Here is a 143,397-nt window from a genome sequence, read left to right on the forward strand (position 1 = left end):
GTATGGCCTGCTGCCTCAGATTATAGAAGCTCATGAGATTACATTATTCACCCTCACTGCTGAGGACCTGGATCATGAAGTCATGACTGAGAGGTGAGCCCTTGCAGGTTTTATCTTGTCTGGTGTCTCTTTAATGTACCCCTCAATTACACAACCACCCCTTGCACCCCTTTAGTTGTGAGGAGGCTGGTCCCCACACTGTAGTAGTCCTGTGTGAAGACTTTAGTGCCTCGCTGGGGCCTCTTCTGTTGGATCCCTTGTTATCCCAAGTCATGTGTTTACTGGCGTCTGGTTGCTCATCTGGGTCCGTTAGCTGCTGTTATACCAGATTCCTCTGCCATCCGTAGCTATGTCTTGGTTAGAAGCCTGTGATTAAGGGCCTCAAAGTTCTCAGGTTGAAGGATTTCACATAATGGTCCAACCATTGCCCTTGCTTTTTAGACAGGCCCTCAGCCATACCTAGCTTGAATTTGGCCTCTTCTCCGTATTTATTCAAAAAGCTTTCTCTTCTTGAAAGCCTAGTGCACATGCTACTCTCTTCAAGGACCTCCCTCCCTCCCTCCATGATTTCTCCATCATCAGAAGCTCTTAGCAGCTATTCACACCAGCTAGCCACTCATCACCCAGGGCGGACAATTGTCTACCCTTCTCTTTCAGGGGTACCCCTTCTCATCTTCTACTGAAAATGTCCTTCTCCCCATGTTAGGTCAAGCAGGGCCCTTCTCAGGGGAGTTTGCTTTTTAAAAATGTCTCGAGAGTACCGTAGTCAATCTCTCTCCAGAGTGGAAGGAGCATCAGGAGCCAACAGTCCTTCCAGCAGGAGGCGCTATTCTGCACTGGAAGTAACTAAAACCCCAGAGAGGCAGAGGAGGCCCTGTTCATGAGGTCCCGAGGCTTAGTTACCCCCAAACATGCCCATGGGGGGATCCAACCCTGCTTTGGATTTCAGGAAGCAATTTTTTCCATTTTTTCCGCAAGCCGGTTTGAATTGAGTTTCTATCATTTCCTGACAGAAAGCAAAGTATATTCAAATGGATTTTTCTTATCTTCCTAAAAACAATGCATTATAGGAAATATTTATCTAAGCAGCATGGCCCTATGAGAAACACACTCTGAAGAGAAATTGGACACTATTTGTAATGCCATCTCCAGTCACATACCTACTCTTAGAGAGGCTATTTAACTCTGTAAAGAAGGGGGTAATGCCTACAAGTAAGAGAATGAGGATTTAAATTATTAAGTAAGAATGTAAATGAAAAAAAAAAAAGAATGTAAATGAAAGTACCCGGCAGGTCGTAAGCATGTAGGAAATAGCCGTTTCCTTCGTTTCTTCTTAAAGGCAAGTCTCTGTCTTTCAGTGTCTCCATTCTGTGTCTAACAGTGAACTCAGGAGTAGGAAATGAATTTTACCAGCTATAAACATTTTGGAGCCAAGAGGAGGAATAAGCAAAATGTCAGGTGAATTCACAATTATATGAGCAGTAGGTTGAAATGTGAATGGCCCCTTGCAGTGCAGTAAATTACTTAATAAGGCCCTTCAAGCTGTAGTTTTTTGTGTCACTTATCAAATGACTGGTTTGACTCATGCAAATGAGGTGTTTGTGGTTCACCAAGGGAACTGGGTAGCTTGCTAATGTAAATAAGATGCATGGCATCTATTCGGGGGGTGGGAGTGGGAACCATACAAATATGGTATATGAAACCCTAACGAGGGGATTGGTCAGTTTTGTCATCCCACATGAGGAAAGGGAGACCTCATGATCACCAAGAAAGAAGAACCAGGAGGGGCATGTGTCCTTTGGACCCAGAATCCCTGTGCTCAGAACCTCTAGATCAAGGAGGCAGAGCTGTAACATTAGAGACAGGGAGGGCTAAGGAGACATAGCAGCAGGACCAAGAGACTAGCAGGAGAGAAGGCGTTGGGTTTCCCAGCTTATGAAGCAAGAAAGCCGAGTGCCTGCACTGTGTGATGCTCACCTCCCCAACAAGAAGACAGAATGGGTCCATAAGCAAATGTGGCAAAGAAAGCAGGTGGTGGGAGTCGGAGTGGAGCCCCAAAGCCCAACTGTAGACAACTGGACACCCCCTCACAGATGGGTCACAGGGAAAGAATGAGACAGCCAGGGGGCAGTAGAGCACCGACGGGACACACGTTCCTCTAGCTCCTTAATGCTTCCTCCCCCACTATCATGACCCCAGCTCTACCTTCCAAATCCGGCTAGACCAGAGCATGAACACTGGTACAGATACACGGAATCCTCGACAGATAACCCCCTCAAGAACAGTAATGGGAGTAGTGATACCATGAGGGTAGGGGGAAAGTAGGAGAAAACGGGTAACAGAAACGTGGGCAAAGGGAGACAGCAGATGGTGTAAGATATGAAAATAACAATAATTTATAACTTATCGGGGGTCCATGAGGGTAGGAGGGTGGTGGGGGGAAGGAAAGAAAGAGGAGCTGATGGATACCAAGGGCTCAAGCTGAAAGAAAATGTTTTGCAAATGATGATGACAACATACGTACAAATTTGTTTGATACAATTGATTTATGGGTTGTTACAAGAGCTATAGTAGCCTCCAATAAAATGACTTATTTTATTTTTTAAATGATTATTTTTTTTAAAAAGCCGATGGTGTCCAGCTATTAGAAGACATAGCATCTGGGTGGGGTCTTAAAGGATTGAAGGTAAACAAGTGGCCAACTAGCAGGGAAGCAACAAAGTCCACGTGGAAGAAGCACACCAGCCTGTGTGCTCATGAGGTGTCGACGGGATCAGGTATCAGAAGTTAAAAAACAAGCAATCAAATAGACCTGAAGGAGCGTAGACAAAGTGGAGAGCCAGACCCATCTGTGAGATTCATAATTGGATAATTCCTCACAGACGGGTCACATGGAAGGGATATATCTAGGCTGCTGTATAGCCCTGAAGAAACACTGCGGTCCTCTAGTTCTTTAACATCTCCTCCCCTTACTACTGCTGTCTTAGTTTTACCTCATTAATCTCGTGAGACTTGCTTATGTTCATTTGTACAACAGAGCTATTTCGATGCATGAAATCCAAGATAAAACCTTTCAGAAACAGTAATGGGAGTAATGATTCCATAAGGGTATGGGAGGAGGAAAAGAGGAAATGGGAACTGATAGCAATGACGACTGTACAACCCCACTGGAGGGGAACGGATAACAGAATGGAGGTGAACAGATGCACTGGATGGTGTAAGACACAGTCAAAATAAGAAAGCCGAGTTCCTTCAAGCAGGCGGCGTGCAGACTGTGCAGGGTGCCTCTGCACACTCCCTGGTGGAGCTAAGGATCTGTGTAGCAGTTGCCTGAGCAGGCCAGGGCGGGGGAGCTGTTGGAGCCGAGAGAGGCTGCCAGCAGCTGAAAAGATGCCGTCCTGACCAAACAACTATCTTTTCCTGATCCTGAATGGCAATCCGTTACTTCCCTAATAAACCCCAGCATCAGGAGCATGGCCTGCACTGAGCAGAGGGGCGAGTGCTCAGGAGGCACAGGTAGGGTCGGAACTGGTTAAAAGGTTGGAGAGATGACGTCAGCCTGTCCTCTACCTCTTAGGAATCAGCCTTGGGTTGATGCTGATGATGGTTCTCTCTGCCCCTCGTGGTTCTCTCTGCCCCTCGTGGAGTCAGAGGTCAGATGCCTCCATCACGTCGTTGTTGTTGTCGTCATTCTGAAACCTCTGGATATACATCTCCTTTTCTCCTTTCACTATTAAGGAAAATGTACCTCCTGAAGGTTTATAATGTTACAAACAAACCAGCAGGAGATTTCAGTGGGAACAAAGCAGTGACGTTGTGCTTTATTTACGAACAAGAGGCATGCTGTGCTGCCCCATGGTCCGACACTGCGGGGTCAGGGTGAGGATCGCCGACTTCCTAAAACAAAATTAGCAACAAAGGTCGAAAGACACGCTAAAGGTGAGTCTTTAAGATGGAAAGTGAGCTGGTTTTCCCCTTGTTCCTTTTGAAGTCCCATGAGAAACATGCTCGGTTTCTGAGAACACTGCACACAGCAGCGCCACAAAGGCCACGCACAGCGGTTTCCTTCTGCAGGACCCACCGAGTGCTTTCGGGAAGTGCATCTTCGCAAAGAGTGGTTTACTACGGGGCAGGGCCCTCCGTCCACGGGCCCAACCGGATGTGCAAATCTAGCAACAGAGAAAGCACCCCTCGCTTTGCCTCATGGGAAAGTGATGGTGGTCAGCGGGGCCAGTTCCAAGGGCTGGTCCAGGGGGGGCCGCTGGTCTTGATACTCTGCTACATGCCCATTGCGGTGGTGACCATACTCAAACTTGATCCGCAGCTCGCCAATCTTGGACTGGGGAAGGATATCTGGGATCCACTCAATGATGAAGGGTGTTGGCTCCTTCTGATCCGGGGATGTGTTGCCTCAAGGAAAAGGGAGAAAAGCACACCTTAGTAGAATGCCGCGTGACTCAGAGTGGATTGAACTAACTATGCCCCCCCCCCAATATCTGCTGTAAATTCTGTCTTCTTCGACTGTGGTTATCATCTCATTTAGGAATGGGGTGTCTTGTTTGGGTTAATGAGACAGGATTAGAGGTAGGCACAGTGTAGGGTATATTTTGAGTCAAACTCTAATAATGCATAAGGCGTTATGGTCAGCATTTCCTTTAAAGCTTGCTTTTCAATCAGCAGCTAACAGTTCTGGTTGGTACTTTACTGTCTTATTCTCCCTGTATTTCGCCTCAGACAGCCACTTTGTCCAATTTTATTTCCTCCTCTACTTTTGTGACCTTTGGAAACAAAGCCTCCTTCCACCCCAACTAATGGCCTGTAGACGGGGGTTTCCGGTCTGTGGGGTTTCTCCTACTTGGAGACCAGAAACACGGGGCCTCGGCAGGCTCGTCTGCTCAATGAGCTTTGGCTGAGAGCCCGCCCATGACGCCACTGCCAACTTAGGTTTGAAAACTCAGACCATGGCCAACAACAGAGGGAACGGATGGCGAGAAGCCGGCCTGCCTTCTGCCCAGGTGCATCCCAGCTTGCCTTCCCAGAGGGAGGCTGCCTGGGGAGAGGATGGAAGGTGCTTGGTCCCTCCCACCATTTGTCCCCCGGCCCCAACTTGTATAAACAGAGTCATACAGTCCATTGCTACCCACCGGAAGGCCTGGATCCCCCCATTGTGCCCGCATTCCTGATGGCTGCGAAAGGGACTCGGAGGGCACGTATTTTGGATGTGTTATCAGTGGACACCAGTGCCTGGAAAAGGGCACCATGCTTGGTAAAGCAGAGAGGAAGCGGAGAAGAGGGAGACACCTGACAAGGTGGATTGACACAGTGGCTGCAAGCACAGGCTTGAAAATAAGAACACTTGGGAGGCTGGCAAAGGAGCGTCCGGGTGTTTGGTTCTGGTGTCCGTCGGTCGGGCCGACAGAACTCACACGAAGCTACTGAGCAGTGACCGTGTGTACGCTCGGAGGGGCAAGCTGCACACACACAGCAAGGCAGGCCGGGAAAGCTACATGCTGAACTTTTTAGTTCTGTGCCGTTTCCCCACCACTCCCCTTATGGCACATGGATCCAAATTAGCAGAGGGATTGATAAGAATCCACTGTGATGAATGATAAGTGAATATTATATCAAGAAAACTGCTAAAAAGGAAAGCAAACTTGAGCAGTGGTTACCCTGGGTGAAAGAGAAAGGGTTGCTCAGGAGGCAGGAGTGTATGTGAACGGCGGTAACGCTGGAAAAGGGATCCGTAAGGGTCGCACAGCATGAAGAGGGCATCGATGGCACTCAGTTATACATGTAGAAGTTGTGGAGTCGGAGAGCGCTTTGTTGTGTATATTTTGACCACAATTAGTAAAAAGAATGCATGGATAACAAATGAGTACAAGGAAGAAGAACATGTTTTAGAATTGAATGAGGTGATAATTGTACAACTCTTCTTGATTGAACTATTGAATTGTTTGACATGTGGCTGAAGTGCTAATAAAACTTTTAAAAAATTCTACCATGAGAGCAATCGCAGGAACGGGCAGCTGTGAGGTGGGGTCAGGACGGGCCCATAGCAAGTCTGCTACCCAAAGGAGTCCACAAAGAGCTTTACTTGGGGCAAGAACAGAACGAGAAGTAAAAAGGCAAAAAAAAAAAAAGCTGGAAAACTGTCTCTGACAAACAGAAGAATCTCGGGAAGGGAAAGGATTACTGCTGCCAACAAGAGCAGAGTTCAGGGAGTAAACTAAAAGACGCCCTAGCCTGTGTGGCAGGGGGCCAGATCCAGTCCCAGGGAGAGCCCCACGGGAGAGGACAGCAGGGCCAGGGAGGGGCGGCCGGCTGGCGAGAGAAGGGCACGCTTCTAGAAGGCCAGAGAGAGAGTAGAAGTAAAACCAACACGCTTTGAAACTACGAATTCATAGCAGCAAGAGTATGATACTGTCACATATCTAGAGAGATTAGAGAGAACAACAGAAAGACTAGTTCCACCAAGTTTAAAATTAAAATTTGGTATGAAACAAACAAGGCCCACAAAGGCTGACATGGACCGAAGACTCCAGCACTTGGTAAAGAGGGGGTGTTCAGTGAGTAGAAGCAATAGAACCATGTCGGCATGAATGGCGTGTATCCAGAGAGACGGCCATCGACAAGGAAATTGGAATCCGAATACATTCCAGAAGACGCAAAAGTTAAACACGAGAAACGCAGGCTAAAGAATGCTTCTGAACAGTCTCAAACAGCACTGCTGTTGCGTTGAGACGTCGCTCCCTGGGTGCTCCACACAGAGCACTGCCTGCTCCTGAGCCAGCCCCACGCTGCTGTCACAGGGGAGCCTGTCAAAGACTGCAGCAGGGCATGGGCCTTCTTCAAAACTAAAGGAAATGAAACAAAAAACCAGAAAACAAAGCAAAATGAAAATTAAACAAAATCGCACACACAGAACAAGCAGACGAAAGATCAACTGTAGCAATTAGAAAACGAATCGGGGACAGATTAGTTTCAGATAATTACAATGGCAGTTCATGGTCCATAACGGAGGAGATGCCAGTCAGTATTGCGGTAAAAACGTGGGCTCTCAGGGACAGAAGAAGCCGTTTACAGAGACAGTTGTCACAGGAATTGTATCCTGACCTTCCAAGCTCTAGGTGGCAAATAAGATACCACAGATTGCTAAGAAAAACTGGAAAAAAATTACATCTTTTGTACTTTTAATACAACTAGGAATTGATAACTTCAGAATATAAAAATCAAGTTGGCAAATGTTCTTTTTACAATATAAAAAAAGACGAATAATTAAAAAAACCTATTAGTAAAGAGAATCTAAGTACAACGTTTAAAAAATTGTGAAAAAATCTATTATCTTTTTTATAAAGGGAAAAATTCTTTATATTGTTTGAATCACAAAAAAGTGAAAAATTAAAAAAAAAATCGGTATGCCATTTCATAAAAATACAATGTGACTTAGTCTTTATAAGCTCTTAAACATGTCTAAAAATTCACTTTGATACAAAAAGGCACAACACATAAGGATACGTTCACATAACCCACCTCAGCCAGGATTGAAATTGCTGTGAAAAGTTTCTAAATGTAGATTCACACACATAGTACTTTGATTTTTTCTTTTTATCCATGGATAGCATGTCCCTCTAGTTACCCATAGACAGCATAAATGTGGATTGGTTTCTAGCATTTTCTCTGTTCTTGACGGCATTTAAAAGAAATGCAAGCTAAAACGAATTTGCCTGTTTTTTTGTCAAGTTGATCTTATTTTAAAACAAGATCCTTAATTTGTAACCAAGATCTTTTAGGATTTCTAACTTATTTTCACATTGTCTTAAACCACAGTTCAGTTTTAAAAGGGAAGACAGCAGGTGCAAACAGTATTTTTTTCAAGTGCTTGCCCAGCTCACCCTAAGCAGCAACAGACCCACGCGTGTGCGTACTAGACAGTATCATTGCTCTGTCACTCTGGCTGTTGCACATGCTGACATCACGCAAACATAATCTCACTGAGCCACGATCACAGAATTGGATACAACCCGAATCACTCAGTACATTCACCTGTTAATAACAAGATACATCGGCTTAAGTTTTAACTCATTTTCCTTCCGGTTGGCCAAAGGATACAATGGTGTGCACCATAAACTAAGTTTAACCCTACAAATCTACGTCACGCAGCACTGTTTCTAACGAAAGCAAGTGTATTCTTGCCACGGAAATTGTGTGGCTTTGGAATTTTTAAAAGAACATCATTTTAAGAAATGATCAATATATGTAAAAACATATTTTTCTTTATAGATCAAATAACTCATTCTCTGCATACAGATTGCTATTTTAGAGTTTAAACAATTCTTTGATAGGAGGGGTGTTGTTCACTGAAGAAAAACCGTAACCTCTTAAAGGAATTGCCTCCAAATAGTCAATCAGAAAGTATTCAGCAATGAAACCCAGAGGGGTTTTGTTCGTTTCTTGGTAAGATTTGGACTAGAACTGAGAACTGACATCTGAAATAATCTAGGGGTAAATACAGTCACTTGAATGCTTATCACTTGATTACTCTAACTATAGATGGTATTGAAAATTAGTCCTCGTCATTATCTTTTAATTCTGTAATTCCTTGATTTAAAAAAATGAAAACCCCTCCTTAAAAAATGAAAAGTCTCCCCCCCCAAAAAAAGGCCAGGTAGAACTTATTCCAGAATATGAGATTATTTCAATATTAATTAATGGGGGGAACAGGGAGAAAGGGGGTTATAACGAGGAGCTGATGCCAGGGGCTTATGTGGAGAGCAAAGGTTTTGAGAATGATGAGGGTAACAAATGTGCTTTACACAATTGATGTGTGTATGGATTGTGATAAGAGTTGTATGAGCCCCCAATAAAATGATTTTCACAATCTATTAATAAAATTCATTTGCACTAATAGGTCAAATGATAAACCTGAAAAGATGATGGTAAGAAGGCATTTAATAAAATTGATTAGTCTCTAATAAGAGTATATATCCTTATAATAATAAAAAATTTACTTGAAATCAATTTAACAAAATAACCAATAGTAAAACAGGAGAGCAGGTTTCTCCATAAGAAATACTATCAAAAAAAAAAAAGGAAATAAATTCTATCAAGTGTTAATAATATCTCTCTGAAATATGTTCAGTTGGTCATATATGAGAAACCTCAGGTTAAATACATTTTAACATGTCTTTTTACTTCAGGGTACTTTTAAAACATAAATTTATGGAATAAATCCCTAACAGGGAGACAATTCCTATTCTGAGACACTAATCCCTACTGTCTCTGCACCCAACTTCAGCCTCTTCTTAGAGCTGAATGTGTTTTACACCCAGAGCAGTTCTCAGATGGCAGTGTCTCTTCCCACCAGAAAAGCCCTCCCCAAATCAACTGAGAACCTGATAGTCGAGGGTCTTAGCGTCAAAGAATATTCTAAATCAGAACACATCCTAAATTAATTAGGAAATAATTCAGGATATAAAAGATTTATTTAAAAGGAAGTTAATGCTAGTATTTACAATAGCAAAAAATTGTAAACAACCTAATAGGGGATTGACTTGGAGTGTGGTACATGCACATGAATGGATTTTATACAGCAGTTAAAAAAAAAATTGGAAGCTAGACATGGACAGTTGTTCATGATACACTATCATGTGAAAAAGCGGGTGAGGTATGATTCATGTTTTAGAAACTTTTTTCCTACACATAGAAGCGAGCCTATGAGGGACAGCCAGGTCAGTTGGCACGGTGCAGTCCACAAAGACCACGTCCGACTTCCAGCTGTGGTGAGTAAGGACCGAGGTCCTAAGAGCTCGTGAGTGAACAGCTATGGCGCGTACAGCAGTCTTTCCTCATTCACAGAAAAGACAAGTGAGGAAAAGCAAAGACCTATGGGAACAATTTGTCTACAGGACCGATGGGCCAAGTGAACCACAGCCTCCACGGCCCTGCGAAGAGAGAAGCTAGTGGGACCAGCCACTGTGTATTCGACAGGGATGGCAGCAGATGGTCCTGAGTAGAGGAGGACAAACATGTAGGGCATAACTCAAAAATCATAAAAATACAGTTTACGGTCTGATGGAAGCCCAAGGACTATGGCCCTCAGTCACCTTTCAGGTCTGGAAATCACCCCCATCCAACTTTTAGCCCAACAGAGCACCAACAATCGACCATTTGATACCCCAAAGGCAACCTTTTCCCAGGGAAAATTCTGAAGGTGGAAAGCACAAGTGACAAAGGAAGCACTGGACCAGGAAATTGGGATGAGTGCTGCCACCGTGTGGTGATTGCACCCAATGTCCTGAAACAAAACGTGTATGAATGCTGAAGGGAAAACTATGCTGCTCTGAAAACTTTTCACCCAAATCACAATAAAAAGTTTTTGTGTTTTTTTTTGAAAAGAGAAGGGTGTTGTAAAGTTATAAACCAAAATCTTAACAGAGGTAGGATGAGAGGCATATTTATTTTTCTCCTCTATACTTTCTGATATTTATACAATGAACTGGCATAACATCTGTAATTTTATTTTTAAAGTGCTGGTTCAAATTAAACAAAGCATCTTCTTCCAAGATTGTCGGACTGTTACTCAGATGGCTTTTCCCCCAGCTGAGGGTTTATTGGCATTAACTGCCACCATGTAAAAACATAAGTTATGAAAACACAGTCATGTGGCCCCCACCACATGGGCTTTACAGTAGGACAAATGAACATGCCTGTCTTCTTCGTCCAGGTCAGACCCAAAGCCTAGGACAGGGCGATGCACACAGTTACCTTGCAAAGGAAGGTGTACCCCTGAGAGCACCGATTGGACTTACCGACTTTGAGAAACGTTTTCAGCTCCAAGGGCCGCAGCAAGGGCTGCTTTTCGACCCGGCCGTAGGTTTCTGCTATGCTCTCCACTTCCACTTTGGGGCACTTGAACAGCTCGTAAGTGCCATCCCGGTTCTGGATAAAGCTCCGGGTGATTTCCAAGGGCATCTGGACATCCAAGAAGGGGGAGGGGGGAAATGGTCAAAGCAGACAACTTCCTGGATGACAACAGATCTTTCACTCTGAGGTACTTAGCTTATTGTGCCAACCCGGCCGATAAACACACATGGGATTAACTGAAGGGCGGAGAGATAAATGGCTCAGCGAGCCTCACCTTTCTTGTCTCTTGCTCTTTGATCATGCTTGTTCTGTGCCTCAGTTTGCAAGCTACACTACCTGTGGGACACCTAACCCGTGGACTGTGTCGCTGTAATTGCTGTAATTTGAGGTTCCTTCAAGACCTGCTTCGCCACACCATTGGAATTTACATCTCTTGAGCTGGGACTGTCAGACTTGTCATCTGGCCGACAGTTGGTGACCTGCCTTGCTGTTTGCTGCCTGTGCCCGGATAGCCTGAATTGCTCTACAGAGGACTACCCAGTGGCCCTAAAGACTTGAAGGACTGCCAGTGTCTCACAACTCTCTCACAGGAGTGAGTTGCACTGAGCCATTTGTACTGCTGTAAATTTAATTAACTGTTTATTTCTTATGTTATATATCTAGCTATCTGTATTATATATGTATATATATAATTATTAACATTCTGGTTTTGTTTCTCTAGAGAACCCTGTCTAACACACACTTACTCTTCCTTTTTGTTTTTTTAAAGTACACTCAGATATTCAGTAAAGATTCCGTGTGCAGGACCTAAGCCAAACGCTCTGCCAACCTTACCTGTCAGGCCTCCTTGGACAGGGATCTGCTCTACAGTCAGTGTTAGTCCCATAAATAGACTCCCAGGGCAGTGAGTTTGGAACTGTTCTGTTCACATTACTCATTACCATCCCGTTCACTCCAACTCATGGTGAGTCAGTCTAAAAGGCAGTGTAGAACTAACTGCCCCTGTGGGTTTCTTCCGAGGAAGGGCTGGTGGTTTTGAACTGTTGACCTTGTGATTTGCAGCCCAACAAGCAACCCACTATGCCACTAGGGCTCCTAGTGTTCCGTTAGCAACATTCTTTTCCTAAAAACTCTGTTGACAGCACCTACAGTCTACTCACAGCCCATGTACTTCCACTGTCCTTGGTGTGGACACAGGCAGGACTTAAGTGAAATTCTGTCTTTGCCTCTGAGCAGCAGGGTGACACCGACAAAGTTAACTGACGTTTCTGAACCTGTGTCCTGATCTTAAGAATGCACTAATCCCTGCCAAGCATGGCTGTGAAACTGAACGCGGGGAGGTGCAGACAATGATCACCAGCTCTCCTTCCTCGCGTGACTGTCTGCCTGAGCTGCTTCAGTCCTTCCCTGAATGTTGCTTGTTGCAGGCCCGAAGCTGCCTCTGAGACATCTTGCATTTTACACAGTTCCTCAACATGCTAAGGCAGGCCATTCTAGGGTTCACATGTTCTTATTCTTGGGCTAATAAGCAGTTCCTTTCTGCAGAAGTAGGTACTCTTTCTCAGAACATGACAATGTTGTATGAGTCCCTAATAAAATGTAAAATAAATTTAAAAAAAGAAGAAAAAAAGAACATGACAATGTCTTACAACTAAATCAACTTTAATATATAATGTGTTGAACTTCACTACCCTAAGACTTTTAGAACATAACTGAAAATCCTTCTAAAAAATTCAGGCTCTACTTGGTGTAAATAAAAAACCCTTCCGGGAGGGTGGAGGAAAAGTGAGGGAGAAAGGGGGAACAGACAGCGAAGAAGTGGGTGAAGGGAGACGTTGGACGGTGTACAACATGACAAAATAATAATTTATAAATTATCAAGGGTTCTTGGGGGAGGGAGAGGAAATAATGCGGAGCTGATACCAAGGGCTCAAGCAGAAAGCAAATATTTGAGAATGATGAGGGAAACAAATGTACAAATGTGCTTGACACAATGGATGGATAGATGAATTGTGATAAGAGTTGTTTAAACCCCCAATAAAATGACTTAATTATTAAAAAAACAACAAAACTCTTATAGATGTCTAAAGACATCTTTTTTTAAAAGACATTATTTAGGAAAGAGACCATAAACTGATAAGTGGTTCTTTCTCTCAGGAGAAGGGGCCCAGAAGCTTCGGTGTTTGGCTGCCAATAGAAGGCTGGCAGTTCAACCCACCAGGTGTTTTATGGAAGGAGGAGGCAGCAGTCTGCATTCCTGAAGAGTTCGTTAGTCCCAGAAATCCTATGGAGCAATTCTGCTCTTTCTCTGGGGTCACAATGAGTTGGAATCAACTTGACAGCAAGTTGGTTCTCAAACAAGAATACACTGTCCTTTGGGGAGCAGAGTTACGGCACACTGACTTCCCATTTGCACCCTGACAGCTGCCGGCCAACCCAACCCAGCACAATGCCATCTGACTGACCGTGAAATGACTCCGCCTCACAATGATCCCATTCAGGGTTCCCAAGGGTATAGATCTTTATGGGAGATCATGGCCTCATCTTCTCCCCAAGAGCAGCCGGTGGGTTTGAACCACTACCCTTGAGGTTAGCAGCCCAATGCTTATCCAACAGTGCCACGAGGGCTTCTTTCATAATGACTGAAAACCAAGGTCATTGCCACTGAGTCAACTCCGACTCATGGAGACCCTACAGGACAGGGCCGAGCTGCCCCTGTGGGTTTCTGAGACAGTACATCTCTGTGGGAATAGAAAGTTTCATCTTTCTCCCACAGAGCCAGCTGGTGGTTCCAAACTGCTGACCTTGTGGTTAGTAGCCCACTGTATAACCCACTATGGTTCCTTCATAATGACTAGGGGGAATCTTCATTTAATTTACAAGAAAAATCCTGGGATTTTACAAGGGACCCTGAATCTGCTGCCTGGAAATAACTTTTGAACCTTAAGCCAATTTGTCTGAAGTATGGCACCCTACTGAAGAGTTCCTGAAATGACAACAGTAACTCAGAGGCACAGATGAGACTTTTCAGGGGCAGAGAGTAGACACTCATGGCAGTGAAACGGGAGGGGCCAACATAGTGAGAGTGGGTAAAATGTCACCAGTCAGTCAAATGTATACAGAAAAGTGTTGATCAGACATTGTGTCATGTACACACACACACACACACATGCACACACACACACACACACACCCGCCCCTCCGACAGAGGAAACAGGACAATCCCATTTTGAGCTGTGAGGAATACCCAGCGTCAGAACTGCAAAAACGTAGGCATTCCTTAGCAGGAAGCACAGGAGCGCTGGGTTCTGTAACTCAAGGAGCTTATGCCAACGCACTTCCCATACTCCCTTTCTTCCCCTCTCCCACCTCCTACTATTAGGGGGAAAACTCTTACCTCTGGGGTATCTAAAATTTGTTTAACTTGGAGAATATTCGTGATATGCCAGGTGTACTTGGAAAAGGTCCCCAGTGGCAAGGCATCTTTCCGAACAAAAGCTACAATGAAAAAGTGGGACAAAATTAGAGAAGCAAAAAATAACTTTCTTTCAGTCTGCCTGGTCCTTATTTTCTAGAGAGGTTAGTGTAAGGCTTGTCTTTCTTTATAGAAACATAACACTTTAAAAAAGAAATTATTTTAGAAAATAAAATTATGTTTGTTTTTTGAAAAATCATTTTATTGGGGGCTCTTATAACCTTCCACACATCAACTGTATCAAGTATATTTGTACATCTGTGGCCATCATCATTTCCATAACATTTTCTACTTGAGCCCTTGGTATAAGCTTCTCTTTTTTCCCCTTCCTGCTCCACCCCAAGAAATACATCCTAAGGGCAAATACACAATAGGGTTTGACTGATAGGTGACAAAGCCAATTATATGGATTTCTGCTATTTTAAGCCTTTGTTTTACGTTTGACGCCCTTTTAGAGGCTACTCATTTTGTTCCTTTAGGAACTTCTTTGGAAAAATTAGGACTCCTTTAAAAGCACTTATAGCTTTAGTTATATCAGAGGTCCAATCACAGCTTTCAAAACAATGACAAGGAGTTGAAGTCTGCTGACATGATTGCCAAACTGCTGCCTCACCTGCAGGATTATATATATGACGGGCTTCCGCTGAAGGGTCTGTAAAAACAGCTAAAGACCCAGCACTGCCTCGGAAGGCAGACTGATGAACTGTGAAGACAGAGCGCTCCAGCACACGGAGTCACAGCTTCTGGTTCAAGAGCAGGTTTAACTCTCAAGAAGTCACTGGTAGAACCCCAAATAGCAGTTTCCTGGAGGAAGAACCCTGACTCATGGCTACAGGGCTATGAAGCAATTCTTTCTCTTCCTCATGCCCAGCTCCCTAATAAAACCCCTTGAGGCCTCCCATAGAGAGACGCTACGCAAACCAAGAAACGAGTATCAGGATAATGTAATTATAAAGTGCCTCCAGCCTAAGTTACCCTAAAATAAAATATCCTTTCATGAAAAAGTGGGAATCATGACATTCCCACGTTAAAAAAAAAAAAGCTCAATTGTTTTTGGTGCATCGAATCATGAGCTTCAAAAAGTCAACCTGCTATTGGTGAACGTGATGCTTTTGTGGAAATTGGATTATTTCTCAAAAATACCAAGCTTCTTGGTGGGTACCTTTTCACTAATTGCATTGTTCCTCATTTTTCAAGTTTGTACTTTCTGAAAATTTCCAAAAAGTCTTCCTAGAAAAAATGGGGCCTTAGAGTAAATAGTTGTCATTCTTAGAACTGTGTGAGAATGTAAGAAGTAAGGCTTCACAAGGCACGCGACTGACAGTCTAAGCAGGAAAATCCCAGGGCCAGGAACTCTGCTCTTCCTGCGGGGAGCCCATACCTGTGGTGGAGTTGGGGAGCCGCTTTTTTGCACTTCCCATAGAGATCCTCTGTTGCAGGGCTTCAAAGAAGGACTGGGGAATGTGGAACACCAAGGGCTCAGGTTTGCCTGCAGGACATAAGTGGCAGCTCAGGAGGGTTCTGATGGGTGGGAGAGGTGAACAAATGACGCGCAATGGAGGGCGGAAATAATGCAGGCTTACTGAGGCTTCTTGATACTGAAGAAAAAAAATCCACGTTCATCATGGTGCATCAAGCACTGGTATCAGCCCTACTCTTTTTCCCTTAGGAAGATAAAATATACACATATGTTCAGCACATCCTTGTCATCCCAAACTATCACTTTTCAAATGCCCAATTTTGTACACACCACCATGGCACAGGGTTTGTGAGAATGAGACCAGGTGAGAGTGACGAGGCAGAGGGGTGGAGAGGGTACCCACTCGCCCCTGCTCACGATCCCCGCCACTTGCTGGCACAGCCACGACGTAGCAAAGCAACCACATACATTCATTCAGAGGATCGGACCAGGAATGCAGAGACCACAAAGTTGGGTGATCAGCTAGTCAATTAGCATCAGCCTTCCTCTGAACTCAGGCCAAGGGTCAAATGAGTACAGAGTTGTCCTCAAACATCACCACCTAAGGGATTAGTTACGGCAGAGGGGGAAACCGAGAACCAGGTGAATAACACTTAATTTCTATCAGCCAAGTGCGACTCAGGAGCTCCGGTGGCATAGTAGGTCACACACCGGGTTGTCAACTTCAAGGTCAGCAGTTTGAAACCACCAGACTGCCAGAGAAGGATGAGGCTTTCTACTCTTTAAAGGGCTACAGTCTCATAAACGGATTGTGCTCGCAATTGTCCGATATGGCTCGATGTGATCAAACTATGGAATGATATATGTATTAACTCCCAGTTAATAATAATTAATCAAGCGATATGAATAAACAATAAACGTTAATTATATAATGCAGTGATGGGGGGGGGTTTACAGACTCAGAAAGCCACGGCCGCTGTTCCACTGTCCTCGAGGGCTGCTGTGAGTCAGAATCAAGCAAACGGCGGTGAGGTCGGAGGGGTTTTTTGGGATACAACTGAAACCATCTTTAAAAAAATTAGTTTACTTTTAGCAGTTTCACAGACCTGCACGTCACGGGTCATCCATTTCCACAGTTCAGTCACACTCATACGAGCTGTGCCACCATCACCACGAGCAAGTCCAGGGCATTCCTTCCTCCCGGTCCCTGTCGTTGCTCGCTCCCCCTCTCCTGCCAGCCTCCCCTGTCACGTCCCTTTGAGCCTAGCGATCCAAAGCTGTCGTTTCTATAGGTTTACCTGCTCTGGTTTCACATACAGAAAAACAGGAAATCAAGACAAAATATAAGCAAACTACCCAACGAGGACAGAATGGAGAAAAGCTTCAATCGAAAACAAAGCAGAAAAGATTGAAGGCTGGAGTAATCAATTATGCATTGGATTACGAGGGAAATCAATACCAAGGTGTCAGATTTTGACCTAACGACATTTGCGGTCATCAGCCCCGCAGTGTGCACTGCCTGACCAGGCCTTTCCCATCTCGGGCCCGTAGTCTGAGGGAGTTCATCTGAGGCTTAAGTCACATAGAGGACCCTGTGAATGGGTTTGGGACTTAAAAACCATCTCTTCAAGACCTAAAGGTAGAGGCTTCTTAAGGAAAGACCTGAGGAGCCGATCCCAAGGGCTCAAGCAGAAAGCAAATGTTTGGAGAATGACGATGGCAACACATGTACAAATATGCCTGACACAATGGATGGATGGATGGATTGCGATAAGAGTTGTACAAGCCCCCAATAAAATGACTAAAAAGTCAGAGTTAAGGAGGTCAACGGCCTTTTAAAACAAAGGTTAAGCTAGGAAAATAAAAGTTAAGCTTTCTAAAATTTCTTGGAAAAATTACCTTTTTTTCAACTGACATATGTGTGCAATGCAGAACATCAGTGACAAAACTCAATACTTTTGAGTCTCTAAAAGATTCACGTCTGGGCACGTCAGAGGAATCACCCCACACAGAAGTGAGAAATTCTTTTATTCTGAAATTAGATGATGCGGGACATACAAGGATCAGCACAACGCTACAAGAAGGGCTGACTAACGTACGAGTCCCTCCGGCAGCGCTGGGGGAGACAGACTTGCAGTGCAGGGGGCCTGAAGGTGGGGGACAGACTTGCAGTGCAGGGGGGCTGAAGGTGGGGAGACAGACTTGCAGTGCAGGGGGCCTGAAGGTGGGGGGACAGACTTGCAGTGCAGGGGGCCTGAAGGTGGGGAGACAGACTTGCAGTGCAGGGGGGCTGAAGGTGGGGAGACAGACTTGCAGTGCAGGGGGACTGAAGGTGGGGGGACAGACTTGCAGTGCCAGGGGACTGAAGGTGGGGGACAGACTTGCAGTGCCGGGGGCCTGAAGGTGGGGAGTCAGACTTGCAGTGCAGGGGGGCTGAAGGTGGGGAGACAGACTTGCAGTGCAGGGGGGCTGAAGGTGGGGAGACAGACTTGCAGTGCAGGGGGCCTGAAGGTGGGGGGACAGACTTGCAGTGCCGGGGGACTGAAGGTGGGGGACAGACTTGCAGTGCAGGGGGGCTGAAGGTGGGGAGACAGACTTGCAGTGCAGGGGGGCTGAAGGTGGGGAGACAGACTTGCAGTGCAGGGGGCCGGAAGGTGGGGAGTCAGACTTGCAGTGCAGGGGGGCTGAAGGTGGGGGACAGACTTGCAGTGCAGGGGGGCTGAAGGTGGGGGACAGACTTGCAGTGCAGGGGGGCTGAAGGTGGGGGACAGACTTGCAGTGCCGGGGGCCTGAAGGTGGGGAGTCAGACTTGCAGTGCAGGGGGCCTGAAGGTGGGGAGACAGACTTGCAGTGCAGGGGGCCTGAAGGTGGGGGGACAGACTTGCAGTGCAGGGGGACTGAAGGTGGGGGACAGACTTGCAGTGCCGGGGGACTGAAGGTGGGGAACAGACTTGCAGTGCAGGGGGACTGAAGGTGGGGGACAGACTTGCAGTGCATGGGGACTGAAGGTGGGGGACAGACTTGCAGTGCAGGGGGCCTGAAGGTGGGGGGACAGACTTGCAGTGCCGGGGGACTGAAGGTGGGGGGACAGCGGTGACGCTATCATGTTGGAAAAGGCGAGAAGACTTAGCTCAGCAGCAGGGGCAGGGCAGGGATGGGATGCTGGGGGATCACAGAATGTGCCTTACATTCTTATTCGTGTCCTATTTTCTTCTTCTTTTTTTTTTTTAACATTTTATTAGGGACTCATACAACTCTTATCACAATCCATACATCAATTGTATAAAGCACATCCGTACATTCTTTACCCTGATCATTTTCAAAGCATTTGCTCTCCACTTAAGCCCTTTGCACCAGGTCCTCTTTTTCCCCTCTCTCCCCGCTCCCCCCTCCCTCATGTGCCCTTGATAATTTATAGATTGTTATTTTGTCATATCTTGCCCTATCCGGAGTCTCCCATCACCCCTTCTCTGCCATCCATCTCCCAAGGAGGAGGTCACATGTGGATCCTTGTAATCGGTTCCCCCTTTCCAACCCACTCACCCTCTACTCTCCCAGTATCACCCCTCAGACCCTGGTCCTAAAGGTATCATCCACCCTGGATTCCCTGTGCCTCCAGCTCCCATATGCACCAGTGTACAACCTCTGCCTTATCCAGTCCTGCAAGGTAGAATTCAGATAATGGTAGCTGGGGGGAGGAAGCATCCAGGATCTGGGGGAAAGCTGTGTTCTTCATCGGTACTACATCGCACCCTGACTGACCCATCTCCTCCCCTAAACCCCTCTGTGAGGGAATCTCCAGTGGCTGACAAATGGGCTTTGGGTCTCCACTTTGCACTTCCCTCTTCATTCACTATGGTATATATATATATATATATATATATTTTTTTTTTTGCATGATGCCTTATACCTGGTCCCTTTGGCACCTCGTGATCGCACAGGCTGGTGTGCTTCTTCCATGTGGGCTTTGTAGCTTCTGAGCTAGATGGTCGCTTGTTCACCTTCAAGCCTTTAAGACCTCAGACACTCTCTCTCTCTTTTTTTTTTTTAAATTTTAACAATTTATTAAGGGCTCATACAATTCTTATCACAGTTCATACATATACATACATCAATTGTATAAAGCACATCTGTACAGTCTTTGCCCTAATCATTTTTTTCTCTTTTCTTTTTTTACATTTTATTAGGGACCCATACTACTCTTATCACCATCCATACTTATACATACATCAATTGTATAAAGCACATCCATACATTCCCTGCCCCAATCATTCTCAAGGCATTTGCTCTCCACTTAAGCCCCTTGCATCAGGTCCTCTTTTTTTTTCCCCTCCCTCCCCTTTCCCCCCTCCCTCATGTGCCCTTGGTAATTTATACATCGTTATTTTGTCATATCTTGCCCTATCCGGAGTCTCCCTTCCCCCCTTCTCTGCTGTCCCTCTCCCAGGGAAGAGGTCACATGTGGATCCTTGTAATCAGTTCCCCCTTTCCAACCCACTCACCCTCCACTCTCCCAGCATCGTCCCTCACACCCTTGGTCCTGAAGGTATCATCCACCCTGGATTCCCTGTACCTCCAGCCCTCATATGTACCAGTGTACAGCCTCTGTCCTATCCAGCCCTGCAAGGTAGAATTCGGATCATGGTAGTTGGGGGGAGGAAGCATCCAGGATCTGGGGGAAAGCTGTGTTCTTCATTGGTACTACCTCGCACCCTAATTAACCCATCTCCTCTCCTAAACGCCTCTATGCGGGGATCTCCATTGGCCGACACTTGGGCCTTGGGTCTCCACTCTGCACTTCCCCCTTCATTTAATATGGTATATATATACATATACATATACACATATATACACACACTTATACGTTGTTTTTTTTTTGCATGATGCCTTATACCTGGTCCCTTGGCACCTCGTGATCGCACTGGCCGGTGTGCTTCGTCCATGTGGGCTTTTTTGCTTCTGAGCTAGATGGCCGCTTGTTCACCTTCAAGCCTTTAAGACCCCAGACACTATCTCTTTTGATAGCCAGGCACCATCAGCTTTCTTCACCACATTTGCTTATGCACCCATTTGTCTTCAGCGATCCTATCATGGAGGTGTGCAGTCAATGATATGATTTTTTGTTCTTTGATGCCTGGTAACTGATCCCTTTGGGACCACTCGATCACACAGGCTGGTGTGTTCTTCCATGTGGACTTCGTTGCTTCTGAGCTAGATGGCCGCTTGTTTATTTTCAAGCCTTTAAGACCCCAGTCACTATCTCTTTTGATAGCCGGGCACCATCAGCTTTCTTCACCACATTTACTTGTTCACACACTTTGGCTCCAGCCGTTGTGTCGGGAGAGTGAGCATCATAGAGTTCCAATTTAATAAAAGAAGGTATTCATGCATTGAGGGAGTGTTTGAGTAGAGGCCCAAGGTCCTTCCGCCACCTTAATACTTGACCTATAAATATAGACACATAGATCTATTTCCCCATCCTCCTATATATATTTGCATGTACATGTCTTTGTCTAGACCTCCATGAATGCCCTTTGACTCCTAGCTCTTTCCTCCATCTCCCTTGACTTTGCTCCTGCCCTACTACCATGCTTCATCGCCACCTGGGCTAGAGTATACCTCTTCTCTAAGCAACCTTACCCTTGGATCATTTCCCACCAGGCCTGCCACTCCCCCTTCTCTACCATTTGGGGTCCCATGTTTTTCCCTTGTCCCTGGGTTTGTTAACACCACTTCCTTACCCCCCTACCCCCCCACCCCAAGTCCCCCCGGAACTGTCGGTCCCGTTGTTTTTCCTCCAGATAGTTCATCCAGCCTGTCCTATTCAGACAGACCTGTGGAGTCACTAACATGCACGAAAACAAGACAGAGGAAAACAAAGCAACAGTATACAACCAGACAACAAAACAACAAAAACAAACCACTGACAAAGAACAGAACAAAACAGTTCACAAGAGAAAAGCTTGTAGTTAGTTCAGGGATCGTTTGCTGGCCCTTAGGAGCGTTTTCCAGTCCAGTCTGTTGGGGCACCACGCCCTGGCCCCAAAGTCCACTTTCAGCATTCCCTGGGGACCTTGCCACTCCATTCCCTTGCTGTTCCGCTGCACTCCCCCAGTGATTTGCCTCGGTGTGGTGGGATCAGATCAGGTGCTATTCCCACACTGTGTCTCCGGTGCTGTCCCCTGTATTGCCCTTAGTCACTGAGGGACATCATGTCTCATAGTAGGGCCGACACTATCTCTTTTGATAGCCGGGCACCATCAGCTTTCTTTGCCACATTTGCTTATGCACCCGTTTGTCTTCGGCGATCGTATCATGGAGGTGTGCAGCCAATGATATGATTTTTTGTTCTTTGATGCCCGTGTCCTATTTTCTGTATCATATTATTTTACACAATAAATACATACATTTTAAAAGAAAAACAAGAAAAGACTCTTTGTAACCCTGAGGAGCCCTGCTGCTATCCTCGGTCACATGCTGAACGACTACTTTCTGCAGGGTTGTCAGTTCAAGCCTTTCAACGGGTCCACAGGAAAAGCGGAAGCTTTCTGCTCCTATAAAGATGGATACCCTTTGGGGCATAGCTCAGTTAGAAGAAAAAGGGCCCAGGATGGAGGGGGGGAGGGTGTGATAAACAAACAAACAAAAAATGTATACCCTTTGGAATCTGCAGGGACAGTTCTGCACCCTCCTCGAGGCTTGCTAAGAGTTGGAACTGACTCAATGGCAGTGAGTTTAGTTTTTACAACCCTAAAAGGTTTCCTAAAACAGTAATTTCTGAAGTCTTCCTTATTCTGGATTAAAAATTCAACTAAGCTGTATTTCAAGGCCCTCCGTTCGTGAGCTTCTTCTATTCGCCATAAATGATACTCATTCTAGTCCTTCAAGATGCATCCCCTCCTGGGGTGTTTTTTTGTTTTGTCTTCCTTTTCCCAATGATATCCATAAACTGGAACATATTCAGCAAAGAATATCAAGATTCTATGAGGTCTTTAAATATGCCAGGAAGAATGTTCAAAAAACCTGGGGTGTTCTCTGAACCAGAGAGGGCCTATTAGGTGGGGCAACGGAAATGAGAGTGTGTGCGCGCGCGTGTGCACGTGTTCAGGACACTGGCACTGTAGGCTAGGCATTGAACTGCTAACCCAAAGGTTGGTGGTTCAAACCCACCACTACACCAGAGAAAGATGGTGTGGTCTCCCCCCATGGAGATGTAGTCTTGGGAGTCCTACACAGGGTCCCGTGACTCAAAAGAGCCTTGAAGTCAGTGGGTACGGGAGGTTTGATGTGAGTGTCAGGAATTATTATTTGGAAACAAGATTATGCCCCGGTGGTTCCACAGCACAGACTAGAGTCAACAGGAAAATGTGACAAGGAAACATGGGCACTTGGCATGAGAAAGACCTTCCGTACAACAATGACTGTCCTGAAAATGTATCACTCGTTATATTCAGTTGCCTCAAAAATCAGTGAGAGCTTCCCCATCCCTGGGCAGAGCCTGGGGAACTGCCCACCACGCTGGACTGGAGTGTACTTACAGCATCTGGGAAGCCCAGAGGTTTCAGAGCTGGACCCCTGGCCAGTTTTCACTCTAATCTTCTAGTCTCTCCTGCTTTCCTCTACACTTCCCCTCCCTATCTTCACTTTCACTCATCAGTCAGTCTGCCATACTGTGATGGCCAGCATGTTACTGTGATGCTGACAGGGTTTCAAATCCTAGCAGGGTTCCTCACAGCAAACAGGTTTCCCTGAAGCTTCCAGCCTAAACCAGACTGGGACAAGAAAGAAGCAAAGCTGGAGGACACTATGCTGAGTGAAATGAGTCAAAATAAAAGGACAAACATTGTAGGAGACCACTATCAAGAAAATCAAGAATAGGCATTCACACTAAAAGAAGCATCCTTTGATGGCTAGCAGAAATGGGAGGGGAAAGGAAGGAGGGAAATCACAGGCGAGAGCACGGACAAGTGACACAGTAAGTGCAGGGGAAGGCAATCCACAGCAGGAGAGAGGACGATAAACAGGATGGAGACAGGAGAAAGCACTGGGAGGTTTCCAAGAGTTAAAGGGCAACAGAGGCAAATACTACAGTATACACAACTCTGCAATTGTGGTGTCCTACCAGTAGATGACTGGATAGATATTCAACCAAGCTGAACAGGTGGGAGAGGAACAGTGGGGATGTACTAACTAATCTATATAGCTTAGCAGAGAATATCTGTATATGTATACATATATTTTTTCTGTATATGTACATTTATTTTTGCTGCAAATATATACGTGAATGTGCTAGAGCATACAAGGGGCAAAGTTATGAAAATGTCTTAGACGTAACCAAGCACCTTGAAGGAATGAGTCACGTGGCCTGAGACCAGGATCATAGTCTCAGGGATCAGAAGTGGCAGAGCCTAGGCCACAGAGACAGTCCTCTGCACCCCACGTGGGTGAGGAGTGACTGGAGTCCTGAAAGCTCGGGAGGAGTGTCTAAGGGTCGACTCTGGGTCTCTCCCCATCCAAAGGAGAAAAGAGGAACGAAAATCCAGACACATGGAAACAATTAGTACAATGGACAAATGGACCAAGTCAACATGAAGACAATGGTTGGAGCAAATGGAGTAAAAAAGCTTAACAAAAGATTCCAAAGGGCTGCTCTAGAAGACAAAAACAGCATTATAATGAAATGTGGACGGACCTGGAGTTAGAAAACCCAAAGGGAAGAGCACTCTCAGCATTTCTCAACCTGAACAACTGAAGGAAAACATTCAAGTCTTCAGTTTCACCATACTGTGCATACTCAAGGATAAGCCGACCCGAATATCAGCCGAGACACCCGGTGTTACCACAAAAACTGCATTAAAATGTGCTAAAAAACTTGACTCATACACGAGTATATACAGTAGAAGGAGTGTCCAGGCAAAATAGTTAACGATGCAGGAAACGTCAGAAGAAAGTGTTAGGAATACACACAGCCATTATTCTGAAAAACAAAAATTGTACGTGTTTAACCACTTCAGAAGGTAGTAGGATATACCACATTACTCGCGCATAAGCCGAGTTGTTCACCACATTGCTAATGCCGTTTTGTGGTAAAATTAGGTGCCTCGGCTTATATTTGGGTTGGCTTATACTCGAGCGTAAACGGTAATAAAGGGCTGGCGCTGTACTGGAGGCATCAGTGAAAAATAAGCCTCCCAAATGAGAGAATGACAATTGAAATGTTTGAACAAATTGTCAGCACTCACTCATCTATGCCAAGAAACGTGGAAGACATCCATATTTGTGCCTATGAAAGGTGACCCAACAGAACGAGGAATTATCAAACATCATTTATTATTATTATTATTAATCATTTTATTGGGGGGGCTCTTACAAATGTTACAACAATCCTTCATTCAATTGTATCAAGCACACTTGTACATACGTTGCCATCAGCATTTTCAAAACATGTTCTTTCTACTTGAGCCCTTAGTATCAGCTCCTCTTTTTACCCCGTTCTCCCTCACCCTCCCACCCTCATGAATCCTTGATCAATTATATATTATTATTGTTATTTCATGTCTTACACTGTCCGTTGTCTCTCTTCACCCACATTTGTCCTCCGGCAGTGGGGGGCTATATATCCAACCTTGTGATGGGCTCCCCCTTTCTCCCCACCCCCACCATCTCCCTACCCTCATGATATCACTGCTCCCACTACTATTCCTGAGGGTTTTGTCTGTCCTGAATTCCATGTGTCGAGAGCGCTTGTCTAAAAAATGAGGAGCTGATGCCAGGGACTTATGTGGAGAGCAAATGTTTTGAGGATGATGAGGGTAACGAATGTACAAATGTGCTTTACACAATTGATGTATGTATGGATTGTGATAAGAGTTGTATGAGCCCCCAATACAATGATTAAAAAAAAGAACTCCTATCTGTACTAATGTGTGCTCTCTGGCTTAGCGGGATTTGTCAGGAAGCACCGAGTCGGTGAAGTGGGCGAGGAAGCGTTCAGGAACTGGGGGAATGGGGTGTGCTGCAGCGGCGCGATACAGTTCCCGTTACTGCACCCTTCCTTGTGACCCTTCTGTGGGGGGATGTCTAGTTGTCTACAGATGGACTTTGGGTCTCCACTCCAACCCCGCCAAACAACATCATTAATCATGCAAATAAAATTTTGCTAAAGATAATTCAAACACAGTTACAGCAGTACATCAACAAGAAGCTGCCAGAAATTCAAGCTGGATTCAGAAAAGGATGTGAAATAAGGGATATCACTGCTGACATCAGATGGCTTTTGGCTGAAAATGCCGAATACCAGAAAGATGTTTTCTTGATTATACAAAAGCATTAAAAAAAAAAAGAATTTGACTGTGTGGATCATAACATTATGGATAACACTGGAAAGAATGGAAATTCCTGAACACGTAACTGTGCACATGCAGAACCTGTGCAGACCAACAGGCAGCCCTTCACACAGAGAAAGGAGACACTGCATGGCTTTAAGTCGAGAAAGGCGTGCATCAGGGTTGCGTCCATTCGCCACACTTTGTCCATCCGTACACTGGACAAATATGACAAGCTGGACTAGGTGAAGAACTCAGAGTTGGAGAAGAACTCAGAGTTGGAGAAAGGCTCATGAACAACTTTCTGATATGCAGCTAACACAGCCTTGCCCCATGAAAAAGAAGAGAACTTGAAGCCCTTCCTGTTTGCTTTTGGAAGCACCTCCCGGTGAAGGTCAATGACCACGGCCATAGTACATCTCAACATAAAGGAAACAAACATTTTCACAGCTGGACCAACAGATGGCGTCATGATAAATACAGAAAAGACTGGATTTGTCAAGGGTTTCATTTGAGTTGGATACACAATCAATGCTCATGGAAGCAGCAGTCAAGAAGTTAAATGATGTCTTCTTTGGGCAAGTCTGCCGTACACAACTTATTCAAAATGGTTAGTGCAATGATGTCCATCTGAGGACCAGGTGCACCTGGAGCTAAGCTCCACGTGCATGCCCAAGCTGGACAATAAGGGGGACCAGAGAAGAGTCGGTGTATCTGGATCATGGCGCTAGCAAACAATATTGTGAACCGCCATGAAAACAAATACATCTTTCTTGGAAGAAGGACAAACTAGAATGATCCTAGAAGGGAGGATGGCAGGAGTTTGCCTCACAGCCTGTGGGTATGCTGTCAGAGGCAGCAGTCCCTGATGTCTTGAGAACGTCGTACTTGGTGGAGGGTCGGAGCAAAGAAGACCCCAAACGAGACGGAGTGACTCGGTGGTTACGACAAGGCCTCAGTTAACAGGCACTGTGCAGAGAGCACGTGACCAGGCATTAGATTAGTTTGTATGTGGGACTGCTACTAATCCACACTGGTTCCACAGCACCTACCAACAACAGCTTCAATGGAAGGGCAGAATGCGTCCAAGGTTTGACGTCATCCTAACCAGACACAGAGACAAACACACACACCCAGCTTCAGAGCTACCTCACTTTACTTATTTATTCTTATCTCACTTTACTCATATGCTCTTTTGTCTCTTCCTCTCCAAATTCCTTTTGCTGCGCCTGCCTTTTCATTAGATTCCACTCTGAATTTTACTTTTTGGAAAAATAATTTATTTGGCTGCAGTTATGGAGATTATTAGATTTCTACTTTCCTAAAAACGTGGTGCCTTGTGGACTAAAGTCCAGTAACTTTTCCTTCCTTTAAAAACACAGTACAATTATAGCATGATAACTTTCGTTTTGTTTACTGCCGCCCACTTCCCAGCAGGTAGCCCACACTTACCATCAAACTGATAGTGCATGGTCTGATGGATGCGCTCCGTGACACTGGCCAGCCACTCCTGGAAGGACAAGGTCACTTGTGCCTCATCCAACAGCTGGCTGCAGGCTAAGGAAAACAAACAAAACCAAAACCTTGTCAGTGACTTTCATCTTTCTTATAGAACATATAGTCAATTAAAGTTTGAAAAAGTTAAAGAGCTTGGACATAAAAAAAATGGAACAAAAATATTCAATGTATAGAAATTGAAGACACTACCTGAAATGGAGGATTCAGGAGTTGCTATGTTGTTGTTAAGTGCTATGGAATCAGTTCTGACTCATAGCAACCCTATATGCAACAAAACAAAATACTCTCTGGTCTGTTTTCTTTTAGAATTCATATATATATGAATACATGTATTCAGCAGCAGCACACACACACACACACACACACACACACACACACACGAACTGCTAAAATGTCAGCAGTTCAAAACCACCAGTTGTTCCTCTGGAGAAAGACGGGACTTTCGACTCTCATGAACAACTGTGGTACGGGAAACTCACAGTGCAGTTCTACCCTGTCGTATAGGGTCACTGTGAGCCGGCATCAACTTGATGGCAGTGAGAGTTCACACACGCACACACACACACACAATTCTAAGCTCTGGAAGAATAAAGATTATTAACCACAAAACGCCAGCATCTTTTCACACTATATTGCAGATTTAATCATGGCCCTATATAATAGCTCTTTTAAAAAAATCTATCCTATTCCTGATGGATACTTTTTTATATGCCTCAGACCCTCTGAATAATGAAGCTACCTGTTTTGCATCAAGGTTAAGTACAGACTGAGTGAAGTATTATAAATGGGGTCACACAATACTTGTCAATTTGATTAATGTCACTCAGATAATGTCTTCAAAGTTCATCCATGTTGTAATTCTAGAATGCACCAAGAGTTCATTTCTCTTTGTGGTTGAATAATATCCCTTTGTTTATATCCATTTGTTGATGGACCCTTGGGTTATTCCCACAATTTGGGTCTTATGAATAATGCTACGACGCATAATTTGTGTGTTTTTTTCTTTCATAATTTACTATCGAGCATGATGTCAGACCAGTGAGACAGGAAAGAGCTCAGTCCCTCTGCCTGGCAGGGCTTATCTTAAGCAGCGCAGTGACACAATATATAACTTTTCACTTGATTACACTGCTGTTGGCTTCTTCAAATGAGTTTTCACATACATATGAGGTGACTGAAAACAACAGAGTTTGAGTCAGGTGTACCTTAGTCCTCAAAGAGACGTCTTTTCTCTCACACTCACAAGAAGTCTTGTGCACATTTGTCCAATGCAAGATGTTTGATTCTTGACTGCTACTTCCATGACCGCTAATTATGGGTCCAAATAAATTGAAATCCTCAATAGCTTCATTTTTTAAAATAGCTTCATTTTGTTCACTGTCATGCTATTGTTTATTGGCCCAGTGTGAGGATTTGAGTTTTCTTTCCATCGAGTTGTGATCCATACTGAAGGCTGTAGTCTTTCCATCAGTTAAGTGTTTCAAGTTCTCTTCACTTTCAGAAAATCATGTCATCTGTACACTGCGGGTTGTTCACATGTTTCCCTTCGATCTCGATGCTGCATTCTTCTCCAGAGTCCGGTTTCTTGGATCATTTGCTCAGCATCAGACTGAATAAATATGGCGAAAGGGAACACAATCCTGATGCATATCTTTCCCAAATTTAACCACACAGTATTCCCTTGTTCTGTTCAAATAACTAACTGTCTTTTGGTTAAAGAGTTACGGAATTCCCACAGCTTGCACCTTATCTGTCATTTGTTATGATCCATACAATCAAATGCCTTTGTACAGTCAATAAAATTAGACAATTAGTCAAAAGTTAGATGTAAGTAAACATCTGACTGGTATTCTCTGGATGTTTTTGTTTCGTTTTACAACATAAGGGAAATCTGGGCAGTGAATAAAGAAGACTAAAGGAAAATCAGTGCATTTACTTATGTTATTGGCAAAGTATATTGCCTATACCACAGACTTCTGGAAGAACAACCAAATCTGTCTTAGAAGAGGTACAGTCAGAATTCTCTCTAGAAGTGAGAGCCTTCGTCCCATGTGCTTTGGACGTGTCATCAAGGGCATCAGACCCTGGAGAAGGACATCATGCTTGGTAAAGAATGGATCAGTGAAAAGGAGGAAGACCCTCAATGACATGGACTGCCACAGCGACCGCCACAGTGGGTTCAAACACCGGGTTCAAGCAACGATTGGGAGGATGGCGTAGAAGAGGGCCGGATTGGGTTCTGTTAATCGTAGTGTAGCTGTGAGTCAAGACAAGTTGAGTCAACTCAATTTGATGGCACCTAACAACCAGAGATGAGTGTCCACCGCTCTACCCCAGTCTAGGAAAGGGGTACTTACTTACCCTGCCTTTTGAATGAAGACGCAACCACCGGCTTTTTCAGGCCACTTTTCCTTAGGTTACTGCTTACTGCATCTTGAGGCAACAGTGAACTGTTTGTCTGTATACCTAAGCCAGAAATCATTACAGCATTGACATCTGTGCACAAAGTAAATGACTGAACACCAACTTCCAGACTCTAACACATAGTCTTTGCAAGTTACTCGGTTAGCTTCACAGTTTCTAGATGAAATTAGCATTAGCCTTGAAGCTCCTTATATCCACTGTAGGAAAGCAGGAGGCCCCAAGCCAGAAGCACCACAGTGAAAACACTGGCCCAGTCTTCTCAGACCTCAGACATTCACTACTAGTTTTCTGGGGAGCTGTCTTCTTTTTTTTTCCTCCCATGAGTAATTTTGTTTTGATGGTTTCATTATTTTTTTAATAGCTGTGATCTTACTTACACTGGTTTACAAAAAAAAAAATTCACATTAAAAAACTTAGTGTATGTTCCATAAATTGCATAGGAGATACTCATACTAAAAAATTATCCTTTATCTAAAATTCAAATTTAACGGAACATTTTATATCTTGTTTGGCTGCCCTTGTGATCTAACATTTTCCAAATTTTGTTCCAATTATTATTAACGGCTGCCTGACAAGCTAGCCCGCGGCTTAACCACATGGCTGATCCTTTGATGTTTCTAATTTTTCAATATTACAAGTGACCATAAGATGAACAGCTCTGGACAAAATGCTTTTCCTGTACCAAAGATTATTTTCTTCAAAATAGAAGTCACACTAGTGAGTCAGAAAATAATAATTTTGAGGGGTTTAGTATGTCACATTTTCCTGGAGAACAACAACAAGGAACGTTGAACAACAATCTCTACCGTGCTGCCAGCTTTGCTTTCTAAAGATAGAAATGGGCATGTCACGTTGTTTCTCAAAACCTTTCTCTAACTCCCAAACACCAATACTCTGGTGCATGGCACCTGGAAAGGAGCAGTGGGTTAGAGACGGGGCTGCTAACCGAAGGTCAGCAGTTCAAACCCATCAGCTGTCCCATGGGAGGAAGGAGTGTCAGTTCTTTCCATAAAGATTACTGCCCTGGATACACTAGGAGGCAGTTCCCTTCTGTTCTGTAAGGTCGCTGGGAGTCAGAATCAACTAGATGGCAGTTGATGTTTGTGATCACTTGATCAATACTTCCCAAGGAGAGGAAAACATGTAAGGTGTGTAACAGATACTGCAGAGTTCCTAAGTGATGCAAATACTTAATGTGCTCAGAGACTAACAGCGGTTCTCAACCTTCCTAATGCCGTGGCCCTTTCATACGGTTCCTTATGTTGTGGTGAGCCCTCCAACCATAACATTATTTTCGTTGCTACTTCCTAACTATAATTTTGCTACTGTTATGAATTGGGTGACCCTGTGAAAGGGTCATTTGACCCCCAGGTTAAGGACTGCTGGACTAACAGAAAGGCTGGAGGTTCAAGTCCACCAATGGCACCTTGGAAGAAAGGCCTGGAGATCTACTTCTATAAAAGCAGTCAGCGGGGGTAGAAGGGAGAAAAAAAAAGGGCTGGTACTGAAGGCTCAATAGAAAGTAACTGTCTAGAAAAGAATGAGGGCAACATATATACAAATATGCCTGATTCAACTGATGTGTGGATTGTGGTAAGACTTGTATGAGCCCCCAATAAAATGATTTAAAAAAATTGGAATAGAAAGATGATGGGATTTTTCCGAGGAAATAAATAAATAAAAGCAGTCAATAAAGAGCCCATGAAACACAGTTGTACACTGACACGCATCGGTTCGCCATGACTTTAAATCAATTCTAGTGGTCATGGTGGTGAAGCAGATAGTGTCAATGACTTTTACAAATGGTTACAGTAACTTACACTCCACTGGCAATGCCAGAGAGCCCCGACTTGACATTTGCCTGTGGTCTCAGCATCTTCAAAATCTTTGCTACATTGGTAGTAAAATTTATTGTTTTAATTTTGCATTTCCAAAATATTTGCATTTTAGTGAGTCTAAGAATTTTCCCCTTACATGCACAGACCAAGAAATATTTTCATTTTGGTTAGTCTAGGTCTTTTGACTTTGACTAGGACGCCTTAGCAACTTAATATTGATTTAGATGAGCTATTAACTGAACCTGGAATTTGCCACCAGGGACAAACCGCTCCTCACCAGCTAGGTCATCCTTTTTCCTCTTCTTTGGTTTGCAGGCAGTAGACTCACAAGCTGATACTGTTGATTCTGAATGGCAACCTAACTGGGGCGCGATGATCTCCTTAAGACCTAGAAACAACAAGTTTCCGAATTATGACTACTATACCCAGGAGAACGCCGGGGCTCTAAGTAGACATTTAAGGGAAAAATAATTTACTATCTTCCCTTATTCCCAAAATAAATCAGGGGCTGTCTGCTTTAAAGAAGTTCCTGGGGGCGGGGGGAGTTCCTAGGAACTCCCCTAAACAGGTTTCTTGCTCATAGACTATTAAATGGGACGCTAACATGTCGGGAGCTGCTACCCACTCAAGATAGGTAAGAAATGAAGAGGGAAAATCACCTCCCAGGTACAAACACACCAACCACAAAAGACTGACACAGACATTTTCAGAGTCTCTTTTAAACAAGGTATTGATTTTCCACATCTTCAAAGATAAGCAAGACAGAACATGACAAGATTCTGCTTTGTTCTTTGTTTTCACTAGCACAAGATATCTGAGGAGGAATACACATTTAATTGAAGTAGACTTTGCTAGATTGTCTCAAGGAAAAGAGAACGCGCAAAGACGTACTCTGGGTCATTAACCTCAACCAAGCAGGCTTCATGCAGGTGTGCCGGCTGGACTTAAAGGCAGGAAGGCTTTTCACTTGGATTATCCACCGACTGCTTCTCAAGGCAGCCAAGACAGTGTCAAATGCCACTGGTGGAATCTCCCATTCCCACTTAAACCCCACCCCCGCATACTGATTGTATCAACACTACCACTCACCGCTGGCATCAAAGTTGAGGAAGTCTGAGAATTCCTGAGCCAATGTCTCATCGCTGGCAAAGGCGCAGATGCAAGCAAAGAAATGAATGCATCTCTGCGCCGCCTCGTCCTTGGCAGCGTTGGACTTGTGCGATTTCAGGGTCTGGCAGGAGCAGAAGAAGCGGCGCTCCGGCAAGCTTTTGGCACTGATTTTCTGCACAAAGGATGCGTGCAAATATCCTAGGCTGTGCTTCTGGCTTGCCTTGCATTTCACCACCAAGATGTTTTTCGTGATCCTCTGTACTAGTGGACCCGTGGGCTCCGTGGCCAGCTGCCAGATGGTCTGCTTCGTTTCGGGGGAGGCCTGCATTGCGTTCAGGACAGAACTCTTCAGGGGCAGAGGCGTGGCCTCTGCCTGGCAGTTCACGGCCAGCTTGATGTGCTGGCACTGGTTTTCCACGACAACTTGGGTGGCAGCTTTCAGGCATGAGGGGACGTAACATCGCCCAGAGCTCAGCTGCGTGATGATCGTGCCGTCTACTGTCTGGATGGTCGTCTCGGAAACTCCGAGCTCCACAAAGCAGCGGTAGTCCGGACCCCGGTCCCTTTGCCGCACTGAGTAGACCTGCAGGTCAGAGCCCGTGATGATCTTGACCGCTTCCACACTGGGCTGCTTCCGGGCTCCGTAGCGGAAAATGGTCCCACACGTCTTGTTCTTACAGCTCAGTCCCCGGGTTCCATTGTAGGTGCCACACCGAGGACACTTCCTGATCCCTCTCAGTGTGGCCTTCCCCAGGTCAGATAAGAAGGCTGGGACTTTCGTCCTCAGAGAGCTGTGCTCCATGTCTCACCGGCCCTAGGAGAGGCGATAAGCCCATTAGAAAGAGTACACAGCCAGACCGAGAAAAGTGAAAACCCTGTAGGATACTGAATTCAGAGAGTGAAATGGAAGGATTCTGTCCACACGTTTAAACTGCATCTTCAAGCAGAGCATCAATATAAACCCTCCAAATAAAAGCGGAAGAAACTTTGCCTTTGTTATCTGGGCATTCCTGTTAAGTCCTAAAGCAACAACCAAAGCATGGCTGCAGGGTTGACTCTGCTCTAGCGCCTGGCGCGCTCAGGTGCTTAACCATGGCAAGAACCAGAAGACAAGAAAGATGAGTTGCTTCCCTCCACTGTCCCCAGAGCCCAGCCCAATCCTACCTGTGCCAGCAGCAGGGCATCTGAGAAACAGTGCTGCCGGAACGCACGAGCCCTAAAAGGTGCTTCATTAGTTTGTGGTCATCAGAGCAGAAAGGTGAAGACATAGTTTTTTGCAGAATAAATGATACTACTTTCGAAAATCTTCTGAAGTGGGAAGTCTATGGTGTAATAATGGAGACATTCTACTTCCTCCCAGGGGTCTGAGCATTGGCAGAGCTCGGGTTCCACAGTCCCCAGGGGAGAGCCTGGCCGACTATGGGGAGAACAAGGAAAAACACGGTATCCTTATATGGAGATGGGCACTTGTTATCGAGATCAGCTAGAACAAGAATTTAATTAGTGTTTCACAGCTATTTGAGGAAGAGTTGTCAGAAAATGGTGAGATAAGCAAGCGTTTTGTACTCTCCAACTGCAAGGTGAGGTGGTATGAGTATTGTTACAGAGGAGAAGCCCTGATAGTACAGTGACTGCGAGTTGGGCTGAAATCTGAAAGGTCAACAGTTCAAAAACACCAGCAGCTCCTCAGGAGAAGGTCGGGGCTTTCTACTCCTGTAAAGAGTTCCAGTCCCAGAAACTCACAGGGGCGGTTCTACGTTGTCCTGTAGGGTGGCTATGAGTCGGCATAGGTTCTTTGGCAGCAAGTGTGAGGGTTTTTTTTGCATAACACAGGAAATTATCGAGAACCATAGAGCCCAAACACTCCACAGTCAAACGCTCCTCTCTCTGAATCATAGGGCTTCATGCTTTTCAAAATGCGTGCACATGGTTTCATTTGAATCTCACAGTAGTAGGGTCTCATTTGAGACAAACAATACAACTGAACATCAGCAAAGTAATTTGCCTCAGGCCACCGACAACATACTGCAGCAATGCAGATTCTCTATGAAGAGAGTGAATTTCCCCTTAAGACTTCTTTAGCATTTTATCAGTGTTTTCAAACCTACAGAGAAATGGAAGGAACTCTATAGTGAACACTCATGCACAATCTAGATTTCATAATAGCCTTTTACTGAATCTGCTTTATCACATATATAACATTCCATCCTCTTATCCATCTTAAATTTTGATTCATTTTAAAATAAATGGACTCAGTTCAGCAAGTGTCTTACTAACCCAGACTTACGTCCATCAAGCCATTCCGCTCAGAGTGAGCATACAGGAGAACTGCCTCTGTGGATTTCCAAGACTATAACTCTCTACTGGAGTAGAAAGCCCAGTCTTTCTCCTGCAGAGCGGCTGGTGGTTTTGAATTGCTGACTGCGATTAGCAGCCCAATAAGTTGGGCCACTAGGGATCATGTATGTTATTAATAAAGTTCAATGTTTCTAATGCTTTTTTGGTTGTTGTTGTTGTTGTTGTTGTTGAGGTAATCTGCGTGTGGTTTAGAAACAGGACCAAAAGGGATGGTCCTAATATAGTCTTAGCACATTTCTGTAATCCACTAATTAGCAATCTGGGAAGTACAATAAGACTGTTTTGGAATGCCTATCTTTTCACTGATGCTATAACATTTCGAACGGGAATTTTTGCTGTGTCCATAAATAAAACTTTATGAAGCACAAGCTATAATATGATTTCTCCATCGTAGCACAACTGACATTTAGCACTGGGTAAGTCTTTGTTGGTGGGGGCTGGTTCTGTCACTGTAGGTGTGGCAGTTACACAATCTCCTGTCAACTTGAGCAAAGGGGGATAGTCTAGCCTGTCAATCAGGTCATAGTCAATGATGCCTCTTCCTCCATGGAGGCAGGACACACACTCTCTGCTTCACATTCTGTTGACAAGCCACAAGAAGCTATGCTGATGGCAGTCAGGGCTCTGGAGCTGGAGAAGTCACATGGAGAGCTGCGCCAGCGCTGAGATGCTTCCACAAGACTTTTCATCCACTGGCCTGTGATCTTCCTGCTTTCAGCATCGTTTCATGTGTTGCGTGAGTCTGTAGAAGAATTTATGAACTAGTATTGGACATATGAGCTAATATTGGACTTATGGGCTAATATCAAACTTATGAACTAGACCTGGACTGGGCTGGGGTGTTTTCTTAGTGTACAATTCCTCTTGGATATAAAGCTCTCTCACACACATATGAGTGCCTCTGGATTTGTTTCTCTAGTCAACCCAGACCAACAGTGTAGTTTTAGCCAAACCTGGGCTTTACCCACTAGATGCCAGTAGCAATCCTCTCAGTTGTGTTAGTCAGAGATGCACACTCCCTGCCACAAAAAATAAAACAAAACAAAAACAACCCTCACGAAACAAAACTCACTGCCGAAGGTAAACAAGAGACCATCTAGCTCAGAAGGAACAAAGCCCACATGGAAGAAGCACACCAGCATGCGTGATCATGAGGTACCAAAGGGATCAGTTATCAGGCATCAAAGAATAAAAAATGATATTGTGTGCTCACCTCCCTGATACAATCGCTGAAGACAAATGGGTGCATAAGCAAATGTGGTGAAGAAAGCTGATGGTGTCTGGCTATCACAAGATATAATGTCTGGGGTCCTAAAGACTTGAAGGTAAACAAGTGGCCATCTAGCTCAGAAGCAACAAAGCCCACATGGAAGAAGCACACCAGCCTGTGAGATCACGGGGTGTTGAAGTGATCAGGTATCAGGCATCATCAGAACAAAATATCATATCATTGTGAATGAGGGAGGGAGAGCGGAGTGGAGACCCAAAGCCCATTTGTAGGGCACTGGACATCCCCTTACAGAAGGGTCTCAGGGAGGAGACGAGCCAATCAGGGTGCGATGTAGCAATGATGAAACATACAACTTTCCTCTACTTCCTAAATGTTTCCTTCCCCTCCACTATCATGATCCCAATTCTACCTTGCAAGTCTGGCTAGACCAGAGGATGTACACTGGTAGAGATAGGAACTGGAAACACAAGGAATCCAGGGAGGATGATCGCTTCAGGACCAGTGGTGTGAGTGGTGATACTGGGAGGGTAGAGACAGGGTGGGTTGGAAAGGGGGAACCAATTACAAGGATCTACATATAACCTCCTCCCTGGGGGATGGACAACAGAAAGGTGGGTGAAGGGAGATGTCAGATGGTGCAAGATATGACAAAATAATGATTTATAAATTATCAAGGGTTCATGAGGGAGGGGGAAAAAATAAGGAGCTGATGCCAAGGGGTTAAGTGGAGAGCACAGGTTTTGAGAATGATGAGGGCAACAAATGTGCTTTACACAACTCATGTATGTATAGATTGTGATAAGAGTTGTATGAGCCCCCAATAAAATGATAAAAAAGAAAATACATTCTGCATATCATATATTTACATTATGAGCCATAACAGTAACAAAATTAGTTATGAAATAACAAAAAAAAGTAATTTTATGGTTGGGGATCACGGCTACGTGAGAAATTGTATTAAAGGGTCGCGGCATTAGGAAGGTTGTGAAGCACTGCTCCAACCTGTCTCCTTGCATGTCTATTTCCCGGAGCATCCCTCATTGGTCAGCCTGGAGCCATCTTTCCCTGTACACCCAGGGGAGCTCACACCCACCCACTTCAAATAGCACCTTTGCGGGAGGCCTCTTCATCCACTCAAGTTAAAATGTAACCTCACCCCTACCTGCTGGCACACCTCTTCCCTATCCCTGCTACGGTGGAGTGGTTATGCATTGGGCTGCTACAAGCTCAGCTGTTCAAAACCACCAGCCGCTTCTTAGGAGAAAGATGAGGCCTTCCACTCCAATAAAGACCTCCAGTGGTGGAAACCCACAGGGGCAGATCCACACTGTCCCATGGGGCCTCTCTGAGTGGCAGTGAGTGGGAGCGGCGTTTCTCTCTACTGCGCCTGTCACCACATGGGGCACCGGGCATTTCATTTCTCTACTTGCTGTCTTCACCCCACCTGCATCGGGGTTTGTTTATTGTTGGGTCCTGGGCACCTAGACCTGCTGAGTGCAGCTCTAAGCACACAGTGGGTGTTTTAGGGTGCTCAAAGCACATCGTAAGTGCTGATGGACTGAGTGCATGCATGGAGCTATTCCCAGCTTCTGCTGGGATCTATTTTGAGGGCAGAGTGGGTCAATGTACTTTTTTTAAAAAAAAACGTTGTATTAGGGGCTCTTATCACAATCCATACCGACATCCATTGTGTAAAGCACGTCTGCAACGCACTTCTTTAGAAGCTATTCTCGGAGTTCTTAAGAGAGGTACTTGTTCATTTCCCATAAACCAAGCAACCAGAACCTTTTTAAAAAAAATAAAGACTTAGTACCACCAATGACCTCAGGACCTTATGACCAAGTCCTTTAACTTCTCAGCTGCAGTTTTGTTTGGGGTTGGGTTTGGTTTATAAAATGGAAAAATCACTGTATCTAAAATGGAAAAAAATCACTGTATCTAAAATTGATACATGAAAAAGTTTAGCAAAGAATTTATCAACATTATGAAGCCAGCATAGTTTGAATTTGTGTCAACTCATGACGATGACAAAATATAAATCAATTAAAATTCTGGTGATGATTTAAAATATCATTGAAGTGGAAAAAAGACCACTTTCCCTCATTAAAGGAGGATTTGCTAGCCAATTGTTTGTAGTGGAACCTTAAAGTGTTGTCCTAGTTTTTGACTATGGGGAAATCCCTCTTATGTCTCATTTTTTCTTTTACTATTTTGATTATGTTGTGTAGAGGGAATCTTTCAAAACAACAGATGGGTATTTCCTTTTCAAAAGAACTTTTCCTTTTAGAATCTTAGATTCATAGACAAGCTTCAAAGTAGTAGTGAGATTTCCTGTACACTCTTCACCCACCTTTCATGCCAACATCTTATTTAGTCATGGTGTATTTGTAGACAGATATTTCTTTAAAGACAAGCTGTAAATGGCCATAAGCACATGAAAATATGCTCAACAATAGTCACTAAAGAAATGTAAATCAAAACTGCAGTGAGATATGACTTCACAGAAACAGAAAAGCTAATCTTACTTTTTTTTATGAAGTCAAGAGGAACCCACAAGAATTACTAGGATAAGTAAAAAGGAGACAACAGCAAGCATGAGTGAAGATATGGAGGAACTAGAATCCTTCACACATTGTTGGTGGGAAGGTAAAATGGAACAGCCTCTTTGAAAATCAGTTTGGCAATTCCTTAAAATGCTATCATCTGACTCTTCAGAAAGCACAGCGACAAGAATTGAAAACATAGATCCACACAAGAATTTTCCCGTGAATCATCATACTACCATTCATACAGCCAACAAAGGGAAAACAACTCAAAGGTCCATCAACTGAGGCATGGAGGAATAATATTAAACCCACTGCTATCAAACTGATTCAAACTCATAGTAAACCTACATAGGGCTTCTGAGACTATAAAGATGAGCAGACAAGCTCCTCTTTCTCCAAAGGAACAGCTGGTGGGTTTAAACCACCGACCTTGTGGTCAAGAGGCCAACACCTAACAAATAATATTATTTATCCATAAAAAAGAAAAATGTACAATTTATGCTATAACAGAGATGATCTTTGAAATATTATGCAAAGTGAAGGAGTCCAGAGAGAAAAATCAAGTCGTGTTTGATTCCATTGGGATGATACATCCAGGACAGGTACATATATAGAAACGGATGAATGTTGGTCAGGGTCTAGAGCCAATGGAATGGGAGGGACTAGTAAAGGGCAGGCTTCTTTTTGGAGAGATGAAAGGTTACATGACTCAGTATTTATACTGAGATCTACTGAATAACATATTTTCAAGGCTGAATTCATAGTTTCAAGTTTTATCTTAGTAATGCTAGCTTTTTGTTTTGTTTTAAGAGCAAAAAATGCTTTAAATACAAATGCCAGTACAACCAGGTGTCATTGAATTGATTCTGACCCGTGTGCATCAGAGTAGAACTATGCTCAATGGGTTTACAATGGCTGATCTTTTCCCACAAATACATCTCCAGGGCTTTCTTCCAAGACACCTCTACATGGGTTAGAACCTCTAACTTTCTGGTTAGCAGCTGAGCATGTTAATCATTTGCACCACATAAAGACTCTCTCCTACAGCAAGTATTTTTAGAAATCAGTAAGATAAACCAATTAGAAAAGTGGGCAGAAGTTATGAAAACAATTTGTGGGGAAAGCACATACATCGTTGTAAGCAAATGAAAAGATCGTCAAACAAAAAAAAAAGATCATTAAACTTACAATAAACAAATTCTTAACAACACAAAAAAAGGTGAATGCAATTCCTTTGTTCAAGAGAATGTGAAGAAACAGGTATTCTACATTGATGGGAGTATCCTCCTTCAAAGGATGAAAATAACACCTCCGTTTCTAAGATTTTATGAGCTACATTCTCAGATGTGCACAGATACATTCACTGCAAGGTTGTCCCTAATTCCGCAAGAACAACTACAAGTGCTCACTGGGAGTGAACTGGGTAAAATACGGTAAAACCATACAACTACTTTCTAGCCATTAAAAACAGCCAGACAACTATCAAATGTTTTGATCAGGGTCACAATCTATGGATCCATAGAAAGGGAGAGGGTGGGGAACAAAGTTGTTGTTTTTTTTAAACACACACCATGGACTACAACTTCAAATTCACAACGAATGCACTTAGCTAGATCCCTTGAATCTGAAGGAATGCCCTAAAATACTCATTCAGCCCCCTGCAGAGAAACTACACCTTGAAATCACTGTACCAAAACACTTTAGCTCAAGAACTACAGAATCCCCCCCCCCCACCTCTTGAGAACTCCACTCCTAAAAATCACCCAGATGCGAACAAAGGGACAACAGTTACTTGGAGCACAGAAAAGTTTTTGTTTCTTAGGAGGAGGGATAATGGAACTAACTGGATGGAACCACTAGACAGATGTTGACACAAACTTTAAAAATGTAACCAATATCACTTAACATTATGTATCTCAAAACATTGCCATCTGGTAAGGGTGTAACTGCTGGTGAGTTTTCGTTAATGTAGCTCTCTATAGGAGTAGAAGGTCAGCCTTTCTCAAGACCACCTAGTGGCTATTGGTTTCGAACTGCTGACCTTGAAGCTAGCTGCCCAATGCAAAACTATTACACCACCAGAGCTCCTGAGCATGACATATTGAAACTGTTAAAGGAAGTCTCTATTGCTGTGCTGTGGTGTAGTGATTACACTTTGGGCTGCGAGCCTTATGGGTGCCAGTTCAAAAGCAACAGCAGCTTCTCGGCAGAAAGACTGGGCTTTCTACTCTCAGGAACCACATGGTGGGGTGGGGAGGAGTGTCTACGAGTCTGAATTGTGAGGACAGCGAGTTTCTATTGCTGTGTATTCTCACCAAAACATTTGTCTAATTAGTAAATTTCTCATGGAAAAAAACCACCGGATATTCAAATGGACAAATGTCAAAATATATTACTGAGTAAAAAAATAAGACTGCAATATGCTAATCTTCAACAAGGGTAAAGGCAGGAGATACAAGTGGGCTTCAGAAGGTTCGTGGAAAAATCCCATTATCTTTTAATTTTATTTCTCCACGATGTTTTGAAGACCCTTTGTATATCCAGAGAATTTCTTTATTGTCTTAAAAGTGACTTAGAACTTAGGAAATAGAGGCAGAAGGAGGCTTATATTTCACTTTTTTGTACTACTTGAATGTGTGAAGGATTAGGCAAACAAGTAGTAAGGAGTTTTGGGATAATGTTAAGTGACACTGGTTACATTTTGTAAGTTTGTGTCAACATCTCCCATTTTGTAAGTTTGTGTCAACAGCTGCCTAGTGGTTTCATGAATCTAGTTTCGTTGCCCCTCCTTTTAGCCTGCCTCGGAAGAGGTCATCTGCACAAGTGACAGTCTCTTCTCGCCACCGGCTCCTGAAACCTCACCCGGGCGCTGTACTCTGAGGACCTGCTCCCGGCATTCTCCGCGCACTGCTGCTCCCTTCCGATCCGAAGTAGGCCCCAGCGAAAGCGTCGCCCTGCTCACACCCTGCCCCTTGGCCAGGCTCTCCGCCTGGAGCCCGAGTTCTACTTGCCTGCTCCACCACCGCCCTCGGTCCTCTCTCAACAAGGACCCCTTACCTGCCCCGTCCCACCCCCCACCCCCTCGCCGGTCCCATGCCCCACGCTGGTGACCGCCCTCACCTCCTCTCTCTTCTTCTGCCACGGCCTTTTACAAACGGGGCCAAACTGTCCGCTGTAACGGAGCTGGTGATTGGTCAGCGTCGCTCACGTGTGGCGAGTGCCCGCCCCTTTTCGCGCGCGTTGTCTGATGGAAGTTGTGGTTTCATCGTCTCACAAGTGGCCACCCACTACTGGGGGCCGATGGCTGGTGGTAGAACCGATGCTTGCTTACCTGGCAGCGACTGCAGCACTCAGTTTCTTGTTACAGAAGGCTCCAGCTCATGGCTGCATCAGACCCGAAAGAGTCATATATTTAAGTAGAGTGTCATGAACAATTGATGCAAAAGTCGCCTGTGTTTTTTTTAAAACATATTATCAGATGGACATCCCCCTGCTGCAAAGCGTTTTGTTAAAGGAGGATTTGCACAGGAAGGGGACGAATAACAGAAATGTGGGTGAAGGGAGACAACGGACAGTGTAAGATACGAAATAATAACATATAAAATAATATATAATTAAAGATTCACTATGGGTTGAAGTAGAAAATGTTTTAGAACATTTGGAAGTAAAAAATGTTTTGGAAATTATAACATATGTACAAATATGCTTGATGTATGGAATGTTCTAAGAGCTGTAAGAGCCCCCAATAAAATGATTAAAAAAAAAAAGTATTGTGACAGGGAGGCCCAGGTTACAAACTTCCGAGTTAAACGCAATCTTTACTTAGTAACCAACCCCTGTAAAGCCTATATAGTATTAAAATTTTGAGACATACACAACAATCCAATACAAAACCAAAATGCATCCAGTAACAGACAGGCACAACTTTGCAACAAACAGGCGCTACTTTGAAACTAACTTGCATTAAAACATTACTGTATTTTGATGTTAAAAAATAAAATTTTTTGTATCCAGAAGTGTTACTTAAATGTTTTTTACGCATAGACAAATACACAGTATACTTACTACATACTATATCAAACATTTGAGAAACTGACATGAGATAAAACCTAAGTGACTTTCAATATACCTAAAAATTTGACGTAAAGATAGATTTAGTAACAGAACTTGTTCATTATCCGGGAACCGCCTGTATTTATTTCTATCACATGTGCTTATGACAAAGGATCTTTTGGTCCCTTAATTACTATTTAATGTCTTATTTGGCATATTTACCTTAATAATAAGCTAAAATTGCTTCCTAGAAGTCCTACTTAGGGTCCTTGGAAACTGGAAATCTAACTTCTCTTTGTTCACCACTGGAGGTTGCACAAAGTGTAGGGTGAGGCTTGAGTGGTGAAAACCTGGAATGAAATTTACTGTACCTTTGGCTCTCTGGTCCTACTGCTTGTTAGTGCTGGTGGTGCGGGCAAGCTGCTGTACAACGTAACACAACCATAACAACATCTCGACGCGTTCCACATCAACAGCATGTGAGTGGCCACCGTTTGGCATTTTAGCCATTCTAATAGGTGTAAAAAAACCCAAACTTGACTTGCTGTCACTGAGTCCAACTCACTGTGAACCTTTAGGACAGTCAAACTTTCCCTGTAGGTTTCTGAGACTTTAGATCTTCCTGGGACTAATCAGCATCATCTTTCTAGTGCAGAAAGAGCAACAGCTGGGTCCAAAATGCTAATTCTTGTAGTTAGTAGCTCAGTGCAGTTTACTCTGTCATCAAGATCTTATTATTTTAATGTATAAGTCCTTAATAGCATGATGTTGACCATCTTTTCAGTGTCGTATATTTTCTAAAGTAAATTATCTGTTCAGATCTTTTGTCCACTTTTTAATTGAGTGGTTTTCATATTCTTCTAAGAGTTCTCTATTTTGAATAGGGAGTCCTGGTTGGACAGTGGGTTAATTAGCATCAGTTAGCTAACCGCAAGGTCAGTTCTTCGAAATTGCTCGAAGGGAAAAAAGTAGGCTTCTTGCTGTACGCAGTTAGTTTTACAAACCCCTACAAGTTCTACTCTGCCCTATAGAGTCTCCATCAGTCAAAGTCGACTCAATGGCAGTGAGTCTGGTTTGACCCTTGTATTTTGGATACAAATTCCTTACAGGTGTGTGGTTTGCAACTATTTTCTCCCAGGCTGTGACTTGCTGTTTCATTCTCTTACATTTATTTGCAGAGCAGGTGGTTTTAATTATCCATTTTTTCCTTCACAGGTAGTGCTTTTAAAAGTGTTCATAAAAATTCACCGACATGAACACCCAGTTCAGAGAAGGCTATGGAGGACAGTGAGTGTCCCAAACCCATCCGCTGGCAGTTCTGCTCTAGCCCAAGGCAAGAGTCCTGAGCACCTTTATTATCGTTTGGCAGAGACCATTGTCCTCCTGATTATTTGGGATTTAACTAGTTACCAGGCCAGCTGTCCTCCCTAAAGACATGCCTGAAGTATCTTAATTGCAAGTATGTTAGTTGTCCCATGACAAAAAAAGTTCTTCCTTTTTGAACGCTGATGGGGGTCTTCTTCTTTAACATCATTTGTATTTTTGCCTTTATCCTAATATGAGCTTATCTTTACCACCTTAGTGCAATTTGCCTTGCACTGTTTTCTGTTGTTTCACAGCTGTGAAGCACAGGAGGAATAGATTTGGAATGATAACTGATACAAGGTGTTACAGGGATTGAAGGGATGGGGATGGGCAATGAGGGAAAGGAGATTGCAGGAGTAAACAATGAAGGCCGGAGGGAGCGCAAGAACTGATCATGATTCACAATTCAGTCTAAAGGCAATAAAAACATTGGGGGTGGGGGTGGAGAAGGCTCTAATATAGATGTGGTGATTGTACAACTCCTCTTGAAGTGACTGAATCAAACTCTTTAATTGCATGGTATGTGAAGTATGTGCCAATAAAACTGTTTTAGAGAAAACAAAATTAAAGCCCTGGATCACAATGGGCAGAGAAAGAAAAAAATCACTGACAAGATCAAGGTCACTTACATATCTATTTTCCTGTATACCCTTCTAGTTTTATGGTTTTGCTTTTTATATTTATTCTATAGGTTAATAGTTAATTTTGTGAAAGATGTAAGCTTTGTGTCGATTAATTTTTTGCAAACTTCCCTGCCATAACTCTAAGGAACATTTTTTTTGGTATTGAAAAGGTTCATATTTAGCTTTATCCAGCTGGACTCAGTGTAGATTATTTCAATTTTGTTGGCAAACCTAAACGATCATAGTCATGAGCCAGTAAACATGGGACCGATGATCTTCACTAGGCCTGATCCAGGTGTTGACTTGGCCACGTCAATGCCAGAGCTTCTTCACAACCTGTTTGATCTGGTGCTTGTTGGCCTTGACATCCACAATGAATTCACAAGTGGGTTGTTATCTTCAATGATTGCAGACTCAGTCAGTAGCCAGGGAGAACTTGATAATGGCATAGTGGCCAAGCTTCTTTCTCCTGGAGCACTCTGCTAAGGATATTTGTGCTTCTTGGCCGCAGTGTCCTGGACCTTGGAAGGTGGGTAACGTGGATATTCTTTCTTGTGTGGCTGTGGTTGCCTTTAAGCACTGCCTTCTGGGTTGTCCTTTAATGCCTTTATTTTAGCTTCTGCGGCACCTTCGTAAAGGCTCACTGCCATGGACTCCATGCTGACTCTCAGTGCCCGGCCTTTGGTTTCTGAGTCTTTCTCCCATGGAGCTGCTGGTGGTTTTGATCTGCTGACCATGTGGATCGCAGCCCAAGATGTAACCATGACACCACCAGGGGGCCATAACCCCCCCCCCCAGAAATTATTAATCTAGTTATGTCTGGATAGATTTACCTATCCTATATTTCATATGCAGAAAATCATACCCTCATTCACCCCAAACACACAGAAAAAAATTAAATTGTATGGTATGTGAATTATATGCCAATAAAATTGCTGGAAAAAAACTAGAACAAATTAAAAATGGATCAAGAACAAGTGGTAAGGTGGTAAACTTTAACCTAACCACATCTACCTTAATCCACTTTCCAATGCATTGTCTTGATAAGGCTATTCACATACCTGGTGAGTGGTCAGAAGAGATTCAATGGATGCTTAAGCAGTGTGGGGCTCTGCAAATGAGTTTTCAATGTTCATTATCATCCATAACCTCTACAAACTAGCACTTAGAATTCAAGCTCTAGTAAAAGTCCCTCTTCAGATGTTGGACTTTATTGTTTACAATTCTTGGACACACAAGTTCCTGTGCTACCTTGTGGATTTAGCTGACACCTTTACTACTCTAGATGCGGTTTTGTTTTTCTTTCTGATAGCAGGGCACCATCTGATCTTTTTTGCCCTACTTTGGTATGCAGTCATCTCATCAGTGATTTCTTCATGAAAGCAAGTAGGACCATGGTCTAAGAACTAAGTGTTCTTAGATTAGGCCTTACCATGAAGTGAGTCGCAAATTCATTCATATACCCATGGTCTACATTCCATGAACTTTTTGAAGCTCACTTGAATCTCGATTTTAAAAATTCAATCAGATGATTTCTTTTGATTACTTTAACCTATTTACATATATTAAGCTTAAAAATCTATTTTGAAATATTTCTAGTATCTAATTTTGTGATGTTTGTTCAGTTTTCTTTATTTTCTACTTTGAATTTTTCTCATCACCTTTTCACTTTTGGAAATTGCTTGCTCTATTTCTTTCTATTATTTAAGAATTTAAGATGAACACCAACCCATAATTCTACCATTTTGAATAATACAGGATCTTAGAACATTTTAATCCATCTTCTTGTTCTATACTATTACTGTCCAGTATTTTAGTTTTTTCCTGGGAAAAAAACCACAAAACAAACTCACTGCTGACTCGTAGTGCCCTCTGTGGGCGTCTGGGATTGAAGTTGTTGACCTGAGTAGAAAGCCCAGTCTTTCTCCAGCAGAGCTGCTGGGGGTTTCAAACTGCCCACCAGGTGGATGGCAGCCACACTCCTAACTACTACACCACTAGGGTTTTTCTCTTAGGAAGAAACACTATTACTCTTTCTTTATACAATCAGTGTTGATTTAAATTTTATTGCTCATCATTTCTTTGGGAGCTCAGACCTTTTGGGAGGTGGGCGTTCGTTTTCCTGAAGTACATGATTTTACAAGTTTTGTTAGTAAAAGATTTCCTGGTAAATTATCTTATACTGAAAGTGTTTTTAATTCACCCTTAATATTTTAGGTAGGTTGATTCAGTACACTGAAGATCGTATTCTATTACATTCGTTTTTTTTTTTTTACATCTGTTGCTGGTCTATCATATCATTGTAATACCTTCCCCCCCTACTGTTTTTATGCAGTTGGATTATGTATTTAAGTGTGGATTTTATTTTCCCTTCTGGATTCATTGTGATTCTTGAATCAGTTCTTTCCATTCTAGGGAACTGTTGACCCATTTTCTCTTTGAGTATAGCCCATCCCAATTTCTTTTTTTCTCCTTATGGAACATCAAGTTAAATGTATTTTGGAATTTACCTCCTATTCCCATATGTTCTACTCTTTTGCATCTTGTACTGTTTTTGAATTGACAAGTTCTGTTCTTCAGCATTGCCTGGATTAGTCTGGGTTGACTAGAGAAACAAATCCAGAGAGACTCATGTGTTTAAGAGCGAGCTTTATACAGAGTAACTGTATATTCAGAAACCATCTCAGCCCAGTCCTGATCAAGTCCCTAAGTCTAATATTAGCCCTTATGTCCGAGAACTGTCTGTAAATTCCTCCTCAGACACACAACACAGGAAATGATGCTGAATACAGGAAGATCACAGGCCACTCGGTGGAAACTCCTGTGGATCCAGTGGTGGTGGTAGAATCTCGGCACTGGTGTGGGGTCTCCATGTGGCTCCTCCGGCTCCAGGGCTCTGGTTCTACCAGTGCAACTCCATGTGGCTTGTCAACAGGAATGTCTAGCAGAGACAGTGTGTTCCACCTCCCAGGAGGAAGACAGGTGTTCCCTGAATCCTCCGCAGGCGGCCATGCCCACAGAGGCATTATTGGCTCTGACCTGATTGACAGGCCAGACACTCCACCTCTTCACAGGTTGAGATTATGTAACTGCAACATTGACTTTTTAATTTCTAGAGATTCTATTAGTTTCTAATCATTTTACAAATGTACCTCTTCCTTGCTCATATATTTGAAATTTGTACATATAAACTTACCAGTTGTCTCTAACACTTGTACTCCCTCCCAATATCTTTGGCGTGAAAATATTGACTGACCTTCCCTTTAGTGCCTTCCCCCGCATCTAAGCTAATGCGTCCATTCCTAGTGGTGTTCCCTTCCTTTCAGTCCTGCCCGTGGTAACCATCAGCGTTTCTTTCTGTGTGAAAATCATTTCTTGCATTTACTTTTAAAGGCATGACATAGCTGATATCCAGTATATGATTATTATAATGTCTAAAGTCATTGATCTAATTCTGCTGTTTGTTGTTTCTTTTGAATCTCTCATAGGGTCATGTTTCTGATCGTAAGGTCACAACTGATTTTCATTTGAAGTAATCCCGAGAAGCCGAACTAGAATATATACCGTACATACTCGAGTATAAGCCAACTGAATATCAGCTGAGGCACCCAATTTTACCACAAAAACAGCATTAAAAATGTGCTGAAAAACTTGGCTTATACACGAGTATATGTTATTCTTTCAGAGAATTTGTTAATGTCTAAACTACATAAAGGATTAAGACCAATTTGATAAAAGCAGTGAAAGAATCCAATCAAGAAATGAACAAAGGATATGAGTAGACAAGTCACAGAAAAAGAAATATAAATGATAATTAACAAATGAAAAAGATACCTTTACTTGGGATCAGGAAAATATAATTAAAGAGACAATTTTACACTCATCAGATGGGCAAAATAAAACTTTAGTAACACACAGAATATTGGTGAAGGGGAGGGGAAATGGGTACTCTCTGGCACTGGCACTGTAATTGGACAATATGTAATACAATTAATGAAAGTCACGTTTCTTTACCCCACCACTCAGTTTCTAAGTCAGTATGCCACAAAAACAGTATATGCACATCCTCTGAAAATGCATTCCTTTACTTGAGTTGTTATATACATACAGTTAACATTTCTTTCTTTGTGTTTCCAAAGGGCTGAAGGGTGAAACTGGTTTTTGAAATAAGGTCCTGGGTGGCACAAGTGATCTGTGCTTGACTACCCCACCCCTAAAGCTGGTCACACAGACCCACTCAACAGTGCTTTGCCATGGAGCCTGGGGAGCGGTCAACTTCGTCACCCAGTGGGTTGTGCCAGGAGTCAGAATCAACTGGACAGTAATGATGTGCTTTAAAATAAGCTTTCACTGCTCAATAGAAAGCACATGTCTAAAAAAGAATGATGGCAACATATGTCCAAATGTGCTTGATACGACTGATTTACGGATTGTTACAAGTTGTAAGTGCTCCCACTAAAATGATCTTTTAATAAAAACAAGCTTTTATTAAACTAATGCATCACTTAGCATTCACAATATGCTCTGTGAAACGGAACATTGTGAGATTTGGACATTGTACAAACACAGTATTCTAACTAGGTGCTATTTCGTTAATTAACTTCAAGTGTCGTACCTTGGATTAACTTGTTTGGCTCTCACCCGGCGTCATTAGGAATTTCTCCATGCCTGGTATTGCTCCTTCCTCCACGTTCTGTAGCCTTGTAGCTTTCAATGGAACTTATCCTTAATACCTTGGAAAATTGTTTTATGGAAGATCACAGTGATTGTTAAGTACAGAATATCTAAATCAGTAACATTCACTGATTTTCTCTTTCAGTGTGGTTTAGTCACCCTTTGTTTCACTGCCAATGTGCCCTCCTCCCCTGCCTCCTGCTGTTCCCACTAGTCCTGGTTTGCGGCATTTGAGAGCCACGACGCAGTTCACGCCAAAGAACTTAAGACTTCAGGTGTGGGATATGTAAGACTGGATACTGCCGAATTGAAGCACACCCCATTTTACGATAAACTTTCCAGACAGAAGGGCAATACATACTGAAGTCAGTAACTGTTTATTGTGACTATAAAGCTCTATGAGGGAGACGTAAAAAGTTTGTGGAAAAAAGTTAATGTGGGATTATTGAAAAATTTCCACAATACTTTTGAAGCCTCCATGTATATATACTGTACCAGTCTACACCTGGAAACTCAATCACTTTACACACAGGTCATGATGTACACATGTGCAGAAGAATGTTCATTATGTACTATTCTCCAACTGGAATTTTGGAATCCAGTACTGATGCATATATGTGGTGGAATGTTGCCTGAATGGCTTGACACATGGCCATATTCTCAGTCTTGAGAACTTGAGTGTGGCAGTTTGATTTCACATCAGCTTGACTTTGCATGGATGTGCAAAGGTGGAGTCCAACATGTCAATCAGGTCACAGCTTGGTGGGGCAGTGGCCTTCCTGTGAGAAACTGGGAACCCCACCGCAACCTCCCAACTCTCTAGCTTCTTCCTCCCTGTTCGTGAGGCCTCTGCCTGCCTCTGGGGCAGCCGTATGTACGCGCTGGTGTCCCGCCATGTTTTCATGGGCTGTGGACCTACATGACTCTGCACTTTTGGCCTGTGATTGTCCCACATCCAGCTTGACTCATCAGCACCATCAACCCGCACTTATGTGTGTCTGAAGATGGCTCCAGATTACATCAAATTTCCAGACTTGAATGGGACTGGGCTGGATGCTGTTTCATTGTAACATTTCTTTATATATCTATATACACAGTGCCACTGCTTTTGTTTCTCTAGATAACAACCCAAACCAACACAATGATCCCCAGCCCCTTTTGCTGCCCATCTAGAATTTCACAGCTGTGCACCCGTTTTCCAATAGTGAGACTCATCATTTCACCAGATAAAATTTTGCTTTCCAAATAGACTTAATCTTTCCTATTTTCTGTTCTATTAGTTAGCTGTTACCTCTCCCAAACGGACCCTCCCCACAGACACGGATTTGCTGGTATAGACCACCTTCCTTTTTTTAGTCTCACTGACTTTTAAATTTTTGCAATATCTTAACTAACATATCCGACTACATGTAATATTTTATCTGTGGCAATTAGTTTGGGCTGCCAGTTGTATTCTGTTTAGATCTACTTTTCATGATCAGAGTTTTCTGCAACAAGTTCAGTGAGCTTAAGTTTGTTCGTATTTAAAACGAAGCATTAAAACCTCATTTTGAACAGTTGCGTACATGGCAGGGCTTATTAACTAGTGAACTCCACTGTAGACAGGTTGGTGGCCCAATTTTTTTGCAGGGGCCCATAAATGTAGTTTCTTCTTTTGGCAGTGGTTTACTTTTTTGAGGAGAGGATCCTCTACCAGGACTCTGCCTGGCTGATGTAAGACTAGCTGTTGGTTTTCTAGAACTGATTAAAGACAAAGATCTATCGATTATTCAGTATGCAAAATTCTGTGTAATTCCCATACGTACAGGTACTTGTGTTGGCTGAGTACCCTGAGTCAAGAAATTATTTTCACCTTTTTAGCTAAATTATTCATAGAATAAATTCAGCTACTAAATTGAGACATATCTGCTATAGTGTCTTTCCTAGTAAATCTTGGAAAAAATATTTTCTTTGGCCCTGGGATTTAGAAAATTATTTGAAAAGGAAAATTCTATTGGCAGAATGTCACTCAAGACATACTACTGTTAATACCTGTAAGTTTCAAGTTTGGCTCTCCCTAATTACATATTCCAGATAAATTAAAGTCTCCCACAATCAGGGGAAGAAAATGCTATTCAATTGATATTTAATCACATACATTTACTAAAGTGATTAAAAAGCATTGTTTTGGAGGTATGTTTAACTAGTTTCTAAACATAACAGTGAAACACAGTGACAGAGATAAAATGCAATAGATCGCAACAAATAATTTTTAGAAATCTTTGCTCACTATTAAGGTCTGCATTTCTTACAGACACATTTTATTTTCAAACTCAACTGTAGCCTTGAGCATTTTAGAGCAGTTCATAAAACAAATTCCTTTCGTCAATGCAGTCTATTTCTTAACTGCATTTCCCAAGGGAATAAAACGTAACCTATAAACTGAAGAGCAAAAGGAATAAGACGAGTATCTGAGCCTCACTGTCACCAAGGAGAGCACAAGAAAAATGAGACCCTTCTTTCACCATTAGCTACACTGTACACAGGGCCAATTACCGGTGGTATTAGACAGCAACCCAACAGAAACTATGGCTTCTTGACCAAGATTTAAAAAGGAAGAGTAAACAAACCCCCCAAAAAACCAGTTAATGTGACAATAGAGCTAGAGCAAAAAGAATAAATCCCCAAAACTTCTCACACACAATAATCACTGCAAGAAGATCCCACAGGCTATAGAAAACATAAAGGAACTTTAATATCCAAACAGTCAGGATAAAAGATACTGGATTAACGACTCGTTGAGTGTGAATTACTTTAGGTTCTTTACAGTACCAGATGTATCTTAAAGAAAAATCTGAAAGCATACTGCAGAGAATGAAACAATTATAGAAAAAAATAATTTCCTTACCTGATACTAACACCAGTATGAGTTTTGAAAAAATCTTTAGGTGAATTGCCTTAACACTAAGAGTAAAGTTCAAACAGAAGTTAGCTCTGTTCCTGAAATGTGAATTTGTTCAGTAGTAACCTTTCCATCATGAGTAATGACATTACAATCTTCTCAAGTAGTTAATGTACATTTTCAGATTTGTGCATTATGAAAATATACTGGCTAATAAAAAGTGTTATTTCTTGATAGCCAAAATAAAAGAAAAATTATACTTCTGCTTAAATTATTTATACCCAAATAATTTACCCTGCAGTCTATAAGATACTCAGGAAATAAAAATACTTTTGAGTAACAGAAAATAGTGAGGGGCCTAAAATATAAACATAAGTTGGCTAAAAATAGCTTCCTGATATTTAATTTTTAAAGAGTATTTTATTTAAGCTGCTTTTGGTTGCATGCCCTGATTTGTGAAAGTTAATAAGGAAATAAAATTTCCAAGTATTAAAAAAATTTACTTAACTTCCATAAAACAACTTTTAATGTACCAACACTTAAAATACACAGTGACTTAATGAAACATCAGCACAACTGCATAGAATTGAGCTCCAGAGAATTACACACTTGTGAGCTGTCTTTCCTGGGCTCTGGTTTAGAAGTAAGTGTATTTATTGGCTTAGAGGCCAGGTTAGAGTCCTTTGTTCCCACCTGGAAGATACCGGTGAGGAAACTCTAAAATTCCACAGGCATTTTTCTTTTCCTAAATAAAATGATGGGAGTTATTTGAAGGTCTTAACAACAACAACAACAACAGCAACAAGAAATCATCTAAGTATGTATACTGGAGATTAAAGGAAGCTAGTTTGTGACCTTCACTGACAACACAAAACAAAACTTTCCACAACTCTTCTAAAAAGACTGAAATGTCAAAACTTGAACAACGCCATCAAAGATTAGACCTCTTCATGCTCGGAGCCACCCCAAAATGATAACTGGGAACTCCAGGAAAACAGGTACCAAAAAATAAAAGTTAAAATTGCACTGAGGATTCTCTCCTCTTTGAAGGCTCTGCAAGGAGGTAGGATTTAAGTACTTTTGTTTGGTTTTGGCCTCTGAACATTTTTCAATGCTTTGCTCGGCGGTCCTTTAGGCTAATATTAAATAAGAGTTCACAAAGAACCCCAAGTCTGATACACGGATAGTCTACAGTTTCACAGCAACCATTTGTACATAGTATAATTAAGTTGATCTGCTCTTTTTGAGTAAATCTAACTAGAAAATGGCAAATTAATATATTCTTTTACATATAATTTTATGTCTCAAAATTCTTGAAAAACAAGAGCAGATGACTTTGTATTCAAAGACTACCAAAGTGTGTATTTGATATTCACATGCAAACAACTTAAAACCTTATAAATCTCATGTCAACTCTGCATGATACCTTTAAGAAGGAAACAACATACAAAGTTCGCTAATTGTGCAAAATATTAAATTGCTAAAACATTTTACATAATGAAATAATACACATGAATGTAGACGTTGACACGTGAAATTAACATGGGTTCATAAGAACTTATCACATTTCAGAGATATTCTTTAGTAACAAGTTTCTGTTTTTAGATTTCCTGGAACACAGCAAAGTTTATCACAGAAGATAAAAATCCTTTCAACAAATCCAACAGGGAATTCTTGAGGCACCTTCTCATATAAAACACAAAATGAATGCAATTATCAATCCATCTGAGAAAAGTTTTCAATTTATGCGAACATCATCTTTTAAGTGTATTTTATAGAATAAGGCAAGACAAATCTGTGAAAAAATGTAGATACAAAAATGATGTAAACTAATACTTTACATTAAAAAACCCCAAAGGGATCAAAAGTAGAGATGAGACAGTTCAAACAATGCCTTTTTCTTTAAACCTCCAACACAATGGTGCACAGCTGAGGGTAACAAACCACTTCCAGACTCGGCACACGGTTTTGGTTCTTTTTTTTTTAACATCTGTATCTTACATGTTTTAAATCATATCAGAAATGCAAACTAGAAATGCACACTACTTCAGTGGAAAAAAGTTCAACATTGTGCAATTTTCTGCCTCTTAATTTTTAAAAGTGGCAGCAATCCCTGCATTTTTTTGAAACAAGGATCTGAGAAACTTTATCAAAAAAGGTAATGAAGGCAAAAGTTGGCAGACATCCAGCATCTTGTTTCTTTTTAAAACAATGTGGATACATAATTTCATGATTAAAAAATGAATCTTTTAAATAAATACATTGTATCTGACATTTGCACTGACTGATTTGATAAATCTTTAAGTAAACAAGGCTTTACTACACTGCTTGTAGCTTCCGATTCTGGAGTCCTTTCTCACTGGGTTTCATACCCGGCCACTCGATACCCTGCAGGCTGGTTAGGCAACATGCTGCCGTTCTGCCCTGGAGGTGGCTGCACTCCGTAATTTGGACCCATCCACGGTGCGGAAGACTGTGTCTGACTGGTAGAGAATGTGAAAGACAAAGAAAAGGGGAAATCCAATGAATAAAGTACAATGCCAAAAACAAATAACAGGTTTATGGGAATTAAGAAACCAAACCCCCAAATAAGACAAACTGTTACACAGAGAAAGCAAAGTTGAAAAAAAATTTTTTTTTCTTTTTAAGCCAAGCACTCCCAAATTTAAATGTTAGGAATTATAGCCAGTACTCAAACTTTACAAACATTTATGCCCTTTGAAATGAAAACAAACAAACAGAAAGCCCAGCCCCCCTTTCAGGAAGGATAATATCCATCTGGCTTGGGCATAGGTTGATAAAGGCTAGCCTTTACATTAAATTACTCAAAGAAGTTCAAATAAGTGTTAGAAGATAGGATACAGATTTTTGCAACATTACAAAAACAAAATTTTATAATTGAAAACTTTTATATCCAGTTCTTCTAAAATTTAAGTAAAATTGCATTTGATTTAGGATTGCCTAAAGAAGTTTGACATAAAAACAATGTATTGATAAGTACATTTACAGGGAATAAGCATTCTGAATAAAACTGGCATCAAAAGAATGAAATTCAAAATTGATTTGAGTGTCACAGTTCTTTTCTTACTAAAAAAAAATTAGTTGAGTCACAGCCAAACATCACCAAGTTAAATACATTCCCAGACAATATCTTATAGAAAAGCATTTCAAGCTATAAATTAAGAATAATTTTAAACTTCTATTCCTTTCAGAAGTTGAAAGCTGTGCTTCAGATAGAGGGCCACATTACTTACTGATTAGTTTAACTTCTTGGCATTTTATAAAAAGAAGAGCAAATGTGCTTACTTAAAGCCCTGTTGATTCCATGCCTGCCCATACATTCCATATGCAGGCACTTGCCAACCATTAGGCACGTACTGGCCAATTTGCTGTGCATTCCCATACCACTGGCCCCACTGGCCGTACGCTTGAGGATATCCAATTTGATTCTGCTTTTAAATAAAATTTTAAGAGGTAAGTTAGTACTATTTGAAATGATTTGTACAGAAATAGTCCATAAATAGTCAATAGTACTATTAAAAAGGCAGGATTAACAAGTTTAGTGACTGCTTAGAAATAAAACAATAAAGTAAGATCATTCTGTTATGACTCTTTATGATACCCTGAATGAAGGCCTTTTATAAGGAAGCAGATAATGTCCTAGTAATAATATTGAACTCAGCACAACGTTGAAATGTTTTACAAATGACCCATATGACGGATTCTTTTAGAGAGAGAGAAGTACTTTGGAACCACAAAAGCTGCCTGGAAAAACACATGCAATGTGTAAAAGGAAATGCTTAGGCTACGAATGTCCTTACCGCTTGTAAGTTTGTTTCGGTTGGGTCAAACATGCCTGTTCAAAGTTCTTTAAAGAGTATGTGACTAAATCTACCAAGTATTTTAAAAAGATGTAATACCCTGCTAGGTTTGTCGGAGCATTTTAAAATGAGGCAGGCACACGTTCACCACTGCAATCCGTGTCCCATCACTCTGCATCTACAATCCACGCAGGAAGAACCCTCCCACGCTATCATTTTAGCGAGGAACTTACTAACAAGGATCAGCAACAATTTTCATATAAAAATAACGTTGATGATTAGCTCAGCAACCACATCCAGGTCAAGAACCCTCTCACCTGCTGCACAGGATTTATCACATCCAGAGTCTCTTTGCCCCAATAGCACTTCACCACATGACCTTCAATGGCAGTACCATTAACAGACACAATGGCATGTGCTGCACTTTCATGGGAATTAAACCTGTTGAAGACAATATTAAGAATCACCAATACAAATTATTTTACATGCTTATGTATTAAGTTACCTTCAAAAAAATCAAGCTGAGCTGAGGTAAAAACAGGCAGCTTTACATGAAAGAATAAAATGGACGGTTTTCTCCCTTTCCTCATTTTAAAAGATGCTGTAAAACCCATGTATAAGCCGAGTTTTTCAGCACATTTTTAAATGCAGTTTTTGTGGTAAAATTAGGTGCCTTGGCTGATATTTGGGTCAGCTTATAATTGAGTATATATGGTATTCTAGTTGTGAGAAACATTTTAATAAAAAGATAGTTTTACTGCCCTTGTGTTGTGAGAGAAATGAAAAGAGCAAACAAAACAAAATACTAAAAAAACTATATATTTATTTATTTATTCCCCTCAGGGGAGAGCACGAACGCAGTCCCACACTACCTCCAATTCTGCAGTCGAGTTTCCCACATTTGGGGAAATCTCAGGGGTCAGCACATCCGGAGTGCAATGGATGACCCTCGCCCTGGGAAAACCACCTTCGTGATCATGGTGTCTCCCCTGCCAGGTAAGTGAAATCTCTATTTATTAACCACTGTAAGTTTTTAGGAAAATGAGTAGGTTATGTAATCAAAACATATTTATTTAAAAAACAAAAACAATCCTACCGGATAAATGAGTATCCTTTATCAGGAAAGACTCGAATTTCCATTATTTGTCCAAATGGTGAAAAAGTCTGACGCATTAGTTGTTCTGTTACATAAAAAACAAAAACAGGCTTAAAAAAAATCATATAGCTATTACATTGCTCAGTTTAACAGTTATCTCAGGATGCTATACAAGTAAGGTTTCCTACCTGTTAACCCAGAAGTCACACCTCCACAATATACGGTACAGTTGCTTGGACTAGACTGATTGACCACTTCATCATAGGACAGCTGTTTGGTGTTTGCTGGGGAAAGATAGTTTTTATTTTTAATTTATGACTAAAAATGTTTGGAAAGACAAAAGAAGGATTAACTACACTACCGTAATATTAGTATTTACCTCCAACAAACTGTTTACATAACACACATCACATGTGAATTTAAGATTAACCCCCCCCAAGAGTATCTTAAAAATTACCCCATTCTCTATTTTTAATAGGAGACTTGACACTAGAGAGAACACCATTTGTTATAATTACAGAAATGAAAACTAAGTACATTTTTGCACAGTAGTCTTGATTTGCTTCTCATCTATTTCTGCAATAAGTCTCCGGAACAGCTCTAACATTTAAAATCTAGTGCATGTTCTCCACATTTCCTTTTCTTCTCCAATACACCTACACTCATATGTACTCTTTGGAGCGGGAGGCTTTCGGGTTGCCCAGTTAGTTCTGATTTGTCTTCCACCAAGCCACTGGCCACCCATCTGTTGAATGGCATTTTCCGCATCCTGTTACATACATTAGAAACAAAAGAGAGTCATTATTAGTTGATGCTAAACAACTTTTAGCAGTAGAAAAAAATTATAGTTGCTTTTCAAAAATATTTTTGAGAAAAAAGTTTTAAGAAGTATACAACATATGACACCATTTCTAAAATGCAGTAATGCTTTAAATTTTTATTTGGATATCAGATTCTGGGAAGGTTAATCATCGGAGAAAATCCAGTGCCCCGAAGCACGTAAGAGTTTTTTATCATCAAGTCTGTGGAACCACGTGGGTAGAGATGATAGCATTTGTATCTCAATCCAACCAACAAAGTACTGAACAGTAATTATGCTCTAGGCAGCAAGTTATACAGAGTACAGGATGAACAAAACGGGCAGGGCCTTCAGTCACCATGGGTCTTACATTCTTTTGGGGAGCAATGTAATTGTAAATGGAAATAGAAATAAAAGGCTGAGATAGAGAGAATACAGCTCTGAAGATCTACTATAGATAGCATGATTAGGCAAGGCCTCTGTAAACTGACATTTAAGCTGAGTTTGAGATACAGAAAGATGGAGAAGTTAAAAACAAAGTCTAGGTAGAGGAAAAAGCTCTGCACAGGTGCTACGGCAGGAAGGAGTGGTAAGAGTCTAAAAGAGGCACATGGGAAAAAAGCAGTAAAAACTTACATGTGATTTATGAGCTAGGAGCTTATTGTCATGTATTTCAGAGGCAAAAAATGTTGATGGTCAAGATTACTACAGTGTCAGTGGGTAAACTTGAAAAGGTGAGACAGTTCAGGAGACAGTGCTGTCATTTACTGAGAAACTGGAAGGGAAAATTTGGGGAAGAAACAAAATATTCCATTTAAAACATGTGTAGGAACTGAACTACTCATTTCCAAATATGTGCTGTAAATTCTAACCCTGTACACTTCTGAATGTCAACTGAATTCAGGAATGCTACTCTATTTTAAGCTAATGAGGCCAAATTAGTGAAAGATGTGTCTTAAGCCAATCACGTTGGAAGAGTCAAAGAGCAAATTAGACAGGGAAGCAAGCAAACATGAATGACAGAAAAGATAGACGATGCATGAGCATCTCCAAGAAACTGTGAAAAGAATGCTCGCAAAGCGGAGCCCAGGCTTCCCCAGCACAGCTACACTCCCACCCAGGGGACTGACAGCCAGTCTTCTCCTCGAGCTGGTGCCTTCAACACTAGCTTCCAGCCTGCAAACTCGGAGAAGATAAACTTCTGCTCATTGAAAGCCAGTCACTTGTGGTATTTTCGCTGGAGCAACATCAGATAACTTGGACAACACCGGAAGTTTAAAGCAGTCTCTGAGACATTGAAATGGAGATCGCCTGTTACTAAGTGTGGAGCACAGTCAGGAAGAGGGGAAACAGAAGTTCTGGAAAACAGCCCTGCAAAAGAGCAGCATCGAAAACGAGGTAAAGGAAAGACTCCAGTGAAGATGAGTAGAAAGAAGAGCCATCAAGGAATGCAGAAACCAGCTACGTATTACAGCAGCGGTTCTCAACCTTTCTCACGCCGCAACCCTTTCAGACAGTTCCTCACGTGGTGGGGACCCCAACCATAACATCATTTTCATTGCTACCTTATAACTGTAATTTTGCTGTTATGAATTGGGCCACCCCTGTGAAAAAGTAGTTTTGAGCCCCCCAGGGGTCACGACCCACAGGTTGAGGCCTGCTATATTACAAGGAGGCAAGGAAGCAGGGGTTGAGGTAAGAGAGGGGTTGCTGGTAACCTTGAGAAGAGTTGTTGCTGCTACTGGTATTCAAATCAACCCCTGACCCATGGTGACCCTCAATGTGTGAAAGCTAAACTGCTCCATGGGGCAGTCGCGTCTGTAAACTTCACTTAAGCAGACTGCCAGGCCTTTGCTTCTGGGAAAGGCTCAAACTATCAACCAGTAGGTTGCTAACAGCCACTTGCAAGCTGTCTGTGACACCTAGACTACTTTTTGAAAGAGTAGGGTCAATATTTCTGAAAAGGAGATCAAGAACCATCTTAGAGTAGGTTGAAAAGTAAATGGGGATATAGGTTTGGTTTGCATGCGTCAAATGTGGCTCAGCTTATGACTAAAGAAACTAGGCAGATGTAAGGCTGAAAACTTTCTTGAGGTGCTTAAGAAGGGAAAGTATATTCTTAAAACACTTACACTAACCAGTGTGAACTCTTGAGTTGCACTGTGTCCCTCCCCCAAAAGATGTATTAAACTCCTAACCCCTCAGTGCCTGTGAACAAGTCCCTATTTGAAATAGGGTCTTTTCAGTTGTAATTGAAGTGTGCAATTAGGTGGGCCCTAAATCCAATGATGGACCACACCAAGACGTAGGACAAAGGAAACTGCTATGTGAACCGAAAAACAGAAATGAATGAAGCAGCCAGCAAGTCACAGAATGTCAAGAATAACCAGAAACCAGGAAGAGGCGAGACACAATTCTTGTCTTGAGCCCCCAGAGGAAACAAGGCCTTTAATTTGGACTTCTAAAAAAGGCGGTGCATGTGAACTAATGGGTTGGGAATTTCTGTGGAGAGACGAAAATGTTCTAAAGTTGATTATATATATGATGTATGGATTATTCCCCAACAAAACGGTTTTAATGATTGACATAAAGCCCCCATCCCAGGGGACGGACAGCAGAAAAGTGAGTGAAATGAGACAGCAGTTGGTGTAAAACATGGGGGGAAAAATGTGTAAGTTATCAAGGGGATATGGGGAAGAGAGTGAGGAGGGAAGAGAAGCCGATGCTAGGGGCTGAAGTACAAAGAAAATGTTTTGAAAAAGATGATGACAACTTATGTAAAGATGTGTTTGACAAAATGGATACATGTATGGATTGTGATGAAATGTAAGAGCCCCCAATTAAAAATCAAAACAAAACTGTTTTAATAAAGTGATTATAGTGATGGCGGCACAGTAAGTGAAAATACTAAAAAAAAAATAAACTACTGAATTGCACATTTTATTTTATTTTTTAATTGCACATTTTAAATGAGTTAATTTTGTAGTAGGTGCATTATATCTCAATCAATAAAGTTACTATTAAAAAGAACGGGGGAAGGCTCTAAAATGGATATAAGGATTGTACAATTCTCCATGATATGACTGAACTATTGAAATATGTAAATTACTCACAAATTTTAAAAGGAACAAGTTCAAGATCAAAATCCTATGAGATCTCTATCAGGTATCATGTAACAAGGAAGTTGAAAGGAGGAAGACAGATACATTGCATGAAGAGTTGGTGGTTGAATGTGGGAATTACTATAGATTATTCTAATTTCCCAGCAAAATATGGTTATTAGTTTAGAACTCTAAAGGAGGCAGTAAGAAAGGGATATTTGAAAAGATTGGGAGGTGTATGATACAGATCCCCAGAACTCAAACTTACTAGAGAACTCATTTAAAGCAAGTGACAAGAACTTAGAAGTGACACTAGATGATAGAGTTGCATGATTTTTCTCCAATAATATCCAGTTACTTTGAATTCGGTAGGGAAGAATTCAATTTGGGTTTCACCCATTCAGCCACAGGTCAGCAGTTCAAAACCACCAGCTGTTCCCTTCAGTAGAAAGATGAGGCTTTACTCCTGTAAAGATTTACTGCCTCAGGAACCCACAGGGCAGTTCTACTCTGTCCTACAGCGTGGAGATGAATCGGAATTGACTTGATGGCAGTGAGTTTTTGTTTTGATATGTGCAACCCAGGGAAAGAGGCAAAAAAAAGGGGGAGGGGATTGTTGAAATCAGGGTCAGAGCATTGCATGACACCAGAAAATGCCAATCACTGAATACATGGTGTCTAAAAACTGATAGGTCGACTTGAGTATAGGAAAGTACTTACTCGATGTAACAACTACCATGATAGTTGGTCAGGATTCAAATCCATCTCTGGTTGACTCCAGAGAGACTACACATGGACAGTCTTTACTATTTGGCCCTAGTTCATATGAAAGATTCATCCAACAGTGATTTTTAAGAATGAATAGCAGAAGTCTATATTCAAATATTTCAAATAGGGGGGAAGTTTCCAACCCATCCCAGAACCCTAAACCTATTTCTCTAAATAACATTAATACTCAGAAATCCTATAAGTCACCCTTCAAAAAAACTCAAATTATTTGTGGCATCAATCCATGTACAGGTATTTTTCCACCTTTCTAAAATACTATGCTGTGACTGAATAATAAAGTAAAACTTTCAGAACAAACTATTTGTCAATGGAGAAAATGCTATGAATGGTATGTATGTGGACATACAGGGTCAAGTTTGCATCTTTTCACTTCTCAACAAGCTTTATCATTTCCAACATCTCTAATGCTTACATTTCCCCTGTCTTAGGCTCTATCTACTTTCTTCATAGGTTTTCCAATTTCTTAAAAAATATTTTTACTTTGCATAAGGGGACAATGAGACTGCTTTACACATTTAAACATGCTCATAAGATGTGAACTTACTGTGAGAATAACTAACTGCAATTACTGTGCAACTATGTTCTCCTGCTTGTTACTCATGAGCCACGTCCTTAGCTACTTGTAGGATACACAGTAATTTGGGGCAAAAATGGTTACAAGCTGTTGTAGCAAATCCCTGGGTAGTAAAGTTCACAATGAGGGACACTGGAGAGTAGAGTTTCAATACACAAAGGCACAGAAACTAGCAAAATGCCTGACGGCTTGACACTCTTTGACAGAGCTGCAAATATGCTTGCAGCGGAAAACCCATCAAGAAACTAAACACACACACAGACCTACACAAATGCAAATACGAGTCTTCTTAAAATACACTATCAAAAGTGTCAGCGGCTCATTGCAGGGGCTCTAACGCAGCGTGCACTGTGGACATATGAACACTGACATGGGCGGCACACATGGTTAGGCACTTGTCTACAGACCAGTCGTGTTTTAAGCCCACCAGTGGCTCCCACAAAGATTACCGTCTAAGAAACAAGTCGCGCTGACACCAAGGGCTCAATAGAAAATGAATGTCTAGAAAATAATGATGGCAACATATGTACAAATGTGCTTGATACAACTGATGTACGGATTGTTACAAGAGCTCTAAGAGCCCTCGATAAAATGTTGGGAAAAAAAAGATTATAGTCTAGGAAATCCTATTTTGGGGAGCTGGATGAGAGGCGGTGCTCTACTATGTCATCGAGGTTCACTACGAGTTGGAATCTGCTCAATGGCACACAATACCACAGTTATAATATAAAAATAACCCAATAAAATCCAAGGTTACTAAAACCCTGGTGTACACATCACTCCCGACCATGTCTCCTTAATTTTTTCAGTGTGATAGCTCTGTGATTGTTTTTTTTACATTTTATTAGGGGCTCACACAACTCTTACCACAATCCATACATATACATACATCAATTGTATAAAGCAAATCCGTACATCTGTGATTGTTTTATGATAAAAAGTTAAGAATAAAACAAAACCCAAACCAGGTAAAAATATTGTACCTTACAGAGGCTATTTCAAAGGTTTGACCCAGCTGTCACATTAAATATAAGCCATCTTTACAGATCCCACTCTCACATCTCTATCTCACAAGCTACACTGTCCTTCCCCAGTGTCCAGAAATTTCAAGCCCATACTAAACAGTGTTATGTATTTATTGAGTAAAAGAAAAAAAAAAAATAACATATAATTAAAGGTGGGGATTCCAAAATGTTGGAATACTTTGTTAGCTACTTTCAAATTACTGTGATAATCTAATACAGGGTGCCAATGTATTACATCCATAAGTGAGATTTTAAATATTTAATCTTTGTTGGCAATTGTAACATCTTCACTTCATATATTCCAAAAACACATCAGTATGTTGCATGCATCAAGTGCTAAATAAATGATCAAATAAGTGAGGTTATCAATTACTAGTGAAATGAACAAGCTGTAGCTGGAAGAAGGATTAGTAATCAAAGTAAACTGCATATTTTCATTCTCTACTTTTATTGCGCTCACCCATTTGTTGAAAAAGGAGACAAAGCCATATCCCTTAGACTTTCCTGTTGCCATGTCTTTAACCACTCGGGCATCTCTGAAATCAGAAACAATCAGAAGTTTTAAATTCATAAACTGTTCTTTGGATATAAAGTGAGAATTTCATATACAACTCATTTTCATGTGTCACCTTCATTAAAGTGAATCTTTAATGCAAACTCATTGTTTATTGTATAAATTATGTATTAGCAAATGAATTTTAATTTTCTAAACATGCAAATCAGTAGCTTTTTAAATATGTATGTGTACATTTTACAAAACTTTCTACCTACTTCAAATGTTTTTTAAACTGTTAAATATTAAGCATGGTGAAAGCAGCTATTCACATGAATTACTTAACATTTACAGGTATAGTAGATGAATGGCTTTCTTAACCATGTGATTCTATAGTTGGCTATTTGACACTATTCTACCTCATTAAAAAAACCATATGGAAAACTAGAAACTGAAAGAATGAAAAAGATATACTTCCCTAAGTTAATTAAGTTATTTCATTTTCTCAGATTAATCCCCCCTCCCGCTTTGGATCACGGGTAAACCGATAATTTTGAGAACTTTCTATTTTTTAGAAATGTGAAGTCATTGAAGAAAAAACACTAGACACACACCTTTAGTTTTACACTTTACAAGAGCTCTTACACTGAATTTTATCATAGTAATCAGAGAAGATTGATTGGAAACTACATGATATAAAAAGAAAAATTTTTAAAGTCAGAAAGTAAAAAAGCACGCCAACATTTATCCACTGTGAACCGTAGCTTGTAGTTAGCCAGGGCAATTCTGTCCATTCTTCAGAGACACTCTGCAAAATAACCAGAGCCCTATTATTTGAGATTGAGTCAAAACCCAGCCATGATAGCTAAAACTCCATACCTCAAAAAATTGGACTCATCAATAGTGCTTCACAGGCAATCTGCTTTTAAGTAAGCCCGGTATGTCACAATGCTCGCTCTTCCAGTACACATGAACACAACAGGCACGTTCACAACAAAACCCGAGGCAGAAAACCATGCAATCTCACTTTATATTAAACTATACATAACCATATTTCAGATCAATTAGGAGTGACCTGTTAAGTGTTTGGGGTAAAAAAGCAAAGAGGTGATGGTAAAAGGGATAAGGACTGCATGCCATTTCTCAATATGTAAAAATTTATTAAACTATATGTACAGTCCACACACATGCATTTCACTTTCCAGCTGATTCACTTCTAAGGCAAAATGTGCCACACTAACCTAAACTAACCTAAAGTTACAGGAAAAGTTCTAATTATATCAATTATGCAAGTACTATAGTAGTTTTGATGCCATATATTTTTTAATAGGCCACCTATTTTAGTACAGCTTCTATAAACCAATCACTGTGATAGGCACTCTAAAGGGAAAAGCACACGAGAAGCTTACAGATGGTTCCCAATTTATTTCCTATAACCAAAAGAAAGAAAAAACAAAAACCTAAAAAACCCTCCCAAAACAGCATAATGTGCTACTTACTAACTGCCAACATTTCTTTTGAAATAGGAATGCTGACCCCTTATATAGCCATAAGTTCAGACATAATGTCTGAACCTTAACTTTAACTAAAAACTATAAAACTTATAAAAAGGCCTTTCCAAAAAGAACCAAAACAAACCACACTACATATCAATAATCGTGGAGAATATGAGAAAATCTATATACTGAAAATAGACTGACACATTTACCAAAAAGAAACTATTGACTTCAGCAGTAAAATTACTAACATTTTAGTATCACTTTCCTTAGGATTACCAATTGTAAGACTTTACTAATCCCAAACTAAAATTCCTAGGGTTTTTCAGAAAACTACTTTAATCAATAATGAAAGTATTTGAAATTAGTAAAGAATTTGAGAAAATAGCTACTCCATCTACCAACAAAATTCGAAAGGTTCTGTCTCTTTAAAGTTCAATTTCAGGAAAAGTTAGCCTTGAGATATAGTCAACTCTGGACTCATTTCTCTCTGAAAGCATTCTCTGAGAAAGAAGCAGGCAGAGCTCAGGTTCAGGGTTGTTAATCCTATGACAATAAATAAAATTTCAGGGATTTGTTACATCAAAACTAAAAAAATATGAAAATTTTGTAGGCAGAGGTTTAGAGAGCCCTTCAGAGATCAGAGATTTAACACCACCTCATGTAAGACATGTAAAAGTTACCCAAATATTATCACAACTTTAATCCAGATTAGGATGAACAATCAAATAATTAAACCTTCAATATATTCCTAACCAGTTCTCACACAGAAAAAGGTTTATAAAGTCCATTTATAAACTCCAATTTCATCAGTCTCTCTAAAGCTGGCCCCTTCAGTTCCAGCCACATTGCTAGGTCACTCTGTTTTGTCATTTTACTAAATAATCCCCCCCCCCCCCCAAAAAAAATTCATTACTAATACCGATGGCAGTTACTTCCTACATTCCTTACTGTTTCATCTCTGGTGATCTGTTCATCAAACTAAGCTACACCTGACATCTCTTTATTATTAAACTTCTTATAGGAACCAAAATCATAAAGCAACCAGGAATTGGAAAATGATTTCTAAATTCAATAACTGCTTCTATTCTACAAAGTATTATAATAATCTTGTTATTCTTACTGAAATGTTTTTCAAAATAATAAAATTATTCTAAGTTGAAAGCTACCTTCAGTGACCAATTTACAAAGGGCCTAAAATATATTATGAAAAACAAATGCAAGCAAGACAGTGCTTCACTACTAAGACATTATTAAGTTAAAAAAATTGGAGGCATCAAAGACATGTCATTCAACAACTACTTTCTAGATAGAATCATTAGGGTTTCTTTCGTTTTCAAAGTAAACTGACACAAAATGCACGGTATCCCCAAAGTGTCCAATTATCCCAACTCCTTGGGCATAGTTCAAATCTAGTAACGATTATAACCAGGCTAGTAAGACATCTAGATAAAAAACTATAATATGTACAGTAGTAAATTTGTTTCTTTGAGGCTGATGATAACATAATGGGAAAAAGATCTTATGTTATCCATTTGAAATGGCTAAACAATGAAACACATCTTATTGTTTAAAATTAACACTTAATATTCTCGACAGAATCAAGAATCATTTCCAGATTACTTATATATAAGATGGCTCCCAATTACAAACATTTAAAATTGATCTCCCATTACTTACGATATTCTTCCAAACGGTGCAAAAGCAGCTTTTATATCCTCAGTTGTAATTTCTGGACTGAGATCACCAACAAAGACATGGAAATGATCTTACAAAGGGAAGGAAGGGGAAGTGAAAAGAAAAATACAACTTTAGAATTTAAAAAGTACTAAAATCCAGTCAATAAAGTATTCATAAAATTATTTGTGGATTAAAAAATGAAACAAAACAAAAATAATAATTTGTCGATTATCATATAGTATATAACACTATTCTAAATCTCTATAAATCCTATCCATTTTTAAAAAATCCTATCCATTTTAGATATAATGAATCAAGGTAGACAATATGTAAAGATTTTCCTAAAAAGACTATGATTACCTAACTCAAAAGTTGACAAGTTATATTTGAAAGCCAATTACTGTGCTGGAATAAGATTACAGACTAATAATAACAAATTTATGTACTGAGGAAAAAATTCATGACTCATTCTAGGAATAATTATTTACTTTTATTTAGCTTACCACTATATTAAGGCTTTACAAATTAAAATAGTGGTATTGTGAATTCTGTAGACTAGATTGGCCTCAGTTAAAACAATTTACTGAAGCTAGCTACACGATGCACTTGGTTTAACCATATTTTGTGAAGAACAATCAAAGAAATACCTTGCATTGCAACAGTGTGATGTTAAAGTATGTGACAGTTTTCTCAAAAGCCAACAGTTTTGGTTGCCCAGACATTACACCATTCAGTTTATGTGAATCCATGTGCAAGTGAACTAAGACTGAAGGCAACAGAATGAAAACAGTAATCCCTTCACTTTACATCAGTCATTAAAAAGCAATGGAGAGAAATATGATCCTATATCGGAAGTTTGTTCAAAAAACGGAGAAAAAAAAAGACAATTCTCAAAAACAAAACACCAACACACTTATAAATAGTTGAACCAACACTTCAAAAAGGACACACACACACACACACACACACATATATATATTTTTTTGGATAAAGTATATTTGGAAAGAAAAGTTACCCCTATTTGGCAGGCCTTAAGCAACATATTGGGTTGCCATTTGGGAAACACAGTTTCAGGAGCAACTCAAGCATTCTGAAGCTCTGGGTGTGAAGCACAGATCGTGACCTCAGGGAAGCAGGGTATCTTGCCCTTTAGTGGATGAAATATTTCTAAGACATCAGCTGCTATCAAAGGGGTCAGAGAGCTTGAAATAGCACCAAAAGAGTGGATGAGCCACACTCAGGCAACACTGGGAAGAAGGGGGGAAAATATTGCCAGAGACAAATAGATATACGACCCCTCCCCACCCCCTCCCCCAACATCAAACAAAAACCTTCAGGTGGTTAGTGAATACCCTTTTCAAGAGATTTCATTTTATGTTTAAGAAGATACAATTACCTTGTGAACGCTGTGTGCTGACAACGGTACTACCTGATGACAAAGATTAGATTTGTTCTTAAATTTATTAACACAAACACATTAAATCATATCTTAGGATAACGATCAAAACATTACTGCAAATACGTATGTTTATAAGCTTTATAACAAAAGTACTGTGTACAATAAAAAACCGTTCAAAGAGTATTAAATATACTTACTGCTTGTATCTTTCTTTTGGCTGCTGGGAGTTGTTGCCCAATTCACTTTGACTTCCTAAAAAACAAATTTTTTCCTATATTTATACTCCATATAAATAAAGCCTACAGTCAGATATTATTATATTTACATGTAAGGTCCCATAGGGGTGTGTGAGTTTGAGATGAAACATGCAAGAGTAAAGAGTTCTAGCCCCAATTTCAATGCCCTTGTCTTCCAATGGAAAGCATCCGTTTGTTTCCGTCTTTTATTCTCCCCCTTGATATCCGACAGCTGTTTCATTGCACCTTGAGCAAACCATGCACCATGGCCAATACTAAGACAGATTTCTGTCCTTAAGAGTTCTATTCCATCCTTTCTATATTAAATATTAATGGGCTCTCTGCTGTAAAGTTCACCCATTTAAAAAAGAAATCAAACTATGTATCTTCCAAGTTTCCAGTACAAGTCACCTGTAATTATGACAGCTTACCTTACCCATTATCTTCCGCCCATTCATAGCAGCTAGTGCAGCAGCTGCATGACGATGCTCATAAAACTCCACAAAACAATAGGGATCATTTCCAGCTGTCTGTTGGAAAGAAAACACACAACCATCCTTAAGCTTTATACTCCCAAATCCCTTATTATTATGGAAAACTTTTTTTGGGAGGGGGGATTTTATACATCTCAGGTGTCAGGCCATGAGGCAATGAAGGTAAGGAAATTTTTAGGTAAGCAAGCAAAATGTGAATTACTACTATTATTTAAAGCTAACTTCGACAGATTTTATACAACTTAACCTTCTATTACTGACTAAGGAGCCCTGGCGGTGTGGTGGTTAAGAGATGGGCTGTGATCAGCGTGGTTGGCAGTTTGAAATCAACACCAGCCCCCCTTAGGGGAAAGACTGGGCTTTCTACTTCAGTTAACCATCTCAGAGGCCCACAGGGAGTCACTATGAGTCAGCACTGACTTGATGGCAGTGAGGTGAGGATTAATGACCAAGCATCCAAGTACGAGGGGATATTATGTTTCCCCCTACTATCATATATAATCCCTAATTTTACAGTATTATTGTTTCATATATAATTAATAAAATATTTTAATTGTGTATTTCAAATTAATTGCTAAACTGGGTAAAAATTCTGGAACAAAGAATATTAATAGGCATTAGAATATGTTAGGTAACTTAAAATTAATCTATGCATATATGTCATGTTTTTATACTCCGTATATAAAATGTGTAAATATATTCCAAATGTGTGAAGAAACTGAAACTTAGATTTGAATTAGAAAAATAAATTTCTGAAGGTGAGCAAAAATCCAAATTTATAATACCTAGTAGCAAAGGTTAATCTAAGTAGATTCTTCTGCAGGTCAGGAGCCATGAACAATTTGTCTAGTGGTCTTTCCCCAGGGAAACCATCGATACCAGCAGTTCTCAACCTGTGGGTCATGACCCCTTTGCGGATCCAGCAAGGCATCCACAGGGTCGCCCAATTCATAACATTAGCAAAGTGACAGTAATGAAGTGGCAACGAAAATAATTTTAAGGTTGGGGGTGGGGGGTAACCACAGCATGCGGAACTGTATTATAGGGGTGCAGCATCAGAAAGGTTGAGAACCACTCATCTAGATGATCTAGAATGGACCAGATGGGAGAAATACTAGCAACATGTAAACCAACGTAGCTCAGTCTGGATTTAAATCTTTGGTTTATTCATTATTATATTTACATGTAAGGTCCCATAGGGGTGTGTGAGTTTGAAATGAAACATGCAAGAGTAAAGAGTTCTAGCCCCAATTTCAATGCCCTTGTCTTCCAACGGAAAGCATCCGTTTGTTTCCGTCTTTTATATAAAATGGGAATAATATTTACTCTGATGTTGCTATTGAGGACCTATGATAAATTCATCTAAAACAATCAATTTCTAGATTAACCAATCAATTTACATCACCAAATCAACTCATTGCCATCGAGTTAACTCAGTCATCCACAGTCATAAGAGCAGCATTCTCCCTGTGGGTTTTTGAGACTATAACTCTTTAGGAGAGTGTAAAGTCTGGTCTTTCTCACGCATAGACAGGTGGTTTCAAACTGCTGACCCGAGGTTAGCAACTCAATGTGTAACTGTTGAGCCACGATGGCTCCTTATTTACACCACATCCAAATAATCCTGATACCTTGATGTTCCCATCTGCTCTCGAAATGACTCTCTTCTCTCTTACCTTTAATCATCAACCCAAAATTGATTAAAATCTCTATGAATTTAGATTGCAGAAACCAACTTTAAGATTTGTGGAAAAACTGGCATTAAGTAATGTATAATAAAGGAAGTTAACAATGTAAAATACCCTTACATCCATAATCATTTTGCAGTTTTTACAAGGCCCAATTTGGCTAAAAAGCTGGAGAATTAGAGCTTCTGTCACATCTCTGGAAAGGTTTCCAACATACCTGAAACAGAGAAAAAGAAGTTACCGTTGTAATTTTGCATCGATTATTTTTAAGGTTGTTTACAGAAAAATGTATTTTGAAATTAAGCAGGTCTTTGATTTAAGCTTTACTGAGAACAGCTCATAATAAAGTCTGACAAAACCTCACAATCTCTTTCAAAAATGAGATACAAAATGTTATTTGCAAATATATTAGACACAAGAATTATTAAATGTTAAAGCCATTAGATGAAAGGCTGGTGTGTAAATTGATAAGTCGCGTGGTGTCTAAGTTAACACAGATACTACTTACCAATTGCACAGAGGACCATTTTAAAAATGTGAAATTTTGGCTAATACCACTTGGATTCAGTGTTTAAATATCAAGTAATTTTATTTACACTACATGTTCAATATGAAGTATAGTGTCACCTATGAAATATTCAAATAAAAAAGCCTTGGTGGAGTAGTGGTTAAAAACTCTTAACCACTTGGATCAGTAGAGTTTGAATCTATCAGTAGCTCTGAAGCCAAGATGAGACTGTCTGTTCCTATTAAGATTTAAAGTCTTGGAAACCTACAGGGGCAGTTCTAGTATGTCCTATAGGGTCACTATGAGTCTGATATCCACTTGATTGAGCTTGGTTGAACCTACATCTAATCAAATTTAAATTTAGTCCAAGTATGCAGGCTATTGCCATAAAAAACAAGCATACAAATCCAGTTGTGGGGTACTCTGTAAAATGTTAGTTCTCTTTAAAAAAAAATTAATGTCCAGATTTTTAAAAGGCTTAATGGGATTGACCCTGACAACCAAACACATAGTATGACCCTTGACTAGGTCCATGGATGACGGAAGAATGTACTGGGACTATGGAGCAATTTCAAACACTTACAGAACATGTACATGTGTCCAGATTAATAGTGAGGAAAAGAAAATATATTTTTTATCTTGATTGGCTGGGAAATATAAAAGAATCATGAACACAAGACAGTCATCATGGTAACCTGCACAGTTTTAACCCATACTTGCTATGGAAACTGAGCATTCAAGATTAGTTGAGAAACAGGCACCTAGCAGAGAAGCAACAAGCCCACATGGAAAAAGCACACCAGCCTGTGCGATCATGAGGTGTAACAGGCATCAGAAGATTCCACACAAACAAAGCATATTGTTGAGAATAAGGGGGGCTGGAGCAGAGACCCGAAACCCATCTGTAGACAATGGGACATTCCCTCACAGAAGGGTCCTAAGAAAAGGATGAGTCAACCAGGGTGTTGTATAGCACCGATGAACACAAACTAGTCCTCTGGTTCTTTGAGGGCTCCTCAGCCCTGGTCATCATGATCCCTTTCACTGTGGGCCAGACCAGAGGATGCGCACAGAACAGATAAGAGGTAAAGAGCTCATGACACAGAGTAGCGAAACCAGGAGGGTGGAGAGAAGGTGGGAAAAGGTGGGGAGGAAGAAGGAACCATTCAACAATCGCAATCATTGACACATAATCACATCCCACCCCCACGAGACAACCAACAGAAACCATGGGGAAAGTGGGGGAGAGGGAGACAGTGGTTGGTGTAAGATATGAAAATAATTTATAATTTATTAAGGGATCACCAAGGGGGGAGGAGCTGATACTAAGGTCTCAATAGAAAGTAAATGTTTAGAAAAGAATGATGGCAACATATGTAAAAATATGCTTGATACAATTGATATATGGAAGATACAAGATGAGTCTGAATGAGCCTTTTTGCAGTACCCAGAATGAAACAAGTGCTTAAAGAACTTTTTAAAGACATCACTATAGGCAAGACCCAGTTATGGATGCTGAAATTAGCTAAAAAAAACGGAGAATATTTGCAAAGCCTCAAAACATTTAGTTATTGGCTTTAAATAACGAATTGGTAGTTTTAGCATGTCTACAAATTCTCTGATGAATATTCTACTAGACTTTGTTGCCGTCTTCTAGTTTCTGGCTCACAGTGACAGTGTGCAATAGAATGGAACTCGGCCTGAGTCCACAAATGCAGTCACTGTGTCAGGCCACCTCATCGAGATGTCCTTTCTCCTGGGATGGTTCTCTCCGAATAACAAGCCCAAGGTACACGAGACACAATCGTGCCATCCTTGCTTCTTAGGAGCATTCCAGTTATATTTGTTAATTCTCTTGTAGTCCAAGTTTTATTTAGTATTCTTCACACATTATGACGTGGGACAGGTGAACCTCAGGCCTCAAAATGACATCTTAACACTATTAATTCTTTGAAGAGGTGTTTGGGGGCAGATCTGCCCAATGAAATATATCACTTGTTTTTCTGGCTGATGCTTCCGTGGGTGTTGATTATAGATCCAAGTAGAATGAAATCCTTAGTAACTTCAATCTTTTTTCCATTTACCTTGATACTGCTTACTGGTCCAGGTGTGACGACTTTTATGTTGTAATATAATCCATACTAAAGGAGATCAAAGACGGAATCTTTGATATTCATCTTTTTTAATTAATAAATCTTTTTATTGGGGCTCATACAACTCTTATCACAATCCGTACATACATCAATTGAGCAAAGCACCCTTATACATTCGTTGCCCTCGTCATTCTCAAAATTCACCTTCCACTTGGGTTCCTGGAAGATATTCATCTTAAGTGCTTCAAATCTTCACTTCTAGCAAGCAAGGCTGGAGCATCTGCATAACAAACATTGCTAATGAGTCTTCCTCACATCTTAATGTCAAATTCTTGTCATGTAGTCCCATTAAAAAAAAATCCTTTTATGGGGGGGAGGCTCGTACAATTCACTATCCATACAGACATCCATCGTGACAAGTGCATATGTACATTTGTTGCCATCATCATTCTCAAAACATTTGCCTTCCACTTGAACCCTTAATATCAGCGTTTCCCCCTCCCTCCCCACTCCCCTCTACCTCATGAACCCTTCATAATTCATAAATTATTATTTTGTCATGTATTATACTGTCCGACGTCTCCCCCTGCCCTCTTCTCTGTCCATCTCCCAGGGAGGACGCCATACGTAGATTTTTGTAATCAGTTCCTCCTTCCTACCCCACCTTCCCTCCACCCTCCAGGCATCGCCACTCTCACCACTGGTCCTGGGGGAGTCATCTGCCGTAGTCCCATTTTTATTATTTGCTCAGTATAGACTGAATAAGTATAGTGAAAGAATATAATAATGTATATATTCTGATTTTTAAACTACACATCTCCCTGCTTTGTTCAATAATCTGCCTCTTGATCTATGTACAAGTTCTGCTTGACTATAAATCACATTTTTGCAATGTTTTCCAAAATTCGGTTTGATTCACGTAGTTGAATACTTTTGCACAGTCCGAGTATTCTGGTCTTCTCTACTTTCAGCCAAGAACCACCTGACACCCTCACTCTATGCTCTCTTCTAAATCCAGCTTCAACTTCTGATAGTCCCAGTCGATGTACTGCAGTATCTGTATTGAATTCACCGTTAGTGAAATTATAGTTACATGTGATATTAATGATGTTATTCAGAAATTTCTGCATTCCATTGGATCACTTTTCTTCGGAACAGGCAGGCATAAAGCTGTCTTCCAAATCTCTTGGCATTGACTATGAGTGCTTCTAGGATTGCTTTCATTTCAATTGACATTCCATCAATTCCTGGAGCCTTGTTTTTCACGAATGCCTTCAGTGCAGCTTGCCCTTCTTCCTTCAGTGCCATGAATTCTTGATCACCTACTACCTGAATGGCTAAATGTTAATCAATTCTTTTTTGGTACAATATTTCTTCCATCTTCTATTGATGCTTCTTGAGTCATCCAATTTTTGCCTCCAAATTCCTTTAATACTGCAACTTGAAACTTGAATCCCCCCCTTCCCCCCAGATCCTTCAGCTTGAGGAAGTTTGCTCTGGTTTCCTAGCCCTAAGTGTTTGCATTTTTTCACTATAATTCCTGGCTGTCTTTTCAAGTCCCACTTTGAAGTCTTCCACCAGCTCATCAGTTCTCCCATTTGCTTTAGATACCCTACATTCAAGAACAAGCTACATTTATGTTGGTCTTTTTCTTCCTTACTTTTTAATGACCTTTTGATGTGTTCCCCTAAGATACCCTTGATGTCATACCATTATTGTTTATCTAGTCTTAAGTCACTGGTATTTAATGCATCCAGACTAATTATAAGATGGTCTCTCAATTCGTGTGGAATATATTCAAGACTGGACTTTTAGCTTTCATGAACTTGTTTTCATTTTCTTCAGCTTGACATGCCTTTGTAAATAAAATCTACTTATTGTTGATTTTATCCTCACATGTTACACCTGATCCTCTGGTAATTACTATTGCTCTATTTTCTAAACATATGTGGAATCTAATCACTTCTCCGCTCCAAAAAGAGCATACTTTCTAAGGCATTTTCTCTCTTATCTGGTATTGTCAAAACTGCTTGACTAATTTTTAAAAACATTTTATTAGGGGCTCATACAACTCTTATCACAATCCATACATATACATACATCAATTGTATAAAGCACATCTGTACATTCTTTGCCCTAATCATTTTCAAAGCATTTGCTCTCCAATTGACTAATTTTTTATTAATCTACTTGTCTATGTTTTTCTGCCCCTTTAAAGGTCAGGAGCACTACCACCGCCTCTATTTAAAACCCCTTGGCTTCCATTGACTCCCAGATAAAAGAACAAGGTCCTATTAGAGCCCTACAGGAACGTGTGTTTTCAATCTTCCTTTTTATGATCCAGGAGTCCATAGTGGGTTATGCGTTGGGTTGCTAACCCCAGGCTCCAGTCATTTCGTGGGAGAAAGATGAGATGTTCTATTTCTGTAAAGATACCCACAGACAAGAGTTCTACTGTCTTAGAGAGCCTCACAGTCACAAATGACTTGATGGTAGTTGAGTACGGAATTTGTGGTTTCTCATGTTCACACTCCTGAGGCTACCCCTGAGGGTCTCAGTGCTTGTTATCAAAGAATGCCATTTCTTTACTACTCTAGAAATATTAATACTTCCCCACCTTCCCTACTCAGATATCCTGGCAGTGTGATGGGTTAAGAGTTGGGCTGCTAACCATGGTCAACAGTTCAAAATCATCAGCATGCAGACGAAGAGGCCTTCTGCTCCCATTAAGACTTATCGTGTCAGAAATTCAAAGGGGCAGTTCTCTGTCCTATCAGTCACTATGAAGCAGAATGATTCAATGGCAGTAAGAGTGAGACCTTCTTATCTGGCATTATTTTTCTCGTTAGCATGTATTGCCATGTATTTATTTATTCATCGCCTTCCTTTCTATAAGGTGAGCTCTTAAAGGGTCTGTTATAATTACTGTTGCATCTGGTACCTAAAGCATGACAGGTGGTGGTATTGCTCTCAAATACTGTTAAATGGATGTTTCTAATATATGCTTAATTACCAATCATTACTAATAGTTATTTGGAAACAGGGAAAATATTATCTAGTAAACCCTCTCTCCTCAATTATGAAGTTACCTGTAACGACTTGAAAAAATATTATCCAACACACCCTTCTTCTCATTTATCAACAAGGCTAGGTCTCAAAGACCAGGCCATTATGGAAAAATCTGTTATGTGATAATGAAGAATAAACCCATCAGATCACAGCAGGAGGGATGACAACATCAGCAGAGACTACATAACTGTGATACCAGTAAGAGGCAAGGCCCACATAACCTCAACCATCACAGGCAAGAGTTTACTCTTGCCTTACACTTAGGCACTTGTTCCTGCCACGCATACTGCAGAAAAGATATTTTACTGTTGTCATAAATGTGACATGTTGGGTAGAATGAGTCAATAAAAGAAAGGTGTAAGGACCTGATGCAAAGGGGCTTAAGTGGAGAGCAAATGCCTTGAGAATGATTGGGGCAGGGAATGTATGGATGTGCTTTATACAATTGATGTATGTATATGTATGGATTGTGGTAAGAGTTGTTTGAGTCCCTAATAAAATGTAAAAGAAGAAAAGAGAAAAAAATGATTAGGGCAAAGACTGTACAGATGTGCTTTATACAACTGATGTATGTATATGTATGAACTGTGAAAAGAATTGTATCAGCCCCAATAAATTGTTAAAAAAAAATAAATGAAAAGAAAAAAAAAAAGAAAGGTGTAATTTAAGTATCTGATTTAGTGGTCTGCACTCAATGTTATCATCTGATGAGAACAGTAAAAGTGAAAAGATTAACTGAAGCAATCAACACACAAAACGATAAAGCCAAAGGTTCATGGAGAGGAGTGGGATGGGTAATAAGAGTAAAGGATAAGTGTGAGGTGACAGTAAGGTAAGGCCCACATTAATATACAACAATTATTTAGTTGTAGGCTTTTACAAGTTTTCTACAACTTAATGACCTGCATTCTTAGGAAACATGAAATCTGTAAAATAATTGTAAAAACCCGTGGCATTGTCAATTCTGACTCACAGCCACTCTAAAGGGCAAAGTAGAACCAATTCCAGTGTTTCTAAGACTGAATCTTTATGTGAACAGAAAAGACTCAAACTGCCAACCTTGTGGCAAGCAGTTCATAACATAACCCACTATCACTAGGGCCCTGATAAGTGTACAGCTATCTCAAAAAAAGGGTGACTATCCATAAACATTTGAGAGGACATTACATTAAAAGATGTTAAAGATTCTTGGATTTGCAAGAATTAACACCCATCCACTAACACCAATGATATTTTTTCTAGTGTGTAGCTTCAACTAATTCAATGATTTAAAAGTGATCAAAGGCCAATTCAGATTCACTATTCAAAAAAACCAACACCACAAAAAAGCCATGGCGCATGTTTTCGGAATGTATTCACTAGAGAGGCAGCCTTGGTAGTACAATGGTTAAGCACTCAACTGTTAACCAAAAGGGTACCAGTTCGAATCCACCAACTGCTACTCGGGAGAGCGATGTAGCCATCAGCTTCCATGAAGTGTGCAACTCCTATAGGACAGTTGTTTTGTCCTACAGGGTCACCATGAGTTCATTGGACAACAGGACTGGCTTTTCAAATCAACCACAGGTAAATTTTTCTAGAAACAAGTCATCCGCTAAGTGCAACGTTGTTTCAAGGTAAAGTGCAGGTTACCGTATAAAGTAACAACAACTATTACATCAACGAGGTGTGGTTATAAGGGTTAGGTTACATATAGATCATAAATATTAACTTGAAATAGAGGTTTTGGAGATTTAAAAAATATATACTGGACTTCCTAACAGTTGAACCAGCTAGAAAGGTACCCAAAGAAAGTTAAAATCGCCTTGTTCAACGCAGAGATTTCTCAACCCGCCAATATTCCAGAAATAACACAAAGGGCCACGTCAGAAACTCAGAGCTTTTCCTTCACTTTTGAGAAAAACCAAACAAAGGCAGGATCGCCTCCCCGGACAATACTTGGATCAACAAAAGGGGAAAACAGTGGGGAACTTAAGACGACCAAGAAAACCGCTTATGGTGAGAGCCTTGAACTCCAAAAATCCTCACACGGTCCTCGGAAGTGCAAGGCATTGATCGACTGTTGCTTCCTAAAAACTGTCCATTCGTTCAGCAGCACGTCCGTCACGAGCAGCGAGGGCGGATAAACACGCGCCGGACCCGCATCCCCGATACCTTCGGGGGAGACGTCCCTTTTGGAGAGAGCCTCGGGCTGCCCGCCCGGGGAGGGTGTTGGGGGGCGAGGGGCCGCGACACAGAAGGACGGACGGCGCGAAGGAAAATAACCGGCGCGGTGGCCAGCTGGCAACTCCAGCATAAAGTTGACCTCTCGGGAGAGAAGCGCCAGGCGCCTCGAGAAAACAAGCAAGCAAAGCTGATCGACAGACAGCAAGAAACGAGTGAAAATCTGCCGGCCGGCGTTCGGGATGAAGAGGTTCAGCGAGGTGGCGGGAGGGGGCGGCGGCGAGGAAGCTTGGGGACACCGGGGACGTCCGCCGCGTTCTGCACACGGGGTTTGAATGAAAAGTGCTCGCGCCGGACACGCGCGCACGGGGGGCCCGAGGCGAGGCCCAAGGCCACGCTGCCGGGCAGCCGCGGCCACCGGACTCCGGTGCGGGGTGGCCCCCGCGCCTCCCTTCACCGCGCCGACCCCTCACAGCCCGAGTCCCGGTCGCTCCGTATCCAGACGTGCGTCCGGAGAGGCCTGGGGTCGCGGCGTCCACGGACAATAGGCAGCGACCGAGCCCCCCCCCTTCCGACGACCCCCATCCCTCGCCCCCCAGCGCTGCCCCCGACTCACAGCGTCTTGGGCATCTCGTCCTCCATGGCTGCTGCTGTCGCGGCGGGGCCTCCGGGTCCAGGTCCCGACCCTTGACTACCTCCCAAACCTTTTGAGGGGCTATGGCTGCGGGATAGCGGGGTTCCGCGGCCGGCCGGAGGTTCCTCCGCCTCCTCCTGTGGCGGCAATTACACTTCACCGCCGGGCCCCCGCGCGAACAATGAAGCCCCGATACAAGATGGCGGAGAGCCGGGAGTCTAGGAGCCGCCAGCCGGGTGACCCGTGCCGCGCAGGCGCAGAGACGCCGTGCCCTCTCCACCTCCCGGCCGCCGGGCGACACCTCCCGCTATAGGCTCACTTGTTGCGCAGGCGCTCTTCCAGGCGACGCGGGGGCGGCGTGGGGTTCAGAGTGCGCACGCGCGTGGGTTAACGCTACCAGGACTGTATTTGGTAGTCTAATGTCGATTTTAGAAAATTTCAGCAATGATCTAATGACATAGAAACCTATAGGAAAATGAAGGGTCCTAGCCATTTCCAGAGAATGGGACATGCTCTCATTTTAAGAGACAAGGATGAATAAAAAGGAGCTGCGCCGCCCGGGAATCGAACCCGGGTCGCAAGAATGGGAATCTTGCATGATACCACTACACCAGCGGCGCTGATGGTAGCTAGGCTGACAAAAACCCTTTAGGAGTAAATGGAGGTAGAAATCGGCTTACTATGAAGACAAAAGCTAAAATATATATGTATATATAATTTTTCATTTATCCTAAACTCTTACGGAGAGTATATAATGTGTTATTTTTCATAGATTTAAGAAGTATTTTATTTTTTATAAATAGAAGAAATATTTTATTTTTCCTAATTCCAAAACATGAAATAATGTTCTTGCCTTCTAGTTATAGAAACCTTTCAAAATGTTTTACTTAAAAAGATCTGAGGGTCTTCGATAAGAAGACTTTGCTATGTTTTGCAATTAATTAAACTTGATTTTTGTGCGTTAAAAAAAAAGACTTTGCTATGATAATATTAACCACATATTTGAGACCCAGTAAAGCAGTACCAGATTTTGCTGTAGTTTTCATAATATTTTCATTTTGGGGGAATACATAATATACAAAATATTTAAGAAATAGTTATTTAATGAAAATTGGTTACAGAATCTTAAAAGCAAATGAGTCTGAAAATATATCAATTTCACATGTTTTCTTACAGACAAGAAAAATTAGTGTTCTGGAATTTTGCTCAGTGTACTCATTATGCATTTATTTCGTTTTATATGCTAACATGAAATACTGGTTTTAAATATAAAATAATTGGCACATCCAAAAGCATCATGTCCCCCTCAGAGTACTTACTTAGATTAGAATACCTTTAAAATTTTCCATTTTTCAAATTGTCTTTAGAGGTGGTCGTACTTTCTTCAGAAAGTAAAAATAAAAAACTTTTGAAGGTAAAGAAGATAAATGTTAATAGTAGTCTTTAAAAATCAAAATATTGAAGAAAACATTAAAACAAAACCCTTTAGTTTCCATTTATTTTTCTAACACCACTGTGATTGACCATCTCTTCGTATGTTTTTGTGCATTAGCACTTGCTCTTCTTTGAATTTCTTATTTATATGCTTAGATCATATGTCTATTGGGTTGTTAACCTTGTCTTAGCAATTCATAGTAGTCTATTTGTACGTCTGTGGTATTAAGCACTATCTCGTTTGTCATTTGTGGCAAATATTTTTCTCATGAACTTTTTGTAATATTTTTTGTAATTGTGTCTTTTACTGTGTTAAGTCTAGCATAGTAAAATATACTTACCTTTTCTCGTCTTGCTTCCTTTTTTGTATTGCTTCTTACTTAAGAGAATAAATATCACTTAACCATGTAAATAATAATAATAAGAAGAAGAAATGTAAGGTAGCACTAAATCACTTTTCTTCCAGGAAGTTTCAAAGAAAGAAAAAATATGATGCAGTGACAGAAATATGAATCTGAGTGTTTAAGGAGACTGCCTTTTTCACAATACTCCTTTAGCTAAATATTAATGTGTTACCGTATTATACCCATATAAGGGCGTCTTGGTGGCGCTGTGGGACAGGCCTTGAACTGCTCATCTCCAGGTGGAAACTCACCAGCTCCTCTGTGGGAGAAAGATGAGGCTGGCTACTCCAGGAACCACCTCCATCAGTGACTCTCCCTTTCTTGAGTGAGAAATGCGAGCTTGTCTGTCTTAAGGAATCACGATGGGACAGTGGATCTGGTGGATTTTGTGTGTTTAAAAAAAAGATACTCGTATATGGTGAGCCCCAACCCTATAACCCTGACCCATGACTTTCTTAAAATCTTTTTACAGTTTTTTTTTCTTTCCAGTTTTAATGGCAGTTTATTTGGGAAAGGGCATGATGACAGAATGGAAAATGTTTGATACCTTCCTGCTTTACTAATTTTTTATAGTCTCCTTATTCACTTGTTATTTGAATTAAATTCTTTCTCAAGGTTTCGGTTTTTCAGTTTCGACTCATAGAGACCCACTCGCTGCAGAACAGAACGAAACACTACCTGGTCTTAGTCTGTCCTCCCAATTGTTCTTAGGAAGGAGCCCTGGTGGGAGAGTGGGTAGGGTTCAACTGTGAGCCTCAAGGTCAGCAAATTGAAACTACCAGTCTCTCTGTGGGAGAAAGACAGGACTTTCTACTCCTGTAAATAGTTACAGTCTCTGAACTGCCCTTCCATGCCCAATAGCAGTGGTTCTCAACCTTCCTAATGCCGCGATCCTTTCATACAGTTTCTCATGTTGTGAGGATACCTCCCGAACCATAACAATATTTTCCTTGCGACTTTATAACTGTCATTTTGCTACTGTTATGAATCCAGCAACTCCTGTGAATGGATTGTTCCACCCACCAAAGGGTCACGACCCACAGGTTGAGAACTGCTGTCCTATAGGGTCACTAAGAGTCACAATCAATTCAATGGCAATGAGCTGTTTTTGTTGCAGCCACTGTGTTAATCCACCTTGTCAAGGGCCTTCCTCTTTTTTTGCTTCCCGCTACCCTACCACTCATAGGTCCTCTTCCAGAGACTGGTCTCCCCTGAAAACATGTCCAAAGGATGTGAGACAAAATGTCACCATTCTTGCTTCTGAGGAGCTTTCTGGCTATGTATCTGCCAAGACAGATTTGTGTGTTTATTTGGCAGTCTACGGTACTTTCAATAGCCTTCGCCTGCATCTGTCCTTCTTCAATCTTCCTTAGTCAATGTCCAATTCCAATTTTCACATACATATGAGGGGATTAAAAATATCTTGACTTGCGTCAGGCACACCATAGTCCCCAATGTAACCTCTTTGCTTTTCAACACTTTAAAGAGGTCTTGCAGATTAACCTATTGCAACGTGTGGTTTGATCAGTAGCAAAGGAGAAAATTTCTGTTTTGGCCTTTTCATTCCTTCCCTTTTATTTTTTTAAAATGACCTTTTATGTTTTTCATTTGTGATGTTTTGGGCATTGCCCTACAACTCATCTGGTCTTCAGTAATTCATGTTCAGTGAATCGAATCTGTTCTTGAGATGGTCTATAAATTCTAAATTAGTGAAATTTCGTGTTGCTCTGATAAGTGAACCATGAGGTGAGGTATACTTAAGGTTGTATTTTGGTTCTCATGTACCTGTTTTAATTTGCTCTAGCCTCCATTTGAACTTGCATATGAGCTGTCGCAGTCAGCCTCTGTCTGATCTTGTTTTAGCTGCTGACATTGAACTTCTCCATCATCTTTTCCCACAGATAAAGTCAGTCATTCCATTTTGTGACAGCCATGTGTATTGCCGCTGTTTATGTTGTTGGAAAAGGTATTTGCAATGAAGAAGCCATTGGTCTCACAAAATTATATCATACAACCATAGCTTTGTTTCTATCATCATGATTGTATTTTCCAACTACGTGCATGCTGACTTTATTTAAAGTGGTTTATGTTGTACAACAGATTTATGATACGTTATCCTTTATATGGTGTCCTTTGATTAAAAAATGTATTGAACAGTAAAATTGACATTGAATTTTCCCCAAGCATCATTTCACGTTTATTAGTAACTGAATAGCAGGCAGTTCCAATTTATTATCTTTAAAAGGGGCAGAAATAAAAGTTACTATGCAATAAATAAAGGAGCCCTGAAGGTGCAGTGGGATATGTGTTTGACTGCTAACTGCAAGGTCAGCTGTTTGAGCCCCCCAGCCACTTTGCAAGAGAAAAATGAGGCTTTCTGTTCCCATAAAGATTTATAGCCTCAGAAACCCACAGGAGAAGGTCCCATCTGTCCGATAGGGTCTCTGTGAATTGTAATCAACTAAGTGGGAGTGAGTTTGTTACAATAAAAAGATTCAAATGTTCTGAAACCCAAATTGGGCTGTCAGAGTTTCAACGCCTTTATTAAAATTAAAGTATTCCAGTCTTATAAAAAGATGGCACAACTTCTCCACTTGTGTAAGAAACACTTAAAAGAAAAGCTAAAATTTTTCTTACACAGAAGCTTGGAGTCAGCCTCACCTCTGAAATATTTAACATGAATTATCCATGGACTTGTTTGTATTAAAATGTGTTATAAAGTGTTTACTTCATAACTTGAAGAAAAATCTAGATCTTCAAAACATTTATGAAAATTGCTATGAAGTCTTCCACTTAATTTTTAAAAATCATTTTATTGGGCTCATACAACTCTTATCACAATCCATACATGAAGTCTTACACTTTCGACACTCTAAATTGCCCTCTCTCCTTCCAGGTATGTGCCTTTTCAATTAAATGATCCTCCCCCCCCCCCCACACACACACTCTTCTCAAGCTGTGCTCTGGCTCTCTCTGTATCTATTGCACAATATCTCATACCAAAGAAAATCCTGTGGCCATCTAACCAATGATTCTCATTCACAGTGACCCTAGAGGGCAGAAAACAACTACCCCTTTGGGGCTCCAAAGCTTTACATCTTTTAAAGGCAGCAGAGTGGTGGTTCAAATCACTGACCTCATGATTGGCAGCTCAATGTATAACCAACTAGCCCCATGGGTCCCCATCTAGCTTCCCTTGGGACTCCCTTAATATCTAATTATTTTTAGCAAGTTTATTGTTTTTGTTAGTCAGTAAACAGAACTGAACTGCTCAAAGTCTGGCCAAAGGAGTTAGATTAATATCTCTAGCACCTTTTGAAATTATTAGTTATGTTAACTCATATATTAAAATCAGCTCAATGTTGAGTAAAAAAATAATTATTTTTCAAATATTTCTTACCTGCTTAAAAATCTTATCCTGTAATTCATGGTCCTGAATTCTCCTTTTTAAGACTAAGATGATAATTTAATGTGAATATAGGGCATATCCAGGTGAGCTACAGTAGGGGAGGGGAAAAAAGATGATAAATTAATAAATTAGTGTAACTTAATTTCTGAAAACATAGTAGAACACCAGGTCTAAGAAACTACAGCTGATGTCTATGCAGTGCAGTTTCTGAATCTGCTCCCCAACTAACTCCAGGAACAAGTCTGAAAACCAAGACACTGGGGGGAAACGTTTTTTTTTTTAATGTAGTTGTGCTATATTATCAATGCATCTTGATTGCATGTTGATTAATTTCAAACTGAAGAACTTGATAGAATTTGTCTCTTCATAACCAACTTTAGTGGCTGATTGTAAACTTGATAATAATTGTATTCGCTGGTCTTTCTCATAAGCCTCTAGGTATAATCCTGTCACACACAGCATTTTGCTTCAAGATGGATCTTAAAATGCTCTTTTTGATGATGAATAGGATGCCATTCCTCTTGAATTTGTCACTCTCAACATAGTAAAAAAAGCCACCCACGTAGTCAATTCTAATAAAGCAATAAATATCTATTGAAGGTCTACCCATAGGCAGTGGGAGCCCACTAGCAGCTCCACAGGAGAAAGATCTGGCAATTTCTTCCCGAAAAATTGCCACCAGGGAAAACCTGTGAGGTAGTTGTACTGTCACATAAGATCCGTCTGAGTTGTAATTGATGCCACGAGAATGACCAGGCTTGAGGCACCGAGAGATTGTGGGCGCGGGGGTTTGGAGAATGGAAAGTCTAACACGAGTTGCCCCGTTGCTGTTCCTCAAGCACCATCAGCATTCCCTTTGCCTGGTTAGCTCTTTCTCCAGACATTTCTTGGTTCATTCCCAGACTTCTGGCAAGCTTTTGTTCTAATGTCACATTCTCAGCGAGGGCCACCCTGTCCATCCCATTTAAAATGGCAACATATTTACAATTCACGATCCACTTATTTCCTTATGTAGGCCTCCACTAGGATGTCCCGTTCAGTAGTGTATGGTTTATTAGTACATTATTTTGTTTACTGATTGCTCTTAAGCAGCTCCTGAACATGGTGTGCTGCTTACAGGGAACTCAATAAATATTTGCCTAATGAAGGAATGAATGGATGCTTCCTTTCTGGTCCTGACCTTCTACTCCCTTCTTTCAAGTTCAACTTTTTAACTCACTTTCTTTTCTTTTTTTTTTCTTTAACTCACTTTCTTATCACCCATGCTGCTCTTTGTGTTTTTCCTTCCTTTCTTTTTTCTGAGGGAGTGAACATAGCTACAGGACTACAGGACACTGTGGTGGTGCAGTAGTTAAGGCGCAAGGCTTAAGGTTGGAATTTCAAGCCCATCAACGTGAAATGACTCACTGGGAGAAAGGCCTAGTGGGATGCTCCCATAAAGACTGACAGGCTAGGAAACTCTAGGAGACAGTTCTACTGGGTCACGCACAGTCACTATGAGAATCAACTCAATGGTACGCAACAGTATAATGGCAAAAATGAAGTTAGGTGACACTCGTCATTCGCCCACCAAAGGTCATGGAAAATGTGTATCATGAAAAAAAAAAAACAATGCAAAAATTGGAAACTAGCTTTTCACTCCAAATAAACTCATACTAATTTATTATAACATGTCTGGACAGGACCTAAACACTACAAAAGGCAAGACATTAGTTTGAAAAGAAATTCTATCAGAGCAGCATGACTTCTATGAAAATTGACGCAAGTTTCTTGGGACAATGTATCAAAGAAATCAGTAGCTTATAAGTGAATCACTATTTATTTATTTATTGGGATAACTCTTTTTTTCATTTTTAATACGGGAACATTTATTGCACAACTAAATGTTGAAATCCTTAGGATGAACTTGACGCTGCAACCGCTGCCCTCTTGGGTTGTTCCCCCATGGAATCCACGCCTGAAGCTGCGGTAGACAATTTTCAGGTGGCTCATTCGACCAGTACCGGTGGTATTTCGTCTTTTAGCCTTGGCACTCCAGTTATACTTTCTCTTGCGCTTGGCTGGGCAACCACACTTGCCACCGGTCGACTTCTGGAGATGGCAGGCCTTGGAGCCACAGCGGTGGCACAGGGTGTGCGTCATATTGCAACGTTTTCTGAAGGATGACGTTCCCTTGTCATTTTGCTTCTGTGGCCAAGACCAAAGAGAGAATAACTCTTTTTAAAAAAAATCATTTTATTGGGGGCTCATACAATTCTTATCACAATCCATACATACATCCATTGTGTCAAACACATTGGTATATTTACATACATCCATTCTGTCGAGCACATGGGTACATTTGTTGCCATCATCATTCTCAAAACATTTACCTTCTACTTGAGCCCTTAATATGAGCTCCTTATATTTTCCCATCCCTCTACACTACCCCCTCCCTCATGAACCCTTCCTAATTAATAAATTATTATTATGTTATATCCTACACTGTCTGACGTCTCCCTTCACCCATTTTTCTGTTGTCCACCCCCAGGGAGAAGGTTATATGCAGATCCTTGTAACTGGTTCCCCCTTTCTACCCCAATAACTCTTTTTTTAAAGGACGAGATGGTATTAGAAACAAAGCCCACAGAAGCAGCCCATTGACATACATTTAAAAAAAAATCTTTTTTTGGTTGTTTTTTAAAATCATTTTATTAGGGCTCATACAACTCCTTTTACAATCCGTAAATACATCATTGGTGTCCAGCACATTTGTATATATGCTGCCATCCATCATCATTCTCAAAACAGCCACTCTCCACCTGAGCCCCTGGCATCAGCTCATTTTCTCCTCCCTCCCTGCTTCCCCCTCCCCCTGAACCCTTGATAATTTATAAATAATAATTATTTTTTGGTTGTTTTTGTTTTGAATCATTTTATTGGCAGCTCAATACAATTCTTATCATAATCCACACATCCATCAATTATATTAAGCACATTTGTACATTCATTGCCTTCATCATAAAAAGTCTTTTTATTGGGAGCTCTTACAGATAGTCTAACAATCCATACTTCAATTAGCTCAAGCCTAATTGTCTAATTGCTGCCAACATCATTTTCACGTTTTCTGCCTTCTTGAAGTCTTTGATATTAGCTCCCCTTTATCCCTTTCCTCCCTTATTATTATAATAATAATTATTCTTTAATCACTTTATTGGGGCTCTTAAAGCTCTTGTTACATTCCATATATCAGTTGTATCAAGCATATTTGTACATATGTTGCCATCATCGTTTCCACTTGAGCCCTTGGTATAGGCTCTTCTTTTCCCTCTATATTATAATTATTATAATCATTATTCTTATTTTTGCTGTATCTTACACCATCCAATGTATTCAGCCACCTACAGTTCTGTTATCCGTTCCCCTTGAGTGGGATTATACAGTCATCATTGCTATCTGTCATCCCCCTCTTCCCGTACCCTCATTACTCCCATTACTATTTCTAAAGGGTTTATCTATCTTTCATGCATTGAATGACCTTAATTATACAAGTGAACATACATAGGTCTCACAAGATTAATGAGGTGAGACTAAGACCAAAATAGTAAAGGGGGAAAATATTAAAGACCTAGAGGATAGTTATGTGTTTCATTTGTTCTATATTGCGCCCTGGATAGATCATCCCTTCCACGTGATCCTTCTGTGAGGTACTGTCCAATTATTGTACAGATGTGTTTGGGGTCACCACTTTGCCTACATTCCTTCACATCAATCTGATTGCTTGTTTTTGAATTTCTAATACCTATTCCCGTCAGCACCTCATGATCACACAGGCTGGTATGCTTCCTTCCATGTAGGCTTTGTTGCTTCCCTGATAGATGGCTGCTTGTTTAACTGCAAGCCTTTAAGTCCTCAGATGCTATATTTTTTAATAGCCGTGCACCATCAACCTTCTTCACCACATTTGCTTATGCACCTATTTTGCCAATAACATCAATTTGTGAGGAAAAATTATTCTTGTCTGTGCTCTAATTGAGGAGCAACAACAGTTAATAGCGGAAACAGTAGCCAACACCATAGACATCTCAATTGTTTAGTTTATTTAATGCTGATCTAAAATTTAAGAAATCTTTCTGCCCCAAACTGTTGTGTCCCAGTCAGCTGTAGACAAGAGCATTGAATTCAGTGGGCATTCTAAATAAATGGAATAGAGATCTTAAAGCATTAAAAAAAAATTGTAACAGGAAATGAAACATGGCCTTACCAGTACAATCAGGAAAACAAAGCACAACCAAAATAATAGCCTCTAAGGTGTGAAAGCGGTAGTCAAAACAAATGTGAACAGCAAAAGCTGTAATGCCATCAGTGTTTTGGATGCTCAAGGTATTTGGCTTGGCTCTCTAGGAGACCCAAGGACAGTAACATCTGCTTACTTATGAGTGTTTTGAGAAAGTTAGCTAAGTCCTTAACAACAACAACAACAAACACTCGGGGGAAACCTTAACCTGCGTCCTTCTCTGTCGTTATCACAATGCACCTGCTCATCAAACCTCTCATCCAGCAAGGACAAAATTGCAAGCAGAGCAGGAGAGGAGTGCTAAGGTGAACTTCCTCTGGAGTCTCTGACCACCGCCAGAAGCCGAGTGGACTTCAGATGGGTGAGGCGGCCTCGCGAGAGAGACTGGGGGGACCCGATTGGCAAGCAGCAAAAAGGAAGTGTGTCCCTAGGGAAGACTGGCTGACTTGCGGGAGCTGGGCGGGGCCGGACCAGGGGCGGGGCCGGGAGGCAGGAGGATCCTGATTGGCTATGGTGGGACCTGGGCGGACCCAGCCGGCCGCGGGGCGGGGCAGGCGGAGAGGCAGGAGGATTCTGATTGGCAGGGGCGGGACCTGGGCGGGCCCAGTCGGCCGCGGGGCGGGGCAGGCGGAATGCGCAGTCACACCGCGCAGGTCTGAACGCGGGGCGCCCGGCGCTGCTCCCTGTGCTTGCTGAAGCCATGGGGCCGACTGCGGAGGCGGGCTCGTCGCTCCTCGGGCTGTGGCTGCTGCTGTGTAGCTGGGGGTGCCCAGGGAGCGCCGAGCCGCGGGCCCCACCGGATAAGATCGGTAGGTGTGAGGGCAGGGGTGCTGGAGTGCCCCCTGCGGTGGGGGGTCGGGGGGTGGGGGTGGGGCGCGGCTGTGGTACGAAACACCCAGGCCCCGCACTCGAAGACGCGGGGTTAGGCCGCAGGTCCCTGCGCGCACAGCGTGCTTTTTCCTCTTGATTCTCTAGGAGGTGCAGGGCCGGTTTTGGTCTCCCAGGGACGGGACTGTGTGTGCGTCGGCGGGCGTGGAGGTAGACCCACCTGAGGAATGGCGTGCACTAGGGGCCGGAGCAGGCCGGCGACTCGCCACCAAGCGTGCCCAGTAGCCTCTGTCTTGGAGACTTGGAGCTTGAGGACACGAGACGGCCTACCTGTATCCCACCTTCTGGGAGAGTAGGCTTCTAGCTTATCGTGGGGCGCTGAACCCTCCCACGGGACGATGACAGGCGCTTGCATGCCCATGCACACACCCATCCTGCCGGTTTCCTTAGATGAGCTCAACCTCTTACCTCTTTCCAGCTCTGCTGAGGTCAGCCATCTCTGAGGTCCCAGGGGTGCCCAGGACCTCTGCCCTGTGACGAATCCAATTTTGCCGAAGGAACCTATCCTTTTGCTGCGCTCAGTAATTTTTCCCCTCTGCCATATTCTCTCCCTGCTCCCTGCTAAAAACAAACACACGAAACCAAAACCTTCAAAAAACTGTTCTGGAACCAACGTATCCACATCCATGAGGGTGAACAATGTAAGGCAAACATGAAGGGTGTTTTATGGGTGCGGGTTAGGCCCAACCCCGTGTGCGCCTCGTTGGGCACAAAGAAAGGAGCGTAGGCTCCTTGTGCTTCATCCACAAAGGGCTGAGAGCCTTTGGGCATCTGGCACTGGAAAGGTTTGATTCACGTCCGTTTATAAAGGAGTCCACCCACTCTTGCGCTGAGCATTGCGCTGATCCGAGCCCTCTGCTCCCCCACATGGTAGATGATAGTCGCTGGTAACCCTCCCCACCCCGCTCCTAGGGAAGGACCTTTCACCAACCCATTGCTGGTTAGAGGGAAAGCAACTCTTGCTGATTTTTTTCTGTTCTCTCCATAGCCATTGTTGGAGCGGGCATCGGCGGCACGTCAGCAGCCTATTACCTGCGACAGAAATTTGGGGGAAGTGTGAAGATTGACCTGTTCGAAAGAGGGGAGGTGGGCGGCCGTTTGGCCACCCTGACCGTGGAGGGCCAAGAATATGAGAGTGGCGGTTCGGTCATCCATCCTTTGAATCTGCATATGAAGCGATTTGTCAAGGACCTGGGTAGGTAATTTTGGATTTAGAAACGAGGCACATCTCTGTATGACCCCTGCGGGGTGGGGGTGGGGGCACTTTGTCAGATGGGAACTGAAACTTTTCCCACCTTTTGCGCTTAGTCTTTTACAGAGAAGTTGCTGGAACTGCCGTCCTCAGTTTCCTGTTAGCAGTTGGTATTGCCTTAGTTAGGAACTGCGCTTCTGTCAGGTGATCCGAGTTATCTGTATCTTCAGTTATCTGGAATTACAGCTGTGGGGGAGGGTGTGGGGACTGTTGCGGATACCTGTTGAAGAATCAACTAGTTAATTCTTTGAGTTGGCTAGGGCCTTAAGGTACTCAATTTATAATGGAGGGAATGAAGAATCCCCACTCCTTGAAGTATCTGAAGTTTTTAATTACTGGGCAGATTGTGAGAGAAATCTGGCAGGTCTCAGCAGGCCCTTTCTTTAGGGACTTAGAATTTTAGCCTCCTTCCAGTTATTTGAAATATCCAGTTAGGTAAACTAGGATCCACATAGGGATAGGCGTGGGCCCCATTTCCCTCAACTGCCTTCCATACGCCCTCTGGACATCTGCTGGGCCTCCCATTCTCCCTGTGAAGGCAGGGGTATAGGAGGCGCAATTCGTGTGACAAAGGTTCACGTCAACATTTTGTGTTTTAATTCAATTAGGCTGGTAGTTGTTGTCCCCGCCCCAGGCTCTTAGTGTTTGCAGATTGCTGTATCTGCAGGATCCCCTGCTCTATTTTCGGGAGAGCCTGCTTTTGGACAGTTAGTGCTAACCACACTGTTCTAAAGATAGAACTCTTTCAATGTGTCTCCTGGGAGGAGGGAAACCCGGACTGTGCTTGCTTCTGAGTGTCCCCTGAACACTTCCAATTACCTTCTTCCGCTCCATCAGCATGCAGACCCCTGACTTGTCTACCCTTTCTCTGTTTTTGCAGGTCTCTCTGCTGCAAAGGACGCTGATAGCCTAACGGGGGTGTATAATGGAGAGAAGCTGGTGTTTGAGGAGAGCCGCTGGTTTATCATTAACATGATTAAACTAGTTTGGCACTATGGATTTCAGTTCCTTCGATTGCATATGTGGGTCGAGGACATACTAGATAAATTCATGAGGTAATTTCTCCCCTTCTATGTAACCAGAACCTTTTAATTTGATGAATTAAATTGTATACCTAGCCAAATTGTAAGATTACTAGGCAAAAAAAAGTTTAAAAAAATCATTTTATTGGGGGCTCGTACAACTCTTATCACAATCCATCCATGCATCCATCCATGCATCCATCCATGCATCCATCCATGCATCCATCCATGCATCCATCCATCCATCCATCCATCCATCCATCCATCCATCCATCCATCCATCGTGTCAAGCACGTTTGTACATTTGTTGCCATCATCATTCTCAAAACATTTGCTTTCTATTTGAGCCCTTGGTATCGTATCAGCTCCCATTTTTTCCCTCCCTCCCTGCCCCTCCTTTTAATTTTTTTTTGTAGACAATATGCAGACTATTTCTCGGAAATTAAAAGGTAAGTTTTTCTTTTTCTTCAGAAAAGATAGCTTATAAATACTTATTTGCATCTAACAGAAATAACTCCTTCTCCACTCTCAGTGAGCTGCTGCTGAGGGTCTTTTTAGAGATGAGGAAAGGGAGGCGCAGAGAGATTTTCAGTGGAAGTTCCCCTAACGTGTCAGTCGTGCAGAGCTGGAGTCTGTACTCAGCGGCTCTCGTCTGGCTGTCTCCCTCATTCTTCTTTTCTTCTTAAAAGAATACAGATGTCTTTCTGTATTTTCTTTATTTTAAAAAATTGTCGATATATGAAAATGCACCGCCTTGGTAACCAAGAAGAATCAAGTACAATAGCTAGTCTAATTTTGAAAAGTGGTAAGTTTTATTTTTTTAAGGTTGTTGGCATAGAACAACAATTTTTATGCCAGTTTGCAATTTTATAGTGCAGGATAAATTCAGCTTGTAAATGCTCATCATATTTCATATAGGTACTGTTTCAACTTATAATAGAATTGTTAAAAAGGTAACATTACATACCATCTTACCAAATATTAAATGGAACAAATAAAGGATGGAGCAGTGCATATATACTTTTGTTTCTATAATTTATAGTATAGATTTCTTTTTTTTTAAACCATCATTCTTAGGGCAGTTCCTTGGATGCCTTTCTTCAAGGTCCAGCTCCGGTGGATACTGCTTTTAAGTGAGTCAGTCATTCCTTGGCTAATACACCATGCAGTTACTGAGTGCTGCCTTAGGCCCTGAGAGTAGGGGACCCAGAACTTGTCCCTGCTCTGAAAGAACCTGCATTGTAGTGGAGAAGTAGGCAACAACAAATAACAAGAACATATTTGGAATTTGTATGGAGATAGGCTAGTCGCCTTTTATTTTTAAGGTGAAAATATGCTTAACAAAAATATAAGCCCATCTCAACGTTGTCTATGTTTAATTCTGTGACATCGATGGCAATTTTTTTTAGTCATTTCTTGCTGTAATATTCACGGATCTCACATGATTACATGCTTCAAGTTGTTTAACTCTTCCCTTGCTGCCCTTTTCTAAATCATTCTGTCGTCATGAGCATCAACTTTCTGTCCCTTAAAGAGACACTCCCTCTTCCTCCTACCCCTGGTAACCACTTAGAGTTTTGGTTTCTTTCGGCTTGCTTATTTCATTTCAGCGAGCTCACACAGTACTGCTCTTTGGTGACGGACAGATTTCTCTCAGCATGGTGTTCTCCAGGTTCGCCCGTGTTGCAGCATGCAGTGGGACTGTTTGTACCACATGTTGCTCATCCTTTCATCTGTGGCTGGGCATTTGGGTTGTTTCCATCCTTTGGCTCCCGTGCAAAGGAAGTGCTGATGGTTGGTAGACAGGCTTTGGACTTGCCTTTACGTCTTTTGAGTACATTCATAGACTATAGTTCACTGATCAGTTTTCTGAGGCAATGCCAAATGTTTTCCACGGTGATGATGCCATTTTATGCTCCCAACCCCAGTGGAGGAAGGCATATCCCTAGGAGTGGATGATTGTTTTATGTTTAAACAGTGACTTTTTCATTTTGCCACTCCACCAGCCTACATGTGTTGATTTTGGCTTTCTGGTCCTCGCAGGGGTGAAGGAGCCCCGGTAGTGTAGACCAGCAGTTCAAGACCACCAGTTGCTCCTTGGGCGAAAGATGAGACTTTCTACTCCCATAAAAAGTGTAGGAGGAGGCACCAGAAACCCATTGGGGCAATTCTATTTGTCACTGGGGTCGCATTGAGTTGGAATGGATTTTGATGACAGGGAGGAAGAGAGTGAGGGTGGAGTGGTGTCTTTTGGGGGGCTTGATTTGCATCTCCCAAACAGCAGATGCAGCCCTGGGGCCTTACTGGGCTACTGGTTGGGCTGCTAACTGCCAGGCTGTCTGTGAGAGAGAGAGGTACAGCTTTCTGCTCCTGGTAACCCATTGGCGCAGTTTCACCTTCTTCTGTAGGGACACAGGGAGGCAGAATTGACTTGAAGGCAGTGAGTTTGGATTTTTATCTTTTTCTTTAAATGGCTAATGGAGATAAGCATCTTTTTAGGCACTTGCTGGTCACTTGTATTTCTTCTTGGGTAAAATGTTTATTCAAGTCCTTTGCCCAGTTTTTGATTGGGTTGTCTCTTTGTACGTTGTAGGAGTTCTTTATGTGTTCTGGATGTTAAACGCTGATCTAATACACGATTCTTGGCACTCTTTTGCTTTTAGAGAGCAATAATCAAACTTTGTGGAATGAATATCCCCTGTCCATTTCTGACACTTGATTTTATAACACTGATCTTTATGCTGTTCATGGGGCTGCCCATTGTATGTTTGAACTTCTTTCAGTAAATCAAGAACTCTGAGAGAAGGCTGTTGTTCCACTGGTATGTACCTGCTAGTGTGTAAAGTTTGGGAAATATTGCCGGACGGTCAAAAGAGCTGCCTTTCCAGTCTGCTGCTGTCCTGTGACCGCCTTCTCTGAACTTGGCAGTGAGTGGGGGCAATGCCCGAGGGAGTCTTCACCCTTTCCCCTGGTTGCAGCCAGCCTGCGGTCTGTTTGATTGGTGCTCATGCTGGACTGATTTTAAAATACTTTTAATATCACACCATGTTACGATATTACTGGAATGTAACTGAAACCTCAGGTTGTCCAAGAGGAATCTGGAACCAGTCATTCCCCTGCATTTTAATGAAAGCAGTTGTCCTCAACCCAGGCTGCACATTAGAAGCCCGTGGGGAGATTAAAAAAATATATATATATATTTATATATATGAATGCTTAGCTCCTAGGTCGTTTTGTTTCATTGTCCCAGGGTAGAACTACGATATGACTCACATTTTCACTCTTCTGTTCGATTCTGCTTAGGCAGCACATCTTCCTCTGACCCAAGACACCTGGAGCTAGGTCCGATTTCACAAGTGAAAGCAGACTTCAGACGTTCCCGTGTCACCTGCACTTTTGGCCTGCTGCTTACAAATGCAGCAGTTCCCTCCACCCTCCTAGAAGTCCTAGACACTCCTCCCGTCTGACCTGCTGGCTCTACTAGTCCTTTGAGTTTGTTAGAACAGCTAACAATTCATGACAAGTATGATTATAAGTTATAGACACAAGATGACTGTAGATACAAAGATGCGTATAGATTATAGATATTCAGACCTCTGTAGGGAAGGACTGGATGGGCTCCCGATGCAGTCTCTAGCTGAAAGGGGGTGTGTCACCTTATTAGATCAGGTGTTTTTCGCTAAGCAGGGAGCCCATGGGGCTTCTCGGTATAGGTCAGCGGTTCCCAACCTGTGGGTTGCAAGACTCTTTCAGAGGGGCCACCCGATTCATGACAGTAGCAAAATTACAGTTAGGAAGTAGCAATGAAAATAATATTATGGTTGGGAGGTCACCACAACATGAGGAACTGTATGAAAGGGCCAAGGCATTAGGAAGGTTGAGAACCACTGATCTAGGTCCTTTACTTGAGCCTCATTGTCTAGGCATAATTGATTGAAACATGATGCCCTTCCATCTTCCATTCAGTTGATAACAGACCAAATGATAGTCTTTCTAGTTCAGCATCCACTCATTAGTACAAACTCTTGAAGTCTAAGGGATAACCTCACTTGTCCAGAACATTTTTTAAAATTGGAGTTTGTTCTCGTTATTCTTAGCAACCAAGGATAAGATCACATTGATCCGAGTAAAGTTCAGCTCTTGGCCTCACACGCATGCGCTGCTGCTGTCTGGCATTTGCACTGCTCTTACCTGCGCCTGACCGCTCCCCACTTGCTTGTCTGCAGCCTGTGTGTTGTCACAGAGAAGGCCTTCCTGGACCACTCAGACATATTTTGGTCCCATCCTGTACAGAATTTCAACCCGCCCACCCCAGGCACTCCCAGTCTTCATTCTCGGATTTACTGTCTCCCCTAGGAATGATTCTCCTTTATTTGGTTACGTACTTTATTTGCATCTGATCATGTTGGTTGTTTCCCTTGCCTGGAGCATAAAGCTTTTTGAGGGCAGGAGTTTTCTTTAGTCTTGAGTTGACCTCTATATCATCTGTTCCTTGAACGGGTGTAGGTGTTCCATGCGTGTGGATGAATAAATAGAATGCACTGGCAACTGTTAATGGTTTATACAGCGGTTCTCAACCTTCCTCATGCTGCAACCTTTTTCATACAGTTCCTCGTGTGGTGGGAAACCCCCAACCATAAAACTATTGCCACTGTTATGAATCAGGTCACCCCTGTGAAACGGCCGGGCCGTTCAATCTCCCCCAGGGGTCATGACCCACAGGTTGAGAACCACTGGTTTATACAAATAGAACTCAAGAAGGAAAATTCTATATAAGCAGAAACTACTAGTTGTAAATTTGGCTTAATAATACTCTACTGCAACTAGTATCGTAAAAATGTGTGAGTGCACACTTTGTATACGGTACAGATAGCGATTGCTGCGACTGGCCCTCTGTGAAGCCTCAGGAGCCTTGAGGGAGTGAGACTGGTGGGCCCCCGGATGGGAACTAAGTTTTCCATGGTACCCTTGAATAGGTTACTCAGTGGGCTCCTATTTTATTGTAGTCATGCTTAGCAGGAGATTATGCTTCCTTTCATGGGAAAGAAGCCAGTGTCTTTACCTTCCATCTGCCAATCGCCGCTGTAAGCGAAATGATGTCGTTGGAAGGAGTGAATTTTTTTTTTTACATTTTATTAGGGGCACATACAACTCTTATCACAATCCATACATATACATACATCAATTGTATAAAGCACATCCGCACATTCCGTGCCACAATCATTCTCAAAGCATTTGCTCTCTACTTAAGCCCTTTGCATCAGGTCCTCTTTTTTTTTTCCCCTCCCTCCCCACTCCTCCCTCCCTCGTGCCCTTGGTAATTTATACATCGTTATTTTGTCATATCTTGCCCTATCCAGAGTCTCCCTTCACCCCTTCTCTGCCGTCCATCTCCCAGGAAGGAGGTCACTTGTGGATCCTTGTAATCAGTTCCCCATTTCCAACCCACTCACCCTCCACTCTCCCAGCATCGCCCCTCACACCCTTGGTCCTGAAGGTATCATCCACCCTGGATTCCCTGTACCTCCAGCCCCCATATGCACCAGTGTACAACCTTTGCCCTATCCAGCCCTGCAAGGTAGAATTCGGATCATGGTAGTTGGGGGGAGGAAGCATCCAGGATCTGGGGAAAGCTGTGTTCTTCATCAGTACTACATCGCACCCTCTCCTAAACTCCTCTATGAGGGGATCTCCAGTGGCCGACACTTGAGCCTTCGGTCTCCACTCTGCTCATCCCCCTTCATTCAATATGGTATATATATACACACACACACAAACATATATATATCTTTTTTTTTTTTTTGCATGATGCCTTATACCTGGTCCCTTTGGCACCTCGTGATCGCACAGGCTGGTGTGCTTCTTCCATGTGGGCTTTATTGCTTCTGAGCTAGATGGCCGCTTGTTCACCTTCAAGCCTTTAAGACCCCAGACACTATCTCTTTTGATAGCCGGGCACCATTAGCTTTCTTCACCACATTTGTCTTCAGCGATCCTATCATGGAGGTGTGCAGTCAATGATAGGATTTTTTTGTTCTTTGATGCCTGATAACTGATCCCTTCGGGACCACTTGATCACACAGGCTGGTGTGTTCTTCCATGTGGGCTTTGTTGCTTCTGAGCTAGATGGCCGCTTGTTTATCTTCAAGCCTTTAAGACCCCAGTCACTATCTCTTTTGATAGCCAGGCACCACCAGCTTTCTTCACATTTACTTGTTCACCCGCTTTGGCTTCAGCAGTGGTGTCGGGAGAGTGAGCATCATAGAGTGCCAATTTAATAAAATAAAGTATTCATGCATTGAGGGAGTACTTGAGTAGAGGCCCAAGGTAGAAGGAGTGATTTTTGCATTCTCAATTTTAACACTGATATTTCACAATTTTCATACAGAACTTCATTCAACATTTTTATTCTATTGAATATGACCTAGTAATTTACGTAGACAATATTGAATGTATTGGGGGCGGAGGGATTTAGGGAATTGATGGAAAAATGGAACTGAAAGATACTGAAATTTTTGCATGAACTTTTTGAAGCTCTCCGTAGATAGTATTGAGTTTATTCTGAGAGAAGAAGCTTGCAGTAAACTCCTCTCATGATCTCTTGGTGCTACAGCGATGTCCTCCTTAGCCACTTAGCTCTTCTGTCATTTTATTTACTTGGCTGTGCTTGTGCCTTGTCACTTGCCCCGAACTGTAAGCTCCTTCAGGGAAAGGAAACCATACTTACCTTTTTCATCTCTGTATCACTCGTAACGTCAGGAACAACTGTCTTTGGATTTACCACGTGAAACAATTTGTGCAAACTTTCTTTAAATCCATAAAGGAAACCTCGATTTCCTTCAGCACCCAAAGTGTTCCTTTACATTGTGTCAGTTAATATGAGGGGTTCCCCCCAAAAACAGAACACAGCTCTGCTGAGTGGAGCTTTTGTAGTATGCATTTTTCCCCTGGGCAAGCTTAGAGCAACTTGCTCTGAGTTAGTGTACCCAGGGCATCCTGTGGGAAGGTTCTCTCTGGTCACAGTGAATATTTTTTGTAAAAGCAGTTTTGCTTGAACCTCGTTTTTTGTGATTTTTTTTTTTTTTTTTTTGAGAACAGTGTGTGGCTGTGAAATTTTGCTTCCTGCTCAGGAAAAATGCTGCAGAAACTCTTATGATGTTGAACAGTGCTTTTAAGGACATCACTATGGGAAAAACTCAAGTGGTATTCTCATTTTTTAAAAAGGTGAAATGTTGATTGATGACAAACCTTGTACTGGATGTCTGTCAACTTCCCTTATGGACAAAAATGTTGACAAAACTTGTACACTTGTGCTCGAAGACTGATGAAGGACCATTGAAGAGACGGGGAAGTTATCTGGGCTATCTTGGAGCTCCAGTCAGTGAATTTTACCAGAAGATTTGGGAACGAGAAGGGTTGCAGTGAGATTTGTGCCTCAGGTTCTGACTGACCAGGAAAAAGATCGTGGTGTGGAAACACACTGGGCTGTGAAAGAACAGCTCCGAAGTGACCCAGACTTTTTCCTCAAGGTCATTACAGGTGAGGAGACAGTGCTGTCTTTACGACCCCCGAAACCAAACATCAATGAAGCCAATGGAAGACACCATCGTCACCTCGCCCCTCAAAAAACCTCATCATATGAAATCAAAGATCAAGACAATGCTTATTTGTTTTCTTTATTGAGGGGGATAGTGCATTTGGAGTTCATTCCACCAGGTCAGACTGTTCATCAAACTTTTTATTTAGGTCAGTGATTCTCAACCTTCGTTTTGCCGTGACCCTTTAATACAGTTCCTCAGGTTGTGGTGACCCCCTCCCCAACCATAAGATTATTATCGTTGCTACTTCATCAATGTAACTTTGCTACTGTTGTGAATCAGGTGACCCTCATGAAAGGGTCATTCAACCTTCAAAGGGGTTGTGACCCACAGGTTGAGAACCGCTGATTTAGTGGTTCTGAAAAGATTGCATAACTGACAAAAAGGCCTGATTTGTGGCTGACGGGGGATCTTAGCACGCTGGTTTTTGGCAAAAAACAGCATGCCTCTCTTGCCCCACACCACTTGACTCACCTGCCCTCGTTTTGTGTCTGCAAATGAAGAGGGACATGAAAGGACGATTTGATGACATAGAAGAGGTGAAGAAAAAACGAGGGAGGTGCAGTCAGCTCTCCAGACAGATGTTTGAAAAATGTTTCCAAGAATGGAATCGCAGACTTAACAAATGTATTAAGAGTACTTTGAAGGTGATTAGATTGTTTTGTAAAAAAAATTTAAATACATAATTTTGAAAAAAATCCTTTTTTTTAATGGGTACCCCCTCGTATTTCAATATAGAGTAGTGTTTTGGGTGCTGAAGGGGTGGCATGGGACTTTTGACATTGATATCACTGTGGGCTGGGAAGTTGAGCAGAGCTTTTCAGAGGAGGCAGGACTTCCCCTTTTTTCTAAAAACATCGAGGTTTTCTGGGGCCAGGATGTTTCCGTTGGAGGGAATACTGCATGCAGTGGTGGGGAGATAGATAACAGAGTGCACATTGAGAAAACAGTGAGTGGTTTGGTTTTCTCAAGTGTAGGCTTTGAGCGCACCTGTGGTGGGGAGGCAGAGGGGGCACCTTGGACTTGAACTTTAAATTTGCTATGTGATTTCTGGACAAATTCTTTTTACCTCTTCTGCTTTGTTTTTCTTTATGGGCCCCTAGAGCAGGGAGTTAGCCTTTGAAATCCCATGATTCTTTCTTTAAAAGTCAGGCTAACTGATGTAAATTTTATTTAATATGCAACTATAAATCCAGATTTTTTAAAAAAAATAAGTGAATGGCAAGGTATTTTGTGGTTTTGAAGAAATCTACATGTGTTTCAAAGAAAAAGAGCCTATTGTTGAAAGGAAACTAGACTAGCAGCAGTTAGATCAGTTACCGATTTTAACCTTGTGAGTGAGCAGAGTAACAGATGTTAGGAAGATGGTGGAGCTTTGCTACTGGCCCATGAGGGAAAGGGCAGGGAGCCATGAGGGCACGGGGGGTGGCAAGTTAGAGTAGGTAGGGGCTGGGGCTTGGTAGAGAGAGATTGGAGCTGGTGGTAAGAGAGATTTTGGTTTTCGACACGTCTAAGTGCTTCTGGATTATATGGGCAATGATTGCAAGGGCTTTAAAGGCATTCCCGGGGATGATTTGATCGCAGCCAAGGAAATGTGCGTACCACAGACAACGCACCGCGAAAAATGGAGGGGAGAGAGGACCAAAGCTCCCAGAAAACCTGGGAAAGATTTTACTCAATAGCATAACTCAGCTGGGTGTCTTACGTGATGAGCGGAAGCTCATTAAAAGGAAATAAGGAAGTTAGCATGGTTCTTGTGCTCCCATATCCCTTCTCCACGCTCCTTCCATTTTGTTTGGTGTCTAATGGCCGCATCTCTTCTTTTGAAAAAGGATCTACCGCTACCAATCTCATGACTACGCCTTCAGCAGTGTAGAGAAGCTAATGCATGCTCTAGGAGGAGACAACTTCCTGCGAATGCTTAACGGGACCCTTCTGGAAACCCTGGAGAAAGCAGGCTTCTCTGAAAAATTCCTCAATGAAATTGTTGCTCCTGTCATGAGGGTTAATTATGGGCAAAACCTGAGTATCAACGGCTTTGTGGGTAAGCTGGGCAACAGTAAGGGGCATTACTTCACCAAGGGGCTTGCCTGAGGCTAGAGTTGGAGAAGGCACCTTTCTCTGTGAGACTTCAGAAGTTATTGGCAACATTGTAGATATGAGTTTTTATAGGGAGAGTGCTTTTAGCTTTCCTGAGGTCAGTGGTTTTTAACTCCCGGGTGAGGTGGGGCATTTGGCAGTAGCTGAAAACATTTGGAACAGAACTTACAGAACAGACTTCCTTAGGAAGAGAGTGGGGTGGAGGGTCCTCTAGAAAACCAGAATTAAAGCACGTCTTTGGTTGTCACACTGTGTGAGAGGAGAGGTCTCTTGGCAAATGTCAATAGCACCAAGCTTGAGAAAGCAAGCATTCAATTTTCAGAGGTAGCTGACCCTCTGAACATGAAGAACTACTGATTAGAGGTGTCGTTGGGCTGCTGCTCCCAAACAGTGAATGGAAATGTAAGTGAAACGTACTCAATCAAATTGATCTTTGGATGAAAATCCATGGCTGATCTGACATGGTAAGATCATTTCTGTTATGACTGGTAATATATGATTTAGCCAATATGATTGATTACAGTCACGGTGAACTTTTTGTTCTACCTGTGATTTTGCTTGGTGTGACTCAATTTTTCCCGGTATTGGTGGGTGGAGGACTTCAAGGGTGTGTAACCTGTGCAAAGAGTCTTGTGCTAAGACGTATCTCTACCCCTCTCCCCTCGTTTGGTTTAATGGCCTTTTGCAACTATCTTTGAAATTCTTAATTATTGAATAAGGGGCTCTGTATTTTCATTTTGCACCGGACCCCTTAAATGATGTAACCAGTCTTAATCAGGTGTTTTCATTAAAGTGTTATCCAGGCCAACTTGCATTTGTCCTGGTAAGCTGAACAACTAACTCACTGCAGAAGAGAGTGAGGATAGAAGGTCTCTTACAAAGTCAAAATCAAAGCATACCTTTTTCTCCCACTGTTAGGGGCAGTGTCACTGTGTGGTGTGGAGTCTGGCCTTTGGGCAGTAGAAGGTGGCAATAAACTTGTTTGCTCGGGGCTCCTTCAGGCTTCCAAAGGCAATCTTATACCGGGCTCAGTAATGAACATCGTGGAGAAAACAAAGACCAAGCGCACAGGTGAGCGTGAGAACAGGGAGAAGAGAAACCCCATCTCTGCCATCTCCCGCTTGCTCCTCCAATGAGACATCTCCAAGTTGACCGTGTCATACCATGTAGAAACGTCCCCAAGTGATGCTCAAGGACATTAATAGCCTGACTCTTGGGATTTGAGAATATCCTGCTAAGTAAAAAACTCCTGATTTTGTACTTGTGGAGGAGACCTTATTTTCATCTTGAGTGGGCAGTGATAAAAATACAAGGCACCATTATCTTAAGCATTCCTTTGAGTGATGGGACTATTTGCCTACAAGTTTTAGCGGTCTAAAGGCCAGTGTGTTAGAAACGCTAACGTGTGCGCTTCCTCGTTCCTTCTAGGAGGCCCCGCTAAGATGTATGAAGTGGTCTACCAAACCGGATCTGAAGTCCACTCAGGCTTCTATGACATCGTCTTAGTGGCCACTCCATTGAATCGAAAAATGTCCAATATAACCTTTCTCAACTTTGATCCTGCAGTCGAGGAATTCCATCAGGACTACAAACACATCGTGACAACTTTAGTTAAGGGAGAACTGAATACAACGATCTTCAGCGCTCGACCCTTAAATAAATTTGATCTCACTGCAGTCCTAACCACTGATAATTCAGATTTGTTCATTAACAGCATCGGCATTGTGTCCCCTGTAAGAGAACAGGACACGCCTGAGCCAACAACAGATGGGACACATGTTTGGAAGATTTTCTCCGCAGACACGCTTACTAAAAGGCAAATTTTAAAGCTGTTTCTGTCCTATGATTATGCGGTGAAAAAGCCATGGCTCGCATATCCTCAGTATAAGCCTCCGGAGAAATGCCCGTCCATCGTCCTCCACGATCATCTCTACTATCTCAACGGCATCGAGTGTGCGGCCAGTGCCATGGAAATGAGTGCCATTGGAGCCCACAACGCTGCTCTGCTGGCCTATCACCGCTGGAACGGGCACACACACATGGTTGACCAGGAAGACTTACATGAAAAGCTTAAAACCGAACTGTGAGTCATGCAGCTCTTGGTCCCTTTCTAGTCCAATGGATTACCCTTGGCAAAGAGATGATAACAAAATCTGAGCAGAGATGCCTTCAGACCAGATACTTGGCCGCTATCATTGTTTAACAAAAGGAATCCTTTGGGGCCATGAGGAAATACAAGGTTTTAATGAAGCAGGGAGGCATAGTGCTCTCTACACAATTTCCTCACTGCTCTTGCAGGCTCCACACGCAGTGTTTTTCAAATGTCTGATTGTAAGAATGGCCTGGGCTTTGTTAAAAACACACCTTCCCAAACTCCTTGGTGACGATTCAGTAGGTTTCAGGGTATGGGCTGGGCTTTTGAATCAGGTTGTAGAACATTTTTGAGAATGGTCTTTACAGCTGGACATGATCTTCAGTCAGATCAAAACTACAGATCCTTTTTTTGACCTTCAATCACTTGTTTTATTAGAGGTGAAATTTAGAAGTCTTAGATGCCATACAAAAGTCTGAAGTGAAAAATCTGAGTTATTGATTTAAGAAATTGGAATTTTATTGCCAAACCTAAACCTGAGCTTTAAAAACAGATAGGTACTCATTACTGGAGATTCTGACTTCATGCACTGAGGATAGGGCCTTTCCATTGATTTTTAAAGTTCTAATGTACAGCCAGGATTGAGAATGTTCCATCTAAAAATTCGACAGTGGAATTTAGCAGCATTCGACAGGTAGGTCAATTAAAAGTAAAATATTTCCTATACAAGGAGTTAAAATGTCTACAATGGCATTTCAGTACCATAGAAGTCCTAAGAGACCTATTTCATTAGCAAAGCAGATTCTTTTTGCAAAGAATTTCTCCCAGTAAGAGCTTTAGTAGTAATCTTGAGTCAGTAGTAATGGCAAAGGCAACTTAACTCTAGTTGGTGGAGTGGGCTATTTGGAACGCATCAAACTTCACCAAATCATGCTCAAAGTATTAAAGATTTGTTTTAAAGCTAGTGTTAAGATGCCCTGGTGGCATACATATTGGGCTGCTAACCACGGCCCAGCAGTTAGAAGCTACCAGCCGCTTCGAGGGAGGATGATGAAGCTTCCTCTTCCCTTAAAGGCTTACAACCTTGGAAACAAGCCCACAGGGGCCGTTCTACTCTGTCCTACTGGGTCTCTCACTATGTGTTGCCATGACTCCATGGTTTGGTACAGTGAGTGTGGCATTCTGAATGAGAAATTGGTTGCTATGACACCCATTTAGGGCACTAGTCTTTAATTGTGGATGCTCACCGGAATCATCTGCAGAACTGCTGCATCCTCCCATGATTGTAGGGAAATTTAGTTCTACAGCTACAGGCAGTCCCTGGTTACGAACCAGGTCAGTTCCTAAGTGTGCCTTTAAGTCAAACTGTAATTCAGAACCAGGTGCATTTAATTCTTATTTAGCCTTTAATGCAGGAGAAAGCTACACATGAAGGTGTTCTTATGAATTTGTTGCAAGCAGGGATTCGTTGAATCATTTCAAAGTGAGGACAAATTTACCTAACATCAAGGGCCATTAAAGGACAAGTACGAGTGATTAATAAATCAGAAGTCTGTATGCATTGAGCATGAATGATAGTTACCAGACATAACAAGCAAAAGATTCTACGTTACAATACTAAATGCAACCAAGTTAGCAAGCACCATTAAAAAAAAAAAAGAGGTCCTCCTGATAGGAGTTATTTTTAGCAAAAAGGTGTAAGTGAACATCGTGTAGTGAAAATTATTTCTTACTTAGTTCAATTGTGAAAGTATGCTGATAAAACTGCCAAAGTAATTGGTACCGAGGCAGCAATTAAATTCCTGCTTAAGGGCAGCTTCTTCTAATTTTATTCTCAACAAATATGTTGAGGCATTCATATTTTTGTCTTGTGGTTTTAATGAGGATTATTGTGTATCCTTAGAGTTTGGCAAGTGACGATATTAAAACTAGCCACCAACCAAACCCACTGCTGGTTGTGTTCATTCAGTTCTCGTGATCCTACAGGAGACCTGGTCGGTCCATTGTTTGTGAGGCTCAATTTGAATCTTGATGGACCTTTGACCTTGTGGTTGGCAGCCCAATGCTTTGCCCACCGCACCACCAGGGTTCTTTGATATGTAGGGCAATTTCGAACGATGGGAAATATTTTTACTTAGAATGCCAACGTTATTGGTGTTATCAAATCTGTACCTTTTCCACCCTTAACTAGCTTTGTCAGAGGAAAACAGGCATATATATTAGTCCTATTCAATTTTAATCCAAACCCAATGCCTTTAAGTCATTCTGACTTTAACTTTAAGGGCAGAGTAGAATAGCCTCCAGGTTTCCCCAGGTTGTGAATCTGATGGAAGTAGACTGCCCATTTCTCCCAAGCGTTTTGACCACTGTGACTGTCACTAGGCACTTAATACAGTATTCAAAGAATTTTGGGAGAATTAATCAGAATCTGTTACTACCACAGACCTCTAATCCTTTTCCTAAGAGAGACTTGTGAAAATCATGCCAGGGCTGAAGGAAAGCCATCTTCTCCTGGAGTGGTTCAACCTGACCCGGCATCAGACTCACCTGCAGAGCTTGTTGAACCACTGTTGGAAGACCTCACTATTCAGTAGGCTTGGAGTGGGACCAAGTTAAAATGGTCCCAGGTGATGCTGCTAGTTTAGAAACTGTATTTAAAGAACCACTGCTCTATTAAGTAAACCTTATGTGGCTGCAAAAATGCAAGTCTATCAACATCAATGAAGATTAAACAAAAGAAAATCCCTGAAAAATGGAGACTTCACACTGGTCTTTATTTTGAACCTTCCAGTTTTTCTGCACACCCTTCTTTAAATGGAAAGTATCATTCGAGAGACTCCATCCCCTACAATTTTTACGAGATCACAGAAATAGGCCTAAGCACTCATTGAAGTTTTCTAAAGATATGTTTATAAATACAACCATCTGTAACAACTCCTCAGTTATCAATCTGGTGAGCCGTAAAACGATTGAACGCGGTGAATACATGGTGGGTTGCAGTTTCCCTATTCTGTCTACAAAGAACATCCGCTGGAATGTTTTCCTCTGGGATAAATCCCATTTCTATGACTCTTAAATTTTCTCCTAAATCACATTCAAAATAAAGAACTACATCATTAGCTGCTTGTGTCTTATTGCTCTTAGGCTTCAAATGTAGATGTATTTGGAAAAGTCATTAGAATAGTTACTATTCTAAGCCTCTAAAGTTTGAGAATATTTCAGAACTTGTGTTTTCAGCTTATTTTTGTTCATTGCTGTTTCAGTGTTGGTAACAATCGACTGAATTAAAAACGCCAGGTGTAATTCATGTTGGAAAAGCCAGAATAAAGATAATGTTTGAGTTCTATACTCAGAGTATCCAAGAGGGAAGCATTTCTGACTATTATAAAAGTTTTATTTAACAAAAAAATTGAACATGAAAAATGTACATAGCCTCATTTTTACACTGTAGTAAACGGGTCCTTTGGAAAGCGGGGTGCGTAGAAACAAGTGATGTCGACTATTGAACGTAGCCATTATACTCGCTCCAAGGCCTCTAACATGATGATACTGTTGCCTCTTATCACCTAAAAGAACCCAAAACAAACAAACAAAAATCAGGAAAACAACTCACTTAAAAGTATCAAGATTAGAGTTCTCATCAAATCAATGTGATTTGGTTTTTTTAGCCTTTCATGCCAGTGTATGAGGGTTCATTTAAGTCATAGAAGTTGATAGGTGCCATTGCATCCACTCTGACAGCAAGCCCATGAACAAAGCCACACTGCTGGGACCCGTGCCTGAGCCTGCTAGTGCAGCCACTGTCAGTGCACCTCGTGGAAAGGGTCTTCCTACCCCCGCCCCCACCCAGCTCTTCCTGACTTGTCCAAAGTACTAGAGAGAAAAGTCTAGCTAGCCATCCTTGCTGCTGCTGCTTTTTTTTTTTTTTGCCATCCTTGCTTCTAAAGAGCATTTGGCTATACTTCTTCCAAGACAGACTGGTTTGTCTGTTCTTTTGGCAGTCCATAGTACTCTAGATAATTTTTTCACCAGCACCATAATTCAAAGGCAGAGATGCTCTAGTCTTCCTTTTTTCAATGTTCAACTTTGACAGAGAGAGGACAACTGAAACACCATGGCTGCACCTTAGTGCTCAAAGTAACCTTGCTTTTCAACACTGTAAAGAGGTCTTGTGCAGCAGATTAGATTACCTAATACAATGTGTTAGTAAAATCTTAAGTGATATTAAGCTACACACCCCTTTCTAGGTGAGATGCACATCTTTCTAGATCAAAGGATAAAGTAACCATTTTGAGATGGCATGGCAAGTCTCCACTAACTCATTACATCTACTAAACTAGAACATCCAAATGTATACATGCTCATCTCTCCTATTCAGGTACTTATGATGAGGGAGGGAGCTTCAAAGAGTGGGAAAATTCTGTTATCTTTTAATTGTTTTTTAAAAAAATTTATGAACCTTCTGAAGTGGAGTATCACTTTAAAGAACATTTAGGGAACAGAAAGGAAGCAGCTTAAATCAGACTTTACGAAGAGGGTGTTTTTATTTTATCTGTCTTGAAAGCTGGGTAGAATACTGATAGGTAAATAAGCAGTTTCAGACAGAATGGAGATGAAAATACAAAGGGAATAAGAAAAACAAAAGGAATAGGAATCAACTTTGAACACTAAGGGGTGAAAGTTGGCATCAATCTCGAGTGACCTCTCATGTCAGATCAGTGCATGTGTGTCAAGCACCATGAAAGCAGCACTGAGCCGGCAAAAGCTCCCCCGAGGGATGACAGTGATAACTGCTTGTGCAACAGCACACGAGACCGAGTGACAGAGAAGCTGCAGGAGAAGTTACAAGGTCTTTCACACTTCAGACGGTTATGTATGAGAACAGATGAAACAGCTGCTACCTGAGCTCATGAGGGGCAGGAAACTGCTAAAAATTCAAATCCCACCCACTAGGAGCCTATAGGACCGACAGTAAACTGGCCCAAGGTTTCCTAGGCTGCAATTTGATGGAAGCAGATTACCAAGTCTTCTCCTAAGAAGCCATCACCGGTGAGTATGAATTACAGCCGAGCACTGCACAACACTGGGCCTCCAGGGTGACACGGAAGGCCAGGACAGCGAGACTAGCAACAGTAGATCACAGCCGAACTCAAGTAGGGTCGCATAGGTGAAAGAAATCGGGGGATGATGAGAAATATAAAGTGTATCCCTAAAGAACACCATCCTTGGGAAAGTGGAGGCAAGGAGAAAGAGGAAGGCCCTCGGGGAGGGCTGGCAGGCTCAAGCATGGGAACAGCTGTGAGGATGGCGCAAGCCCAGGCAGTGCTTTGTTGCGCATAAAGTCGCTACAGGCCAGAACCAACATTAGAAACAGAAGTATTTCAATTAAGACAAAGTGGAGATATGGCTGCAGGCAGCTAAAAGAGTAGGTCTATAACAATTTTTCCTCCCTTCTAATTTATTTATACATTTACTAATACTGTTTACCCCATTCAAGTATAATTTCCATGTGGGCAGGGACTTTGGTACAATACCCCTATGTATCTAAAATAGTGTATATAGAATAGGTACCTGGAAAGTTAACAAATTCCTCTACGATCAAACCACACCAGACTGACTGGATCATGACAGAGGGCAGTATCCCAGAACCTGGCACATAATGAGTATGGTGTGGGGGTACCCTCCCCCAATTTTTTTTAACCCTAAAGTGCATTGAAAGAGCCCCCTGACACTCTATACTCTTCTGGTAAATTAGGAACGGAAATGTTGAAAAGCTAACCAGCATGCTTAGCTAATTCTCTAAGTTTCTAGCTTCTCACTATAGATGAAGATCACAAGTGACCAACACATGAAAACCTAGCCAGTCCTTCCAGCTGCCTCTCAAATTTGTCCATGGACTTGCCTAGAGAAGCGATTTCAGATGACAGTGATTTTTAGTTCCAAGAGTTTTCCTTTTAGCATCATTAAAGAAACCCACACTTCATTATTTTTAAGAACATTTCCTTAAATTCCTAAAACTCAAATGAAAGCAGAACATGATCGTGGGACAAGAGGAAAAGTACAAAGAAACAGAGGAAAGAACTAGGAGGCAAAGGATAGTCATAGAGATTTAAATATAGACATATAAAGATGTAACAGATGGACAGTGGGTCCCTACTCCAGTACTCCCTCAACACAAGAACACTTTGTTCTAACAATTCAGCAGTCTGAGATGCTCACCTGCCTGGCACGATCACTGATGACAATGGGTACACAGGCAAATGTGGTGAAGAAAGCTGATGGTGCCCGGCTATCAAATGACATAATGTCTGAGGTCTTAAAGGCTTGAAAATAAACAGGTGGCCATCTTACTAAGAAACAATAAGGCCCACATGGAAGAAGCACACCAGCCTGAACGCTTAAGACAAAGCGGGTGCATAAGCAAATGCGGTGAAGAAAGCTGATGGTGCCTGCCTGTCAAAAGATAGAGCGTCTGGGGTCCTATAGTCTGGAAGATAAACAAGGGGCCATCTAACTGAGAAACAACAAAGCCCACATGGAAGAAGCACACCAGCCTGTGAGATGACAAGGCATCAAAGGGATCAGGTATCAGGCATCAAAGACCAAAAAAAAAAAAAAATCATAGTATTGTGAATGAGGGGGAGTGCAGAGTGGGGACCCAGGGCCCATCCATGGGAAATTGGACATCCCTTTGCAGATTGGCTGTGGGGAGGTGACGAACCAGTCAGAGTGTAGTGTAGCAATGATGATGATGAAACATACAATTTCCCTCTAGTTTTTGAATGCCCCCCCCCCCAATGATCTCAATTCTACCTTGCATAACCGGCTGGACCGGGAGATGTACACTGGCATGGATAGCAACTGGAAATACAGGGAATCCAGGACAGACGAGCCCCTTGGGAACAGTGGTGAGAGTGGCGATTTTGGGAAGGTGGAGGGAGGGTGAGGGAGAAAGGGGAAACAGATGACAAGGTCTACATGTAACATCTTCCCTGGAGGACGGACAGTGGAGAACTGAGTGAGGAACACGTCGGATGGTGTAAGATATGATAAAATAATAATTTATAAATTATCAAGGGTTCAGGGGGAGGGGGAACGGGGATGGAGGGGAAAAATAAGGAGCTGATCAAGTAAAAAGGTGTTTTGAGAATGATGATGGCAACATATGTACAAATGTGCTGGACACAAATGATGTATGTATGGATTGTGAAAAGAGTTGTATGAGCCCCTAATAAAATGATTAAAAAAAAAACCAACAAAAAACATTTCCTTAAAAGAGTAATAACACACTTTTTCTGCCTTCTCACATTATAGAAAATAAGCTTAGTTGGTAAATGTTTCTATCTTATAATGTTCTTTTTTTGCCACAGTATTTGAGGCCCGATTTTTCAGCCTGAAGCCATTAAGCCCCTAATTCCATGATCTTGCTCCTTTTGTTGCATGTAAATCGTTTTGGTAAAGTGCTATTTAGTGAAGTTAAGCCTACTGAAAATATCGTATCTACTTGACTATAAGCCGACTCGAGTCATCAGCCAAGCCATCTAATTTTACCACAAAACTATAAAAATGTGCTGAAAAACTTGGTGTATACAGGAGTATATAGCTTGCTACTAAGACTATGAGCTGCCACAACCCAAAGCAGCCACTGAAACAACCTCGCAGAATTCCTGAAGCACGCCTCACTACTGCCACTGAGTCCAACTCCTAGGACTCTTGGTGCAAGGTTTCTGAGATGGCAACATTTTACAGGCGCTGACAGCCTCATCTTCCATGGTGCGGTTGGTGGGTTGAACCGCTAACCTTATAGCTTGCAGCCCAACACCTAGCCTATAATGCCAGTATTTTTAGGTATGTCCGTTTGGATTGGAATGAACTCTTTATAGGGATGGGTCTGGGATAATCGTTTCTTATAAAATTTCTAATGTGATTACGAATGCTCTGAGTCTAGCAGCTAATCCTGGCTTCACATTAGAATCAGGGGAACCGGGAGGGCTTAAGACTGAGAAGCCATTGCACTAATGAAGGACTAGGGCCCTCTAACACGGAACTAGGCTAAAAGTGACTTTCAATAGCTCTATCAAACCCAAAGACGTTGGAGGGCTACATATGGTTGAGATCTTGCCGACAGGTGACAGGGAGGAATATTATTGCAGCTGAATGAGTGCTACGTTACACGAAAAGCAGGATGGAGAATCCAGAAGGCAAGCACTAAAGGGAATCCCCCCCTTTACTTACCACCATTCCAATATTGTTCTGTTGTCCACTAGTTGCCATCTCCACACATTCATCTATCACAAGATTCATAAAGGGATCAAATCCCCGAAGTATCCCTTGGACATGCCTGCCACCATTTAATTTCACTATTAAAGGAAAAAAAGTTATTTTATTAAAACGGACCACTATCAAGTACTTATTAAAGTTTGGTGGGATAAATACACCGTCACCTATGGTACATAAAAAAGCTACCATGTGGTAAGGCTGGGATTCAAAGGGAAAGCTGTTTACCTTTAAAGTCCATGGTCTAAACTTCTACATGGGCCCCTCACTATCTGTAAGTAAGAGTGTTCCTATGAAACCAGTTTTTAAAGTCAAAATGATATAAAGCAAAGGATCCTTAAAGGAAAAATTGCTGAGCATTCCCAGGCCCCCAAAATAACCAACCAAAGCATACCAAAATAACCTACAAACATAAAATAACATTACATATAGTGCTCACAGACACGGCTTAAAGCTATGGGGATTTGGTGCTGAGACTGAGGGCAGTTTTCTGGGAAGGGCACTTGGCGGTATCATTCCCATTGCTAGGATACGGCATGCTGCTTCCTTAAAGGCTTGCTGCAAAGGAAATGCTAGTTTCATTTTCACCTTTCTGGAACTGACCAGGATCTTCCCCTAAAGTCTTCAGAGGAGGGGTCCTTGCATGTTGTTTTAAAAACAACCAAAACCCAATTCAATTAATGCTGTTAATGTACAGGAGTAATCACATGCTGCACAGTAGTGACTCCTTTTTAAAAAAATAAGCCACTACATATACCTTGAAAACTTTAATACAATAAGCTTTATGGGATTGGTTTGTAACTGCTGTATGTTCATAAGCCACATGCACGAGACTCAGGGACTCCTTGTAATAAAGTCTAAGATGGTTTAAACCTCTAAAATATTAGGAACTAAATAAAATTATCTAGTTAGGATTCTGTAATGGCTGCAAATTAATGGTTCAATGTGTGCTAAATATTTTTAAAATCATTGTATTAGGGGCTCATACAACTCATCACAATCCGTACAGTGTGCTAAATTTTTACAAAATCGTTCCAAACATTATATACTGTCAAGACAAAAAAATTGGTTAATAAAATCACTTACATGATAACTTCTTGTCCATGAATCTGGCAAAAAAGAAAGTAAATATTACTAGCAGATTAAAAAAATTTAAGCATAAATAAGCATACAATTAGGTATAGTCAGTACAATTTACACAATAGAAACAATGAAATTTAAAAATGTAAAAACCTATTAATGTAAAGAGTAGCTAAAATACACAGCAATACAGTTTATGAACCTGTGTGTGGAGGGAGGGGGGATAGCTAAAAAAAAAAAAAAGGTATAATATATTAATCACTCCATAGAATTTCTATGTCAAAATGTTTGTGGGAGCAAATAATGCACTCGAATTCCTGGCCTTGTGGTTAACCCACTCCTCCACCAATACTAACCTCATTTTCAGTGATTAGATTTTATAGTCCCAACAGAAAAACACAAATTTGTTTACATTTTGTTAATTCCAACAAACCATGAAGACACCAGCGGGTCATAAAGCCACATCTAATCCGGTAGGTAATTTACTTTTGGAACAATAATTAGTGCTGTCTTAAGTGTTCAGGATAGGTATAGCTTAGCAAAATAATATTCTTTTAAATATATTTTGTTGGAAACATGTACAATAGAGTATCACAATTCATTAATCTCTACACATACAATTCAGGGGTACTGATTACCAAAACTGCAACCATTCTCCTGCCTTTTCTGAAGTGTTCCTCCTTCATCGACACAAACTCACTGCCCCTAGAGTTTCCTATCTAACCTTTTTGCGGTTATCAACTTGGCCCCATGTTATTTCTTTTAAACAGCACAATGCTAAAGGCACACATAATTTACAAATTAAGTTAAACTACTGTTTGGCTTGAAGACTTCAGGATTTATTTTTATTTAGGTTTAAAGATTATTCCAAGAAAATAGTTTTAAGCTTCAGAAAAAACTTTTTTCCCACAAAAATCTGAAATTCAGCCCCACATCTCTCGCCCCCATGATCAAGATACTTTTTCTATAAACAAAATGTTCTGCACGGTAGCTGGGCACCATCTAGTCATTCTGGTCTCGGGGCAAAAATAAATGTCCATTTGAAACGAAACAATGTGGATTAAAAGACAATCCTATCTCAGCAAGACAGTATGAGAATATTAAATCCTGCAATCAAATCCATTTGTTCTCTTCCAGCTACTCTCAAGCTAGAAAATAAGAAATTTAATCCATATATATAGCATAGCATAGAAGAATTCATAGATAAATGCCAAGGTATGATGGAAGTATGAATAAAAACACGTCCAATATTAATACAATTTAATATGTAAAGTTAAGAACCACTGAGCTATGCTAAAACCACCAAACCAAACCAACCCCATAGCAATCCTAGATAGGGCGCTTGAGGCTGTAAATCGTTATGGGAGCAGAGTCTCACTTTTCTCCTTCCCAGGGGCACTGTGGTTAGCAGTGCACACTTACAAGTCAAGGCCAACCGGAGGAAGGCACAAAATTGTGAAAAGATGATGCTTCCAAGAAAACATCAAAAAGCCAAAACCAAACTCACCGCCATGAACCATCTCTATTCACAGAAACTTTACAACACTGTAATTATTTAGAGGGGCAAAACCCTGTCTCTCCCTCGAAGTGGCTAGTGGTTTCCAACTACTGACCTCTCACACCACAGCTGGAGGAGTATCCCCTATGCCACCAGGCTCCAATAAAGCAAAGGAGGGGCTACAAATTTAGACATTTTAGAAGCAGAGCTGACAGAATTTTGTAACTCATTAAACGAAGGGGTTAGACGCGCAAAGTTTCAAAAGTAGTTTCATCCTCTCAAATAACATATTAAGAATGGGAAATGAAACCTAAAATGCAAACATGATCCTTTTGTTAAAAAAAAAAAACCCAAGACATATCTCACCAGTTTCTGATGTAACCTGAGGATAAAAGCCAACCCACCAAATAAAAGAATAAATTTCAGGTAAGTATTTTTGCGACAATTCCTAATTTTCGTAATGTCAGGCTTGCACATTAAAAGCGCAAATTCCATACAAAGACTGGCTTGGATACAAATGTGCATTTATTTTATTAAAAAATCATCTTATTGGGGGTCCTTACAGCTCTTTTAACAATCAATTGATACATCAATTGTATCAAGCACCAAATGTACATTTAAAAGTAAAACTGAGCAGAGCTTTTTCATCCGTCTGACTTCAAGGGCCGTCAACAAAGACCTGTACATAGAGCAGCCCTGGATGGCGGACTTGGGGCAACCCACCGACTCCAGCAAGCATCTGAGCAATAAAAAACAAACAAAACCCAAGCCCCCAAACATACACGACTTAGGAGACACAACACGAGCTATGTCCAGTCAAGCAGCGTTTTAAAAGTTAAAAGCTTCAAACTGCGGGTCCTGATAAAGCAGGCGGGCCTGTTTACAGAGCCCGGCTTGAGGTCTACTGAGTGAGCAAAACGAACGGTCTCACACAACGCTGCTGATCAGAGCAATAGTTATAGGAAAATGCTCAAACACACAACCCACTCTCCAGGAGGCAAGCGGCTTTTGTCTCCTCTCATGCAAGGCTTGCTCCCCAGCCCCTTTATCCGGAGCACGATGCTGCTCACACTTTCCACAGAGGCCCCCAAGGCGGCGCTCTGGCAATGGGAAGCCCGTGGAGATGCTAGGCTGGGAGCGCGGGGGCACCGAAGGTCCCCTGGCGGAACGCGGGCGCCCTCGCGGCTTTTGGAAACCAGGCTGCAATGAGGGGCGGCGCAGGGCCGCGCTCCCTGGCCTACGCACGCCGGGGCGCGCCGGCGGGAAGCGGCGGCTCGAAAGCCCTTGTAGCGTACCAGGAGGCTGCCACTCCGACTTGGCCTTGACAAGTACTTACTTTTTCAACTCGGGCGGATGAGCTTTGCTCATTGTGTCTTCTCGGGAGGTTCAGCGTTGCCTTGAAACAGAATTCGCGGCTCCCCTCACGCTCCCGCGGTCGGCCGGCGTCCTTGCGTCTGACGTCACTAGCCCGGTCAGCCAATAGACAGATGGCGTCTCACCTCGCGAGACTTTACCCGAAGCGCGAACGCGGCTCTCGGCTTTGAGCTTCCGGTTGCGTGGTAAGGGATTGGCCAGGGAGCGTTCTTCAATTCCGGTTCGTTTCCACTCCCCACCCCACCTCGGTTTTATTGGCACATAATCGATCTACTTCATACAATTCAATCGTTCAATCATGTCAAGAAGAATTGTACGATCATTACCACAATCAATTTCAGGACAGTTCTTTCTCTTTCTCCCGCCACATCACCTTTAAAATGAGCTGTGTAATCAGAGTCAGTTAATACCGGTTCACTTTTGTATAAAATTAAACATCCGGTCCTGTGGTTTCTGAGCTACATTCGCTTCATTTTTTTTCATACGCACCAAGTGTTCAATTTGCCCAAGTCAAGGCAAACCCGTGCACAACGGGTTCAGGGTATTATCGGCTGATTTTTTGGAAGCACGAGACAGCTAAGTCTATCATGCTGGTCCGTCTTAGTCTAGAAGTGCTTTTGAAAACTGTTCAGCATCGTAGGCACATGCCACGCTTCCACTGATGAAAGGGCGGCGGCTGTGCATGCTTGTGCATTGGCCAGTAATCAGCTGGGTCTCTGGCCTGCAAGAATTTCATCATAGATATTTCTTTGCCATTTATCCTAGCATAGCATCAAGACAGGGGCTCCGGTTACATGAATCAGTCTTTCACCTTAAGAGCCTCAGTCTCTGCCTCTTGAGTTCTGAAGTACCCACACTTTAAAGCGCCCTCAAATTCCTGATGGAAGGCCCCAGAATACTACATTACCCCTGTAGATCTGCTTCTGTAAAGATTTATAGCCTTCAATACATTTATCTCCTTGGAGACCCTATACAAGGTTGCTATGAGTCAGAATCAACTTGATGGTGGTTGTTGGGCTATATTGCCCCTATATATAAAATGTGAAGTGCAAGACAATCTATATGAAGAACTGAATTTCCATGTCCAGCACACAGCGTCAAAGATGACCCCCTACTTGTTCTCAGTTGTGAGTTTACTTCAAATAGGTAAAGGGCTATTTCTGCTTTAAACTGGTACAGTGGTTATGAGTTGGGCTGCTAACCACAATGTCTGCAGTTCAAAACTACCAGCCACTCCACGGGAGAAAGATGAGGTTTTCTACTCCTGTAAAGAATTACTTCCTCTGAAACCAACGGGGCCAATTCTACCTTGGTCTATAGCAGTGGTTCTCAACTCTCCTAATGCCGTGACCCTTTAATACAGTTCCTTATGTTATAGTGACCCCCCCCCCGCCATAATTTTTGTTGCTACTTCAAAACAAGAACTGCTATAGGGTTGCCACAAGTCCGAATCGACTGGATAGGAGTGAGTAGTAATTTCTGCTTTATATACTTTGTTGATTTTAAGAGGTCAATCTCCCAAACTTAATTTATTCCTAATGTTCATGGATGGCTCTACTTAAATACCAATTATAATTAAGAACTTAAAAGTCACATTTTATATTCTCTTGATACTTAAAATCCTAGACAGTGAATTTTCTTGAGGGATCAATATACCGTTTATACTTGTTACTGTTAGTGTCTAGCTGAGAATAGAAACCTTACATGGATATTATACTGGGTTTTTTGTTTGTTTTTATTGTACTGGTTTTTAAAAGTTCCTTAAACAGTTTCTTTCTTTTTTTTTTTTTTTACATGAATAGACTTCCCCAGCCTTCCTCAAAGTTTTCCGTTTTCAACGAAACAGTACTGTATCCAGACTGCACACAAGTTACTATTACTCTTCCGTGTCTTCATAAAACTCTTCTCACAATTACAAGCCCTGAGAAAATTATGTAAGACAAGTTTCAGCTATGTGGAAAGAAACACAATAGGGTGGGGAAAAGTAAAACTCTTTTAATTAAACCACTAGGAAAATATATCACAGCTTTGAAACAGCAAACGGACAGGCTGTATTATCACTTCAGGTATTAAGTTGGTAGAAAGGTGGCATGTCCCTTATTGAAATAAGGTGTCAATGAAGTAGGAACACCACAGAGGCTTTGGGCAGAAAGAAAGTGGTATTTGGTAACGGGGTGGCCCTCCTTGGCTCTAAGAGTCACAGGTCTCCCTTACCCCTGAGTCACTCACTTTTTCTCCCTGGACTCTCCTGTTGCCAGGAGATTGGTTTAACAGGATTCTAATACAGGGGTTAAGAAAGCAGCTGGACATACCACCAGGAAAGACCCATCAGTTAAAAAATGGCATTCTGTCTGGAAGAGGGCCAACAAAAATGAAACCCTCAATGAGACAGACACTGGGTCCATACACGTCAGTGAACACAGCGATTGCACAGGTTTGGCAAGATTTGTTCTGCTATACAAAAATGGGCACCTTGATTTGGGTTGACTCAATGAACTAGTAAGTAATGTCATGTTTCGGCTGTCCTTTGTTTCAGCAGGCACCAGTTTCCCTCTCAGTTCATTCCCAGTTACTGGAACAGACTCTACCGTCCAGACCCCTTTGTTTCCAGGGGAAGAGACGGTCCTGTCACTCTGCTGCACACAGCTTTGGGGCCACCAGGACAGCTGGTGAGAAGGAAGCTCTGCCTCCCACAGCCAGAGTGGCACTCTTTCATGTTTTTGCATAGTCTCTGTGCTGAAAGATTCCACGTGTGCGAATTTCAAGAACAGCTTGAGAGCCAGATGAAGGCCAAAAAGCCTTTCAAAGATCTTATCCAAACCACCCTGTCTCTCGACTTGACATCTGAATCAATGTCGGGCCCTTGCATATAAAACAAAACCAAGCGAAACAAAAACCTACATTTCCATTTTCCTCTCCTGAATTATTGTTCTCATGCATTTGCCTTACAGCTTATAGACAATGGGGTGACAATACCTCTTGTAAATAGGAGGTTGGTGAAAAACAGAAATACTTCTACTAAAACTCCACCAGATCATCATAGACATGTTGGAGGGACGTGCCAGCACGCTGGTATCTGTAAACTCAGGAGAACCTGGTGCCCTGGGATGGCTCTGGCTTGAGACAGCAAGGGAGAGACCCAAGATCAGGATAAGCACCTGCCACATACAACTTAGACTCCATATAACTTACTCGTACGACCTCCAACCCAAATTACAGCACCAGTTTCTTCCTGTGAGCTAGAACTGATAAAAGAGCCGGTGTCCAGAGCCAGGTGATATTCTTCAAACTTGCTATCCTTTTTCTTTCTTTCATAAAATTCACTTAAAAGACCCAAATTCCCCTTCTTTTTAATAAAGATTCCTGCCCTGATCCCCAATGGCCACCGGCACAGACATCTATTTTGCGATGGAAGAGAGCGACTCCTTCATCTTCTTGGTCATGGACGGGATGAGGTGCATGTGGTCGTCCACACATTTGGTCACACAGCTCTCCAGCTGCTGCTTCACCTGCAGCTCCTTGCTCCCGGCATCCATGGAGTCTTTGGCTTTGTCGTTGCAGTGCATGGTACACCGGGCCAGACGGTCCTGTGGCACGAAAGAGGGCAGAGAAGGGTGAGAGGCTGCCTCGTTACCAAGTGGTGAAGGCTCTGCCACTTGATGGGGCTTCATACAGATAGTGGTAAATTAAATTATGAGATAATGTGTATTTTTTTCCCCTCACACATCTTTTGGGAAAATTACCTTCGGACATGACCTTGATTAATTAAAGGGACACTGTAGTGAGGTGCCCTGGTGGCATCGTGGTTACATGTTGGGCTGCTAAATGCAAGGCCAGCTGCACGGTGAAAGAAAGATGGGTTTTCTACTCCCTAAGTGTGACAGTCTCAGAAACTCACAGGGGCAGTTCTCCCCGCCTTGTCTGGTCACTAGGAGCCAGAATTGACTGGATGGCGGGAGTTTGAATTGACTGGATGGCGGTAGTGCAGTTGGGCGTTGCTGGATGGTGCGAACTGAACTGAAAGGATGACATTCGAGTCCACTAGGAGATGCCTCAGAAGCAAGATCTAGGGATCTGCTTCCAAACTATCAGCCAGAGAACCCAATAGCGCAACTCTCTATTCTAACCACGCAAGGTGGCGGTGAGTTGGCACGGATTGATGACACTTGCTTTTGCCGTTTCCAGTGCAGGTATGCAAAGTTAGGCAGGAGATCTTGGGTGGTGTAAATGATTAAGCACTAACTAAAAGGTTAGCAGTTCATGTCTATTCAGAAGAGCCTTGGACGAGTGATCCACTTCTAAGATCCACGAGTAGACCCAGTAATCTACTTCCAAAAAACCATCCATGCAAAGCCCCAGAGAGCACAATTCTAGTTGTACACACGTGGGGTGACTGTGGCCTTCATGGCAACGGGTCTGGTTTCTACCTAAGACTATGCAGTCTCGGAACCCCACAGGGGAAGCAGTTCTACCCTGTCCTGTAGGGTCGCTATGAGTCGGAATCGACTCGATGGCAATGAGTTGGGTGTTTTTTGAGTGGTGGCAGACGGGTCCAGACCTATCAAACCCAGAAAGCAGGCACATGATGGAATGAATTGTATACGGTACTTCCAGGAAGTGGGAGGTTCCTGTGGCTTAGAGGCCGCAAACTACGGAAAGACTTACAAACCTGTTGTTTCCTTCATGTCTGTCCATGCTAAAGAAAAACTGAATTCAACAAACGCCACTGAGCATCTACTATGTGGCCAGCACTCTTCTGCTGGGAAACACAGGCACAAGTAAAACCGTTCCCGCCCTCGCAGAACTCACACCTAGTGAGGGGAGAGACAGAAATAACCAAGTGGAAACATGGAGTTGGTGACGTGAGTCTGGAATGCAGGAATTGTCCGCATGTGGATGGCACTGTGTGAGACTAGAAGAGGCTAGAAAAGTTCCATGGATTTGGACATGCCAGAGCTCAAATGATGGCTGGGCGGGATCAGCAAACGTGGCCGGGAAAGGGTGGCTAGGGAAGGAAGACGGCCAGCAGGAGAGTGGTGTGTTCCGAAGGCCAAGTTAATAGGCATGCCAAAGGGAAGGCGAGAGACCACCTGCTTTAACGGTGCTGACAGGCCTCGTAGGACGAGGACAGAAAAACGAGCACTGGAAAGCACGCTGGCATAGGGGAAGCCTGAGTGGAGAGGGTGGAAAATGGAAGGATAAACTTATCCAGCAATCTAAGAAGTGTGTTTTCAAAATTAGTTGCCAAAACGAACACCAAAGAAACCCTCTGAAATTCTCTGACCTTGGAGAAATGATGGTTCTCCCTCCTTCACAATGGCAGGGATCTAGAAGAGCAAAATGTAAAAGCCTATCCCATAAAAACATTAGCTGTTCTCCCCAGGCATGGGACCTCAGGCTATCAAAGCCCGGGTTAGGAACAGGCCCCATTTCCCAAGTTCTACTGAAGTGTACAGAGAGGAAGGAAATAAAGTGGAAATGCTGATGCCGTTTACTCCAGAGGACAAATGGAGCCATTGCTGTGACCTTAGAGGGGCTGTGAGCTGGCCATCAGTGAACCAACAAGAGTAAGGGCAATGCTCCTCCCACAGACTATTGTCTTCTGAGAGGGGAGCTCTCCCATTTGGATATAGCCGTCAGGGGCCGACCCGGTGCGTGTCTAAGTTTATAAAACCGTAGCAGGGTCTTGCTTTAATCTTGACAATTTTTCACACTGGCCTACTCCAACCCCCTGCAGATTCTGCTATCGTCTTAAAATACACTGTTTATCAATCAATATACATTTTCACCACCCGCTCCTGGGTACTCTGACATCTGTCAAGTGTAGAACGCTTTGTGGGGGTTTCTAGTGGCTGATTTCTTTGAAGTGGGTCACCAGGCCTATCTCCCAAGGTTCCTCTGGGATCCAGGAGGCTTTGTTTATATTTACAGTCTACAGACTGCATTTATGGCAAAAAAAAAAAAAAAGGGTGTGTGTGTGTGTGTGTTGGAAGCCTAAGACTCATGGTTATGAACATAATGCCCTTGTATCACATTGTTTCTAGCGTGAAATATGGTCTGATTTCTGGTCCTCAACTTTGAAGCCTTCCCCCCAACTTTCAAGTCACATGATGACTCTGCCCTTTAGTCCATTACAAATATCAAAATGGTCAAGACACGAAGGCCAAGATTCTTGAACAAATGCTGGTCAGCTCCTACAAAAGAGCAACTTCCCGGGTCTCCTCTCCGGACTCTTCCACGTGGGCTGTTTCTCACCTGGAACCTTTCCAGTTCGCTGGTCACCAGGGCCTGGGCTTGCGCCAGTGGCGCATGGCAGCGCTCAATGCACTGGTGCACCTGCTGCATGGAGGCCAGGCTGTCCTCGCAGCAGCTGGCGCTGCACCGGAACATGGCACCCTGGAAAAGGAGAGCAGAGTTGGGTTAGGGCTGAAAGCTTCTGCGACACAGACTGGCAGCTCCCCAGCCACCTTCTGCTTTCATGTCCCTCTAGTAAGAGACCTCAGGACCACGAACAGGAAAATGATCCTTAGTGCTTAGTCTCAGTGTTTAATAACAGACTCCGTGCTGTCGGCTCAGTGATACTTGTTTACATCCATGGCTGGGGTGGGTCAGATGTGGCCATGTTCTGAAAATCAGCTGTGTACTACCGGTCACAGGTGCCCTGGTTGCATAGTGGTTAGAGTTGGGCTGATAACTGCAATGACAGCAGTTCGAAACCACCAGCCGCTCAGTGGAAGAAAGACGAGGTTTTCTACTCCCATAAAGAGTTACAGTCTCGGAGACCCACAGGGGCAGTCCTACTCTGTCCTAGAGGGTTGCTATGGGTCAGAATTGACTCGATGGCTGAGAGGCTTTGGTATTACGTTACACGTCAGAGGGTGACAACGTCCGACACGAAACAACGTAAGGGTTCAAAGAGGAACTTCATAGAGGCCACGCTGTGTGATGGGAGAGGATGGGTGCACGTCCAGGCCATCACCTTGGCCTTTCACCTTGGCTCGTGCCCGGTCTAGGCCTTGAGCTGCCGGGGGTGCGGGGTGGGGTAGGGGCAGGGGCGGCGCCTGAAGGGAGAGAAGGGGAGAAGCACGTCTCCCACGAGGGGCTGCCCAGCTCGGACCTACAGACACACACGCTTCCGGCCGGGCTGGATTAGGCGGAAAATGGCCGTGCACACGCGGGAGGGCACGGATTTCATCCGATCGATCGGGAAAAGCCCCGCGCGGCGTGCTGCCGAGGCCGCCGCGACCCCGCGCACCCGGGTCCGAGCAGGGCCGCGGGCGGGCCTCCCGAGGCGGCCGCGGGAAGGCCCGGCACCCGGCTGCTGAGCGGAGGGCGCTCCTCGGCCTGGCGCCCGCTACCTGCATCTTCCGGATGTTCTCCCGCTCCAGGCTCTTCACCATGGAGTCCACTGCCTCCTGCACGCGGAGCTGCTGCAGCTCCGCCATGGCGACCCCGCGCTGCGGCCCACCGCGCCGGCGCCCACGGGCACCAACGCACGGCCCGCCCCCTCGCCGCCGCCCCCGCGGGCCGTGCCTCCCGGGCCGCGCCGCCCCCTGGCGCCCGCGCGGGCAACTGCACGCCCGGCGGCCGCGCACCTCCACCTGCCGGTGCCAGCTTTCCGCCCCGCCCCGCCTACCTCCTCCCCCTCTTTCCTCCCCTTTCTCCTCCTCCTCTTCCTCCTCCCCCATTTCCATCCCCTCCCCTCCCCTTCCCTTTTTCCCTCTCCTTCCCGACTCTCCCCACCGCCCCCTTGCCTTCCTGCCTGCTTCCTTCCTTTTTTCCCTCCCTCCCTTCTTTGATGAGCAGTGACAAACCTTGCACCTTGCCAATCTGTTTTCCGGCATCGCAGATTGGGTTTCCCTTTTCTAGACTGCCGTACCGATCGGAGTCTTCAGCAGGGACTTGCTGTGTCTGCCTTCTTGCACCTAACACACGACATTTGATCGGGCCATGTTGTTCTTTCTGAGTCGTCCATTGCATGACCATAACATGGTTTCTTTATCCATTCTTGGGGTGATGGCCAGGCGGGTCGTTTCCAATGATTAGGTCTTGTGGATCAAGTCGTGAATGTTGAGCACCTTGTGCAAGTCTCTCTGGTAAATAGAAGTGGAATGGTTGGATCACATGACAGTGTATCAGAATGGTTAGGCATTCCTTAACCTCAGAGACAATGAGGGGGCTCCAGATACTCAGTCAACTCTAATATTTACATGCCAACAACGACACCCTGCTTTTGAACTCCTAGAGCATCCCTCCACTCTGGGAGGGTGGCCTGGGCCTGTGATGAAGGCTCAAGTTTCTTCTCTAAGAAAGCTTTTCCACGACATCGACGTCTCACAGCACAGCTCTGCCAATACTTACCACTGCCTGCTGTCTCCCTCTCTCCCGGATGTGTCCTCTGGGCCAGTCCCTTGACACAGGGCCCTGCTGGTATGGAGCAGGCTTGTTAGAGAAATGTGTCTGAGAAATGAATGCACAGACTCATTGAAGGGCCTGGGAGAGAGCAATCCAGAGTGGAGAAAGACATGCCAAGCCCGGGGAGCTGCTGAGAGAAAAACCATGGTGGGCAAACCGAGTGAAAGAGCTAGAAGCTTTGGGGAAGCCTAGTAGCTCTCCCTAGCGTGGAAAAGGAGGCTGGCCAGGCAGGGAAAGAGGCATTGGAAGCTAGGTGTTTGCCTCCTGTTGGGCACTAGATGGCAGGAGAATCCTGGTTTGAAGGCATTGGCAGCTTGCCTTAACTCAGGCCCCTTGGACTGTTCCTTAGGCAGCAGGGTCTCCTGGATACCAAGCTCCCTCTGCTGGTGGGCACCCCCAGGCACAACCCCTGACCTTGTGCGCTCTCCAGAAGGGACTGTGATTCACAGGGTGTCCCCTGGCTGATTCAGAAGGACTTTCTTCCAGTCCAGTCAGCAAATGATGCTCAAACGAACTGCTTATGTTTGGCTGCTCACGGACAGGAGGTTTAAATTTACCCAGAGGCACCTCGGAAGAAAGGCCTGGGAGCTGCTTTTGAAAGGTCCCAGCCGACGAATACCCTCCCCTATGCAGCACAGTTCTACCCTGATGTACACGGGGTCACGAGTTGGAATCTACTCACAGCAAAACAACTGAGTAAGATAACATCTGGGTCGGTCCGACATTACTGTCCCCGGCTGTCCATTCCACGTTAAGCCAAAGGAGAGGCGGCCCTCAGCAGCTGTGGGCACCAGGGGATGGCAGTTCTTGTAGCAAGGTGCCAGGCACAGAGTCTTCAAGCGCGTGGCGTTGTACTTTCTCATGGAATTCACACAAAACCCACAGGAGGCGAGTTCTCCCACTGGCGGCAGAAGATTGAAGCTGGGGAAGGTGAAGTCCCTTATCGAAGGTTGCAGCTGGAAATGAGGGAGTCAGAATTTCTACCTCAGTGAGACGGATTTCAGATCGTAAATACAAGAACTCTCTTTGTCACGACTGAATGAAATTGTTTCTACTTTCGCCCCGGATTCCCTGCAGAGTTCTTTCACTCTTCACACCCCCTCTGAAACTCCTGGCCGCTGTAACCGTGGGCCTGAATCCCTCTAACAACTCAAACAGGCAGGAAGGAGCCCAGACCCGTATAAAAGGTAGCCCGGTAGTTTGTGTCGACGCAATAGGCAGCTGTTTGATCCTTGGTGGTGGTGGTGCCAGCCCGGCCATTCTGACTCGTGTCATACAGCTCCAGGGACCGCCGTGTGGTCCCACACCATCTTCACAACCGCTGCGGTGATTGAGCCGATTGTTGCAGCTGTCATCTCAATCCAGCTCACTGAGGTTTTCCTTTCTCACCGACCCTCTACTTGACCAAGCATGCCATCCTTGTCCAACGACTGGTCTCTCCTGACAGCATGTCTGAAGCTTCTAAGGGACATTCTGGTTGGATTTCCTCCAAGCCAGGTGTGTTTGTCTTCCTGGCAGTACATGGTATGTATAACCTATGTCTGTACATGGATATATATTTGCTTCACTAACGTACATGTCAGCCTTGTGCAGGGGCCATGCTAGTTTTCTCTGTATGCGTCCAATGTTAACAGATGCGCTCCCAAAGTCAGCACAGGGCATGATAACTTTAATGGTCTTCACCAACTCCCTACCTCAAAGACACCCATTCTCTGGACTTCCACATTCAGTGTCCCACTTTCACATGCATACGAGCTGTCATGCCCTACGACTTGGTCAGAAAGCCCTGGACCAATCTTGTAATCTCTTCTAGTAACATGAGCTATGTGTCTCAATCGTGATTCCATTCTGTAACTGTGAGTGTGGATCTGCTGTTCATCATGATTTTATGACAGTGTCCTTTGCCCCCACCCCATGTCCCTTTTGTGATCCTTTCTTTCACCTTCCCACGTCCCTTCTAAATGCTCTGTGTCCTGGACACCATCATAAGCTTGTGCTAGTGGGTTCCCTTCTCTGGATGAGATGTCTTTCTCTTTGCCTCATCTTTGTCCTGTCGAAGATTTCATAAGTCTTCCCCTTCAATTACATTTGAGATTTGAGGTCTCTTGTGCCCTGAAACACCAACAAACGAATAGAATTGTTAGTATGTGCCAGACACCTAACAGAGGGCTGGAGAAGGTGCATCCCACCTGGAGCTAAGGACCGTCAAGAATAGATTTGGTTCACTGAACACTAATGAGAAACGACCATACACATTAGGAAATACCATTAGGAACATCACGAATGAAAAAAAAAAGCAAAAGGTCACACACACACACACACACACACGAAACAGATCTGAGGCCTGTCAGGGTCCTGTGTGGTCAGTTCAGTTCTTACCCCACTTTTCCTGCAGCCCTGCTGTGCATTCAGGTGCCTCACAGTGGCCCAGCAAGACAGAAATACTGCCAATCAACCAAAACAAAACCCACTGCCATCGAGTCAATTCTGACTCAACACAGGGCTTTCTGAGCAGGTCATAGGGCATGATCTGTGACTGTTTGTCCCCTAGGAAGGTGATCTCCATCAAGGCCCTCAAGGAGACTGCTGGAGCGGGATGACTGGAGCGGGATGGAGGCTCTCCACTTTCCAGTGCGCTCTCCTGAATGCATGATTATACCTATCCTGGTCAATGGTCAGCAAGAACTCAGCGCAGGCTTAATCCACTTGGGGACATTGCAAATGGACTTTGGACTTTCACTGTTATCCAGATCCGTCTGCAAACCGGGGTGCACAGAAGTTAAGCTCTAATGAGTGGGTACAGTGGCTACAGCAATGGCTTCAAACTTCAGAACACAGGGAAGGCGGTGCAGGCCTGGGCAGTGTTTATTTCTGCTGAGTCAGAACCAACTCTGTGGGCACGATGGGCAACACTTCCAGAGTCCCTGTGTGGATGAAGGAGCTCTGGTGTCACAGTGGCTTACCCTATGTGTTGCAAACTTCAAGGCCAGCAGTTGGAAACCACCAGCTTCTCTGTGAGAGAAAGATGAGGTTTTCTGCTCCCATCAAGAGTTATCTCCTCCAGAGGATGTGCACTGGTACAGATAGGAACCAGAAATGCAGGGAATCCAGGACAGATGATCCCTTCAGGACCAGTGCTGAGAGTAGCAACACCGGAGGGTGGAGAGAAGGTGGGGTAGAAAGGGGGAACCGATTATAAGGATCTACATATAACCTCCTCCCTGGGGGACGGACAACAGAAAAGTGGGTGAAGGGAGACATCAGACAGTGTAAGACATGACAAAATAATAATAATTTATAAATTATCAAGGGTTCATGAGGGAGGGGGGAGTGGGAAGGAGGGGAAAAATGAGCTGATACCCAGGGCTCAAGTAGAAAGCAAAATGTTTTGAGAATGATGATGGTAACTAATGTACAAATGTGCTTGACACAATGGATGGATGGATGGATTGTGATAAGAGTTGTACGAGTCCCCAATAAAATGATTAAAAAAGAGATTTACATCCTCGTAACCCCAAAAGGCATAGTTCTATTCTGTCTTATAGGGATTCTCTGAGTTGAAATCAGTAGTGAGTTTGGTGGGGTTTATTAGGTATGTAGATTAAGCCTCCACAGATTTCCTACTGTCTCTGATTGTAAAGTGGACTACATCGCTCTCTTAAGCTCAAGGTTGGCCATTGGAAACCACCAGCAACTCTGCTGGAGAAAGGCAGGCTGGGAAGCCCACAGGGGCAGTTCTGCCCTGTCCTCTAGGGTTGCCATGAGTGGGAATTGACTCGATGGCAGTGAGTTTGGAGTTTCTTATAAAGCAGGACTTGTCCTCAGCAGAGTGCATTAGAAATGGATGGCCCCTGCTCTTCCAGTCAGCCCAGGGAGGTGCAGGCTCCGTTAGCGACTTGCCTTGCTGTGCCCTGGATGGAGGTCGCCATCCTGGGGCACCATAATCAGGAGTCAGGGTCTGACTGCCCGGTTGGGAAGAGGGATGGACCGATCTTGCAGCGCTTCTGTCTAGCACAGCAGTTCTCAACCTGTGGGTTGCGACCCCTTTGGGGGTTGAACTACCTTTCACAGGGGTCACCTAAGCACATATTTCCAATGGTCTTAGGAACGGAGACACCGCTCCTCTATCCGTCTCCAGGCGGGTCCGCCCACATGCAGATACACCCACAATTGAGTACCCAGTGTGAAGACTGTTACCCATGCCACACCATGCTTCAACACAAAATTTCATTTATTTGTAATTAGAAATAAATATTTCACAATATATAATGACATGATGTTTTTGTGATTAATCACTGCTTAATAATGTTCTATTTGTAACAATGAAAATAGATCTCTCATATCAGATATTTATATTGTGATTCATAACAGTAGCAAAATCACAGTGATGAAGTAGCAAGGAAAATAATGTTATGGTTGGGGGTCCCCACCACATGAGGAGCTGGATTAGAGGGCCGCGGCATGAGGAAGGTTGAGAACCACTGCTCTAGCATAATGTTCGTGCCTTAATCATTGTCCCGCTCCCATTCCTGTCGTCCCCCTGCAACTGTGATGTATCGATCTGCTGCCAGTCATGCTTCTGCGACACATTTCCTCGGTCTTCCACATCCTTTATGATGTCGTGCTAATAGTCTCCCTCATCTGCATGGCTTTTTAATCTTTGTCCTATGGAAGACTTCAGAAATGTCCTCCCTAAATGATATTTGAGATTTGGGAGCTCTCTTGGACCCTACAACCAGACTTAGCAAAGTCACTTTCCTTGAGCTTCTGAAGTTTATCGACTGGAACTTGTATAGCTATTTCTCCCATATTTGAAAAGGTTGGTTAAAAACCAAACGAAACGAGCTGCATGAACCTGCACTGTGACTTAAGAGATTGGAAGTTCTAGCTCTCTCCTCCGGGGCTCCAGCACCAGCAGCAGCACCAGCGGCGAAACCTGGGTGACATAACCTATGTGACACTAACCAGGATAATTAGCCATTGTCTTGGTTACCACAGTCATGGGCTTCTGCCCAGTCCCTGCGCTACAGTCTGCCCTCCAAGCTTCAGCAAGACTTCTAAACTGTAAACTTGATAGCCTATGGCTCTCTTATCTAGTCTCAGAGTTATTGGTGGCGCTAACAGTTAACACTCCCAGCTGCTGACTGACATGTTGACAGTTCCAGTCCACCTAGGGATACTTGGAAGAAAGGTCTGGCTGCCTTCTTCCAAAAATCAGCCATTGCAACCTACTCTGAGACATAGGATGTCACCAAGGGTCAGTATCACCTTCATGCAAATGTTTATTTTATCTTTATTTTCTGCTCAAAATCTCCCCATAGCCCAGAGAAGGACGTTCGAACTCTTTTGGATGCATTAGCAGAATCTGGCTTTCCCACACCATCCTTCCACTCTCCGTAGGATATACCACTTAGTTTCTAGACATGTCACTCCTTTCCAGCCCTTTGCCCGTGCTGTTCCGGTGCCCAGCCGCTTCTCCACCTGTGCACATCTGCCAAGATGCCGCGCTTGTTTGTAGCATTTTGCATCTTCCATAAGGATATACTTTTATTCCAGTGGGAGAGCAGGGCTTTCAGACTCCGGGCTTTGGGCTCAGCAGGCAGCACAGAGGAGGGAAGCTGGTCTGGTGCACGTACCCAGGTCGGCAGAGAAATGAGAACGGTAACTGAGGGAAAGAAACACTCTCAAATTTCTCCTCAAATGTCATCAAGCCTCTTCAAGACAGCAACCATTTATTTCCAGTTTTTTGTCATCTCCACTCAAAGGGGAGCCTCTGGGAGCAGGGTGTGGCCTTTGCACCGTTCTCAGCACCAACGATAGTGCAAGGCACCTAGCATTAGGCTCAGCAAGCATTGCCTGAACGTCGGGTCAGACGCGCCTTGGATCCTAAAGTAGCCCCTTGGTTTTCCAACATTTCAAAGAGATCTTGTGCAGTAGATCTGCCCAATGTCATGCATATTTTGACCTCTCATTACTGTTTCCAGGAGCATTGATTGTGGATCCAGGCAAGGTGAAATCCTCGACATCAATCGTTTCTCCGTTTACCAGGAAAGGTCCACTTGTGAGGATTTTGGTTTTCTTCATGTTGAGTTGTAATCCGTATCGCAGGCTGCAATTCTTCATCTTCGTCGGTAAATGCTTCAAGTCTTCTTCTCTTTCAGCAAACAAGGTGTGTCACCCGCACAGGAAAGGCTGTGAGCAAGCCTCCCCAATGCCACGGTCTGCGTGGAACCCAGCTTCTCCCACACCGGCCTCTTGATCCACGGACAGGTGCTACGTCTGCACAATGACGTGTCCTGTCACTCCCTTCGCCTCAAGGCTATCCATACATTATTACGATTCATCATTATTACGATTCATACGATCCATACATTATTACGATTCAAGTGCCTCTGTGTAATCAATAAAACACAAGGAACCCTCTTCCGGAGAGCGCAGCTTCATTCTCGGAGAGGCTTGACGTCAGTCAGTTCCCAGGAGATCATGCAGACTGGCCCATGAGTGCCTTTTGAAATGCCCTTATAACACATCATATTTATTATAGAACATGCCTATGAGTGCTGATGTTGATAGAAATTCAGTATAATGATTAAGACTTTGGGATATATATTTAATTCAGTATAATGATTAAGACTTTGGGATATATATTTGGGATATATATATTTGGGATGTATCCGTGATGTAACCTAGACAAAGACAAGGTATTGAATCGTCTCCGTGGTGGTACACTGGGGGAAGTGCTGGGTGGTGAACCAAGAGCTTTGCAGTTCAAGCTCACCAGCCAAACTTTGGGAGAGAGGAGGCTGTCATCTGTTTATAGCCCCAGAAGCCCCTTGACACACTTCTACTCTGTCCTGTATGGGGGCGCTATGAATTGGTATGGATTTGATGTGTTGGTCTGAGTACTTTAGAGAAACAAATCCACAGAAACTCATGTATAAGAGAGAGTTTTATATAAAGGGTAAGTGCACATCAAGAAAACATCCCAACCCAGTGCTGCCTAAGCCCACAAGTCCAACATTAACCCATATGTCCCACACCAATCCACAAAGTCCTCCTCCATCTCACAAAACACACGCAATCATGCCGAATGCAGGAGGAAAGCTGAATCAGTGAATGTGTAAGCATCTCAGTGCTGGCAGGGGTCTCCACACAGCTGCTCCAGCACCCAGGACTGCATCGGGGTAGGTCCATGTGGTTTCTCCTGAGGGACGTCCTGTAGGAAGTGAGCCTTGCCAGCTGAAGCAGGGAACTGGCTAAGGCAGCTGCACCCTGGTCCGACCATCAGAAAGGAAGAGACCCGAGAACTAGAAAGGCGAGGTTCACCGAGCCATTTATCCCTCTGCCCTTCAATTAACCCCACATGTATTTATCGGCCAGGTTGGCACAATAAACTACCTACCTCAGTGACAGTGGGTGTAGTTCTGGTTCATGTGTAAACCCTAGAAATTATCGTGCCACAGCTTGGTTGTTCTTGATAATCTATTTGTAATAAGTTAACCTTTGCCTTCACCCCTGGGCCATGGCTACATCCATGTACTGTTGTGTTGTTAAGGTGTCGTCACGTTGTCATGACGACTGTGCACAGCGGAACGGAATGATGCCCAGTCCTTGCTGTCCTTTGGCTTGTGGCCACGTTTGAGCCCATGGTTTCGGCCATAGTCAGAGTCCCTCCCTTCGAGGGTCTTTTTCTTTTTCACAGACCCTCTACTTTACCAGGGAGCTCTGGAGGGACAGGGTCACGGGTGGGGGCTGTTACCTGCACAGTCTGCAGTTCGAAGCCGCCAAGAGACCTTTCTACGCCTGTGAAGAGTTACAGGCTCAGAAACGCACCCAGACAGTTCTGCCGTGCTGTGCAAGGGCTGCAGTGAGCCCCAGTGCACCTGATGGTGGGTGGTGGTTTCCATTTGAACAAGCATAATGTCCTTTCCCAGGAAATGGCCCTTTCTGGTAACATGCTTAAGGCAGGTGAGCATTCTGGCTGTATTTCCTCCAAGACAGATTTGTTTGTTCTTCTGGAACGTGGCATGATTTCATGTCCACTTGAAGCTATAGAAAAATGTAAGGGTGGGGCTTAGCCTGTCAATCATGTCAACCTGATGGTGACTCCTTGTGGGCATGGCCTTCTCATAAGGAGGGCTCTGGGGACCTCTCTCTCTCTCTCTGGGGGCCTCCACCTTCCTGCTGGATGACCCTGCCTCCTGCCAGAGCCCTGGGGTGCATCCACTGCCATCGGATCCACAAGCCTGTACCCACCGGCCTGTGACCTTCCTGCATTCTGCATCATTGCGTGGGGATGCGTGAGTCTGAAGAGGGATGTGTTAGGGTTCTCTAGAGAAACAAAACCAGAATGCTAATAGTTACATGTATATTTACATAGATCAATATATAACAGAAGAAATAAACAGTTAATTAAACGATAAAGCAGTACAAATGGCTCAGTGCAACTCACTCCTGTGAGACAGTTGTGAGACACTGGCAGCCCTTCAAGTCTTGAGGGCCGCTGGGCAGTCCTCTGTAGAGCAATTCAGGCTATCCAGGCACAGGCAGCAAACAGCAAGGCAGGTCACCAACAGTCGGCCAGATGACAGGGTCCGACAGTCCCCCAGCTCAAGAGATGTAAATTCGAACAGTGTGGCAAAGCAGGTCTTGGAGGAACCTCAAATTACAGTGACACAGTCCACGGGTTAGGCATCCCACAGGTAGTGTAGCTTGCAAAATGAGGCACAGAACAAGCAAGGCAGCCACACACTGGCCCGATGATCAAAGAGCAAGAGACAAGAGAGGCGCGGTTCACCAAGCCATTTATCTCTCTGCCCTTCAGTTAATCCCACAGGTGTTCATTGGCCAGGTTGGCACAATAAACGTCAATGATCTCAAGTGACTTATGGACTAGTATCAGACTTATGGTCTTGAGTTGGACTGGGTTGGGATGTTTTCTTGATGTCTGGTGGCATCTTTTTAATAAAGCTCTTTGTTGCACATCTGTGAGTGTCTCTGGATTTGTTTCTCTAGTCACTCTGGCCTAGCACACGGCAGTACATGGTACTTTCAAGATTCTTTGATAGCACCAGGGGTCAAATGCATCAGGGCTCCCGTTGTGGTCATACCGAGGTCTCAGATGTCCAACTCCTCTCAGATATCATTCCCCTCAACTTCTCCCTGCCCACTATACTTCCTCAACTCCCTGGGTTCTCTGAATTGCCAGCGTCTCACAGAAACTCACGAAACTTTAAGGAAGTGTCTCACGTGGGTATGAGGGTCAGGCAAAGACGAGGCCAAGTTGTCAGAGAAACAAAACTAGTAAATACTCATATGTGTATAAGAAAAAGCTTTATAATGACGAAATATACATCTTTCCCCTGGTTCCTAAGTGCTGCCTCCTCCCATCATGATCCTAATTCCACCTTACAAATCCAGCTAGACCAGAGCATGTGCACTGGCACAGACAGGAACTGGAAACACAGGGACTCCAGGACGGATGATCCCTTCAGGGCCAGTGGTGAGAGTGGCGATACTGGGGAGGGTGGAGGGAGGGTCAGGTGGAAAGGGGGAACCGATTACCAGGATCTACATATAACCCCCTCCCTGGGGGATGGACAACAGAAAAGTGGGTGAAAGGAGACGTCGGACAGTGTAAGATACGACAAAATAAGAATTTATAAATTATCAAGGGTTCATGAGGGAGGAGGGAGCAGGGAGGGGGTAAATGAGGAGCTGATGCCAGGAGCTTAAGTGGAGAACAATTGTTTTGAGAATGATGAGGGCAATGAATGTACAGCTGTGTTTACACAATGGATGGATGTATGGATTGTGGTAAGAGCTGATGTGAGAAGAGTTGGTTGTATGTATGGATCGTGATAAGAGCCTCCAATAAAGTGATTAAAAAAAGAGTTTTAGATCAAAGAGTAATTTCATATCAGAAAGGCACCCAGCTTGTCCAATCTGAGTCCACGAGTCCAGTGCGAGTAGGAGGCCTCTTGATACTCACATAACTGCAGGCGAATGATGCAGAAAGGTGGAGTGGGGCGCAAGAAGCTCTCAGGTCAGTGGGTGCAGAGTCAAGCGGCTCCAAGGTCGGTGGAAATGGGCAGCGGCCTACAGCGCTCAGGATGGGGAGGCCCACCTGAGGCTGACCTCGGAGGCAGGCTAGCGGGAAGGGGCAGAGAGAGGAGGGGTCCCCAGTGTGTCTTTTATAAAAGGACCAAACCTTCCAGGAGGTATCAGTAGGTTGGGCTCTGCCTGGCCCTCCATAGAGAAGCCATCAATGTTACATAGAATCTAACTGCCACCCGGAGCAAATGAGGGGCCTAGAACCAGAAGCTAAAAATATCTTCAATTCTTACTCATGGCGACCCCATGTGTATCTGAGTGGGACTGTCCTCCATCGGGGTTTCAATGGGTGTTTGTTCAGAAAGCAGACCGCCAAGCCTTTCTGTGGTTGTGCCTCTGGGGGGACATGGCCTCTAACTTTAAAGTTAGCAGATGCGTGTGTTAACCATTTGTACCACCCATGACAGCCTACTTGTGGGAGTTATGGAATATGTTGCCAATGTGAGAGTAGTAAGAGTGAAGGGGTGATGTTTAGCCTGTCAATTAGGTTGCAGCTTGATGACCTCATCTGGAGGTGCCACAGAGATAAATAGCTCGCTGGAGGCAGGACACACACTCCACCCTGTGAGACATTCTTTTTACCAAGCCACATGGAGACAGGCTGATGGCAGCCAGAGCCCTGGAGCTGGAGGAGTCACATGGAGACCCATGGCAGCGCTGAGATGCTTCCGCCACCATGGAGCCACAAGACTTTCCACTCACTGGGTTGTGATCTTCCTGCATTCAGCATCATCGCGAGGCTGCATGAGTCTAAAGAGGAATTTATGGACTAGCATCGACAAATGGGGTAATGTCGGACTTATGGACTTGATCTGGACTGGGTTGGGATGTTTTTTAATATACAATTGCTATTTTATGTAAAACTCTCTCTTATACACATATGAGTCTCTATGAGGTTCGCTGTTCCAGCCGGACTAACACGCTGTTTGCAGGGAAGTAGCCTCCTATGGTGACCCTTTCCAACAGTGCCTCTGAGTCAGGGCACTATTCAATAAACAAAGTGGCCAGCGGAGCTCTGGGTTGGAACCTGGACAAAAGCAAGCTGACCCATTGATAATCTCGTGGCCTAAAATAGGCATATGTGGCAATGCGCTGGGTAAATCTATGGCTCAAGACTTCTTCAAAGTGTTGAAGAGCAAGGGCGTTACTTTGAGGATTAAGGTGCGCCCGACTCGAGCCATGATTGTTTTCCATCACCTCATATGGTGTGAAAGTTGGACATTGACTAAGGATGACAGAAGGAGGGTCGATGCATTTGGATTGCTCGCCAGGACTATCGAAGGCTCCACGGACTGCTGGAAGCACAAGCCCATTGGTTTTGGAAGCAGCACAGCCAGAACGCTCCTTAGACCCGAAGATGGTGGCACCTTGTCTCAAATGTTTTGGACAAGTTATGCGGAGACTAATCCCTGGACATCATGCTTGGTAAAGTAGAGGGGCAGCAAAAACGAGGAAGACTCTCGACAAGAAAGAGTGACCGAGTGGCTGCCATGCGGGGTTTGGACGTAACAATTGTGAAGACGGCACAGGACAAGGCAGTATTTTAAGCGGACTCAGGGCACCTGACGATGAGGTACTTGACCAGGTGCTGCTTTCAAAAGTACAATTGCAAAAGTATAAAATGTTTCATCCATGAAGCTTCTCAAACCGCTATGGAACCCCAAAGGTCTCTGGTATGCTTTGAGGCGCTTGATCCAAACCAATCTTCCCACGGAACTGGGATGTCCAGGAACAAAGGGTCACACAGTAGGTGAAGGAATGAAAGAGACACCTTCTTTATTCCCTGCATCCCCATCATTCTGGCCATGGTTTCCTGACGTCACTTTGTGATCTCCTGACCCCCTGTTGGCGTGTAGGACCTGGAACTGGATGGAAGCCGGGGTTGTGTCGATATTACCTTTGTCACCTGGGAGGTTGCCTTCAGTAACAATGCAAATAACAGCTTCTTTGTACTGAGCACATATTGTGTGCTAGATGTGCAGAGACTTTAGGAGAGAAACTCTACCTTCTTCTTCCTCCCCAGGCCCAGTTTTGTGGGTGTAACTGTCATTCTCTTTGGACAGGAGCAGTTTTAGGACTCAGTGTGATTTCTAAGGTGGCACAAACAGTGAGTGCACTTAGCTGCTGGCCAAAAGATCGGGGACTCCAGTGTGCCCAAAGGCCTCTGGGAAGACAGGCCTGGCAATTTACTTGTGCAAAGCCAGTCACCGAAAGCCCCAGAGAGGACAGGTCTGCTCTGAACTGTCATGGCTTGTGGGGCGTTGGAAGGACTCAGCAGCTGCAGGTTTTAAACATAACATTGGTGCTTTCTTCACCGTGGACAATGGTCACAGAGTTTGGAAAGTCCTGCCTGAGGTATTGTGTAGGTCATGGAGTGTGGCAGTTACAGAATCTCCTGTCAACTTGTGGAGGGGTGGAGTCTAGTGTGTCAATCAGGTCACAGCTGGATGACCTCATTTATAGGCATGATGGAAATAAATAGCTCACTGGAGGTCAGATTCACATAGAGTCTCGGCTTCGTCTTCCTGTTGACAAGACACATGGAGTTATGCTGATGCTGCCAGAGCTTTGGGGCTGAGGAGCCATGTGGAGACCCAAGCCAATGCTCAGATGCTTCTACCGCCACTGGATCCACAAGACTTTCCACCCACTGGCCTGTGATCATGCTGCACTTGGCATCATTGCATGGGTTACATGAGTCTAAAGAGGAATTTATGGACTAGTATTGGAGATATAGGCTAACATCGGACTTATGGACTTGATCTGGGATGTTTTATTAATATACAATTACTCTTTATATAAAGCTCTTTCTCATACACATGTGAATGTCTCTGGATTTGTTTCTCTAGTCAACCAGACTAGCACACAGATCCAGGTTCTGTTGGAGATGCTTATGTCCATCAGCCTTGGGGCTGAGCATCCAACTCTTTAGTGTTGTGGCAATTACATAAATGCTTGTCAATTTGAATGAAGGGGTGGAGTCTAGCCTGTCAATCAGGTCACAGCCAATCATGCCTCTGTGTGGGCATGGCTTTCTCCTGAAGATTCTGGGAACTTCTGTCTTCTTCCCTGTAGGCAGGGCACACACCCTCTCTGCTTTGTCTTCCTGCTGACAAGCCACGTGGAGCTATGCTGGTGGCAGCCAGGACCTTGAGGAGCCACATTAAGATCCACACCAGCGCCGAGATGCTTTCACCACCACTGGATCCACAAGACTTACCATCCACTGGCCTGTGATCTTCCTGCATTCAGCATCATTGCATATATTGCATGAGTCTGATGAGGAATTTATAGACTGGTATCGGACAGATGGGCTAATATTGGACTTATGGACCTGATCTGGACTGGGGTGGGGTGTTTTCTTGATAAACAATTACTCTTAGATATCAAGTTCTCTCTTACCCATATAGGAGTGTCTCTGGATTTGTTTCTCTAGTCAACCCAGACTAACACAAGTGTCCTCAGTCTACCTCTGCCAATCTGTCTTTCAGCGAAACCATGGAGAGAGCCACTCCCTCTTACTCTGTCTTCCTTCTCCATCTCTCAGTTCTGGAGGAGACCATCAACTCTCAGGGGTGTGGTGGCAGGACATGAGTTAGTGTCGCTGAGGTATATAATTATTATCGTGGGACTCAGGCTGTTGGGAACCCGTGTTCCCCTCTCTCCCACTCTTATTGTGGTTGTCACCATAATGATGATGATGATGATGATGACAACAATCATTTGTGGAACCGCTGTGGGTCAGGCGTAGGGAGGAGCGCTGCGGAGTCTCAGTAAGGAAGGCCTCTTGGGGTCCTTTTCAGTCCGGCCCAGAGGAGGTGACCAGAGACCTGCCTGTCACACACACTCAACCCAAGAGGCTCTCCCCTCTTTTTAGTGACGTCCCACTTAGGGAGCTTGGTTGACACCCTTGGGTTGGGGCTGGTCTCGGGCCTTCCTATTTCTGAGACTCAGTTTCTTCGCCTGTAACATGAAGTAAGGGGGAGTTGGAGAGCTCTGTCGTCCCCCTCCCTCGTTCACCAAACAGCCCCGTCCACCTGAGAGCACCTCTGTAGCTGGGCAGCAGGCCTGGCAGCCACATGTGGAAGAGTTCAGAGGTGAGAACTGCTCTGAGGCCTGGTTCTGAGGGTGACAAGAAGTGAGAACTATGTGCAGTACAGGACACAAAGAGGAGGACACTGGGTTTCTGAGAAGATCAGGAGTAAGAAAGGAGATTCAAGAGAGAATTCCAAGAGGTACGAAAGACGGATTGCATCTACTACAAACCCTGAAAACGTTACCTACCGTCAACCCCTTGCAGTGTCCACATCCAAGACACCCCAGGTCAACAAGCGGTCCACGGCACCTCATGTGCAGTTCAGCCCCCGGGTCTGAGGAGAAAGCAGGAAGGGTCATTCCTGACCTCGCCCAGGACCACTGTGAGCCTTTTGGCCTGAGGAGAATGGAAAGATGGCCCTCGCCTTGAATAAACAACATTTGTACACGTGTTTGTTCCTGAAATCAGCAAAGCTCAGTGGGATATCTGGGTGGTGGTGGCCCAGGGGGTTAGAGGTCAGTGCTGAGTTGAGTGAGAAGTCCTTGGGGTACGGGTGGGGGGCTGGGGGGAGGGAAGGAAGAACTGTGTGGTAGTCACGTAATTTCATGTCAGCTTGATAAACAGAGTGAAGGGTGGAGTCTAGCCTGTCAATCAGGTCACAGCCTGATGATGCCTCCTGGTGGGTGTGACCGTCTCATGAGGATTCTGGGAACTTCCTCTCTTTCTCCCTGGAGGAGGGCCGCACTCTCTCTCTGGTTCACCTTCCGGTCAAGGAGCCACATTCAGAGGGCTGGATTGGATCCACAAGACTTGCTCCCACCAGCGTGTGTGCTTCCTGCTTCCTGCATTTGGCATCATTGCATGCACTGCATGAATCTGAAGTGGAATTTATGGACTAGTACCAGACGTGGGCTCATAGCAGACTTCCGGACTGGGCTGGGCTTTTTTCTCAAGAGACCATTGCTCTTCCATAGAAAGCTCCTTCCTAACCATAGATGAGTGTCTTTGAATTTCTTTCTCATCAACCCGGCTTAGCGGCCTTCATCTCCAGCCTATGGCTGCTGGTTCGAAGCCCAAGAAGGAGGTGGGACCGCCAGGCTCCAGTGGAACGGCTGGCAGGGTGGAGTGCCGGCTGCAGCTGGACCCCACAGTGGGTGGGATGCATTCCTCCTCCTGATCTGTGAGATGACTGATCACAGTGAGAAAGGGAGTCAGTGTGAGGAGCAGGTCTAGTGCTTTAGCAGATGCTCCGGCAAGCGCCTTCTTCATGGAGGGGCAGGCGATGGGGACGAAATGCCCATGGCCGGCCTTTGCCAGTGGCACTCCTACCCTGGAGGAGCTCCAGCTACCCAGGTGTGGCCCAGGACTAAGGTATGAGACGTGGCCAAGGCTGGGTGGCTCTCTCCTTGGCATTCAAGAAGAATAAAGTGAAAATCTATCTGACAGGAAGGCATGAAAGAGAGAAAATATCATCCCGGGGAAGCCACAGAAAGACGGACTTCTTTAAACTCACTAATACCCCACGGGAGCCATCATATTCTCATGGGCCAGAGGCCCCCTGTCACCTGGAGGAGCAGAGATCACTGGAAGGGTCATCCCTAGGAGTATTCTGAGCCAGGTAGTAGGAGCTGCTGGGTGGGCTGCCTCCCTGGAGTGGGCAGACAGAGTGGCTGAATCTGGGGGTGGTATCCTTTCAGCTTCGGCAATGCGGACATGGAACCTTGGAAGATTGCTTCAGAGACAGTGAGCCTGGCAAGGTAAAGGATAACTTGCTCTGTTTAAGTGATTTAAAGGGGTAGCCGTTTTATGCACACTTGGACACTTATCTCAGGAATAACTTCCTTGTTATTTCACAACTTCCTCGTATTTCACTGAGCATTAGGCAAACAATTCAGAACTCCTGCCCTGTGAACAGGAACCTCGGGGGCCTGCTACCTGGCTGATCCAAGGAGACGTTGGCACAAGTCAATGTGGGGCACCATGGACTGTGGAGCCGAGCAAAACGACAATTGTGATCTTTTCTGGGTTTATCAGAATATAGTTTATTGTGAGGACGTTTGCTTTTCTCATGTCCAAGTGTAATCCACGCTGAAGGCTGTGGTTTTTAATTTTCATCGGTAAGCGTTTCACATCCTTTCTTTTGCGTGAAGCAAGTAAGGTTGTGTCATCTGCACATCATATCACAGTTTGTTAACAAGTCTTCCTCGTGTCATGCTCAGCTTCACACGGTCCAGCTTGTCTCTGTTCTTCCTGTTGGCGTTTATTGGTCCAGGGGTGAGGATGCAGACTTTCTGTTTTTGGTAATCTATTTGCCATTGCAGTTTATTTATTTTAAACAGCTCTATTGGCATATATTTTACAAATAATAAAATTCAACACTTCAGTCATATTAAGAAGAGTTGTACAATAATCAAATACATTTTAGAACATTTACTTCTTTGTTGTATTCATCGTTGTTAGTGCCCCATGTCCCTACCTCCCCTGCCATACCGTCAAGGAACTATGAATCCAGCGACAGTCTCTATAGATTTACTTATCCCATATTTCATTAGAGTTTCTTCACATGGAGTTGTGATCCATATTGATGGCTGTAGTCCTTGGTTTTCATTAGCAAATGTCTTCTGTCACCTAACAAGATCGCACTATCTCTGCTATGACCCTTTCTCGAGTAATAAGCCTTCCTTCAAGCCTGGTGCCACGTCCTTCTTCGTATCGCCCAACGTCTTGGATGATTTGCTGAGCGTACAGATTGAATAAGGGTGGACAAAGAATACAGTCTCGATGCACGTCTTTTCTAATGGTAAGCCATGAAGAGTTCCCTCTGTCCATGTGACTGTCTCTTAGTTCATGTACAGGTTCCACATAAGCACAATGAAATGTTCTGGAATTCCCATTCTTCTCAATGTTATCCATAGTTTGTTGTGGTGCACACATTCAAATACATAAGTCTAGAGGTTAGAATTTCAATACACATTTTGGGAGGAGCCAATTTCACGAGAAATTGTGTTGATAATAGCAGGGGACAGTCGTGGAAAGAATAATAATAAGATGGTCCAGCTAGCGTAGGAATTTGGATCATTTGCTAAACCAAGTTAGGAGGAAACATGATGGGATCATTCATTTCCTGATGGAGGCCTCTCAGTGGGAGGCCAAGTTGTGTGGTTTCTTCATACTTTGGCAAAGGCATCCAACGGGCAATGTCAATATTGACTGATGAATGTCTACAAAGTCCTTCCTGCTGGGGTCACCTGTTCTTTAAGAGTTAGACAAAATTATCTGAAATGTTTGTCCACCTCTACTGGGAAATTATGGAACTTTGGTGGTGCTGTTGGGCAAACTTTGGACTGCTAACGGCAAGGTCAATGGTTCGAATCCACCAGTTGCACTGTGGGAGAAAAATGTTCCTGTAATGACTTACAACCTTGGGAAAACTCCATAGGGCTTCTAGGGTTGGAATCGCAACGGATTGGGTTTGGTTTGCTGGGAACCATGGCATTCTTCTCCCCATTTCTTTAAGGATTTTAAGAGTTTATATTTCTCTTCTTTAAGCCAAGCTGGGATCCTCTGTTCCTATGGAGTTCTCTGAGGAGGCCTGGCAGTGCAGTGGTTACGTACTGGGCTTCTAACCACAAGTAAGCAGTTTGAAACCACCAGCCGCTGTGAGGGAGAAGGACAGGGCATCGCGGTCTCAGAAACCCACAGGGCAGTTCTACCAATGGCATCCTAGCACAGCAGCTTTGACTTGAGTACCGCTCCGTGAGCACCCCGAATGTTACCGCCCCTCCTGCCTTCAATGGGCTGCTGGGCGGGTTCACCCCTCTCCCCTCCCGCTGCTTTAACCTCCTTTCTAGCCACAGTCCCCCAGCCCCATCCGCCCGGTTCCCTCTGCGCACCCAGCCTGGGCTCTCATTAGGAGAAACCCTACTTCCAAATCTTTGAGTAACACACATGGTTTATAAATTAGTCTGACAGATACATACAATAATTGATATGTTAGTCTCTCTGAAACATTTTTGTGTTCCTATAATGTTTCAAATAAGAAAATTAAGAGGAAAGTAGATGGGAAAGACCTAGGACTTCATCCATGATTAACCCTGGTCTTGAGGAAATAGGTCTAGGAATGGGGGAATTCTAGTTTATTTGCTTAACAAAAATTTAGCATACTAGATGCCAGACATGATTCAAGGTATTTTATAAATACCTACTCATTGAATCAGCATTTCAGGTCTCTGAAGAAGACATAATTGTCCTCATTTCCACTGCCTTG

General features: G+C 43.0%; 5 protein-coding genes, 3 non-coding genes and 1 pseudogene across 18 annotated transcripts; 1 reads left to right on the forward strand and 8 right to left on the reverse strand.

Moving 5' to 3' along the window:
* Positions 1-1,114: 1,114 nt before the first annotated feature.
* Positions 1,115-47,444, reverse strand: C17H2orf42 (chromosome 17 C2orf42 homolog). 6 transcript variants are annotated; one of them, XM_075535779.1, is made up of 10 exons: positions 42,229-47,443; positions 34,138-36,073; positions 32,953-33,787; positions 32,141-32,251; positions 29,963-30,067; positions 27,536-27,640; positions 15,720-15,827; positions 14,261-14,361; positions 10,809-10,971; positions 1,115-4,410 (listed from the first exon to the last, which is right to left on the reverse strand). In XM_075535779.1, exons 3-10 carry the CDS (start codon positions 33,773-33,775, stop codon positions 4,202-4,204), a joined length of 1,725 nt encoding a protein of 574 aa, XP_075391894.1. In that variant the 5' UTR covers positions 33,776-33,787; positions 34,138-36,073; positions 42,229-47,443; the 3' UTR covers positions 1,115-4,201. The 6 variants fall into 6 exon arrangements, with proteins under 6 accessions (XP_075391894.1, XP_075391896.1, XP_075391891.1 ...); XM_075535781.1 differs by lacking the exon at positions 42,229-47,443 and adding an exon at positions 41,971-42,161 and having other exon boundaries at positions 35,251-36,073; XM_075535776.1 differs by lacking the exon at positions 42,229-47,443 and adding an exon at positions 41,971-42,161.
* Positions 47,445-53,202: 5,758 nt separating this feature from the next.
* On the reverse strand, positions 53,203-80,130 carry TIA1 (TIA1 cytotoxic granule associated RNA binding protein). Of its 5 annotated transcripts, none has more exons than XM_075535784.1 (13): positions 79,845-80,126; positions 71,516-71,612; positions 69,645-69,743; positions 69,175-69,229; positions 68,975-69,007; positions 67,579-67,666; positions 64,370-64,445; positions 58,282-58,390; positions 57,810-57,905; positions 57,622-57,706; positions 56,843-56,966; positions 56,011-56,153; positions 53,203-55,187 (listed from the first exon to the last, which is right to left on the reverse strand). In XM_075535784.1, exons 1-13 carry the CDS (start codon positions 79,868-79,870, stop codon positions 55,061-55,063), a joined length of 1,158 nt encoding a protein of 385 aa, XP_075391899.1. In that variant the 5' UTR covers positions 79,871-80,126; the 3' UTR covers positions 53,203-55,060. The 5 variants fall into 5 exon arrangements, 4 of the variants coding, with proteins under 4 accessions (XP_075391899.1, XP_075391898.1, XP_075391901.1 ...); XM_075535783.1 differs by having other exon boundaries at positions 56,011-56,156; positions 79,845-80,125; XM_075535786.1 differs by lacking the exon at positions 68,975-69,007 and having other exon boundaries at positions 79,845-80,127.
* On the reverse strand, positions 57,366-57,529 carry LOC142431257 (U1 spliceosomal RNA). Its single transcript, XR_012780790.1, has one exon. It is a non-coding gene; the product is annotated as a U1 spliceosomal RNA (small nuclear RNA).
* Positions 80,131-80,411: 281 nt separating the features above from the next.
* TRNAG-CCC (transfer RNA glycine (anticodon CCC)) lies at positions 80,412-80,482 on the reverse strand. Its single transcript has one exon. It is a non-coding gene; the product is annotated as a tRNA-Gly (tRNA).
* Positions 80,483-86,977: 6,495 nt separating this feature from the next.
* On the reverse strand, positions 86,978-90,087 carry LOC142431015 (large ribosomal subunit protein eL37-like; annotated as a pseudogene).
* Positions 90,022-107,456, forward strand: PCYOX1 (prenylcysteine oxidase 1). Its single transcript, XM_075535826.1, has 6 exons — positions 90,022-90,194; positions 91,262-91,468; positions 92,406-92,580; positions 101,978-102,189; positions 103,164-103,316; positions 103,674-107,456. The coding sequence occupies exons 1-6, from the start codon at positions 90,086-90,088 to the stop codon at positions 104,330-104,332; spliced, it is 1,515 nt and encodes a 504-aa protein (XP_075391941.1). The 5' UTR covers positions 90,022-90,085; the 3' UTR covers positions 104,333-107,456.
* A 190-nt stretch (positions 107,457-107,646) lies between these two features.
* On the reverse strand, positions 107,647-116,680 carry SNRPG (small nuclear ribonucleoprotein polypeptide G). 2 transcript variants are annotated; one of them, XM_075535828.1, is made up of 5 exons: positions 116,529-116,639; positions 113,701-113,723; positions 112,843-112,886; positions 112,573-112,697; positions 107,647-107,903 (listed from the first exon to the last, which is right to left on the reverse strand). In XM_075535828.1, exons 3-5 carry the CDS (start codon positions 112,853-112,855, stop codon positions 107,853-107,855), a joined length of 189 nt encoding a protein of 62 aa, XP_075391943.1. In that variant the 5' UTR covers positions 112,856-112,886; positions 113,701-113,723; positions 116,529-116,639; the 3' UTR covers positions 107,647-107,852. The 2 variants fall into 2 exon arrangements, with proteins under 2 accessions (XP_075391943.1, XP_075391942.1); XM_075535827.1 differs by lacking the exon at positions 112,843-112,886 and having other exon boundaries at positions 116,529-116,680.
* Positions 116,681-118,541: 1,861 nt separating this feature from the next.
* On the reverse strand, positions 118,542-124,082 carry FAM136A (family with sequence similarity 136 member A). Its single transcript, XM_075535602.1, has 3 exons — positions 123,925-124,082; positions 122,822-122,962; positions 118,542-120,153 (listed from the first exon to the last, which is right to left on the reverse strand). The coding sequence occupies exons 1-3, from the start codon at positions 124,009-124,011 to the stop codon at positions 119,965-119,967; spliced, it is 417 nt and encodes a 138-aa protein (XP_075391717.1). The 5' UTR covers positions 124,012-124,082; the 3' UTR covers positions 118,542-119,964.
* Positions 124,083-126,532: 2,450 nt separating this feature from the next.
* On the reverse strand, positions 126,533-126,636 carry LOC142431145 (U6 spliceosomal RNA). The gene has a single exon (XR_012780709.1). It is a non-coding gene; the product is annotated as a U6 spliceosomal RNA (small nuclear RNA).
* Between the last annotated feature and the right edge of the window lie 16,761 nt (positions 126,637-143,397).

The sequence above is a fragment of the Tenrec ecaudatus genome, chromosome 17 (assembly GCF_050624435.1).
Source record: "Tenrec ecaudatus isolate mTenEca1 chromosome 17, mTenEca1.hap1, whole genome shotgun sequence".
Classification (NCBI taxonomy): domain Eukaryota; kingdom Metazoa; phylum Chordata; class Mammalia; order Afrosoricida; family Tenrecidae; genus Tenrec; species Tenrec ecaudatus.

Bases quoted from the DNA above. Each gene is read 5' to 3' on its own strand.
- C17H2orf42 (XM_075535782.1), bottom strand. From the start codon at position 33,775: ATGGAGCACAGCTCTCTGAGGACGAAAGTCCCAGCCTTCTTATCTGAC. The intron at 32,252-32,952 runs GTGAGTGGTAGT...TGTTGTTTCTAG, and splicing joins CCTCAACTTTGATGCCAGCG to GTCTTAAGGAGATCATCGCG. The intron at 30,068-32,140 runs GTGAGGAGCGGT...TTTCTGGCTTAG, and splicing joins GAAAAAGGATGACCTAGCTG to GTATACAGACAAACAGTTCA.
- TIA1 (XM_075535783.1), bottom strand. From the start codon at position 79,870: ATGGAGGACGAGATGCCCAAGACGCT. The intron at 71,613-79,844 runs GTGAGTCGGGGG...TCTCTGTTTCAG, and splicing joins GACGAGATGCCCAAGACGCT to GTATGTTGGAAACCTTTCCA. The intron at 58,391-64,369 runs GTGAGCGCAATA...TGTATGTAACAG, and splicing joins TCTCCTTTTTCAACAAATGG to GATGCGGAAAATGCCATTCA.
- PCYOX1 (XM_075535826.1), top strand. From the start codon at position 90,086: ATGGGGCCGACTGCGGAGGCGGGCTCGTCGCTCCTCGGGCTGTGGCTG. The intron at 92,581-101,977 runs GTAATTTCTCCC...CTTTTGAAAAAG, and splicing joins ATACTAGATAAATTCATGAG to GATCTACCGCTACCAATCTC. The intron at 103,317-103,673 runs GTGAGCGTGAGA...CGTTCCTTCTAG, and splicing joins AACAAAGACCAAGCGCACAG to GAGGCCCCGCTAAGATGTAT.
- SNRPG (XM_075535827.1), bottom strand. From the start codon at position 116,560: ATGAGCAAAGCTCATCCGCCCGAGTTGAAAAA. The intron at 112,698-113,700 runs GTAAGTGATTTT...TTCCTTTAATAG, and splicing joins CATGGACAAGAAGTTATCAT to TGAAATTAAATGGTGGCAGG. The intron at 107,904-112,572 runs GTAAGTAAAGGG...GGGTTCTTTTAG, and splicing joins AGAACAATATTGGAATGGTG to GTGATAAGAGGCAACAGTAT.
- FAM136A (XM_075535602.1), bottom strand. From the start codon at position 124,011: ATGGCGGAGCTGCAGCAGCTCCGCGTGCAGGAGGCAGTGGACTCCATG. The intron at 122,963-123,924 runs GTAGCGGGCGCC...CTCCTTTTCCAG, and splicing joins AGAACATCCGGAAGATGCAG to GGTGCCATGTTCCGGTGCAG. The intron at 120,154-122,821 runs GTGAGAAACAGC...TTCGTGCCACAG, and splicing joins GCGAACTGGAAAGGTTCCAG to GACCGTCTGGCCCGGTGTAC.